At 40.5% G+C, this 144179-nt stretch overlaps 3 protein-coding genes and 1 long non-coding RNA gene across 15 annotated transcripts in view; 2 read left to right on the top strand and 2 right to left on the bottom strand.

The window, feature by feature from the left end:
• The window catches only part of LOC123282387 (transcription factor SPT20 homolog), a 40170-nt gene extending 1004 nt beyond the window's left edge, over positions 1 to 39166 (top strand). The window contains exons 1-2 of one of the 4 annotated variants that reach the window (XM_070501908.1): positions 1 to 4682; positions 37976 to 39166. The exon at positions 1 to 4682 is cut by the window's left edge and continues 1004 nt beyond it. In XM_070501908.1, the coding sequence (XP_070358009.1) occupies positions 1877 to 4682; positions 37976 to 38001 (2832 nt within the window). In that variant the 5' untranslated portion in view covers positions 1 to 1876 and the 3' untranslated portion in view covers positions 38002 to 39166. Of the gene's footprint in view, positions 4683 to 5243; positions 8051 to 8072; positions 8409 to 37975 lie in introns of those variants that run through there. The other 3 variants (XM_070501906.1, XM_070501907.1, XM_070501909.1) reach the window with 3 other exon arrangements.
• Positions 23132 to 45853, bottom strand: LOC139042641 (uncharacterized). Its single transcript, XR_011499599.1, has 3 exons — positions 42458 to 45853; positions 31753 to 31895; positions 23132 to 23827 (listed from the first exon to the last, which is right to left on the bottom strand). It is a non-coding gene; the product is annotated as an uncharacterized lncRNA (long non-coding RNA).
• Positions 45854 to 84309: 38456 nt separating this feature from the next.
• Positions 84310 to 143971, bottom strand: ZFX (zinc finger protein X-linked). 7 transcript variants are annotated; one of them, XM_044763358.2, is made up of 9 exons: positions 136620 to 136995; positions 115783 to 115871; positions 114465 to 114519; positions 112318 to 112887; positions 92168 to 92317; positions 91804 to 91947; positions 91291 to 91443; positions 90618 to 90758; positions 84310 to 89911 (listed from the first exon to the last, which is right to left on the bottom strand). In XM_044763358.2, exons 4-9 carry the CDS (start codon positions 112868 to 112870, stop codon positions 88728 to 88730), a joined length of 2325 nt encoding a protein of 774 aa, XP_044619293.1. In that variant the 5' UTR covers positions 112871 to 112887; positions 114465 to 114519; positions 115783 to 115871; positions 136620 to 136995; the 3' UTR covers positions 84310 to 88727. The 7 variants fall into 7 exon arrangements, with proteins under 7 accessions (XP_044619293.1, XP_044619291.1, XP_070358005.1 ...); XM_044763356.2 differs by lacking the exons at positions 114465 to 114519; positions 136620 to 136995 and adding an exon at positions 143912 to 143971; XM_070501904.1 differs by lacking the exons at positions 114465 to 114519; positions 136620 to 136995 and adding an exon at positions 143912 to 143961 and having other exon boundaries at positions 112318 to 112818.
• LOC123282432 (transcription initiation factor TFIID subunit 4-like) lies at positions 123221 to 139761 on the top strand. Of its 3 annotated transcripts, XR_011499597.1 has the most exons (4): positions 123270 to 123395; positions 135620 to 135691; positions 138289 to 138330; positions 139593 to 139760. XR_011499597.1 is itself a non-coding variant. In XM_070501905.1 (2 exons), exon 2 carries the CDS (start codon positions 135707 to 135709, stop codon positions 136523 to 136525), a length of 819 nt encoding a protein of 272 aa, XP_070358006.1. In that variant the 5' UTR covers positions 123270 to 123395; positions 135620 to 135706; the 3' UTR covers positions 136526 to 136613. The 3 variants fall into 3 exon arrangements, 1 of the variants encoding a protein (XP_070358006.1); XR_011499598.1 differs by lacking the exon at positions 138289 to 138330 and having other exon boundaries at positions 123221 to 123395; positions 139593 to 139761; XM_070501905.1 differs by lacking the exons at positions 138289 to 138330; positions 139593 to 139760 and having other exon boundaries at positions 135620 to 136613.
• Positions 143972 to 144179: the final 208 nt, after the last annotated feature.

The following is a 144179-nucleotide window of genomic DNA, read 5'->3' as shown; positions in this document are numbered from 1 at the left end:
TTGGAAGAATAAGGCGGTGCTTTGAATGAGGGTCAGAGCTCACGTTCATCTCACTACTTCCCGCTTCATTCAAGTTGGATGTTTGGGTTACTGGACAGCAAAGTAGGATTCGGCTCCCCAGGCTCATGCTTGGCCTAAATTTGGACAGGTGCGGGGAAGAGAGAGACAGGGAAGGCATGCTGACAAGGGTCAAGAAACTGATTTCAAGCCCCTGGAGGCACTCCACGAGTGTCCATCCGCCCAAACCACTGGTATGGCGGTCCGAAATGATTCTTGTCTGTTCCTGAACAAGAGGCATGTTTAAGGGACTCTCAGTCTAGGAGTTTTCAATCTTATCTCAATAGCCTGTATCTACTGTAACATGTAATTATCATAATTGCTATCGATTAAAAAATACACACTTTCTAGCAGTCTGTAATTCAAGAGTTTTGGCAATTTGTCTTGGATTCTTCTCATTTGTGCGACTTTACTAGGAATATTGTACTATCATCATGTCTGCATCTAAACACCAAGAGATTCTTTGAAAAACTTGTCCAAGAAGGCTGGCAGCTTTCAAGGCAACGGAACTAATGGAAGACAATGGCTCATAAATTATCTAAGACTCAATCACATCTCTCCAAATCCATCATTAGGACTGTAGCTGTGGTCTACAGCTACAGGAATCATTTAAAATGTACTGCCGTCGCCTGGAACAATAGTTCTCAACCCCATCAGATGCAAATCACCTTTTAAAACAAGTAGTTTAATCCTGAACTGTAATTCATAGACAAAGGAACTTCCTCCCACATACTTTTTAAATTTATTTTATTTTATTTTTTGCTGAGGAAGATTTGCCCTGAGCTAACATCAGTTCCGATCTCCCTCTACTTTGTATGTGAGCCTCTGCCACAGCATGGCCACTGACAGTGATGCAGGTCGACCTGGGAACCAAACCCTGGCTGCTGAAGTGGAGCTGAACTTCACCACTAGCCACAGGCGGGACCCCCCACCCTCCACTTTTTAAAAACCTGCAAAATGCCCTTATTGTAATACACAGGGAGATCAAGGGGCAGTACTTGCGTATACGAATGCCACGTTTTGTGCACATCTATATGAAACCCGTGGGCAGGAGATCACTGGAAGCGTCAGTGAAGGATCCTGCCACTTGCAGCGAGTACAGTGAGCGTCCGCGTAGGCAGGAGCTACAGATGTGGACTCTCTGGCGGCGTTAACCTGGTGATGGACACCGGGAGCAGCCCTGCCATGGAGGACGAGAGATTCTAAAAACAGTGAACAACTCCTGGTGAAGTTCCGGCCAAGAAAAGAAATGACCGCCTTCCACGGCTTTCCCGACGCTTGCATTCCTGCGAAAACCGTATGCACTAAAAGCGTAGCAGAAAAGCATGGATTTCTTTGTTGGTTGCTTGTGCTTTGACGTGCATGCTGTTGATGGCGAACGAAGAGAAAAAGCCCGGCGGGCCCAGGCCTCGGGTGGGAAAGCAGCCTTCGCAGCAGGGAGCGCGGCCCCGGCCCGCAGGCCGCCGCAGGGGGCAGCGGCCCGCCGGCGGGGAGGGCGCAGGCGCAGCAGCGGCGCCGCAGGGGGTAGGTGGGGGGGTGACGACCCTCCCATCCACTTCCGGCCCGGCCCCAGCGACACGAGGCTCAGCGCGGTGGCGGCTCCAGCGCGTGGCGGCTCCAGCGCGTGGCGGCTTTTCCGATCGCAAGTACTTCGTGCGGCGCTTCCCTGGGGCGGGTCTCCTGGGGTCCGTTTTGAAGCGAGGCCGGTGGCTCCGCCTCGGGTCGCGGCGTTTGCAGGCAGATAATCTATAGGAAGGACGGGATTTCCACCGGCTCGTCACTTGGGCTTTGCCTTCTTTTAGGGCCCCTGTCGTACGCGATGATGCAACACGCCTTAGAACGAGCTCTGGATCGCGCGGCGTGTGTCATCGAAAGTGCCCAACAGAGACCTCCTAAAAGGAAGTACGCGTCTAGAGGGGAAAAATCGGTCTATGAGAAACTGTATGACATATATGTTGAAGAATGCGACAGAGAGCCTGAGGTTGCGGAGGAATTACGAAGCAACGTGAACTTGCTAGAGAAGCTTGTTCAGAGAGAGTCGTTGTCGCGTTTAGTGGTCAATCTGCACCCAGGAGAGCAGGGATACTCGCTGATGCTCAGGGGAGAAAATGGCTCGTATTCGGAGACCATTCGACTGTCTTATGAAGAGGGGGAACTGCTCCAGTACTTGGATGCAGAAGAATTACCTCCTGTTTTGGTGGGTCTCCTGGAAAAATCTCAGGTGAACGTTTTTCACTGTGGATGCGTCATCGCAGAAATACGGGACTACAGGCAGTCCAGTGACGTGGAGGCCCCTGGTTACCAGAGCAGGTACATTCTCTTACGACCAACCATGCAGACGTTAGCCTGCGACGTAGAGTCCCTAACCAGCGACAGCCAGACATGGACCCAGGAGGACAAACTGTTGCTCGAGAGCCAGCTGATCTTAGCCACAGCTGAACCACTGTGTCTTGATCCTTCTGTGTCAGTAGCCTGCACTGCAAACAGTCTGCTTTATAACAAACAAAAGATGAACGCTGACCCAATGAAGCGCTGCTTCAAGAGGTGCTCGAGCCCGGCTCTGAGTCGGCAGCAGGAGCTGTCTCATGGCCCACCTCCGCCCGAGCTAACGGTACTGACTTCTTGCCAACCAAGCAAAGAGAGTAACGCAGGTGAGCAGTATGACCTCAAAATTTCTGGAGCAGGGAATTATGTGGATGTGTGGGAACAGAGACCCTGTGACTTGGCCGTACCTTCTGAAGTGGATGTGGAGAAATATGCTACAGGGAGGAAGTCTGTGAGCTCTTATGACTCCCAGCCAACAGGCTGGCCAGCCCATGAAGTCAGAGATGATTCTGTATTTGAATGGGAAGCAGGCGATCAGTACCGGGATACAAAGATGTTCTTCATGCGCTCGCTTAATGATCCACTTATCTCTGGGAAAGAAACGTCACCTAAAAAAGCCAGATATGAGAGACAGCTGTCTCCCCCCCACGCCTCCAGAGGTGACCATTCAAAGAGTTTCATGCCTGGGTCGAAGACTGATGCTGGGACGGTAGTCATTCGGCCCGAGGAATTGGTCCAGAAGAACAGCAGTTGTCCAGTCAAGGTGTCACACAGCTCCAGTGGCTCAGCCAGTCTCAGCCCACTTTCTCCAGGGAAGGAAACAGAACGGCCTAAGACCGTGCTGCTTCAGGCCTCAGTCCTGGGGGAGGAAGTCCAACCTCCACCGCCGCCCGTCACGCTGCCCTCGAGCTCAGGCACGAGTTCCTCAGCCAGCAGTTTTCCTCCACAGCAGGCAGGCGGCTTTCATAAGTCTGCATCTCCTGCTCCTGCTTCTAAGCCACCAAGTCTTCCCCAGAACTCCCCTGTGGAAGTGAGTCGAGTTAGCACGCTTCCTGCAGCCGCCCAGTCCACTGCTGGCTCATCACAAACACCGGTGACCACCCAGGTCAGGGTCAGCCCCGTTGGTGTCAGGGTCATCAAAGTGGAGAATTCTGTTCCCGGAACCCACACTTTGGAGAGAGCTCCCAGCCCCTCGCAGGGCTCTGCCACTCGGGCCACAGCTCCCGCGGGAATCTTGCCCAGCAACCTGCCCTTAAGAGGCCAGCCACCAAAAGCGCCACCCACTGCCCTGCAAGCGAATTCTCAAGTAGGTGTTCGAGTGATTTTAAAAGATGCTCCAGGTGCCAGGCCCTTAACTCTGCTCCAGTTTCCACCAGGTTCGCTCATTGTGAACACCCAGCAGCTGCCTGGGCAGCTGCAGCAGCAGCAGCTCTATCAGCTGATTCCAGAGCTACAGGGTCAGCAGCCCTCCACTTCGCATCCTCAGCAGCTAGTGTCACAGGCTGCAAGTGCACAAGGTTCAGCCAGTCAGAAAACGGCCTTCTGTGCCCAGCAAGCTGTTGTCGTTAACGTCAGTGGAAGTTTTCTGCAGCCCCAGGTGATTGTGTTGTCTCCGCCTGTCCCTGCCCTGCAAAGACCTGGGCAAAGCCTTCCTCTGCAGAGAGTCCAGCTCTCCTCCGCCTTGCAGCAGCTGCAGCAGCCGCAACGTCAGCAGCAACCACAGCATCAGCAGCAGCCACGGCAGCAACAACACCGTCAGCAGCAGCAGCAGCAGCCACAGCATCAGCAGCAGCCACGGCAGCAACAACACCTGCAGCAGCAGCAGCAGCAGCAGAAGCAGCAGCAGCAGCAGCAGCAGCCACGACACCTGCTGCAGCCACAGCATCAGCAGCAGCCACGGCAGCAACAACACCTGCAGCAGCAGCAGCAGCAGCAGCAGCCACGACACCTGCTGCAGCCACAGCATCAGCAGCAGCCACGGCAGCAACAACACCTGCAGCAGCATCAGCAGCAGCCACGGCAGCAACAACACCTGCAGCAGCAGCAGCAGCAGCCACAGCAGCCACGACACCTGCAGCAGCCACAGCATCAGCAGCAGCCATGGCAGCCACAACACCTGCAGCAGCAGCAGCAGCAGCAGCAGCAGCCGCCACAGCAGCCACGACACCTGCAGCAGCCACAGCATCAGCTGCTGCAGATACAACACTTGAGAATCTTGCAGCCCCCAGTGGCTGTGGCACCAGCAGCAGCCCAGACAGGTCAGCCCCGTCGGCGCCCGCAGACAGCAAGCCAGTCACAAGGTAAAGTGAGTAGAGGCCCTCCAACCCCTCCCAAACCCTGAGGTGCGTTATTTTCTCTTTCTCCAAATCCCAGGGCATCGAGCCTAATGAGTCCCGAGTTTTTGGTTCATTTGTGGTTTTTCTAATGTGTCAGTCGTTCCCATTATTAGATGTGCAAGCTTGATACCGAAGCGCTGCCCCAGGCTTTTCACCTAGAAACAAGGAAGAGGTTTAATAAGCTGGGGTGTTTTGCTGAAGCCATTGCTTTGGGGGCGGTTGTTGACATAGTTGTTTTTATCATCATGATCTAACGTGTACCCAACTCCAAACTAGGCTCAAACTCCTGAGGCCTATAAGTTCTCTAAACAAGAAAACCACCACACCAATCAGGTTACAATTAGTATTATTTTAACAGGATGGCTAGTTTTTAAATTTTTTAAGTGAGTTAAAAAACATTTAACATAAAATGTACCATCTTAACCATTCTTTTGAGAGTTTTTAGAAAAATGTTTTAAGGTTGGTACCTGAGCTAACAACTGTTGCCAATCTTCTTTTTTCTTTTTCTTTTTCTTTTTCCCAAAGCCCACGGTGCATAGCTGTATATCTTAGCTTTTGGTCCTTCTAGTTGTAGCATGTGGGACGCCGCCTCAGCGTGACCTGCTGAGCGGTGGCATGTCCGCGCCCAGGATCTGAACTGGTGAACCCCAGGCTGCTGAAGTGGAGCGCACGAACTTAACCACTCGGCCACGGGGCCGGCCCCTTAACCATTTTTAAGTGAGCAGTTCCATGATGTTCAGTATATTCTCATTGTTGTCCAGCAGATTTCTAGGCCTGTTTTCCTCTTGCCGAAGTGAAGCTCTATGTCCCCTGAGCACCAGCTCCCCGTGTGCCCTCCCCCAGCCCCTGGCCACCGCCATTCTCTTTCCTGTCTCTGAGTGTGGCTGCTTCAGATCCTTCATGGAAGTGGGGTCACACAGGATCTGTGTTTTTGTCACTGGATTACCTCACTTAGCATCATGTCCTCAAGGTTCCTCCACGTTGTAGATGTGACCGGAAGGTCCATAGTTTTTGAAAAATGGTTTCACTGTACAAAATATGTGCTGAAGCGACCTGTGAAATATTGAAACATGTTCAGAAGAATGTACTTTGGTATTTGTTTATTTAGTTTAAAAGGTTTGTACACAGTGTAGGAAATGTAATTTTTACAAATGTGTTTTGAAAAAAAGTTAAAACTACCAAAAAATAATGCTTGTCCCACTTGTATTGCGGACCTGGAGACTCCCAGGGTGTGGAATGGATTGGGCGCACATGCTCGCTGGGTGTCCCCAGCCCTTTAAGAGGCTCCACCTGCGCTCGGTGCCCCCACTCCCCCCAGTTCGGCTGCCCCTCCAGGCCTCAACCACAGGCCTTGAAAAGGCACTTCTGAGACATCTCATTTTCTCTCCTGATACAATCATTTACCCTTTTTAGGACTCTGGGTTATTCGCAGAAAAGCAAAGAGCTAAACATTGGAACTGAGTTTTGTTTGTTTGCTTTTCAAGTGCTGGTGACCTTGTGAGACTCTAAAGTGGAACCCACCCCGTTCTCGTCCTTTCTCTCCCCTTCCTCACTTCGGGAGCATCAGTTCAGCAGCCCCTGCTCCCTCACCTCTTCGTCCTTCTTCCTGGTTTCAGTGGGACTCAAGAGATCCCTGGGCTTTTGTGTTTTCTTTTTTCCCTTCTTCCTTTCTTTTCTTATTGAGGTGTAATTTACATAAGGAACAACCATTTTAAAGTGTAAGGTTCCGAGGCATTTGCTACATATACGCTGTCGGTGCAACCACCACCTCTGTCTATTTCAGGACATGTTCATCACCCCAGAAGAAATCTCTGTAGCCGTTAAGCACTCGGTTGCCATCCTCCCCTCCCCCAGCCCCAGAAACCACCAATTTGCTTTCTGTCTCTATGGCCTTCCCTATTCTAGATAGTTCCTGTAAATGGAATCACACGGTCTGTGACCTTTGATGTCTGGCTTCTTTCACTTGGTGTAACGTTTTTGAGGTTCGTCCACAGTGTAACATGCGTCAGTACTTCATTCCTTTTCATGGCTTAATCCTGTTGGTTGTATATGCCACATTTTGTTTATCCGGTCATGTGCTGATGAACATTTGGGTTGTGCCCACCTCTTGTCTGTTGTGAATAATGTTGCGATGAAGTATTGTGTGCAAGTATTTGTCTCAGTGCCTCTTGTATTTTGCTTCTTACAACTTTGAAAGGCAACCTGTCGATATAAAATTTATTTTTCTGAGTACGCATGTATGTTTCTCTGCCTTTTGCCCTAAGAAAAAAAGGAAATTTGGTCTGGCAGTTCCAAAAGAGACGAATGAAGAGACAGGGAACTCAGGCAACCCGGCTGTACTAAAGGGCTGCCGATCCTCTTAAGGGAAGATGTCGGTTGACTTCAAGCAAACGCGTCAGGTATGCCACCCGAGTGACACTGAGCCCATTTAAGCTTTATGTGACCCATCCTGGACGTCTCTGGGAACGGTGCCTGGGCTGTTAAGAAGTGCAGCAGTGCAACGACCAGCTGCAGAAGAGAGTTTAGGCTCCTCGGCCTCGGGAGCCAACCAGAGACCTGAACTCGGAACCTCACCACATTTGATGTACTTCCGCCCTTTTGCCCTCTTTCTGGTCCTTTCAAGTCCTACCTGGAGACACTAGCTGTACTTGTACTCAAGCAATGTGGTGCTCTTTTCACAGTCAAGCAATTAAATTCAGCTTTGTTTCAGATTACGGTTTGCTGGTCTTTGTTCATTTCCTTCTAATGATCTGCACTGAGGCTGGAAATTTGATGCGACTGCTATTATGAGGCAGAAGAAAGAGCATCACCCTTGAAATAAAATCCCAGAGTGTGTATTTATTCAACATTTATCTAGGGGGGACTTCCCAGGTGCTTCATCCTGTGTCAGGCCCTCGGTGGAATGGGGAGTGTACAGCTCCCACAGAGAAGTAAAATCGCTCTTCAGAATCTAGATCTTACTCAGAACTCATGTAATTTTATCCCTCAGCAAGTTAAGCTAGATTCTCAGTATGATAAAGCCTCAATAGAATAATGAATGTTACATATATAAAGATGAGTACACAGTAGAGAATGTGAAATAGCAGAGGGCTCAAGATTTTAGTGGCTTATTACCCTACCACAAGACACAGGTCAGGACACAGACCAAGGAGATGGTAGAAATAAGATTCCAGAGAGAAGAGTATTTATTGCTCAGCCCATGACGTCCAGGTATGTGTGTCTGCACAGAGAATTTGTACTTATGTCTGAATGATAAGTTACAAAATCTGTCATTCCATTCTAGATTTCTGTTTTGAGAAGACCTTGGCGAGAATGCCCCATTCACCTAAGAAACTTTTGTTTGTTTCTTAAAAGGAACAGAGACGGGTTCGTTGATGGACAGGCTGTCTGTGAGGTCCTGTTCCCGCTTCTCCCACCTCCCGGCAGATACTGATATTGTCGTCGGGTTTTGCTGTGCGCTGCCTCCTGAAATAGCACCACGATCACCTGTTCTTTAGAGCAAACTGAGTTTCTTCTTACCGATAGAGTCTTACTAATGTTCCAGATAGTTAAATACCTTCTCCCATAAAATCTAATAAAATCATTCTTCATCTCCAGGACTTCAGCATTTCATCTGCAGGGAAAATGTACTTAGCTATTTTAATTGCATGTTGAAAAACACCTAGGCTATGAAATACAAGATTTTTTTCCTTCTGTTCTCCCCACGTGCGAGGCACTGTTCTATTTTACGTTTTAACTCGCTCAGTCCTTGAAAGGACCCCATAAGGAAATTACAATTATGGATGAGGAAACAAGGCATTGGGAGCTTGAGTAATTTGCTTCAGGCCACTCAGTTGAGAAGTATCAGAGCCCAGATTTGGAGCCAAGCCTCCTGGGGTCAGAGACCATGTCCTTTACTACACTGCCCTCTCCACTGTCTCACTGAGAGCAAGACAGAGACCCCTCCCCAGTGGGCTCACCACATGGTTGGAGAGACCGCAAGACCTATGGGTGAAACGACAAATTGCAGTCTGTCACTAGCTGTATGTCGGTGTTTGACGGGAGCTGAGAACTGACATCTCTGCCATAGTTTGGAACCATTTGAAAGAGATTCAGGAGTCAGACAGCTGGACGTCAATATATTCCCTTCATACGTGACGCTCCTATATTCAAGGACATAATTTAGATCTGGATGAAGCAGGTTTCCTAATACTGCACCCCGGGATTGGGGAGAGTCTTCCATTCACTCACAGGCGAGCCCGGGGATCTGCAGAGCCCTCCTCGTGGGTCCGGCCCTCTCACTGGGGAGAACTGAGGGGGCAGGGCAAGGGCAATTTTCCTCTAGTGAAGAGCTTCTTAACCCCTGGGCAGGCCTCTTTGTCACTTGGTGAAGCGTATGGATCTTTTCTCAGAATAATGTTTTTATGTGCATAAAATCAAACATATGGCACTTCAAGGGGAACCGATTACACTAAAGTACAACCCTGAAAGTATACATAAGTAAGTTTATGATAATATGTGTGTTTCTTTGTTCATGCATTAAATAATAAGATTTAGTGGTGGGACTAATAATACCATAATTTCGAAGTGGTGCTGGAGCATAAATAATACTTTGAGAGATTTACAACGAGTGAACTGTCATAGGAAAATGTCTGTGATTTCTATTCAATACAAATTCACAGACACTGTTAATACTACTGTGGTTTATCTGTATTTGTATTTGTAGGAAATATTACATTTTAGTTAGAGGTCAGAGATAATAAAGATATAAGAGGTTTTCTTTTCCCAGTAAGTTCACAGATCCTCTAAAAGTGTCCATGGACCCCAGGTGAAGAATACTTGCTCTCTGGGGCCGGCCCCATGGCCAAGTGGTTAGTTTGCGTGCTCTGCTTCGGTGGCCCAGGGTTTCACTGGTTAGAATCCTGGGCATGGACATGGCACCGCTCGTAAGGCCACACTGAGGCAGCGTCCCACATGCCACAACTAGAAGGACCCACAACTAAAAATATGCAACTATGTACCGGGGGCTTTGGGAGAAAAAGGAAAAAAAATCTTTATTAAAAAAGAAAAAAGTATACTTTCTCTGATGGAAGCTCCTCCCCTGGGAAACGAAGTAGATAATAAGCATCATCTCCAACAGTACCTGTTATGTGAGCACGACTATAGGTAATGATCAGGTTTGCTTAAATTGTACCTAGTGGCCAGATTATGGAATGGTTATCACAGCAGCTTGGAAAGGAGTTGCTTACAAGGCATGCATTATTCATTTAATCTTCAAAATGACCCTGTTGGTGGTTAGTGTTAATTCCATTTTCAAGTGAGGAAACAGAGGTTAGTGTAACTTGTCAAAGGTCAGACATCTAGCTGTTAGGGGCCAGGATTGGAATCTAGGCGATTTGGCTCCAGAACCCATAGTCTTAACCACTAAGCTGAACCTGCTTAATAAGCTTAGAGAGCTAGTCTGGGAATACCTCAGGCTAGGTATAACTGCCATTTATCAAGTTATTTCCATGGGAAAATACTTATAAATAATTTTTTTTAAAGATTGGCACCTGAGCTAACATCTGTTGCCAGTCTTTTCCTTTTTTTTTCTCTTCTTCTTCTCCCTAGAGCCCCCCAGTACGTAGTTGTGTATTTTAGTTGTGGGTCCTTCTAGTTGTGGCATGTGGGATGCCGCCTCAGCATGGCCTGATGAGCGGTGCCATGTCCGCTCCCAGGATCCGAACCGGTGAAACCTTGGGCCGCTGAAGTGGAGTGCAGGAACTTAGCCACTCAGCCACGGGGCTGGGCCCATAAATAAATCTTTGAAAGACAACCCTTCCATAGACTGGGGCTTCCTCCATCTAAAGATCAGTGATTATCAAACACCTTGTAGTTGCCAGTTATCCATTGTATTGAATAAGCATTATCCCAAAGTGACCTCATTCTGGGTTGCCTGGACCACAATCAGCTGGGGCTGGAGCAGAGAGGGGATTGGGGCTTCCACCGAACTCAGCTTCCTGAAAGAAGGGCATGTCACTTGTAATGGGCTCCGTCGTGAACTGTGAAGAGTCTGAGACTTTACCCTGCTTGCAAGCTAACAAGTTAGTGTGTTTTAGTTTCATGGTGGCTGGCAGAAGACACAAGAACAGTGGGTCAGAGACGAAGGACTTGATTATTCATAGCACAACAGGCAGCATGAGTTTCATGTTTGTATTAGTTCCCTTACCCCCCTCTCCCCCAAGACCCATGGGGGCAACACAGAGGTGGGCCCAAGTAGATGCTACACGTGCCGTGGATGTGTGTCACAGGGGAGGAAGCTAAGCTTAGGAAATACCAATATTTTAAAGGGGGCTGCAGGCAAACCTACCCAATTTTTGCTCTAGAGGGAGACATTATCTTTATTATACTGGTCAACAAACAAATTTGTCTTTGGCTCCGTAGGGAGACACTATCTCTATTTCCTAAGATAGTCCCCTGTACAAACTTCCTTGGAAATTTAGTCCAGAATAAAGACTGTCAGTGCCTCAGCTCATAGGACAGAAGAAACAAGAGAAGCCCATGGAGAAGTGTCTCCCAACAGACTTCAGGTGGTGGCAACTGGAATTCCCAGACAATTCCTTTAAATAGCTAGCATCCAACTCCAGACTGCCTCAAGCAGTTTGTGTGTCCCTTCATTGATAAGGTTGAGTTCTCATGCTCATTCTGTACAAGGAGAGCAGTAAGAGTGCAGGTCCCTCTACTGGAACGTGGACCCATCCTATGTATCCAGGACCGTGAGGTGGCACTGGCATTCTTCTCTAATGGGTGATGAAAGGAAGAGGACCTGTGCCTTCTCTTCTCTTGCTACTCTCGCCTTGTAAGTTTTCCTTTCCCCCAATAAAACTGATGACTCAATTCATTCCAAGCCCTGGTGTGTGACAGATGCTACCCAAATGGTCTCGGTATGGTAGATAAAGAAAAATAACAAGACATCTAAGCGTTCTCAGCAGCTGGGAGGAGGAAGATCAAACAGGACGGGCGCTCTGCAAAACAGAATTGCTAGAGGAGGACAGATAACAACTTTTAAAAACTAAAACTGTAATTTAAAGAGATTCAAGTACAGTACTGGGGTCACTGGCTGTCCCAGTTTGCCTGGCACTGAGGGAGTTTCAGGGATGAGGGGCTTTCAATGCTAAAACCAGGACAGTCCTGGGGAAACCAGGATAAGTTGATCACCCTATATATACACCCCTTCCCCCCCACACAAACTTTCTGTAACTAGATGCTATGATTTCAAACTTAAAAATGCATTAGATAAATTAAAGGAGAGGTGGGCTACTGCTGAGGCCAGAGTTTGTAATCTGGGTGAAGGGAAAGAAATATCTCCAAAAATAATGTCTCAAAAATACAAAAAGACGGAATTTATAGAGAAGAAAAGATAAGAGACTTAGAGGATAGATCCAGGAGGTAACAAGCAAAACTAGGAGATCAAGAAGGAGACATAGGAACTGATGGAGGAGAAGCGGGGTAAGCAAGTAATAAGTGAAAATTTCCTCGAACAAAACAAAAACCCAAGTTTACAGATTATAAAAGTGCACCGAGTTCCCGGTAGGTTCCGTGAGAATTATGGTAGATAATCTACACATTATAGTAGGTTAGATTACCGTTTAACAAGTATTGATTCCCTTGCCTTTTTCGAATGTGTGTAAGCAGATTGTACTTCTCTAACTCTTTCGCCATGTGACTCACCTTGGCCAATGGACTGTTAGTAGATATGATACAAGCAGAAGTTTGAATTACAGCTGTGTAGTGAGCTCATCTTCCTTTGCTTCTGCTTTCTGCCATGGCTCTCTGCCATGCTTTGGGAGGCTCCTGATCCAAGGAGGATGAGAAGGACATCAGGCAGACCTGGACCCAACCTGAATCTTAGTGTCAAGCCCAGCCCAGATTTGTAGATGTGCAAATTACCAATAAATGCCTACTATTTAATGCCACTGAGATTTTTGTGGTAGTTCATTATGTAGCATTATCATGACAATAAATAATATACACACAGGTTTATCTTGGTAAAGTTATAAATCTCAAGAATAAAAAGTAAATCTTAAGCTTTCACTCAGAAAGAATAAGTTATCTACAAATAAAAAGAAGTGAGATGAGTATTGGACTGCTCATATGCAACACTGGAAGTCCTAGAAGCTAGGAGTTGTTGAAATAACATCTAGAGACTACAGAGAACAAAGGACTGAAGCCCAAGAACCCCATACCAAGCCAGTGTTTCATTCATCCGTCATGGTAAAAAAAATTTTTTTGAACTATTTAAGAATTAAAAAATTTTAACAGCCACATGAGCTATTTGGAAAAATACTCAGGAAATCATTCTAACCAAACAACAAATAAACAAAGAGGCTTCAAGTACTAAAGTTTAAATTAAATGGATGAAGATCGGATTTCTGAAAATAATATGTAGCTCAATCTAAATCAATTATAATGTCTTGGAATATATAATATGAGTACTAGATAAGGGTTTTTTTTTTTCTTGGTGAGGAAGAGTGGGCCTGAGCTAACATCTGTTACCAATCTTCCTCTTTTTGCTTGAGAAAGATTGTCCCTGAGCTAACGTCTGTGGCAGTCTTCCCCTATTTTGTATGTGGGATGCCACCACAGCATGGCTTGATGGGCAGTGCCAGGTCTGTGCCTGGGATCTGAACCTGCAAACCCCAGGCTGCCGAAGCAGAGCGCATAAACTTAACCACTACACCACCAGGCTGGCCCATAGATAAGATTCTTAAAACAAAAGAGGTTGCTGTGAAGACCATTTTAATAATAATCTAGAACTAAATTATTTCAGAAAAACCTAGGCATTGGATGTGGTAAGCATGGAAGTAGAGTGGAGAAAGAGCATTTGAAATTTCTCAACTAGGGCAATAAGGGGGAAGGGAATTAAAATAGTCTCACAGTCTTATCTTCTTGGGGTAGGGGGTGCAAGGAAAAATAGACTGACCAGGTGAGAAAACAGTTGGGAGGTCTTCTTTTCAAATAATGGTAACAAAACATGCAATCAATTAAGAATACCGGAGAATAATAAGTTGCCGTTAAGAGAATGGAAAAATGCGATGGAACTTCCAAATTAGCAAGGACAAAAAATGGAATGGATAGCAACTTAATAAAATCAGCAAAAATAAGGAAAACAAAAAAAAGAACCATTAAAGCAAAATGATATATTTACAACGTGGAAGGAATAAAACCAAGTCTATTAGTTATTTCAGTAAATGCAAATAGACTTAATTCTATCAAAAGATTGAAAATGGCAAAATGAGTTTAAAAAACAAAACCAAACCCAGCTATATTATAATTTATAAGAAATAAAGATTTTGATGTAGTCCCATTTGTTCATTTTTTCTTTTGTTTCCCTTACCCGGTCAGACATGGTACTTGAAAATATGCTGCTAAGACCGATGTCAAAGAGTGTACTGCCTATGTTTTCTTCTAGAGTTTCATGGTTTTGGGTCTTACATTTAAGTCTTTAATCCATTTTGAGTTGATTTCTGTGCACAGTGTAAGGTAACCGTCTACTTTCATTCTTTTGCACGTGGCTGTCCAGTTTTCCCAACACCATTTATTGAAGAGACTCTCCTTTCTCCACCGTATGCTCTTGGCTCCCTTGATGAATATTAGCTGTCCATAAATGTGTGGGTTTATTTCTGGGCTCTCGATCCTGTTCCATTGATCTGCGTGTCTGTTTCTGTGCCAGTACCATGCTGTTTTGGCTACTAGACCTTTGTAGTATATTTTGAAATCAGGGAGTGTGATACCTCCAGCTTTGTTCTTTTTTCTCAGGATACCTTTGGCTGTTCTGGGTCTTTTGCTGTTCCATATAAATTTTAGGATTCTTTGTTCTATTTCTGTGAAAATGTTGTTGTAACTTTGATGGGGATTGCATTGAATCTATAGATTGCTTTAGGAAGTATGGACATTTTAACGATGTTAATTCTTCCAATCCAAGAGCAAGGAATATCTTTCCATTTCTTTGTGTCTTCTTCGATTTCTTTCAACAGTGTTTTATAGTTTTCGGTGTACAGATCTTTCACCTCTTTGGTTAAGTTTATTCCTAGGCATTTTATTCTTTTTGTTGCAATTGTAAGTGGGATTGTATTCTTAATTTCTCTTTCTGCTACTTCGTTGTTAGTTTATAGAAATGCAACCGATTTTTGTATGTTGATTTTTTATCCCGCAACTTGACTGTATTCATTCGTTGCTTCTAAAAGTTTTTTAGTGGACTCTTTAGGGTTTTCTAGACATAAAATCATGTCATCTGCAAAGAGTGACAGTTTAACTTCTTCTTTTCCAATATGGATCCCTTTTGTTTCTTTTTCTTGCCTGATTGCTCTGACTAGGACTTCCAATACTATGTTAAATAAGAGTGGTGACAGTGGGCATCCTTGTCTGGTTCCTGTTCTTAGAGGGATAGCTTTCAGTTTTTCTCCATTGAGAATGATATTTGCTGTGGGTTTGTCATATATGGCCTTTATTATGTTAAGGTATTTTCCTTCTATACCCATTTTATTTAGAGTTTTTATCATAAATGGATGCTGTGTCTTGTCAAATGCTACACCAAGCTAAAAAGCTTCTGCACAGCAAAGGAAACCATCAACAAAACAAAAAGACAACCTAACAATTGAGAGAACACATTTGTAAACCATATATCAGATAAGGGGTTAATATCCAAAATATACAAAGAACTCATACAGCTCAACAGCAAAAAAACCAACAGCCCAATTGAAAAATGGGCAAAAGATCTGAACAGAGATTTCTCCAAAGAAGATATACGGATGACAAACAGGCATATGAAAAGATGCTCGACATCATTAGCTATCAGGGAAATGCAAATCAAAACTACAATGAGGTATCACCTCACTCTGGTCAGAATGGCTGTAATTAACAAGACAGGAAACAACAAATGTTGGAGAGGGTGTGGAGACAAGGGAACCCTTGTTCACTGCTGGTGGGAGTGCAAACTGGGGCAGCAACTATGGAAAGCAGCATGGAGTATCCTCAGAAAATTAAGAATAGATCTACCATATGATCCAGCTATTCCACTGCTGGGTATTTATTCCAAAGAACCTGAAAACACAAATGTATAAAGATACATGCACCCCTATGTTCATTGCGGCATTATTCACAATAGCCAAGACTTGGAAACAACCTGGGTGCCCATCAAGGGAGGAATGGATAAAGAAGATGTGGTATATATACACAATGGAATACTACTCAGCCATAAGAAATGATGAAATCCGGCCATTTGTGACAACATGGATGGTCCTTGATTAAGCTGAGTGAAATAAGTCAAAGGGAGAAAGTCAAATACCGTATGATCTCACTCATAAGTAGAAGATAAAAACAACGACAAACAAACACATAGCAACAGAGATTGGATTGGTGGTTACCATAGGGGAAGGGGGGAGGGCAAAAGGGGTGATTACGCACACGTGTGAGGGGATGGACTATAATTAGTTTTTGGGTGGTGAACATGATGTAATCTACACAGAATTCGAAATATATTACAATGTACATCTGAAAGATATATAGTGTTATAATCCAATGTTACTGCAATTTAAAAAAATCATGCTAAATTAAAAATAAATAAAGAGTTAGCAGGCCAATGCCATAAAAAACAGAAGTGGCAATATTATTATCAGGAAAGGAGGAATTGAAGATGAAAGAACCTACGAGACTGAAGGGGGACGTTGTGGGACAACAGAAGGCATAGTTTAAGGAGCAAGTGTCAAAAACTTATATGTCCCGAGCAACATAGCAGCTAAATATATAAAGAAAAAGCCTAGGATTGAGTCTTGAAGGATGGCAACATTTACAGGCTGGGAAGAGAATAAGCTGGAATGGGAGGCTGCGGAGTGGCCAAAGAAGTAGGGGGAGAGCAGGAAGCCGGGCGAAGGTAATTTCTGGAGGTCTCAATCAATATAGAGGTCAAAGTGACCCCAGCAACAGTGGTCAGACAGACTCCCCACCCAGGGCCAGCTCCAGGGGCAGAGAACACAGGACCTGGAAGACAACACCCCCTTCCCCACAGGCTGAGGGAGATGCAGGCCTTTCCACACAGCTCTCCATTCTCCTGCATCTGCAAATTGTAACAGATTGTAATTGAGATGCACAGTGCAGAATTAGGTTCTTTTTATCTAAATGGGAGTTTTGTAGGCTTGGAGTATTGTTAAGAAAGGAGCAGCTGCCCGATGTATGGGTGACATTGTGGAACACACCAGTATGTGGAAATGAAAAGAGGGTGCCCATTATTTCCCATTAAAAGATCCATTTAACTTCCTGAGACTTAAAAAGTCAGCCCATGTTAAGACAATGTAATGTTTCTGACCCACTAAAAATACCCTTTTCTCTTCTATTGACTAATCAGGAATCTATACTTACTGTCAAGTTTTAGCAATAATTTTAGGGAATTTTTTCTAGTATCTATAGGAAATGCAACTATTTAATACTGGCAAATACAGGACAAATCTCATTTCTGTGCCATAAGCTGTGCAGAGCTTTTGTTTTTCAGTCACGATGATCTGTGGCAATCAGTAAATTCTCGAAACAGCACTCTCACTCTGCATATTGACTGCTCCCCTCAACACACACACATAGGCTCTCTTTCTTCTGGAACAGGCAGTAAATTATGAAAGAAAAATAATGTACTGGATAAAATTCAGATATGATCAGGATGCCACTTACCTTGGATTTCTACCTCTTCCTGTTCTTCAAGGTGTTGCTGGCATTTTCGATGTGTAGGGAATTGGGGCGGGAGGGTAAAATGTAGCTGGCCTGATTTGAACGGGATGAGGGAAGCCAAAGGGCAGCTGACATCCCGACCCCCTCTTCCCCTGGTGGGGGAATTGGGGAGATGTTATTCAAGAGTTCAAAATTGTAACTAGAAGATGAATGAGTTCCGGGGACCTCATGCACAGTATAGTGACTATGGTCAACTATACGTATTATATTATAAACTTCAAAATTGCTAAGAGAATAGATCTTAAATGTTCTCACCACAAAAAAGAAATGATAATTATGTGACATGATGGAGGTGTTAGCTAAAGCTATGGTGGCGGTCATATTGCAATGTATAAATGTGTCATATCAACATGTCCGCCTTAGACTTACACAATGTTATATGTCAACTATAGTTCAATTAAAAAAACTTTAAATGAAAAGAACATTTGGAAATGGCTAACACCATCCACTCAGGAATTTACCTTAAAAAGAAACAAATACAACCAAAATCTAGAGCTGTGGTCCCTTGACCGGCATTGGCATGTTGGAAATGCAGACTCTCAGGCCCCATGCCTGACCTACTGAATCAGAATCTGCGTTTTGCCAAGGTCCCCAGTAAGTTTGCCCAGTGCTGCTATGGGAAATCCCCTGGCACGCTAATAAAGAACACAGAGTTGCTTGTTGCAGTGGGATGCAGACTGGACCTTTGTGTTTTTACCAAGTTCCTCCCTCTGGTGACTCTGAGGGCAGCCAAAATTTGAACACCACTGCACAAGAGCTGTGCTGTTCAGTCCAGCAGCCATTAGCCACGTGTGGCTATTTACATTTAAATTTAAACTACTTAAGATCGAACAAAACTAAAAATTCAGTCACACTAGCCCCATGTGCCACGTGTGGCTGGTGGCTACCCTATTGGACAGTGCAGTTATAACATTTCCATCACTGTAGAATGTTCTGTGGAACAGCGCTGGTCTCATTGGTTCTCAGCCTTGGCTACATATTAGAATCACTGGCCATAGGTTTTTTTGTTAGTTTATTTTACATTTTAGTACAGAATGCTTATTTTAGGCCTCATCCTGCTGGCATTTTTATCTTCACAGAAACCTGACCTAGTGTTTTCTAGTAAGAACCCCATTAGGAAAACCAAGTTCTTGATTCCAGTAAAACCACAGATATTTCATGCTCAGATACTTACGTGAGATATTGTCATTTAAGTTTGCTGGACTCTAGGCTATGGTGCCAGGTTCTACATAGGTAACCTCGTGGATGTGATACTTTCTTCATTTTTCCCTTTTATTAGTTGAAAAGATCACATAAAAACACTAAGAAAAGCTTTAAAAGATTTCTCACAAGCATTATACTATTTCTCTGACACAGTCATTTTTGTTCAAGGCCATGACCATCTAGTTCTTGCATATTTGCATATAGAATCTGAGCTTCTACAGGCCACCCCAGCCTGCTGTTCAATAGGCTTACAACAATTACAAAACTGGATCTTTCTAGATCAGCCCTGCCCCCAACCTACAGAATATACAGAAACATAATATCCAAATGCCTGCCTTCCGGCTCTGTGGGGGCGGTTCTGGTTTGTCCCACATGTATTTTTTGCACAAACATCACGTGCCTTCTTCAGCCTTTGCTCCTACAAGGACAGTGGGGCCCCAGGGATCCAGGTTGCTATAGTGATGTCCTTTGCTGCTTCAGACATGCCTCCATTTCGCACTCTAAGAATCTCCAAGAGTCACCCAACTAGACTGCATTCATAGAGTAGTTCTTTATGGAGCTTTGCATGGTGGGCACTTTATTTGCTATATCTCCTTGTCCCAGCCCCTAAAAGATCGTTGGACTACATGGAAATATCTTCCCTCTGATCAACCATTCCCTAACCAAGTGTGTGCATGTGGACCCTCCGTCCTTTTGGGGTTAGTAAGGAGTAGCCCTTATTCTCCACGGGGCTCAGTCCGAGAGGGAGGAGAGAGCTGGTGGCGCTACATGGCTAGTCATTGTCCTTACCAGGGCTAGGACGCGGGGGAGGCAAGTGAGGGACTCACACTCAGAGTTGTGCAAGTGCGGGGTCGAATCTTCACTTAAAATTTTGATACTGTGTTCATCATGGATTTCTTTTTTTTGCCTTAATTCTGATTTTTAAAAATATTGCATTAAAATATTTCTATTTTGATGGCTGAAATTTTGTTGTTTGTTTGGCACTCCTTTCAATTTTGTGCAAGTGCCTCGCTCACCTCACCCTGTTCCCGAGCCCTGATCCTATCCGTCAGGCTCCTGTAGCCCTCATGCAGATAGAGCCTTGATGGGCCCACCGCTCACGCCATCAAGTCATAGCAAGTACAAATCCCTTCCGTTACCCGGTTGAGGCCCTGAGCTAGCCATGGATGGTTGCTGCCCAGTTGTAATCATGCTGTTCGCCATTTTTTGTATTATGTTTCATTTTCATAAACAATTGTTTCATAAATAATTTTCCTTGTTTCTGGGTTGCCTTAATTGCCTCTATTAACCGTTGCAAGATAGTCCACTCGGCTGATGCACTATACTTAACTATTTCCCTATACTGGATATTCTGGTTAGTTTCCATTTCTCCTTCATTAATGAGTCTTTAAATCTGCAAAGGAGCTGAGTATTGGGGTAAAGGCTTGAATGCGATAAATTTCTCTGCTTAGTAAGGTGGGAGGCTTTTTTGATGTCATTTTGGAGTTTGGGGGTTTTGTTTGTTCATTTGTTTTCTGGTGGGCTGCAAGGAAGAGAAGAAGAAAGAGAGTTAAGCAATTCATTGGAAAGCTGGGGCCCAAGTTGGAAGAAATAACGAAGGGACATTTTAAAAAGAGAGATGTAGGATATTGAATTTAAAGCGTCAACTATATGAGCCACAGTGGAGACGCCTGCTGTTACTGCCACATCTTCAGTAAATGTCCACCAGGTGTGAACTGACTCAGAGACACATACAGGGAGCTCTTAGCACGCTATTTTGCACGTATACAAAAGAAGTCACTTACAGATCAATGCCATGTAACAAAGGCAAAGACAAAATTTATGTCAGAGAAAGAGGAGAGAGAAGAGGAAATGACAGCTATTTGAAAATGGTGACATTTGTTTTCTTTTCCCCAGCATCTCTTCCGACGTTAATCAGCTGGCAGTAAGCAAAGAGGCCTGTGCAGATGCCTGCCAACTTAAGACCACCAGGAGCACACCTGGAGTCAAAGCCAAGTCCGCTCAGTTAGCTTGCTGCAGCTCAAAAGAACTCGCTGCAGGGGAACCGTGGGGCGTTTCAGTAAGAAAGAATGGGGAGCGGTTAGTGCAGGATTCAGGCAGGTGTTGAGAGATTCCAAGGAGAGTTTAAGGAAGTGGGGATATGTTCTGAATTCCATGTTGTCAAGAGGCAGAAGCAATACAATAATTGAGCATCTTAATTTTTATTCGAGAACTGGGGAGATTAAGAAGGGGCTAGAATTGTCATTGATAAAGGAGCAGCAATGAGTCTTATTAGTCAACGGTGGGGGACGGTCAATCATTTTCCTTGTTGAGGAGTGGCCTTGTCTATAGTTCCAAAGACGGTCAAGCAGCGGCCTGCTCTGGACATTATTTACTTTCCACGAGTGCTATTTATCTTCAGTTGGGAACATCATGACCTAGCTGCCAGCAGGGCTGTTTTTCACTTTCCCAGTCCCTCCTTCTGGCCAAGGGCAGACAAAGTCAGCGCGCACGACGTTAATCTGTGGGGTCCAGGTCCACACAAGTCAGGGCATCCTGCCCTTGACCAGCTGGATCGGTCGAGAGAATAACTTTGGTTGTTCACAGATGCACAAGGAGACACTGGGAGTCCGCTCCCAGGTGTTGGGGAGAAGCTGTTTCGGCTCTGTGTCTGCCAGTGTCCTTTGATAGCACCTGCATTTCAAGTATGCCCTTGCCCTGATCCAGTCTTTCTAAAGAGATCCCAATGCTGAGTCTTAGCTTCAGTTCCCCCTAAATGCAGATTCCGAGGGAACAACCCGTGTACAGGTAGTTCACTGTGGAAACCTCTCTCTTTTAGCAAGAGTGGCTCATCCACACGGGGGCCCACCTTCGGGGCTGTAGAACACCCACCTCAGAATGACCCACCTGAAACCTGGAAGAGGGGAGTCTTTACCCACGGGCCCATCCTCATGGCTGAGGGTCACCCGTGAGCCCCTCGCCCTTCCAGGTATGTGGATTTGCCAGGGTGACTGAGTGGCCCCCGTAGGTGTCCCTGGCAGATGTTAAACATTTCTTCAATATGCAGAGAGATGAATGGATAAATGAAAAAAATATTCCAGTGTTTTACCCCTGAGCGTTTTCAATGATTTCTATGACCGCCATGTTAGCAGGATCAAGTCCCAAAGAGATTGTCTCATACTGATGTGTCGCAAAACCTCACGCCCGACCTGGCTTGCCTGGCTTTACCTAGACGATGCCCTTGGCCTCTTAGAGCTTCTGTGTGTAGCCAGAGTTCTGCCCGGCTCTCCTGGGCTGCAGAACCTGAATGTTTTTTCTGTCCTTGTGGGTGAAGGCCATCAGCAAGTGCATCTCCCCACAGACCAGACCCACTCTGGACCCAGTAACAAGAAGAGGAATAAAAGAGAGAAGGAAGACACACTAGTTTTATCGTGCTCCTGTGCCATCTAATTGGGGCACACCTTCTCGGGGAGCTCCATCTGAACAATGTGCCTCTATTTTTAGCAGTATAACTCCAACAAAACTCTGGACAGTAAAATTTAAGCATTCTGCAGGTTAAGAAAGACCAGCCAGAGCTGAAAAGGAGCCCAAAATATAATGATTGAAACTGGTAATATACATAAATAGTTTATCTCTTGTTCAAAATGCTATTCTAGTTGTGAGCAATTTTCTTCTACTTCAAACTCTCTCATTATGTACCCTTCTATTTGAAATGTTAATTCTCCCTCCTCTCGTAATTTAACCATCCACTAATCATTTCTGGGATGGAAACACATATTCCTAAGTGAAACTCTTTTGAAGAGCTGAATTAAGCAGACAGTGGGCTTCTCTAAGTTCTTGTCTAATGCTTAATAAAACTGCCAATGAAGAACTTTTTCAAAGTCTTAAATAAAATCCATGATAATGTTTTTGTGTAAACTAAACTTTTTGGGCCAGACAGGGGTTTATATCTCAGTAGTTAAAGTGAAAAAAGACCCAGTGTAATAAAAATATGTTGCCCCAAAGTGATATTTACAAAAATGACTTAATAGTCTATAAAAATACAGGGCAATTCTCTTTCCAAATAAAAAGAGAACTACGGAGATATAGATTCTAGCCTTGGGTCTTCTGCTTACCAGCTAAGTGACCTTGGGCATGTGTCCGCATCTTCCACCAAATTTTTAAGTCCATTTATAACAAAAATGATAGAAATCGAATCACGAAACAAAAAGGGGGGCTGGCCCCATGGCCGAGTGGTTAAGTTTGCACGCTCCGCTATGGCGGCCCAGGGTTTGGATCCTGGGCATGGACCAACACACGACTTACCAATCCATGCTGTGGCGGCATCCCACACAGAAGAACTAGAAGGATTTACAACTAGGATATACAACTATGTACTGGGGCTTTGGGGGAGGAAAAAAAAAAGGAGAGGAAGATTGGCAACAGATGTTCACTCAGGGCCAATCTTCCTCACCAAAAAGCATACTTAAAAAAAAAAGAAGTGGTTAGATCCTGAATATATACATATGAAAAAAAAAACACAAAGTTTTGTGTAAAGAAGGTACTATCAATGCGATGGGACAGGGAAGAAGTCAGACATCCCCTCTTGCTGGTTTTCTCTACCATCACTTCTATCTAGCTTTCCCTACAGCTCAAGGGACTATCTAATCAGAGTAATTTATGGTCTCCTTTAAACAACCCTCTAAAGGATGTCAGCAGTGAGCAAGACCAGCTAAGACTTTCTTGTGTTTGAAGTTGAGAGATAAACTAGCAATTGGCTCCAAATTATATCTCATTTATAAATTTAAAATAGAATCTACATATGGTCAACGGTTCCTACTGAATCCTGTGTCATCCTTTATCACTCTGGAGAAGAAACTTTAAAGACCCAAGCATTTTGAGGGCCTTTGCTCCCTCCTGTCCTCCCAAACTAAATAATTTCCCAGACTATCAAGTGCAGGGTGTGGTGCATTCCATCGGGGGCCCAGCTCCTCGCCCCTCCCTTTGCTGTGTAATTTTGCGGTGCCCTCCTGCTGTAGCGCTCGGCTCGGCGGGGCCCAGCTCAAAATGAAAGTGCGAGACCTCTTGTTCAAAAAGCAGCAAATAAGTGCCATTACGACGACTTCAACATTGAGCTTTTTCCTTTCTTCCACAGTCTCTCCCTCTCTCTCTCCACTTGTCATGGCGTTTTTTATTTGCTGTTTAATGTCATTCTAAATAGAGAAAAATGTAAAATTATTAGCTTGAATTTTACACTTCATCTTTCTATTTTGCAAGAAGTGACACCTGAGGCCGGGACATCTGTGCAAGTTTGTGAGGCAGGGACCCCTGTGCAAAGATAAATATGCCGTGTCTCCCCTGGGCTCAGGATTTCTCGAGTATGGACGCAGTGGCATCTTTATCTTTGAATCCTCGTGCTGGCACGGGACCTGGCACACAGTAAGCAATAAATATATATTTAAGGGAGAAAGGGAGGGAGGGAGGAAGCAAATGAGTTTGAAAATCAGTTTTGCTTGTAAGAATGTGGAAAAATTGGCACACTCATGCATCACTGGAGAGAATGTAAAATGGTGCATCCACTTTGGAAAACAGTCTGGCCGGTCCTCAAAAAGTCAAACATAGAGTTCCCGTATGAGCCAGCAACCCCACACCTAGGTGTATTCCCAAGAGAATTGAAAGACTATGTTCAAACAAAAATTTGTGCATGAATGTTCATAGCAGCGTTAGTCATAATAGCTAAAAAGTGAAAACAACTCAAATGTGCATCAAGTGATGAATGGCTAAACAGAATGTAGTCTGGCTATATAATGGAATATTATTCACCAATAAAAAGAATGAGGTACTGATTCATGCTACACCATGGATGACCCTTGAAGACATGATGCTAAGTGAAAGAAGCCAGACACAAAGGACCACATACTGTAGGATTCCATCCGTGTGAAATGTCCAGAGTAGGCAACTCCATAGAGACAGAAAGCAGACTCGTGGTTGCCAGGGGCTGGGCAGAGGGGAGAATGAAGAATGACTGCTAACGGGTACAGAGTTCCTTTTAGAGTGATGAAAATGTTTTGGAATTAGATAGTGACGATGGTTGTACAACTTCATGAATATACTAAAAACCACTGAATTTTATGGTATGTGAAGTATATCAAAAAAATGGTAAGTTCTGCTTCGGTCCATTTCTTACTACTGGATGACCTTTGAAAAGTTATGTAACCTCTCTGAACTTCAGTTTCCTCAACCGTAAAGTGGGAGAAATAATATTTAACATGTAGAATTGTTTGTGAGGGTCAAGTTAGATATTAAATGTAAAGCAGGTTGCGGTCTTCAAGCTCTCTGCTGTTACCCGCTGCCCTCACCGTCGCGGAGGGTCTCTGGCAGGATTCAGGGCAAACTGACGCAAAGAGGTCCCTCACTCACCTTCTACCCCAGGGGAGTAGAATGTGGAGGAATATTCAGCGAGGGAGTGGGGGGATCAAAGTTCTGTTCCTCCTCCTGTAAGCGGATGCTCTCCTGCTCTGCCCTGGGGATGGTCAGATGAAGCTGGATGAAGCTTCTTCTTGGGAGGGGCTGTCTGCCTTGGAGGGACCAGGTGAGACCTAAGAGAAAAGGGGCTAGGACACTGGCTCCCCATGCTTGGCTGGCCTCTAGGCTATAAGGGGCAGAGTAACAGGACTTCTCAGGATTTCTGCTGGCCTAGCCTCCCTCAGCACCTTAGTGTGGAAGAAAGTGTAAACAGTGTGCATGACTTCTTGCTGGACCCAGACAGTCAGCAGGAAGACGGTTTCAGGGAGGAGAGAGGAGCCCCAGTGTCTGGCACAGCCACGGCCGAACAGACCCATGCAGCACTCCTGGCAGCAAGGATCAGATGCCTGTTCAAACGGAATGCTCTTGAATTGTAGTTGCTCAAAATTATTTAGTCAGGGTGAGGGGTGTTGCTAAGGAATGCTTTCGTATGTCCACCAGAGGGCGCGGTCTGCCTCTTTGGTGGCCACAGGAGTGTTCTGGAAGAAGTATGTGCGGAGGTAACTGGTACCATGTGACCAATTTATTATAGGAGTTTTAACAGCATGAAAGTGATTCCCAAACTATACTTCTAATCTTAAACTTCCCTCCAAACTCTGGTACTACATTTTCAGTCTTCTGTTTCCTATTTCTGCCTGGATGTTCTGCTGACACACAGAGCTCACTAGGCCCCAAACTGAGCTCATCTTCCCTCCCAAACAGAGTTTCTTATCTCAGCGTATGGACCTAGGACAGCCAGTTGTGTTCTGCAGAATGTGAACTGCAAAAGCGTCCCCGGCTGAAACGCAGTCACACTCTGCTGGCCGAGTCACGCCCTCGGGAGAAAGCAGCATCTTTTTCTACTCCGCACAAGGGCACCATAATGGCGAGTAGCAGTCCCAGGCACCGCTCTCAACTCAAGGACTCAACTCGGTCATTTGCATATAGGTGCTTTGCCCTATTCCATGTCTGCCACCATCCCTGAATGTCAAAATCATATTTTTTTCCTGAAGATCCATCACAAATGTTGCCGCTACCATGAAACCTTCTCTGAACTGCTTCCTCTCCTGCACTCCCACCAACCAAGTCAGCTCTTCCCCATCTGAATTTTCAAAGCACCTTACCATATTTTTACTGCAGCATTTACCCCTTTCTGCCTCGCACTCAGCTTTTGTGTGTGTGTGGTAAAAAACACATAACATGAAATTTACTGTCGTAACTATGTTAAGTGTACAGTTCACTAGTGTTAAGTATGTTCACACGGTTGTGCAACAGAGCTCTCGAAGTTTTTCATCTTGCAAAACTGAAACTCTGGACCCAATAACACTAATTCCCCCAGCCCTGGGTAACCACCTTTCTACTTTCTGTTTCTATGACTTTGACTGCTTTAGATACTGCTTATAAGTGGAATCATACTGTATTTGTTCTCTTAGGACTGGCTTCTTTTGCTTAGTATAATGTCCTTGATGTTCATCCATCTTGTAGCATGTGACAGGATTTGCTTCTTTTTTAAGGCTGCATAATATTCCGTTATGTGATGGACCACATTTTCTTTATCCATTCAGCTGTCAATGGACGTTTGGGTGGATTGCTTCCACCTCTCAGCTATTGTGAATCATTCTGTGATGAACATGGGTGTGCAAATATCTCTTCGAGATCCTGCTTTGAATTCTTTTGGACATATACCCAGATATGATAGCATATGATATGGTAGTTTTATTTTTAATTTTTTGAGAAACGTCCATACTGTTTTCCATAATGATCACACCATTTTACATTCTCACCAATGGCACACAAAGGTTCCAAATTCTTCACATCCTCATCAACACTTGCTATTTTCTGTTCTTTTCCTAATGACACCTAGCTATTTCAGTACAAGTTGCTGTATTAGCTTCCTAGGGCTGCTGTAACAAATAACCACAAACTGAGTGGCTTTTCACAACAGAAATTTATTCTCTCATAGTTCTGTAGGCCAGAAGTCCAAAATGAAAGTGTTGGCAGGGCTGGTTCGCCCTAAAGGCTCTGAGGGAAACTCCGCTCCATGCCTCTCTCCTGGTCTCTGTGGCTCCTGACAACCCTTGGCATTCCGTGGCTCATAACAGCATGACTCTAATCGCTCTCTGCCTCCATCTTCATGTGGCCACCTTTCCTGTGTCTTCTTTTCTGTCTCTTATAAGCACACTTATTGGATTTAGGCCCACCCTAATGAGGTGGGGGACACAATTCAACTCACTACAGTTGTCATTGCTAGACTAAGCTCCTTGAGATCAGGATCTGTTTTGTTCATATTTGTCTACCCCCAGGTGCCTAGTACAGTGCCTTAAACATAGAAAGTATTCAAAAGGCTTATTGAGTTAATAGGTTGATGGATTAACGTTTGGGCCGATGATAGATATTGTCTAACCTGTTGGATTGACACGTGATGTGGTCAGAATTGGGAAGTGTGCATTGGGAATCCCCATACCCCATAGAAACTTGATAATCATTCCCGGGATGACTTAAAAAATACAGTGCACAGAACTCGATGAAGAACCACTCGTGGCTTCATAGCCATGTAGCCTAAATGAAAAACTTATCCCAATCCTTGCAAATATATCCCAGATGAAGCCTGTCTGGCCTTGGGAGATTAAGGTAAACCTGGCTGAAACCCCGAGTTTCACAATGAGAGTCCACAGCCCTCCCCATAATCTCTGCAAATTCTCAACTCTCTATTTCATGGTCCTGATTTGTTGTCCCTCTGTGTGTTCTTGATTCCTCGACTTGCCAGAGGTCACACCCTTTACCAGATGCTACACAAGATCCCCAACTCGCCTCGCACCACGTGCGTTTTGTAAGTTTAGAACTTTACTAAAGGTTTGGGGGTTACACAGCACTCCCCCAGTCTTCAGCCATCTTGAGCACTCCACTCTCTCCTTGCCCTACTTTTCTCTTTCCCCTCCCTCTCTGGTTCCAAACACAGATTCCTTTCCTTGTCTCCTGCCAGGCAGTTCTGCTCATACTTCCACCTCTTGCCATCTCCGCTTCTACTCTCAACAGGCTTATTTTAAAAGTTTAAGGAAGGAAGGCAAGCAGAAAAGAGAGAAAGGGAGACAGCAAGGGAGGGAGGAAAGAGAGAGGGAGGGGGGAAAAGTGAGAAAGGGGTGGGGAGGGAGGGAGGTGGGGAGAGAGAGAGAAAGAGAGAGAGAGAGAAAGAAAATAAAGAAAAAAGAAAGGGGCCTTCTAAGAAAAATTTGCATACCAGCTATTAAAATAATATTATTTTCTTTTCTTGTATTTTATAAATATTAATAATATGTTAAAGTTGGAAGCCCTTTGAGTGGGGAAGGAAATTTAACAACAGCTTTTGGTCCATTTGCCCAAACCTTGGCCTTCTCAAGTTTACATTTAATTATAATTGCAACCGTCACGATGATTAAGCCTCTCCCTTTGTCATTGTCTTTTCTTGGCATCGGTTCTTTGGCTCGGTTTGCACGCTATAGACCTCAGATGAATCACAGAGAAGCTGTGCTTTTTAACTGTGGCGAAACCATAGGCAGCTTTTTGTTTCTTCCCAGAATCAGTTCCAAAGCAGCTGTTAAATGTTCATCCTCGGTTTTGCCATCTTATTTCAGGGAATTGTAACAGCAGCATCTTCTGTTTTTAATTCTCCTGAAGAAAGAGAAAAAGAGCTCCCCAAGTTGGTGTGCTGCGCGTAGGTGCTGGTTAATGACTTATTTCCTCTCATTTCCTTAATCAGGAAATTTCAGAGTTCAGCAGCCGCAGGGTTCCCATGAACGTGGCTCTGACCTAAGCCAAGCTGTGTGAAACACTCGACCATGAAAACAGCTTGCTCTGCAAACCTCTGACTGTTCCAAACTGAGGCCGACCAGAAGCTTCCATTTGACACTGCAGTGAGGAAAGCTTGTAAATTTTTCATGGTTAGTGATGGTTCCTTCTCTAGTAGAATCAATCAGCTGAAAAGTAAGACATTATGTCGTCGATCAACTGGTAGTTTGGAAATTGGCTGGTGGGTTTTACTTTAGGGAGATTTCCTTCTGAAAAACTGCCGTTGAATGATGGACACACTTAATACCTTCTGGTATGAAAAAGCACTCAGGAACATCAAGACAAATTTTGCCTTATGTAGGTGCAAGATATTGCTTAGTTTAGACTCATTGCTTGAAGGCTGCTTACCAAAATGGTCATTTTTAAATCTCATGAGCCGTGTTTAAATTGCTTTTTACCAGTGGTTTTCGCGCCCTAGCTGCACATTGGAATAACCTGAGGAGAGCTTTGAAGGAAAAACACTGGTAACCGGACCCTCTCCCAAAGATTTTGACTCATTGGTCTCGAGGGCAGCCTGGACATTGGTCTTTTAAAAGCACTCTCCAGGAGATTCTAAGCCGCGGCTTTCTGAAAATCACAACTGCAAACAATCTTTGAAACCTGTTCGTTCTGTGTGGGCACATACATTGCGATGGTGCACATGGCAGTACGTCAACTCCTTTTATAATTGCCTGTCTTTTAAGTAATATTTGTTCCCCTTCTATCAGAGATAAATTAGCCCACGACAAATAATCTTTGGTAAGCCTCGCGCTCACTTCTGCATTTCTCTCTCTTCTGTTTGCCCTGCACAGCTATTTCGTTCTTCTTTCTCTGCAGATCAGCTTTCTGCACACCTGCCACTCACGGTTTCTGAGCTTTTACATCTGTGCTGTCCTAGAACCCAAATGGAGCTTGAGTCTCGCAGAACTGAACTTCCTGATTTCCTGAGAAAGAGATTCTGATGGTCCTAGCTTGGGTTAGGTGCTCAACTGTAGCCAATGAGATGGGAATACATATACAAACACTCCCTCCAACGGGGATCACGTTGAAAAATGGGGGCGAGGGTGAGGGAGTCTGGAGGGAAAGTTCCAGATAACGGGAAATCACTGGCTTTTTGGCTGGTTAGACACCTCGAAATATATCCACTAGAGAATTCAAGCTGTCTACTGGGGCATGCTCATCCTCACCCCCTCCTGGCTGTCTTTTCTACTTGTTCCTTACGACTAGTTTATCTCCAGAGGATCCAGGCTTTCGGCTGATTCTTTAATTCCTGGACGCTGCCAGGCGTTGAACTGGCCCCGTATGGGGGCAAAAGAAGGAAGAAGAGAAGTACTTTTATGCCGCAGAAAGATGAATTTTGGATCAAGGAAAGAATAAGTATATTTTAAGCATCAAAGCATGACAAATTATTTCTAAGAGGAGAATTGGATTAAGAAAAGAATAAGTACGTTCTAAGCCTGAAAGCTCGATGGGTTATTGAAAGTTGCTGCCTTTGAGTCATTTTTTCAGACTAAATGACTCAGCCACCAAGAGATTCTTTTGTTATGTGATCAATCTTACTTTATTGCTAATATGGCAAGTTCAGATGATGATGTATTTCTGATTGAATGTCGCATTGATGAAGCAGCCTGTTTCTCTGTCCTATGCCCACTTTTATGAAGCATTGTCTTCCAAAATTGATGATTTTAAGTTTTTGTGGAACAATGTCATGCAAGATAGAAGAATAGACATGTAAAAAGTTTTCCTTAAAGGCCATATGGTATACTGGTTAATATTCTGGGCTTTACCCTGGTTTCTGCCTCTTTACTAGCTGTGTGATCTTCAACAAAATAGTTAATTTAGTTTTTTAAAATTTTTTATTTTTTTAATTGCAGTAAAATTGGATTATAACATTATATAGCTTTCAGATGTACATTATAATATATTTTGAATTCTGTGTAGATTACATCATGTTCCCCACCCAAAAACTAATTATAGTGCATCCCCTCACATGTGAGCCTAATCACCCCTTCTGCCCTCCCCACCCTTCCCCTCTGGTAACCACCAATCCAATCTCCATTGCTATGTGTTTGTTTGTCGTTGTTTTTATCTTCTACTTATGAGTGAGATCATATGGTATCTGACTTTCTCCCTCTGACTTATTTCACTCAGCATAATACCCTCAAGGTCCATCCATGTTGTCACAAATGGCTGGATTTCGTCATTTCTTATGCCTGAGTAGTAGTCCATCGTGTGTATATACCACATCTTCTTTATCCATTCATCCCTTGATGGACACCTAGGTTGCTTCCAAGTCTTGGCTATTGTGTATAATGCTGCAATGAACATAGGGGTTCATGTATCTTTTTTTTTTATAGCTGAGTAGTATTCCGTTGTGTATAAATACCATATCTTCTTTATCTATTCATCCCTTTATGGGCACTTAGGTTGTTTCCAAGTCTTGGCTATTGTGAATAATGCTGCAATGAACATAGGGGTGCATGTATCTTTATGCCTGTGTGTTTCCAAGTTCTTTGGATAAATACCCAGCAGTGGAATAGCTGGATCATGTGGTAGATCTATTCTTAATTTTCTGAGGATACTCCATACTGCTTTCCATAGTGGCTGCACCAGTTTGCACTGCCACCAGCAGTGTACAAGGGTTCCCTTCTCTCCAATATTTAATTTCTTATAAAATAGGAATAATAATAGTACTTGCCAATGAAGAGTTGGGTGAGGTTTACTTGAAATAATGGATTGTGTCAGTTAAGGATTGTGCTGGACTGCAAACAACAGAACCCCTGACTAATAGTAGCTTCAGCAGACTGAGGGATTAGTTTTACTCACTCACCAAGAAGCCCAGAGGTAAGTAGTGCTGGCCTTGGTTAAGGGGCTCAAAGATTTCAGAGCTGAGGTCTTTGCAGTTCCCATATCCTTTCTCTCCTGATCCCAAGGTAGCTGCTGCAGCCACAGCCATCACATCCATATTCCTAACTGCAAAGAAAAAAAAAAAAGGAAAGGGTGATGATTGAATCAAGAGAGCAAAACTTTTCCCAGATGTTTAAGTCAGGGCAGGCTAAGTGCTGTAACAAACAAGCCGCTCATCACTGGGTTAACACAATAGAAGTTTATTTCTCACTCTTGCCAAGGTCAATTGATAGCAGAGGGTGGGGGTTTGGGGAGAAGATAGGATGCAGCTCTGCTCAGTGCATCATGCAAGGACCAACTTGGAATATGGGGCTTCCAGGATCATACTAGGCATGAACATCCTGCCAGCATACAAAGGAAGACAGAGCGTGGAGAATTGTGTAGGAAGACTTATGGAGCAGGTCTAGAATCGGGGTACTATATTTTTGTTCACGTTTTATTGGCCAGACTTCAGTCACATGCGTTCGTATAGATGTAAGGGGAGCCAGAAAATATAGTCCCTGAATGCACAGTTCCGCCCAGCAGAGTCTCTATGCCATGGAAGGGGAATATGAATCTTTGGGAGTACAGCTGTCTCTGTCACATTGGAGATCCATAGTGACTTCTACATAAATTTTATTGCCCAGAACCATGGCATTTGATCACCCCTGCCTGCGATAAAGGATGGGAAGTGTAATTTTCAGCCAGTACCATTGCAACCCTGAATGGCTTAGGTTTCTCTTAGTGAGGAAGAAAATATTGTATAGGCAACTAGCAGTGTCTGCCACATGTCAGAAAAGTGCTTAGCACAGTGCCTGGCGCTTAGTAAATGTTCAGTAAATGCTAGCTGTTGTCGTTGCTGTGATAGCTTTCTTAAGGAAACGTGCTATCTGACACAGCTGTCTCTCCTGCTGTGAGTTGCTCACTCGGCACTCTGGTTTATCGAGTGCTGAACCTGGAATTGGACGACCTGGGTTTAGATCCCGGCTAGGCCCCTTACTATCTTCTCTGAGCCTCAGTTTCTTTATCGAAAATATGGGAAGGGTTGATCCTGACTTGCAAGTTTGTTGTGTGGATTAACTGAGACAATGGGCAAGAATGGGCTAAAAGCATTATTTCAAAATACATTCTACATACACAATATTAAAACGGAATCTCAAGTGGAGTCAACCCAAATGCCCATTACATTCGTTTGCTAGGGCTGCAGTAACAAAGTACCGCAAACTGTGTGGCTTGAAACGTAGTGGTTTATTCTCTGTCAGTTCTGGAGGATAGAAGTCTGAAATCAGGCTCCCTCTGTAGGCTCTAGGGAAGAAGGGTTCCTTTCCTCTTCTAACTTCCGGTGGCGCTGGCTCTCCTTGGTGTCCCTTGGCTTGCAGCTGCATCTCTCCAGTCTGCCTCTGTTCTTCCATGGTGCCCTCCCCATGTGTCTCTTTTCCTCTAAGGACACCAGGCATATCAGATTAAAGACCCACCCTACTCCAGTATGACCTCGTCTTAACTAATTACGTCTCCTATGACCCTATTTCCAAATAAGGTCACATTTTTGAGGTACTCGGGGGTTAGGACTTGAACATTTCATTTAGAGGGGGACACAATTCAATCCAATCAATCCAATCAAATGGTGAGCGGATAAATAAAATATGGTGTATCTGTATAATAGAATATTACTTGCCAATAAAAAGAAAGTACTGACCTTGAAAACATCATGCTAAGTGAAAGAAGCTAGACATAAAAGGTCACATATGGTATCGTTCTATTTATATGAAATGTCCAGGATAGGCAAATCCATAGAGACAGAAAGTAGCATAGTGATTGCTTAGGGCTGGGGGATGGGGGATTCGAGAGTGACTGCCAAAGGGTACAGGCTTCCTTTTAGGGGGGACAAAAATGTTCTAAAATTGACTGTGATGATAGTTGTGCAGAGAAAATAAGCCTCCGCCATTTTAAATAAGTTTAGGCCTCTAACCTTCTATAAATTACATTTCCAGCGTCCTAAAAGAACCTATACATGTCATCCTCCAAATGCCGCTGGAAAGCTGGAAAGAATCATGTGTTTGGGAGGAAGTAAATACAACTTTTCAGGAGGAGGCGACTTAGCTGGCCAAGGGGATTGGTGAGAACGGACACCAATTAGTCAGTTCTCTAATCAATCAGTGTCGTCTAATTCCATGCACCTGGAAGTCTCCTTAATTAGGAACGGAGTGAGTTCCTAGATTTACTGTGGGGATAGCATCCTGTAGCTTGACTTATCTTGACTTAGCTCAATCTTTAGCCCTCCGACACCATTGGCAGGAGTAACCCCACTGTTTTCTTTTCCTTTCTTTTCTTGAACCTAAATTTGCACATAAGTGTTCACTTCACAGGTCAACTTTGGCAAGCCATTCAAGGCCCTGTGTGAAAGTTTCCATGAAATTAGCCCTGCAATGTCACGAAATGATACTAAAATTGGAGACATCTCTTCTATTATTACCAGACTGTTACTTAAACTTGTATTTTCATTTATATTTCCCATAGCATCTAAGTATTTCCATTTCATCCTCCAGATAGGAGGAGGCAGAATCTCATTTTTACATGAAGAGAAGGCAGCTGAGAGCTGATGTTTTGGTCTTGCATACTGCCACATTCCTGGCCCGGGGCTGGGGGCTGTCTGAGATACAAAGAGGAGTAAGACGCAGCCCTGCTCTCAAGGATCTCTGAATCTGGTTGAGGACAGTGTGAATGGTGAGTGAAGTAGAAAGAACTGGTGCCACTGAGATTTGTGACTCCAGCTGCCTCCCAAACTGGCCTGTGTTCCTTGTGTGTACATCTTTATGTCCCTTTCTGGGTTTTTAATGATTTCACCACTTTCTCTGTGTGCGTCATTCCAAAGAAAGTTTCTCTGGGTCTCTCTTCTTCTTCCCTCCACCTTCCCCTTTCAATTAGTAATACTTCTTTTTGGGGTGACTCTCTCCTGCTCCCTCTAAGCCTCCAAATCAGTAGGCCATTTCTCGTTTCCAGCTGCCCAGGGTTGAATACAAATGCCTGCTACATTAACAGGAAGAAAATGGAACTGAAAGAAAGTTTGCCTAATTTGTAAAATAAAAATGAGTTTCGATCCCAGGAGCTTATGTGTTTTTCTCATAAGGACTGGGTTTACATCGATCATCTTTTCCATGGCAGTCAAGTGTGGAATGTGGTGGAGTTAGAAACGTAATGGTGTCGACATAAAAAATTGCATCTCTATAACCATCATCGGGACACTTTTCTCAAGATGCTATCTCGATGTCCTTCAGACAAATAACTATATCAATTGAGAATGTAACAGAAGCAACTTAAATGTTATGTCTCGTTTACTCCTGGTAAGGCTAATGTGCTTCAGAGCAAGACTATTACTCGTGACATAAGGTAGTCTCAGAGAGGCTGGAAATGCTTCAAGACCATTAAAATAAAATGCCAGCCATTCCTGCTGTTCAAATATTCTTCAACTTCTAATTTAAGGCACTAACACCTAAGAATGTAATTGTGTTATTCTCTCTGATAGCTGGAATCTATGTAAGCCAAATGCCTGGGAATTATGGACTATTGGGGCTACGGGAGTCCAGAAGACAAATGAGGTGGATAAAATGTGTTATTTTATACTGGCACGTTCAACATTTGTGCTCCGTTGTCATTTATGTGTTAAAATGTCTTCAAGGATGAAAGCGCCTGACGTGGTTTTCCTCAGCTGAATTGCAGAAGAGGTTGGGGAAATGCATAACGCACCTTGAGATCGAAACTCAGAAATCTGAGAGAGAGAGAAAGCTCACACACCTGTGCTCAGAATTATTTTCCACACTACATTTTCCCTGGAGTTGACTGTCCATTTTTGAATCAGGAAGTTGTCCTCTTGATGAAGCAGCCCCCAGCCTGCTAACTCACAATTCTCTCCCTGATGAGCAAGTGGGCCACAGTTTGAAAAAGGCATGTCGGAGCAGAAAAGGGCAATTTTAAAAGCCAATGCTGTGAGAGGTGACGCTTCCCCATCACACGGGGAAATGATTTCTGTTTAATGCCTGCCTTGGGAGGGGTACACTTCAGGTTCAGGGACCCCATTGGCACATCAGGACTTTGACTGGGACACGGTGCCAATTCAAACTGTCACACAGTACGAGGAGGGAAAAAAAAAAGCCTAAATCAGCTTCTATTCTTTAATAGAAAGCAATACTGTAGTTTAAATTAGCAAGGCGCTGCTGAACCACTATTTAAAATACGTTTGCACTGACATCCCAAGAAAAGGGTTTTTTTCTTGTTTAATTGCACTGTCAGTGTGGAACACTTTCACTTAAAACCATTCTGAGGTAGACCTTTTAATAGAAAGTGACAATTTAAATTGCCATGATAGCAGCGTAAATGGTGCTTAAAGTCATTACTAAACTGATGTCGCAGTTGGCTCCAGACCAGTTTGTTAAAGCCAAAGAAAAGGTGTTGGGGGAAGGGAGGAAAGTAACTAAATGGTGAATCATTAATTCCTTTTATATTCATTGTAATAACATTAGCTGTGATGAAGTCATCTGGCTCCCAATGGCTGTAATGTACATTTCTATTGAAGTCCATATTATTCCATTCTAACGTTGCCCTGATTAATGCCTATTACTGAGGAATTGCTCCAGTCACAGGCACTTACTTCTCTGCAGTTACTTTGTTTTCTTGTCTTCAACCCCATGGCCCAAAGAGAGGAGCTGTGGCTTCCATTTGCTGGTTGGAGTTCAGAAGCAAAAGTGCTAGATTTATCTATCGCCTTTCTGTACTCTCCCTTAAATAAGTCAGATTTTCCTGGTGGCCATTGAAAATGACTCTTGCTAGTCTTCAAGGAGTGCTGTCCCCAGAGCTGAAGGTGTTATGTGAGTTGAGGTCAAGGCCACCTGAGTGGTGTCGTTGGTCAAACTTGATTGGTTCAACCAAACCAACTGCTTTGCCAAACCAGTAAGGCCACATCTAGGGACCCAGTGGGTGGGGGCACCATGAAGTCTCGGGCAGTATTGGATCTGTGAGCCTGGAAAGGAGCTTCATAGGTGGGTTAAGGTTGAATTTGGAGCACTGGGGACAATGGGAGGAATGGATGAGGAACAGAGAAGCCTGTGGGATCGAGGGCCACTCAGTCACCTTCACAGTCTATCACCCAGTTGTCTCAGTTCTGAAACATACTCCCTTAAAAGTAAATTAATCATTTGGTTGTTTGGGTACAATAGGCAAACTAGTTTATTATAGAATTACCATTTAAAAATATACTGCAACCTACAACTAGTATATACAACTATGGACTGGGGGCTTTGGGGGAAAAATATATAATATACTGCACATTCCTTTTTATTATGTAAAAATTACTGCTAAGAATCAAACATTGTAATTGGGCTCACAGTAGGGAAACATACTTCACATTTTAAACTTAAAACATTATATTTAGGGCAGGGTTTCTGAATAGTTTCCTCAGGCCATACTATTTAAGGGCTCTGGGAGTGACTCTATACCCTTCAAATTTTCCCTAAATCAGACATTACAATTTCTGAAATTTCCATCACTAAGAATTGGAAATGACCATGGTGATCATCTTGGGGCATGATATTAGGGTCTTAATTTGGGCCTGTGGGTGAGTTGCAGAGAGACCTTGAAAACAATACACAGATTTTTGTGTAGCTCTGCATTACAAGGAGAGAGAGTTCATTTCTTTCATCAGAATTTCAAAGGAGTTTGCTAACCAAAAAATAGTTAAAAACCATTAATCCAATCTTACTTTACTACAAACCAGAAAACAGAGGCCCAGAGAGGTGGTTGACTTCTCAAGGTCACACTGATAGCTCTTGGCTGGTCTACAGAATCCTGGTTTCTGATTCCCAGTCCAAAATTGCCTTTTTAATTTTTCACAATTCTTCTTCCTTTTGCAAAACCATGGATACTGCAATGCTGTACTTTCTGAAAGCTGCTCTCCTGGCAACCTCAGCTCCCTGGACCACAACTGTCCCTGGCAGGGGCAGAAGAGGCCTCAGAGCCACTGAAATGACTGCCGTGATGCTCATGCACTTTGGTCCGTGAAAGAAGGACCCAAGAGATCATCGAACACACCATTCATTTATTTAACAAAGATTTATTGAGCTAAATACTTATCGATGCTTTATTTGCATGTAATTTTGACAAATTTTGTTATTCAGTTTCACAGAAAATACCAGGAAGTTAGCTGGAAGAGGACTGCAAAAGGCAGAGCCATGGATCCAGGATTGTGAGATCCTCGCCTGCAGCCTGACAGCCAAGGGAAAGCAGGAGCATCCACTGTCATACAGTGAAGATGCCAAGCCATGAAACAGACAGCAAATGACCTCTCTCCATCTGTTTGTGAACACGGGGTTGGGCAGAGGGTGCTTAAAAAATGTATGCCATGTGATGAAAATATATGTCTACACGAAAACTTATACATGAATGCTCATAGCAATGCTATTAGAATAGCCAGAAGGTGGAAACAATCCAAATGTCCATCAACAGATGAATGGACATATATTCATAAACAGATGAGTGTGGTATATCTATACAATGGAATATTATTCGGCCATAGAAAGGGATGGAGTACTGACACATGCTACAACGTGGATGACCCTCGACAACATTATGCTAAGTGAAAGAAACCAGTCACAAAGGACTCCATATGGTAGGACTCCATTTTTTGAAATATCCAGAATAGGCACATCTATCAAGACAGAAAGTAGACTAGTTGTTGCCCAGAGTTGGGAAGGATCGGGGGGAGGGGGAGATAGCTAAAGGATGCAGGGTTCCTTTTTGAAGTGATGCAAATGTTCTAAAATTGACTGGGTGATGGTTGCACACACACATATATATATACTAAACACCATTGAATTGTACATTTGGAGTGGGTGAATTGTACGTTGTGTGAATTATATCTCAATGAAGCTGTCATTTTTTTTAAATGTACGCCATATGAATGCTTAAAGCCTAAGCTTTCAGCCCTGTGGAAAATTGATTTTCCCTTTGGAGCCAAATTCTGAAACATCACTGGTCTTGGAGAAGGGGTAACAAATGAGGTTAATTCACACCAGGTTCTTAGTGATGTCTGCTTTTGTTAGAGTAAGAAAAGCTGCAGAAAAATCCGTGGGAGAGCACAGAATGTCCGAGGATATCGAGGGAGGGAGGAGAGAGAAGAGTTAGAAAAAAAAGAAAAAAATATATATATATAGCACCATGTCCTGTCAGAGGATAAACTTGGGTTATGGACTCAGTCATCTAGTCACCTTAACCACCTTAGGGAAGATAATTCTCGAAATAGGGAGGGGGAGGATGTGTGATATAAATAAGCCTACTGTGTTTTGAAAGGCTGAGTCTTCTTGGAGAAAACTAAGTGCTGGTGTCCACAAAATGGGGCAGTTAGTCTCTTGCATTTAAGGGTCAAAGGAGAGAAACTGCCTGGTGGGGTGGGGGTGGGGGTAGTGCAGAAGACAATCTAGAATCTTGAGAGAGGGTGGGGGAGGGTACGGCCCCTCCGTTGTCTTTGGGGATGTAGGAGGAGGCCGCTAGCGCCCTTGAGACCCCCACGACTAGAAAAGGGGCAGTAGTTTTGTGAATTTTACAAAGCATAGATACCTGGGCCAGCCTGAGCCCAGCACTTCCAGGGCATCAGGGCACTCATGGGGACCAACTTGTGTGGCTGATGGGACCAGACACTAAAAATTGTGACCTATGGAAGCCTGTGTACCATGAGCCGAGCACCCAGGGTTGAGCAAATCACTGAGGGAATGCAACACACTGTCCCGGGGAACATCACAGCAGCGAGGCCGACAGCATTGGTCAGCAGCTATGGAAGACTGGTGTTCTTTGTGACACTGGGAGGCAGCAGGTACCATCACAGCAATGCCAGCACCAAGTGACAGTCAGCTGGGATCTTCCCTTTGGACTATATGAGGCCCACAATGTTCGCAGACTGCCTGGAGGGGCATGGAGGGGCCCAAGAGCTTGATGATGGATATCCTGTCCCCCTGGCACATGTGGCCCTGAATCCATCCTAATTGAACTTGGAAAAATAAGAGATGCGATGCGCGTATACACTGAAGTTTGTGGAGAAGTTCATGCTGGTTACGATGAGAATAATGAGCCCGAAAAACTGTACAGGACTTTGAATTTATGATGTAGTTTCACAAGCATCATCTCGTATGGTCCTCACAGAAGTCCTGTGAGAAGGTAGGTGGTTGACATTATTCTCTCCATTTATCAGATGAAGAAATTGAGGCTTAGTGAAGCTAAATGAATTGCCCAACATCACATAATTAATAAGTGCTGAAGCTCTGGCTACAGTCAGATATTTTGACCCTTAGTCCCATGGGCCTCCTATTATGACATGATGCCTCTCAAAGAAAGGGGGTACATAAGCCCCCTCAGACTTCAGGATTTTCCCTGGCTCTGGCCTGGAAAGAACGCTCATAGTCCAGGGCCATAGTCCTAAATAACTTCAGTTTGGCCCCAGCTGCTTTTCTTGCTTTAGTCCAGGGCACTCACTGAAAGAGAACCTCTCTCAATGCAGCTGGGCCCTCCAGCTGCGCCAGGCCCAGGCCCAGGCCCATGACTGCGCCCGCCTGCAGTGGCTCCTGCCCAAATCGCGTACGCGCTGACCGAATCCTGCTGCGCCAATCGTTTCTGAACTCACCGTGTAACGGAGAAGTGAGACTGTGCTTTGTTTGCCGGGATGTCTCCAATATTACTGCTGTCTTGCACTGTTAATTATCTGGGTCGTTGGTGTAAATTCTGTCTTCCTAACTGGAGTGGAAGTTCCTTGAGATCAGGGGCCTTGTTTTACTCACTTTTGACTGTCAGCTGTGTCTAGTGCATGGAGGGGGCCTGTAAACCTCTTTGAATGAGTATTTATTCCTTTCTCTCAGACACATAGTGGGTGCTCAGCAAATTTGTCAATTGCCTGGTTGGCAAATTTACTATTCTCTAGTCAACTCCTACGCCAAAAAACAAAAAACAGAAAAAAAATCAAGATTCTCAGCACCTCTGCCCAACCTGACCCTTACAGACCTATTTTCTCAGTCAGTGACACACTGATGACAGCTTCTCCCTACAGAGTCATGGTTAAAAGCAGGGGCCCTGGGGCTGCCTTGATTCAGGCCTCTCCATCAGTATTGGCTGGGTGAGCTCAGGCAAGCTGTTAGCGTCTGGCTTCCTGCCTGTGAATTGGAGATGATGAGGATGATAACAGTTCTTATCACTTTAGGGTTGTTATGGGGATTAAGTGAGTTAATATGTGCTTAGAGCTGTGCCTGGAGCACAGAGATGTGCTGGATAAGTGCGGCCTGTTAAGATGACAAGGTCAAGATTACACCTGCCCTGTCCGAATGGGGTATCCAGTCCACTAACACCGTGGGTTTTTGTCACCCCCCTCAGCTGAGCTTGAGGTAGATGAAAAGCAGATTCCAAAAACTGCCCCTCAAGAAGAGGAAATGACAGTTTAACAATAGTTTTCCTGGGAACCTTCCCCTCCCTCTTCAAGATGGGCTTTTAAAAAGGGACTATTCTGTGACTCAGTTGAGCTATTAGAGTCACAACAGGTCTTGTCATGCCTCATCCAATGGCAGCAAATCATCGCAGCCCAGCAATGATATTGGGAATTTTCTCATGCCCCCAAACTGTCAAAAGCTTTATAGGTTTGAGTGGGTGTCATTTCAGGGAGCCACTCTACTATCAGCCATCTCCTCAATCAATCACTCATTCATTCATTGAGTCACATATTCTTTCATTTGTTTAACAAATACTACTTAGCACTGACTATGTGGTAGATACATGATAAATGTGACTGCTATTTTCATTATATACTCTTGATCCTCCAGAATCCCCAAACAGATCCATTTCCTAATAGTTTACATCCTAGTCATTTACGGACAATAGACAAGATAAAGGAGGAAAATATGTAGTATTTTTAGAAAGTGAAGTATACGTAGTATTTTAGAAATGTGCTAAGAAGAAAAAATAAAGCAGAGAAGGGGATATGAAATCTCGGGGGATGGATACTGAAATTCTAGATAAATTGGCCAGGGAACCAAAGTCTGTATCAGTCAGGGTTCTGCAGAGAAACAGAAACACCAAGACGGAGAGAGAAAGAATGAGAAAGATTTTTTTTTTTTAAAGATTGGCACCTGGGCTAACAACTGTTGCCAATCTTTTTTTTTTCCTGCTTTATCTCCCCAAACCCCCCCTGTACACAGTTGTATATCTTAGTTGCAGGTCCTTCTAGTTGTGGCATGTGGGACGCCGCCTCAACGTGGCCTCATGAGCGGTGCCATGTCCGCGCCCCGGATCCGAACCCTGGGCCGCCGCAGCTGAGCGCGTGAACTTAACCACTCAGCCACGGAGCCAGCCCAGATTTTTTTTTTTTTGAGGAAGATTAGCCCTGAGTTAACTACTGCCAGTCCTCCTCTTTTTGCTGAGGAAGCCTGGCCCTGAGCTAACGTTTGTGCCCATCTTCCTCTACTTTATATGTGGGATGTCTACCACAGCATGGTGTGCCAAGCAGTGCCATGTCCACACCCGGGATCCGAACCTGCGAACCCCGGGCTGCCTGGAAGCGGAACGTGCGAACTTAACCGCTGCGCCACCGGGCCGGCCCGAGAAAGATTTTTAAGGAATTGGCTCACGTGATTGTGGGGGCTGGCAAGTCTGAAATTTGCAGGGCAGGCCAGCAGGCTGGAGACCCAGGGAAGAGTTGATGCTGCTGTCTTGAGTCTGAAGACAGTCTGGAGGCAGAATTCCTTCTTCCTGGGGGGACCTCAGTCTTTTTCACTTAGGGCCTTCAGTTGATTGAATGAGGCCCACCCTGTTAGAGGAAGTCATCAAAAGGACATGACCGCTGGTTGACCCTCGAGCTGGACCCGGGCAATCAGATCCTCCTCACCCCCACGCCCATCCTTGGAATGTTTGTTCTGCCCGCTGTTCCCACACTAGGAGCTGGTTTCAAGGATGTAGTCTGGAGAGAGCAATGTGTTGTTGAGACCAGCTGGACGGTATACGTGACTGAACCCAGTTAAGGCCTCTACATAATCTTTTAAGATTCTGGCGGGCAGACGCAGAGATCAACTTGCCTTGTGGCCGCCCAAGACAAGCCTCGTATGTGAGCTCCCTTGCTTGTTTAACCTGCCACCTACTAATCTGGAGTGGCCTGCCTCTCGCTTCCGTCTCTCCTCGCCCTCCATGTACAGAGGCTAGTTTGTGAACCAGCACACCCACATTATGGAGGGTAATCTGCTCTGCTCAAAGTCTGCTGAGAAGGGGGCTTTTGAGAAAAAACTTTCAGAAAGTGAGAGAGTGAGACATGCAAGTAAATACCTGGGAAAGAGAGATCCAGGTAGGGTGAGAAGCAAGGACAAAGGCCTTGAAGTGGGAGTATGCCAGGCACGCTGCTGGAGCTGTGTGAACAAGGGGGAGAGTAATGGAGAAGAGATCAGAATACAGGGGGTGGAGTATATGGAGCCTTGTAGGTCTTCATAAGGACCTGGGTGTTATTCTGAAGAAAATGGAGGACACGGTTTCAACAAAGGAGTGACAGGATCTGACTTAGATTTTCACAAGATTCCTGGCTGCTGTGCTGCGAATGGACTTCAGGTGGACAAGAACAGAAACAGACAGACCAACTGGGAGCCTATTTCTGTAATCCAGGTGAGAGACAATGGTGCCGCCTTGGACCAGCATGGCAGTATTCGGGGCAGGGAGAAAGGTCAAGGAGAAGTAGTTAAATTCTGCATCTAGTTTGAAGATGGAGCTAGGATTTGCTGACAGACTGGATATGGGTTGTGAGGGAAAGAAAAAAATCAAGGATGACATCGAGGTTTTTGGCTTGAATCAGTGGAGCTGCCATTAACCGAGGTGGTAAAGTTTGCAGGAGTAGCTTGGAGTGGGCTTGGTATAGCAAAGACTCTATTTGAGACAGATAAAGGGAGGTGCCTAGGACATATTCTAAGTGGAGATGTCAAGCAGGCAGTTGGATGTACAGATCTGGAGTTTGGGAGCAAGGTCCAGTCTGCAGATATACATTGGAAAGTGATCAGCGTGTAGACAGTATTTAAAGCCCTGAGACATTAAATGAGATCACCCAGAGAGTAAGGTAGAAGCAGAAGACGTCTACAGATTGAACTGCGGGCACTTCAACACTTGGAAATTGTAAAGATGAGGAGAAACCAGCAAACAGGATGAGAAAGTGTGATCAAAAAGAGAAGACAAAACAGCTGAGTGGGGTATTGTGGGAGCCAAGGAAGAAAGTGTTTCAAGGAGAAAGTTACCAACGTGTCAAATGCTGCTGCTGAGGACTGAGAAGTGACCATTGGGCTTAGCAATGCGAGGGTCATTTGTGACTAGGACAGTTTTGGTAGAGAGATGGGGACAAAACCTGATTGGGTGGGCTCAGGGGGAAATAGAAGCAGAGAAATCGGAGATAGTGAACAGAAGCAACTCTATTATTTAATATAGAAGAAATAACAGCACATGTGTATGCTGATGGAAATGGTCCAGGAATAGGAGAAAATTGGTGATGCAGTAGAGAGAGGAGGATTGCTGTAGCCATGGCCTTGAGAGGGGATGGAATCTAGTCACAGGTGGAGGACTGTTCTTGGCCAGGAGCATAAATATGTCCTCCATCTGTTTGGAGAGGAAGTAGAGTATATGGGTCCAGATGCAGCGGGGAGGGTAGCTGTGGAGCTGGGAGCTTGTGGAAGTTCTCTTCTAACTCTTTCCATGTTCTTAGTGAAGTAGAAAGGAAGGTCAAGCTCAACTGAGAGAGTGAAGATAGGGGGAGAAGAGGTTGAAAGTTTGAGGAGAGAGTTTAAAAAAAAAAATCCAGTGCTGAAGTTTGCTTGAATTTCTATGAGTTAGGGGCAAGTTCTTTATTCGGTAGTTAGAGCACAAGACACACAAAGCATGGAGTGAGCTAATCCAAAGGCTTAGGTTCATAGTAAGATGAGTGTCCACAGAAGGGAGGGAAGAGGAGAGCACAAAGGGCCCCAAGATGCCTGCTGCAGGACAGGAGGTACCCCATCCTGTCCATTGGGTAGGAACTGGGGATACCACTAATTCACCAAGTTGGCTTGTGTTGGACCCCACTGTGAGGTTTCTCAGTGCCTCCAGAAAGCAACAGATGAAGAGCATTTCCTCCATCTTGCCCATTTGCTCCCTTCGAATGGAAGATGGGGTGTAGAGGGTCAAGCAGCGCCCCCCACCCGGCCTCTGCGTGGCTGGCCCTGCTTCTCTATGCCACGAGGTGAACATGGCAGTGGGATGGGCTGGGGGACCGCTATGAGGAAGGGGAGAGGAAGGCCCATTCTAACTCTTCTACACTCCAAGGAGCTCCTCATGTGCGAAGACAGCGGTTCTCAAGTGCAGTCCCCAGACCAGCAGCATCAGTTTCATCTGGAAAATTATTAGAAATGCAAATTCTGGGGTCCCATCAGAGACCTACTACATCAGAGCCTCTGACAGAAGGGGCCAGCATCTGGGTTTTAACCAGGTCATTCGGATGTGCATGGAAGTTTGAGAACACTGCTTGAAGGCGGCCTGGAAAAGTTTCCATCTGCTCTTATCCAGTAGTGCCACCTATTGGGCAAGCTCTTCCGATGCTGGGAGTTAATATAAACACTGGGGAATTTCCTCTTATTTTTCTGTATTGAGACAACTTTAACAAACCCAAACCAAAAAGCAACCTTCTTGTGACCCTTCACATTATGCAAACACTAATTTTACTTGGCTGTAAGGAACATATTGAGACTCTATATTTTGTTTTTTCATAAAACATTTTGTACCCACTTTCCATGCATTAGCCCAGTAGAACATATAGTCATCATTTTTATTGTAAAATTCCATTATAATAAAATTACGTAGTCACAGGGACCACATTTTTCAAGGTAAATTGGACACATGGCCTGACTGAGCATAAACAAACAGATGGAGACAACATGAGCTAATATCTGGAATTAATACCATCCCAGGAAATCTTAGAGGTTTGTTATTATATCACAAATTGGTCTGTCATTCCATGGCTTTAGATGCTTGAGCTATTTCCAGTTTTCAGTAGTTATAAATATTAAAGCAATAAGTACCTTTGTACAATAAGCTAGGGTGTTTTGTTGTTGTTGTTTCTTTGGGATTAAAAGAAATCTCTAAAGTAAAATTTCTAACCCAAAAGGTCTGATAACATCACAGCATTATTTAAAGTAAGGTAAAAGAAAAACTAGAAATAATCCAAAAGTGTTAACAAAAGAATTGGTGAGTTGTGGTACAGTCATCATGTGTGCTATTCTGCAACCATCATCAATCATGTTTACAACATGCTTAAAACAACATATTGTCAGGGAATTTTGTCAAGGTTGTGGCTTCCCAGCATCTTTGGAACACCCTTCCTATGTTGGTCCTGCCTCCCTGGTGGAAGCCAGAAAACTTGCCTTGTCAGCTTCCCTTGCAGATAGGTTCACACATGACCTAGGGTCTATCCATCAGACATACTGAAGTAAGACTGATGCAAAAGTGAGCAATGTGAAGAAGCAGGAAGCACGTGGAATCCGCTTTCTGGTGAGGGTGGCATTGGCTTCCAGCATTCAGAGGTTCTGGTATCCAGTCCTCAGCATTGCAGGTGCGAGCTGTGGGTCCATGTCTGGTGGTCTTCACCTGATGGTGTGGTTTGACCATTACTCCTGGCTGAGTAGTCTTAAGCCCAACACTCTGGCCCTCTCAGAGATCTGTAAACTATCTAATTTTTTTAAATAAATTCCCTTTCTGCTTGCGTGCTTATTCTAGTACATTTGCTGTGAAACAAGTCACCCTAAAACTTAGTAGATTACATGGCTTAAAGTAGGGTTTCTCAGCCTTGGCACAACTGGCATTTGGGGCCTGATAATTCTTTGTTGTGGGGTGCTGTCCTGTATCCTGTAGGATGTTAGCAGCATCCCTGGTCTCTACCCACTAAATGCTAGGAAGAGCCCCCACTCAAGTTGTGACAACCAAAAATAATGTCTCCAGACATTTCCAAATGTCCCCTAGGGGCACAATCTCCCCTGGTTGAGAGCCACTGACTTAAAACGACAATCAAGTATTGGAGGAAGTCTTAGCTGGGAGGTTCTGGCTTGGGGCGTCTCATGCAGTCTCAGTCAAATGGTGGTTAGAGCTGGGGGCTGACTGGGAATCTTTCTCTTCTCGTGGAGTCTCAGGGCCTCTCCACATGGTCTCTTTGTATGGGCTAGTTTGGGCTTCTTCACAACGTGGTGACCTTGGATTAGCCGAACTGCTTATGTGGAAGCTCAAGGCTCCAAAAGAGTGTCCCAAAAGAACTGGGTAATGCCTTTTATGACCTAGCCTCAGAAGTCACATGTTACCACTTCAACCACAGTCACAAAATTCAAGGGGAGGGGACATAGTCTCTACCTCTCAATGGGAAGAGTGTCAAGGTTACATTGTAAGATCATGTGGGATGGGAGATATTGTTGAAACTTTCTTTGGAAAACTTAATCTGTCACAGTGCTCAACATCATTACTCATCAGAGAAATGCAAATTAAAACCGCAATGAGACACCACTGCACACCTACTAGAATGGCTACAAATAAAAAGATCCACAATACCAGGTATCGGCAAGGATGCAGAGCAACTGGAACTCGCATACATTGCTGATGGGAATGTAAATTGGCACAGCCAACTTTGGAAAAATTGTCTGGATTGACTAAAGCTAAACATATGCCCAGTCCATGACCTAATAATTTCTTTCCTGGGTTTGTAATCCAAAGGAAATGAATGCATGTGTTCACCAAAAAACGCAAATGAGGATGTTTACAGAAGCTTTATTCAGCATAATTAAAAACTGGAAAAAAACCCCAATGTCTATCAATAGGAGAGTGGATACATAAATTGTGATCTATTCATCCAGTAGAATGTTACACTGCAATATAAAAGGACAAACAAGTTATATACACAACAACAAGGATAAATTTCATAGACTTTATGCTCAGCAAAGGAAGTCAGACACGTACACATGGTGTAAGTCCATTTATATAATGTTCAAAAACAGGAAAAACTGATCAGTGGTGATAGAAATCAGAGGAAATGGTTACCTCTAGGGGAGGGAGGGAAGGAATACTGACTGGGAAGAGACACAAAGAACTTCTGGAAGGCTGGAGATAATTTATATTTCGATCTGGGTGGTGATGACACAAGTGTATACCTATGTAAAAGTTAATTGAGGTATATAGTGGATTAGTACCCCTGAAGTACTTTATTTCATCTCTCAATAAAAAGTAGAAATAAAATACCTTTTCTGTTTAAAGTACCCATTGGATTCTGTCAGTTACAACTAAGACCCTCACCTAAGATATATGGTGGCCCTCGCCGCTGGAAGGCCAGGGCTCACACTGCAGCCACCATGCTCCTGTGTGGCTGGCCCCTCTGCAAATTAAACCCACCGGAAAACCATCTCCACTCAGCATGTACCCCAGAGAATTTTTCTACAAGAGAGAAGTCCACAACCAAACATTGTAACCCTAAAATATTAAAAGCTGAGGAACAAAACATGTAGCTATTGAAGGGGCTGGCCTCGTGGCGGAGTGGTTAAGTTCGCGCGCTCCGCTGCAGGCAGCCCAGTGTTTCGTTGGTTCGAATCCTGGGCGTGGACATGGCACTGCTCATCAGACCACGCTGAGGCAGCATCCCACATGCCACAACTAGAAGGACCCACAATGAAGAATATACAACTATGTACCGGGGGGCTTTGGGGAGAAAAAGGAAAAATAAAATCTTTAAAAAAAAAAAAAAAAAAAAACCATGTAGCTATTGAAGATATCAGCGACTAGCAGACTGTGCCCAGCGGGAGGACAAATTAGTCAGCTGAAAGGTTACACTAAGGAACTTTCCCAGAACACAGCCCAAAGAGATAGAGATGAAAAGAATGAAGAGGATTGTAAAGACACATGGAGAAATGTTCAGCAGTTACGAGATTTCTCTTAAAGTTATTTCCAAAAGGAGATAATTGAAGCAACATTCAAAAAGTAATGATAGTCAAGAAATTCCCAGAATTGAACTCAAACAAGTCCTTAGATTGAGAGAGAGACTGCTGAGTGTTAATCAGTATTTTTTTAAAAAACAAAACAACCCACATCTAGACACTGTGGCAAATTTTTGGAACAAGAAAGATGAAGAGCTGCCTAAAAGCTACTAAAACAAAAAGACCTGAAAGAAATGAGAGTGAGATTGACATGAAATTTCCCATCAGCAAAATGGATGCAAAAATACTGATCATTTCTGAAGTCCAGTGACAGATACATGGGAGTTCATTCTATGATTCCCTCTACTTTTCTATAAGATTAATTTTTTCCAAATAAAAAGGTTTCTTTTTTGTTTTTCTTTTTTTATGGATGCAAGAAGATAATAGAGTAAAAGAGGGAAAATATCTTTGAACTTTGAATTCTATATCCATTCATATTATCAAGGACTGAGGGCAAAATAAAGACATTTTCAGGTTGCAAGGACTCAAAGATGCTATCATGCCAGATGTTCCAAGAGAAGTTTAACAAGGAGAAAAATGAAACTAAAAGAAGCAATGGGATGCAAGGAGCAATGAAAAACAAAGAAATCCGTAAAATATGTGGTAAATCTAAATTATTATTGCTTATAAAGGTTATGGTCTTTAACACCAAACTGTAACTAAAATTCAAGATATATCAACATGGAAGTCATGGGAGAGGGAAGAAGAGGTGGGGTTTAGGGGAGTAACAGCTTCTAAGGGCCTCATTTTGTCCCGGTTGATTATACAGAAACGGACTGACCACCAGACCAGTGCTCCTCAAACTTTAATGTGTATACGAGTCAGCTGGGGGTTTTCTTACAGGCCGGTTTCTGATTCAGCAGGTCTCAGATGGGCCTGAGAGTCTGCATTTAAAACACACTCCACAGACCACACTTTTTAAACAGATGTGTTTTTCAAACAGATTTTTTTTTCTGCTTTATCTCCCCAAATCCCCCCGGCACATAGTTGTATATCTTAGTTGCAGGTCCTTCTGGTTGTGGTATGTGGGACGCCGCCTCAACATGGCCTGATGAGTGGTGCCATGTCCACGCCCAGGATTCCAACCGGCGAAGCCCTGGGCTACCGCAGCGGAGCGCGCGAACTTAACCTCTCGGCCACGGGGCCGCCCCCACAGACCACACTTTGAGCGGCAAGGCTTTAGACTATATTGTGGTTAAGAGTTGTGTTGACTCAGGGTGACTATATGCTAAACTTCCCTCACTCAGTCTCAAAAATGTAAAAATGATAGATATAGTGTTTCAGGAAATATTTAGGGGCATGATTTTTAAAATTATGGACCAGAAATGAAGTGGAAACCCACAGCAGTAAGCGTGAGCTTAACGTGTGGGCCCATAGTGACCAGGTAGGAACTGACCCAAACAGTAAAGTCTGGAGTTTCAATTCCAGCCAAGGAATGAGGAACCACCCCGCCCACCCCGTTCACAGTGGGGAAAACTGACGCTCTGTGCTCATGTTCCCCCAGCTATATCTGCCAACTGAACAAGTCTTTCCTCTCTGGGTGGAAGTGGAGCTAGAAACCAACTGCTCGCTTGCGGTAGAGCAAGAAAGCAGAGAGATTTGCACAACCAGCCACCATTTTGTGTGAGCTCCTGCTTTGGAGCTGTGATGTGCCCACAGGGCAAAAGCTCTGAGCCACTGACTTTTGTCCTCAAGACACTGGGCTAAAGCGATCATAAAACCACTTTCCAGGGACAGTGAATGGAAGAGAAAAAAAAGCCTCCATGAAGATGAGCATTCAAAACGAAAATTACACAGGCTGCCCTGGAAACCCAACACCGCTAAGGGAAGCCAATGAAGCCAACGTATGAGAAGAGTCACATAAAAGAAAGCAGAAATAATAGAACAATCTGGAAAGGGTTTTTAAATAAGTGTATTTAAAATCAACAAACAAAAGCAGGTGGCTATGACTCAAGAACAGATGAAAAATTTGGAAATTAAAAAACAAAAGAAAAATAATTTTTAGATGTATTACTCAAGGTCCAGTCAGGAAAAGAACAATTCTCTAGATATTTTCAACAGAGGGAACTTAATACAAGGAATTTATTACACAGGCAATGGAGGAACTGAAGCTAAGAGGGGATGATAAGGCATCCTAGAGATAAAAACAGCAGGAAGCTGCTACGGCCCCTGTGGTTGAAGGGACAAGAGAAGGAGGTTGTGTTAGCCGAACCCAGCATTTCGAGCCATTGGATGGGAACTAGAACCACAGCAGGAGCTATGACAGCGGAAAGTGCAGCTACCTGGCAGGAGATGGAAGCACAGAGGAGACATTGCCCAAAGCCAAGACAGAAGGAGAGAAATATCCTAGTTTCTCCCCACCTCTCCCTCAAGCATCTACCAATACCTCCCGTTGGCCAAACCCAGAAGGGGTCATGGGACACGTAGTCCTTTGAAATATAGAACAGGGCAGAGTAGGGTGGGGAATGAATCTGAGAACAAACTGACAAATGGTCGACATAATGAGATAAGCAATGGGTGCAAAAAGTGAATTCACAATTTAGAAGACAGAGCTGAAGAATTCACTCAGAGGCAGCACAGTAATAAAAAGATTAAAAATAGGAAAAAGTAATTAAGAGCTAGGAGGATAGATTGAGAGGCACCGAAACACATTTAATGAAATTTCCAGAGAGTGAAACTAGAAAGAATCAGGAAGTAGCAATATTTAAGGAGATAATATCAGAGAATTTTCCAGAACTGAAGACAAATGGAGTCCCTAGATTGAAAAAGCTATTTCCAGGAAAGATGGGCTATATTACTTCTACCAATCATCCCACTGAAAACAACTAAAATTATGGATACGATTTTTTAAATCATAAGAGTACTAAAAAGCTAATGAAAAAGTAAGGAAATACCAGATCAAAATTCAAGAGAAAGCAGGAGCCTGTAGAAAAGAATAGTTTCAAAGCACAGAATCACTTTTACCCCAAGGGACTTGCTAATAAGGAACACTTGTGCTTTGATTTTAGCAGCTTAATGTGGAAATTTGGACATCAAACAATGTCAGGGCCTGCCCAAGGTAGAGAAAGTAAGGGGACGCCTTCCCCGTGTTAAGCTGGGACCCCACTGGCTTGGTGATAGTTAGAAAAGGGAAAAAAGGAAAGGAAAAAAATGCTTTCCTGCGAAGTTGTGACCGTGAACTTGCATCTCCAGTTCACACTGCCTGAGTAGTTCTGGGAAATTAGAGCTGTGTACCTGACTTAAAGTGGTTCCAGATTGGGAGGGCCCCAAGAAGCAAAAGCAAAAGCAGAACTTTCGTGGAGAAAAGCAGCTTCATTCTAGGCTTCAGTGAATCTCCAAAAGAATTTTTTAAGTACAGTAACCAGCAGAAAGTAAAAAGTAACCAAACTTATAGGAGAAGAAGTCGCCATGAGTGGGAACCAGTCGAAACAATAGACTGCAGAATCAGACTTACCAAAACTTCAGAGATTAACTGGGGGAAAAATGCTTACTTTACTTAAAGAAATAAAATACATGATTGAAAATATCTGCAAAAAGAAAAAACTACAAAAAGTGACTCTTCTTGGTTTCCAATACCATTCTCCAATAAAAGGAATCAAGGCTCCTTGGAGAAATGGTTGTTTCTAGACTGGGGCAGAAAAAATACTAGATGAGCCTGGAGCACCTTGAAGTTCCAGAAAGTAAGGAAGTGCTCAAAAAACACAATGATGGGGGTATGTCAAAGGAACACAGGAGACAACCTGAAGGAGCTCCCAATGGCCAAAGCTGGAACGATTTGGGCAAGAGAAACAAAACAAATAATGTAGCAGTGAATTATAACTTAAAGTTCTATTTATAAAATAAATATCCATGAGTCCATACTGATAGATACAATTGAAAAAAAATTAACGGGGGAAGGGGACAAATCTCCTGTACAGAAGAATTCCAAATAATTTATGTAGCTGCTCCCCCTCAAGGAGGTAAAGCTTAACTCCTTACCCCTTAAATGTGGGCTGTGCTTAAAGCCTTGCTTCCAAAGGGTACGGTATCGAAAGAGAGCAAAGTAACTGTACAGGGGAGAGACCTGACAAGCACTTCCTCAGCCAGGTGATCAAGGTCAACATCACCAGTGAAACTGCAGAAAGATATATTACAAAGAAAAAACAGACTAACAGTGGACTTTTCAACAAAAATAACAGGCCAGAAGAAAATGGAAAGATAATTTTAGTGAGCTGAAAGAAAATAACAGCCAACTTAACAATGTATACTCAGTGAAAGTATCCTTCAAGAATAAATGTGACGGGCCAGCCCTGTGGCCAAGTGATTAAGTCCATGCACTCCGCTTCAGCGGCCCAGGGTTTCGCCGGTTCGGATCCTGGGCACGGACCTAGTACTGCTCATCAAGCGATGCTGAGGCGGCATCCCACATAGTCCAACTAGAAGGACCTACAGCTAAAATATACAACTGTGTACTGGGGGGCTTTGGGGAGAAGAAGAAAAAAACAGATTGGCAACAGATGCTAGCTCAGGGCTAATCTTTAGAAGAAAAAGATAAAAAAGAATAAATGTGAAATAAAACAGAAGAGAAGCAGAACCACAAGAGCTCCAGAGAATGAGGTTATTAGATTGCAATTTAAAAATAACTATGATTAACATGCTCAAAAAATTAAAAGATTTGAAAATTTTGGCAAAAAATTAGAAACTATGAAATGAATCAAATGAGAATCTAGAACAAAAAATACAGTATTGAAATGAATAACTTGGTTGATGGGCTTAACAGCATATTTTACACAGCTGAAGAGATAATTAATGAACTGGGAGATAAGCCATGAGAACAAAATCTATGACAAAAGACGGGGGAAAAAACAGGAAAATACAGGAATAGTGTAAGAGACATATAGGTTATAATGAAAAGATCTAACAAACGGGTAATTGGAGTCCCAGAAGGAAAGAAGAGGCAAAATGGGACAGAAGCAATATTTGAAGAGAGAGTGGCTGGCAATTTCCAAAACTAATGAAATACACAAGCCATATAGTCAAGAATTACTATTAATCTGAAGTTGGATAAATACAAAGAAAACCACACCTAGACACGTCATAGTCAGATGGCTGAAAACAAAAGCCAAAGAAATAAATCTTAAGAGAAGACACACACACAAAAAACAATTACCTTCAAAGGGCAATAACGAGACTGACAATTTCTCAACAGAACAAGTTAGAAGAAAATGAAATGATGCCTTCAAAGTGTTAAGAGTAAATAGCTTCTCAAATTATTTATTCAACAAAAATATCCTTCAAAAACGAAGGTCGGGGCTGGCCCCGTGGCCGAGAGGTTAAGTTTGTGCACTCCGCTTCGGCAGCCCAGGATTTCGCTGGTTCGGATTCTGGGTGTGGACACGGCACCACTCATCAGGCCATGTTGAGGCAGCGTCCCACATGCCACAACTAGAAGGATCCACAACTAAAAAAATATATATACAACTATGAACTGGGGGGATTGGGAGAGAAAAAGCAGAAAAAAAAAAAAGAAGATTGGCAACAGTTGTTAGCTCAGGTGCCATAAATCTTCTTTAAGAAAGGGGGCCGGCCCGGTGGCACAGCGGTTAAGTGTGCATGTTCTGCTTCTCAGCGGCCCGGGGTTCGCCAGTTTGGATCCCGGGTGCGGACATGGCACTGCTTGGCAAGCCATGCTGTGGTAGGCGACCCACATAGAAAGTAGAGGAAGATGGGCATGGATCTTAGCTCAGGGCCAGTCTGCCTCAGCAAAAAGAGGAGGATTGCCAGTAGTTAGCTCAGGGCTAATCTTCCTCAAAAAAAAATAAATAAATAAGAAGGTGAAATAAAAATATTTTCAGACAAAAGTCTGATGGAATTCATCACCAGCAGAATTTTCTTAAAGGAAATTCTAAAGGGTGTCATTCAGACAGAAGGAAAATGATCCCAGATGAAGTTTGGATTCACAGGAAGGAATGAAGGGCAATGAAAGGGTAAATATGTGGGGAGTTCTAAATTAATATTGACTACACAATACAATACAATAATAATGTTTTGAGAAGCTTATATACACAACTACAATGGCATATAGGTCAGGAGGGGGTATAAATGGAACGTTTCAAGGCCCCTACATGGTCCTGGAAGTAAGCAAAAACACCGTTTAACATCAGACTTAAATAAGTCAAAGATGGGTGTTTAATCTCTATTACAACCACGACCCAGCAATTTTACTCCTGGGTATGTGCTCAAGAGAAATGTGTGAACAAAACACCAAAAGAAGTGCAAGAATGTTCTTAGCAGCAGTGTTTGAGGCAGCCCCAGATGTTGATAGAGAATGGATAAGTAAATTGAAGTACATTGTCCAATGGAACAAAACCGAACCAGGGAGATCCAGAGAGTCTCTGTAACTGGACTGGCTTGACAATCTTTCCCAGCACAGCCACTGGAATGAATGAATTGATTTGCTTCACTCCGTTTAGGATTAAAGGATTAAAAGTTCCAGAAGACTGAGTCACCCTCACATACTTTAGGCAACATGCTGACACTTTGTCTCTATTGCAGAGATTAGAGGAAGAATCTGGCAGATGGAGCCTTCAGGGGCCTCTTTAGTTTCTGTAGCAGGAGTTCTGCCAGATCCTCAATTTGTCATTCCACCAAGATTGTACACACCTAGGGAATTGCCCAGAAGTAATCATGCTTGCTGTGGGAAGGACGAATGAGTGTTGGGTGGTACCCCCTCCCCTCACAAAAGTCCATCCCTTTGGTCACTCATTATTCACATAACCCGTCTTCCCATATATACACTTCCAAAATCCTACTGTCTAAAATAATGTGATTTTTTCCCATCCAACATAAAATGTGCTCACACTTCCCAAAGAGAGACACACCAAAGTCTCCTCAGTTTCTGCATCCAGCTGCAAGATAAAGATCTTTGGATCAGATCTATCCCTCTTCTAATTCCATCACAATTCTGTAACACGTGGTCTAAATAGCAAGTTTATCCAACTTCATCTATATTGAGAAAGGAGTCAAAGATATAAGAAATTCTTTAAAATATATAAACATACATATTTGGCAAGGAAGAAAACTTGAGGATCAGCAATCAGTCTTTGTTTTTGCAACTAGTTGTGAGGTTTCCCTCCCCCATCACATAATTCTAATTCCTCTCGCCTTGCTGGTGTGAGGTGTCTCAAACTTTAATTCCTGAGAGTCTATGCCCTTGTCAGCCCTGCCTGTTTAGGCATCTGGTGGTCTTCCATCAACTTTTGCCCAGGGGAGCCCCCTGAGTTCCATCCATCCTCTGCCCTGCCCCCGTAGAGTGGCAGCAACATATTTTGCATCAATCAGAGGCGATTAATCAAGCCAATATCCTAACTCCCTCGGTTTTGCTTTCACACAATAGTATCAGGAAGAGGCAAGCAGTTTGTGTACTGGCTGACCCCAGTAGCTCTCCAGACTAATGTCCTAGGTGAAACCAGTGGCTCTTCCTCATCCCAAAGGGAGAGACTGCATGTGATCTCAGTTTCTCACAGGCTCTCCTAGTGCTATCAGCAATGGGCAGCTGATGTTCTCAGAACTGGTATGCAACTCCCCCGCGTAGCTGGCGTTCAAGTTCAAACCCACAATCTCCCACCCCCACTAGACACATACACAACTGCTCTCACAGGAGCCCTATAAAAAGGGGAAAAATCTCCAATAAATACTATATGAAAAGATTTTCAGCCTCACTAATCACCAGGGGAATGCAAACTAAAACACTGAGAAATCATTTTTCACCCACCAGACTGGAAAATATGACATTTTGGCAAGGTTTAGGGCAAACAAGCAATTTCATTACTGCAGGAAGTATAAACTGAACAGCCATTTTGTCAAGCAATTTGGCAGTGTTACTAAGACTAAAAATGCACATATTATATGACCCAGCGTCTCCCATCTTAGGTGGCTGGCCCAGAAAAACACACTCTGGCATAAACAGGTAGATGTTCACCGCAGCATTGTGGATGATAGTGAAGATCTGGAAGCAACCTTAAGGTCATCAGTACAAGATAGAGAAGGAAAATGCGGTGTTTTCATTTCATTGCTAAGAATGAACTAGATCCACATGTATCAACAGGGATTTCAAAACTGGATGAGATGGTTGAGTGAAAAAAAAGCAAGGAGTGAAAAAAGTGAATGATATTGCAAGACAGTATTCTTTTTGTAAAAACAAGCACATGCATGTTTATATAAATTTCTTAAGTTCTAGAAAGATTTACTCCAAACTCATAATAAAGGGTGGAGACACAGGGAGAAGAGGGATCTAGATCAGGTTACTGTCAAAGAGGACTTTATCTTTATCTGTAATGTACTTATTTTCACCAGAAGAATGTGTTCTTGTTTTATTTTTACAACTGAAAATTAATAATTACTCTGGAGAGTCTACTTACCTTAAAATGCTCACTCACCTGGTGTATGATAAAGATTTGCCTTTTGTGATATCCTCTTTGCAGGCCTATAGACTGAATGGCTCCAGAAGCTTCCAGGAGTATTCCCCTGGAGACGCAAAGTCTAACAGGTTAACAAGGCAAGCACAGTAGAAAGTCTTTATGAAGCTTACTAAGCCAAATTCAAACAGGAAATTTCTGAAGCTTTTGAAAATCCATCAAGATTAGTGAGCCAGCATTGGCCCTTGAATTAGTTATCTACTGCTGCATAACAAATTATCTTGAAATTTAATGGCTCAAAACAACATTTATTTCTTCAGTTTCTGCAGGTCAGGAACCAGAGTCTTCACCGTGCTGCTGTAAGCAAGAGACTGCAGGGCTGCAGTCTTATCTGAAGGCTCTAAGAGGGAGGGATCTGTTTTCAAGCTCACTGACGAGGTTGTTGGCAGACTTGTGTTTCTCACAAGCTTTGGCCTGAGGATCTCAGTTCCAATGAGGGCCTCAGTTTCTCACTGGTTGTTGGCCAGAGGCTGCCCTCAGTTCCTTGCCAAATAGACCCCTCCATGGTGTAGCTCACAACATGGCAGCTGGCTTCATCAGAACAAGCAAGCAAGAGGCACCAGAGAGAAACATTTTGTGACCAAGACAGAGATCACAGTCTTTTGTAACCTAATCTCAGAAGGGACACCCCTTGCTTCTATTCATTAGAAGCCAGTGACTAGTGCAGCGCATACTCAAGGAAAGACAAGCATCATTGGGATCCAGTTCAAAAGCTGCTACCACAGCCCCATGGGAATTTTGTGCTCTGTTTATGTTGTGTTAAAATGGGGCCAGTGTGGGGGCGGGGAGGGAGTGCCCCAAGAATGGAGGAAATATTAGTATCCAAAAGAGTCCTGAATGAGAATTCCTGGTGTTGTTAGAATAATAGTAAATCCAGTAGATGGTACCCTTCAATATAAGCTGGTACCCATTCCCTTGAGAACAGCACCTTCTGACACGCTTACCCTGGGAATAAAGAGATTTAAGCAGCCAATCAAATATTCTTGTTAGTAGGAAATTATCACATATACCATATTGATGATTAATTTCCAAAGAAAAATAATATAATTCAGCTACAATTCTAAGTGATGTCTGTGATTTCCTTTTTCAAATTTTGTTGCAGATTTTGACATGTATGGTGGCAAATTATATCATAACAACATATGAAGTTTTTGCGTGTAAGCCAGGATCTGAGTATTACTAAGAGAGAAGTCATTTTAAACTAAGAACATCTCAAGTCAGCATCACAACTGATAAATTCAACAACATGTGGCCATTTGTGCCTGACAAAATATTGCAATTCCAGAAAAATAGCTGTACCATCAACTAACTTTTAAACTTTTCTTCATATGGTTAAAATCTCTGGGTTATTATAAATATTAAGGGTCACCTAGCAGTGTTTTTCAACGTATAGTATGTGACTTATTAGTGGATCAAAAGCGACATTCCCATGGGGCTGAGCAATCTTCTGGGTGGTTAATTTGAAGACTACATATGGAGTGCTCGCTCGCTCTCATCGCACGTTCTCCAGGGGCTTGTGCTAAGCAATGGACAGCAGCAACATGTACTCTCTGTCTAAAACTGCCCTAGGAAGCCAGCAATCCCCAACAGAGAGAGATGCAGCCAAACATCCCCCACTCTACCCCAGCCCCATAATCCTAAGAACAAAGCTCCGTAATCAGAGCCGGCGTCACAGCCATACAAGCAGGAATTCTCCAACACAAACATGAGCATGCAAAAATCACAGAACATCTGAGGAAATCCATTGCCATGAAAGACAGCCACCAAGCTCAGCCAAGATAAGAAATACCAGAGTTGCCTCTGGTATTTATGGAGGGATAGTTGTGTGTGTGTGTGTGTGTGTTTCCTTTCCACTCCACCTTGAGGAGTCTGAAACATCTCAAGGCTGAGGTAATAGGAGGAGGCTTTTAAAAAAATGTAGTTAAAAGCTGAGAAGGAAACATGAACTCTTTCAGCATAATTAGATTCAAAATATACACCAACAGGAAGTTATTTCCCACAGAAACTTCTCATTGCTTTGTAACTATTTCTCTCACAGGTCATGGCACTATGATGAACTCTTCCACTGTCCACTTCCACCATCAGGACCTAAAGCTTTCTCTTCCCTCATCCAAGAGGATAATTGGATGGAATACAGTATAACTGATTGTCCATGACAGAGATGATAAAAAGGTTAAGGAACATGGGGAGAGGGCGAAGATATTGGAAATGGTTCAAGGAGGTTGCTCTCTACTAGCAGAAGGACTGGACACAGGTGGACAAGATGAGTTGAATGGATGAGGACAACCTGCCAAGTTCTTCTTTAGACTACATATGGCTTGGATTATGAAGTAAAGAACCAATTTTGTGTGTTTGCTTGGCTGATGGTGTGGATATGATGTATCTTTTACCTCTCCAATCACTCACAAAACTTTGCTTTCTCCCAAGTGAAGACAAAGAGAGGAAAAGGTCATGCATGGGGTAGTTCCTGACGGTCTCATCCCTTCCCGACAAAATGAGGGCGTAGGGCCTGGACTACATTGTGGGGCACTATAAGTCATCTTTGGGTTTTAAGATGTGATTGCACCTTGACTTCAGGTTAAAACTTTCATGTTAAACATGAACAGGACAACATTTTCATCATGAATGTCAAACTATCGGGACAATGATGTTAAAGAACAGGAGTTGCCCAGACCCAAGCCAAGATAGATCTGACATTCACCCTAGATAGCCCAAAAGAGGGACATTGTGAGGTCTGAAGTCAGAGTGGCAAATTTGGGGGAGAATGTGCCGTTAGAACTGTATATATTGGAGAGAAAATCAAATATATGTGGCATTATGTAAGTCTATCAAATTGAGAAAGTCTGAAGTTGTAAATCAGATGTCATTTAACACATAACCTCCACAGGTGTCCAGTTTCTTGAGAAATTGAAGTTGTTCCTGGATAGAGACAGAGGTCTTGTGACCAACATGCCTGCATTCATTCAGGGCCCTCCTAGGCTCCACCAGTGCCATCAGCCCCCTGGGATTTAGCAGCCTCTGTGAGGCTGGTGAAGATGTAGGCTTCGAAATCACTGATGTGGAATCCTTGCTACCAGAAGCATGGTCAATTAGTGAGAAGTACTTCTTAAGGTACCAGCTCAAAAGACTTAGATCTGTGCTTAGAGATGCCAATGAAATGGGACAAGAGTAGAAGCTGTAAGAACAGAGCATCAAATAAGTGATTCCCATGTTAGGGTTGTTCGTAGACCCTAGCTCACCAAATTGATCGAATATTTGTTTTGTTTTTTGTTTCTTTTTGTTTTTGCTGAGGAAAATTCACCCTGATCTAAAATCTGTTGCCAATCTTCCTCTTTTTGCTTGAGGAAGATTTGCCTGGAGCTAACACCCATGCCAAGTTTCTATTTTGTATGTGGGCCACCACCACAGCATGGCCACCAAGAAGTGGTGTAGGTCCACACCTGGGAAATGAACCCGGGCCACCAAAGCAGAGTGCACCGAATTTAACCACTAGGCCATGGGGCCGGCCTCTTGAGTGTTTTTTGAGAGCTGCTTCACAGCCCTAGAGAGAATAACAGAATGGACAATGGCTGCAATTCATAGGCCAAATTTATTAGCACATGTTAGCACGAAGGGGAAAGGACGCTACCTACTTCTTCAGACTGGAACAACTCCTCCAGCAGGCATCTCCTGGGAAAAAAGACAGCAAGGCTAGAAGGGCCAGAAGCACCTGGAGCAGAGACCCTCAACTTTGGCTGCACAATGAGTCACCGAAGGAGCTTTTTAAAATGACTGATGGCTTGGCCCCTCTCTGAGAGATTCACGTTCAATTGGCCTGAGCTGAGTCCTGTGTACAGGAACTTGTTAAAAGATCCCAGGTGAGTCTAATGTGCAACTAGAGTTGAGAGCCTCTGATTCAGATTAAATACCTGTAATCTTAATTTATAGTCAAGATTTATTAAGCCATCTTAGACATCACAATCTTCAGAATTCTCACTGTTAGTGAAACTAATCTGAGGACAAGAAAAAGGTTACCATATCTGTTCTCCAAAACCAAGATTAAATCATAAAGCTCAGACTGAAGATTCTGGTGTACGTCTAGGGGAGAGAAGCGATACAAAAATACGAAATCAGACCCAAGATAAGCAAGATCCCAGGGGTTTGGATAAAGCAGGGTCTGAAACCTGAGTAGGGCCCCCCTCCCCAGAGTTTGGTTGGGAGACTACACCCACTAATTTGCTTTCAGTTGAACAGGATGAGTCACAAGTGGGGTGTCAGTGAGTTTTTGGTCACTCATACCCTGGCATTTTGGAAACTCAGACAGATGGAAATGAAACCTAAAATGCTACCTTCAAACACTGGGAGGTTCTATATGGCCTGGGTTTGTTTCAGGTTGTTAAGCAAGACAACCATCCAGCAGCAGCTTACAGACATGAAGCTATCTACTTGGTTAGCATCTCCTCATCTTCTGGTTACACAGGGCAGAAACTGTGGAGTGTGCCACTCCCAGGCTCTAAGGTTTGTGAGAAGGAATTGTGATGAATTCAGTCAGGCTCAGCCTGGCATGGCCTCCAGGATGCCAAAAAAGTAATTAAACTTATGCCAGCAGGAGAAGGATGGAGATGGAACTGGAGAAGGAATAGTCTCTAGGTGCCACTATTAAATACCAGGATTCTCTTTACAGAGACCTTCAAATACTTGCTCAGGAAAAGTCTAACAGGGATGACAATTTTATAATCTGTGTATTCACAATCTTACCTCACTAGGTTCAGTTTCTAAGGGAGAAAGACTCTTCTTCATGTTGCAGCTCTTGGGTTTTCCTTTGTTGTGGAGAATTCCCAGGTAAAGCACAAGGAGATTAAAAAAAAAAAAAGTAAAGAACATAGAGATTCCAAGTTGGAAGGAGAGCAAAGGTGGGGGGCGGTGGGGGGAGAAGCTGTATGGACTAGATATTAGGGGGGATTTGAGAGGGTTGGAAAACGATAATGGGAGAGATTTTTAGAGATCTGTTACCAGCAGTGAAAAATGTACTGGGGAAGCAGCAGTGGGGAGAAGGAATATTTAAGATATTAGGTAGGTATTAAAAATGCACTTCCTCTTTGGTTTTTCTCAAGAGACCAAGTAAAGCTGTAAATTACTCATCATGAATGTTGGCTGCTGACCTAGATTTCTTGGGATGGATGCCTTGCAATAAATGGATCACATAAGGCCCTGACTTAAATTAAAATTATTAAGAATAGATGTAGCACATAGAAAATGACTTAAAATTAATTATTAATATCTAGAGAAAGATTAGAGAGGTTATCACATTCATAAAACAAGAATTGGCTGTTAAGAAACAAATCAAAGATTGGAAAATAAAAATTTGAATATCAAAAAACTCTCTAACTGAAGAACAATTTTTTTCTGAGTGATTTTCTTAGAACACAATGCAAAAGGGGAACAAAAGAGATAAAAATGTAAAAGAAAAGTTGAGAGAACAAGAACAGATCCAGTGTATCAGCACTGATCTAATAAAAGTTCCAGAGTAGCTGAAGAGAATAGAGGGGAGAATACGATAAAAGAAATGAGACGCAAATTCCCCAGAGGTGAAAAAAAGAGACAGTTTTCATATTTAAAGAGCCAATCAAATGCCAAGTAGGATAAGTTTTAAAATATTTATCTGAGCCTATTACGACGAAATATCAGAACACCAAGAATAAAGAAAAAATCCTTAAAATTCCCAAAGAGGAAAAACATATTGCCTTCAAAAGAACTAGAATAATATTCTCAAAATTCTCATCACTGCTTCTAAATGCTATAAGAAAGGAAAGAATATGGCTTCAACTATCAACAGTGAGAACGGAATAAAGACATATTCAGACATGCAAGGACTTAAAGTTTATCTTCCAAACCCTTTTCAGGAATTTAGAGGATGTGTTCCAGCATGTGACTGTGTAAGCCTAGAAAGAGAAAGACATAATATTAAAGAAACAGTAAGTATAACCAGGAAAATAATAAGTAGAAATAATTCAAGGATAGCAGCTGCACAAATAGACCTGGAGAGAAAGCAAGCCAATTGAAACAGGAGAATGAGGCTCCTAGAGAAAAAAATCCAATGATTCAAATAAAGAGCTCAAAAATGGTAAAATGACTGGTGATGAACATATCTATATAAATTTAGAACTAACACTAAACAACTGGAAATTGTGATTATAGAACAGAATGCAAATTGCAAACACCTTGATGAAGTAAAATATTAAGTAACCAACAACAAAATGAAAGGTAAATTTTCTATTTCTGGCAATAGTGAACTTGTTGCATACCAACCCTCTCACCAAGTACAACCAGAAAAACTAGGTAAGATATTTTTATAAATCTTTCAAGGTATCAAAGCCAATGCAATGAGGACTTGAAAGCCAAGATAAAAAAAGAGATGAGAAACACACAAAGATGAGACCAATATTCATTGCTGGCTGCTTTTCCCTTCAAGGCATTCACTGATTCTAAAAAAGCAGCTGAAAGGCTGAGAAGCTTAGCAGAAGCGATGACTCATAGACTGAGGAGCCGAGCAGCGCTTCCAATAGTCTCAAAGGGATAAGGGGGAAATTAAGAGTTTAGGATCCACCAAGGAAAAGAGACCCTGATAAATACTCCATGTTTTCCGCTGGAATCCCTGAAGGGCCATATATTAGGAATAAGGATGAATCAGAAATGAATAAGCTCTCAAAAAAACTTACTCCCAACTTCAAATCAGTTTAATCCCTGACTATATTAAGGAGAACTGCCTCTCAGCTGCCAGCCTGAAGCTAAAGTAAAACTATTCTACCAGAAAATAACACTTTACAGAGAATCAAGTTATCTCTATAATTTTTCAAACACAATGTCAAACATTCCATCAAAAATTATTAGGAGGATTCTGGCCAAGATGGAATAAGAGGATCAAATTTTCCCTCCTATCTGAGACAACTAAAAGATGGAAAAAATATGTAAAACACTGGGTTACAGGACACTGGGCATTAGGCAACAAATGATAGCAATAGGGAGATCTGGGAAACAAACAAGGTGAGCACTAGGATCGCTGCCAGGGGTTTTGAGGTCATAGTACAGGAGACCTAGGCATAGCCTGGCGACCTCCCCAAATTGAGGAGACAAAGCCGAAAATCTGGGGAGATCAAAATGGCTAGAATCTGTGGGAATGAGTTCCAGAGACAGAGAACTGCAAAGAAAGAGAGAAGTCCAGCTATCTGCAGAGGGTCCCTCTTGAGTATCCAGCAGTGTGCTAATCAACACAAGCTTGTTAGGAAACTGCCCAAGGTCAGGGAAAGAACCAAAAGAAGAGATTAGAAGGAGTAGTACTCAGAGCTTACACAGGGCCAAGAATATTGCCTGTTCCCACTAACCAGACTGGACAACCTCAAAATTCACAGGGAATTTGGCAGAGTATTCAGAAGAATCTTGGGTCAGTTGTGGGGATAATTAACCCTAGACTAAACATTATTCTGGTCCTGTTTAACAAATCTTAAAAGCAAGACCTGAAGGACTGAATTATTTCCAATTAACTTAACTGCGTCACAGAATAAAGCTCAAGAATGTTTATAGGAATACAAAATTATCTAGTTCTCAATATGGTAAAATTCACAATATCTGGTGTCCAATTAAAAAATTACTAGTTGGGGCCGGCCCGGTGGCGCAGTGGTTAAGTGTGCACATTCCACTTTGGCAGCCCAGGGTTGGCCGGTTCGGATCCTGGGTGCAGACATGGCACCACTTGGTAAGCCATGCTGTGGTAGGCGTCCCACATATAAAGTAGAGGAAGATGGGCACGGATGTTAGCTCAGGGCCAGTCTGCCTCAGCAAAAAGAGGAGGATTGGCAGCAGATGTTAGCTCAGGGCTAATCTTCTTCTTCTTCAAAAAATTACTAGTCATGCAAAGAAGTAGGAAAATACAACCTGAATGAGGAGGAAAAATCAATCAATCAAACCAACCTAGAAATGACACAGATGTTAGAATTAGTAGACAAGAACATTAAAAGAGTTATAAAAGTGTTTCATATACTCAAAAACTTAAGACATGGAAGATATATTTTTTAAAAGACTGAAATTGAGCCTCAGGAGAAGAAAATTACAATGTCTGAGATAAAATTACACTGGATAGGATTAATAGCAGATTAGTTAATAGCCAAAAACTTTTCCAAATATGATGAAAACCATAAACTCACAGATCCAAGAAGCTCAATGAATCCCAAGCACAAGAAACATGAAGAAAACTAAACCAAGACACATCATAATCATATTGCTCAAAACCAGTGATAAAGAGAAAATCTTAAAAGCAGCCAGGCAATTAGAAAACTGTTATGTAACAGAAGAACAGCATATTTTTCTTTGGAACAATGCAAGCAAGAAGACAGTGGAGAAACATCTTTAGAATATTAAAAGGAAAAACAGTCGACCTACCATTCTATACCAAGTGAAAATGTCTTTCAAAAATGAAGGGAAATAAAGACTTTTTCAGATTTACAAAAGCTGAAAGAAGTCATCACACAATGGGAAAAAGATAGTCTCTTCAATAAATCGTGTTGGGAAAACTGAATATCTATGTGCAAAAGAATGAAAGTGGACACTTATCTTACACAAAAATTAAGCTGAAATAGATTAAAGAGTTAAATGTAAGACCTCAAACCATAAAACTTCTAGAAGAAAGCATAGGGGAAAAGTTCTTTGACATTGGTCTTAGCAATGATTTTTTGGCTATGACAACAAAAGTACAGGCAAAAAGAGCAAAAATAAACTAGTGGGACTACATCAAACTAAAAAGCTTCTGTACAGAAAACGACACAATCAACAAAATGCTGCTACCTACGGAATAGGAGAAATATTGCAAACCATCTATCTGATAAGGGGTTAATATCCAATATATATAAGGAACTCATACAACTTAATAGGAAAACAACCAATAATACAACTTAAGAATGGGCAAAAACCTGAATAGATACTTTTCCAAAGAAAAGATACAAATGGCCAACAGGTTCACAAAAAGATGCTCAACATCACAAGTCATCAGGGAAATGCAAATCAAAGCCACAATGAAAGGTCACCTCACACCTATTGGAGTGGCTATCACCAAAAAGACAAAAGATGAATGTTGGCAAGGATGTAGAGAAAAGGGAATCCTTGCACATTCTGGATAGGAATGTAAACTGGTGCAGGCATTATGGAAAACAGTGTGGATGTTTCTCGAAAAATTAAAAATAGAACTACCATATGATCCAGGAATCCCACTTCTGGGTATCTATCTAAAGGACATAAAATCAGTATCTTGAAGAGTTATCTGCACTCCCATGTTCATTGCAGCATTATTCACAACAGCCAAGATATGGAAACAATCTAAGTGTCCGTAATGGATGAATGGATAATGGATGAATGAAGAAATTGTATTATTTATATAATAAAAATATATTCCATTATTTAATATAACATTATATATATATAATGGAATATTATTCAGCCTTTAAAAAAGAAAGGATGTGTTAAGCAAAATAAGCCAGATAGAGAAGACAAACTCTGTATGATTCCACTCATATGTGGAAGATAAACAAACACATGGACAAAGAGAACAGATTAGTGGTTACTACCAGGGGGAAGGGGGTGGGGATGGGCACAAAGAGTGAAGGGGCGCACCTATAAGATGACTGACAAATAATAATGTACAACTGAAATTTCACAATGTTGTAAACTATCATAACCTCAATAAAAAAAATTTTTTTGAAAGGAAATCCTGCCATTTACAACAACATGGATGAACCTGGAAGACATTATCCTATGTGAAATAAGCCAGGCACAGAAAAATAAATACTACATGATCTCACTTATATGTGGAATCTAAAAAAGTCAACTCATAAAAGCAGAAAGTAGAATGGTGGTTGCCAGGGGCTAAGGGGTGGGGGAAATAGGGAGATGCTGGTCAAAAGGTACAAAGTTTCAGTTATGCAGGATGAATAAGTTCTGGAGATCTAGTGTACAGCATAGTGACTATAGTTAATATTGTATTGGATACTTGAAACTTGCTAAGAGAGTAGATCTTAAATGCTCTCACCACAAAAATAAAGGTAAATATGTGAGGTGATGAATATGTTAATTGGCTTGATTGTGGTAATCATTTCACAGTGTATATGTGTATCAAAACATTACATTGTATACCTTAAATATATAGAATTTTTACTTGTCAATTATACCCCAATAAAGCTGGGGAAAAAACCAAAGGGAACAAAGAACAGATGGGACAAATAGAAAACTAGCAAAAGATGATAGCTGTAAACCTAACCATATCAATAATCAAATTAAATGTGAATGGTCTAAACACCCCAATATAAAGGAAAAGATCGTCAACAAGCACTTACCACAGTGTCTTATACATAATCAGCAGTCAAACATTATTTACTAAATGAAATTAACAGTGAGTTCCTCAGGACAGGGATCACGTTGTTGTGTTTACCAGTGGATACCCATGATCCAGCACAGGGTACGTGGTAGCATTCAATAAATGTTTCTTGACTGATTGAATAAATAAAAGGATGCCACTTGTCTACTCAAAATTTTTCAAGGGGGACCGGCCCAGTGGCGCAGTGGTTGGGTTCGCATGTTCCACTTCGGTGGCGGCCTGGGGTTCGCCAGTTCAGATCCCGGTTGCGGACATGGCACTGCTTGGCAAGCCATGCTGTGGTGGGTGTCCTGCATGTAAAGTGGAGGAAGATGGGCACGGAGGTTGTCTCAGGGCCAGTCTTCCTCAGCAAAAAAGAGGAGGATTGGCAGCAGATGTTAGCTCAGGGCTAATCTTCCTCAAAAAAAAATTTTTTTTTCAAGGGCTTCCTCTCCCTATCAAATCAACATTCAAACTGCTTAGTCTGGTATTCAATACACTTTATATAATATTTCTGTATTAGTCTGGGCTCTTTACATTTTGAGAGATTAAAAACCCAATTCTAGGGGCCGGCCCAGTAGTGCAGGGGTTAAGTTCGCACGTCCTGCTTCTCTGTGTCCTGGGGTTCACCGGTTCAGATCCCAGGTGCGGACGTGGCACCACTTGGCAAAAAGCCATGCTGTGGTAGGCGTCCCACGTATAAAGTAGAGGAAGATGGGCATGGATGTTAGCTCAGGGACAGTCTTCCTCAGCAAAAAGAGGAGGATTGGCAGTAGTTAGCTCAGGGCTAATCTTCCTCAAAAAAAAAAAAACCCAATTCTAAAGAACTTAAGCATGAAAAGAGGAATTTATTGGCTTGTATAACTAGAAAGTCTAAAGATCAAGAACAGGATTAAGTGAGCCAGTGGGTTGGCAGTGTGCTGTTGCATCCCAGGGTGCCTGAGGCAAGGGAGATGGACACAAAGTTAAGTGGAGGCTAAAGAAGGACAGATGATGGGGAAGGGTGTGTGTGGGGGGGTGGTACCTGATAGGTGCTTGAAGCAAATCCTGGAGTCTGGATTTTTATGCAATCCCAGGACATTTGCCTGAACAGGGAAGGTCCATTTAAAGCAGCTTCAATGGGTAAACCCTTAGTGGATGTCAAGGACTAAAAACAGGACTGCTCAACCTGGGGGTGTGAGTGGAGGGAGGTGCTTGATAATGCCATACACGAAGTAGAATTAGTCAGGAGCTTCTACCCAGTGAGAGAGCTATTTTTAGGTAATAACCCCCTCCCTTACCCAAGTGAAAAGTATTTCCTTCCTGTCAAAGAACATCAAGGCTGCTGATAGCCCAGGATAACTTACACACTCATATGCCTGAAATCAAGGACCTGTACCAGAGAGCTGTTTCCTGGGCCTTTCACTACTATAATTTCATGGTTGTTTCCCTTTATCAACAACATGGGACTTCACCAATTTAAAGAAAGCAAAGAGTAGTGATCCAGGGTTGATGCAAAACAGCCATATTTCCTGGAAAGGTGTGTGTCCCCAGGACTCAAAGCTAGGCCTTGGAGTCACAAACCCAAGGCAATAAAAGCGCCACAAGATTGATGTTAACTGTAAATGCTCCAGGAGTTTCTTTATGCATATGAAGGGGTACTGAAGTTCAAAAAAAATTCTAAACAAAAATTTGGCAAATTGAACCCAACAATATATAAAAAGGAAAGGGCATCTACAAAAAAACCCACAATGGGGCTGGCCCCGTGGTCGAGTGGTTAAGTTCACGCGCTCGGCTGCAGGCGGCCCAGTGTTTCGTTGGTTCGAATCCTGGGCGGGGACATGGCACTGCTCATCAAACCACGCTGAGGCAGCGTCCCACATGCCACAACTAGAAGGACCCACAATGAAGAATATACAACTATGTACCGGGGGGCTTTGGGGAGTAAAAGGAAAAAATAAAGTCTCAAAAAAAAAAAAAACCCACAGCTAACATACTACTTATTACTGAAAGAGTGAATGCTTTTCCCCTAAGATCAGAAAAAGGCAAAGATTTCCATTCTCACTACTTCTATTTAACATTGTACCGGAAGTCCCAGCCAGTGCAATATGACAAGAAAAAGAAATAAGTTGCATGATATTAGAATGTAAAAAGTAAAACATGTGACAGATGACATGATTGTCCATGTAGAAAATCCTAATGATTTGACAATATAAAGCTCCTAGAATTAATAAGTGAATTTAGAAGGGTTGCAGGATTCAAGGCCAAGATACAAAAGTCAATTATATTTCTATATGATAATAATGAACAATTACTTGGAACAGAAATTTTAAAAAACAATATCACATACAATAACTCCCAAATTAAATACTTAGGTAGAAATCTAACAAAAATGTAGAGGATCTGCATGCTAAAAATTAAAAAATGTAAATGAAAACCATGTTCCTGGATTGGAAGAGTCAATAAAATTAAGATTGCTATCATCAGTTGATTAACAGATTTAATGCAATTCCAATCAAAATCTCAGCAGAAATCTTTGAAGATATAAACAAGCTTATTCTAAAATTTATATGGAGATGCAAAGGAACTGGAATAGCCAAAACAATTTTGAAATAAAGTTGGAGGACTCATATTACCCAATTTTAAGACTTACTATAAAGCTACAGCAATCAAGACAATGTGGTATTGGTGAGGGATAGACATGTAGATCAATGGAACAGAATTAGGAGTCTAGAAAGAGAACTACACAAATACGGCAAATTGATTTTTGACAAAGGTACAAAGTCAATTCAATGAAGCAAAGATAGTCTTTTCAACCAATGGTATTGGAACAATTGGATGCAAAAAAAAGTATCTCAACTTCAACCTCACACCTTATACAAAAATTAACTCAAAATGGATCATAAGTGTAAATCTAAATTGTATAGCTATAAATAAAATAGGATAAAAATCTCCTCAATCTAGGGTTAGACAAAGAGTTCTTAGGTATAATATCAAAAGCATAATCAACAAAAGAAAAAATTGAAATATTGAACAAAATATTGAACAGAAAATATTGAAAAAATTTAAAACTTCTGATCTGCAAAAGACTCTGCTAATACAATGAAAAGATAAGCTACAAAATAGAAGAAAATATTGGAATATTACATACCCAACAAAGGCTTTGTATCCAGAATATATAAAGAAACTCAGAACTCAACAGTAAGAAAACAACTCCATTAAAAATGGGCAAAATGCATTAACAGACACTAAAGGAGGATATATGGATGGCAAATGAGCGTTTGAAAAGATGCCCAATATTACCAGTCATTAGGGAAATGCACATCAAAACCTCAATGAGATAGCATTACAAACCTATTAGAATGGCTAAAAAAAATAAAACTAACAATTCCAAGTTCTGACAAGGATGCAAAGCAACTAGAACTCTCATACGTTGCTGATGGTAGTACTAAATGGTACAGCCACTCTGGGAAATGTTTTGACAGTTCCTTATACACATACACTCACCACATTACCCAGAAATCCCTCTCCTAGGTAACTACCCTACATAAATTAAAACTTACGTCCACAAAAACCTGTACATGAATGTTTATAGCAACTCAAATCATAATTGCAACCCAAATTGCCTTCAATGGGTGAATGAATGAACAATTGTGATATAGCCTTATAATGGAATACTACTGAGCAATAAGAAGGAACAAACTATTGATACATCCAACAACATGGATGAGTCTCAAAGGCGATATGCTGAGTGAAAGAAGCCACTCTCCAAGGTTATATACTGCGTGGTTCCATTTATATGACATTCTGGAAAAGGGAAAACTATAGTGATAGAGAACAGATTACTGGCTGCCAGGAATTAGGGGTGGGATGGGGATGTGATTATAAAGAGAAGTCTGAGGGAGATTTTTAGGATGATGGAATTTTTCTGCATCCAGTTTCTGGTGAAGGTTGCACAGATATATATACATTTGTTAAAACTCAAGGAACTGTACACCAACAACAAAAAAAGAGTTAATTTTACTATATGTTAGTTTCTAAAAAACTCTTAGAACTTTATACCAAAAAGGTCAATTGTACTGTATGTTATTTAAAAATGAAATAAAAAGAGAAAAAATTCAATACCACTACATATATACTAGAATGGCTAAAATTTTTAAAAGATTGACCATAACAAGTGTTAGTGAGGATGTGGAGCAACCAGGACTCTTGACACTGCTAGTGGAATTGTAAAATGGTACAACCACACCGGAAAAAAAGCTTGGCCGTGTCTAAAATGTTAAACATAGACCATACAAACCAGTCATTCCACTTACCCAAAAGAAATGAATACATATGTCCACACAAATACGTAAATGTTCATGACGGCTTTATCTGTAATAGCCTAAAACTGAAAGTGATCCAAATGTCCCTCAACAAGTGAATATCCATACAATGGAATAATACTCAGCAATTAAAAGGAATAAACTATTGAGATATGCAGTGATATGGATGAGTCTTGAAATAATCATGCTGAGCAAAAGAAACAAGACCAAAAAAATAGTAGTAGGGTTAAGAGCAGATAATATGCAGCCAGTGACAGAATTACTGAACTGGAAGGTACATCAAAAGAAACTATCCATGATGAAGTGTGGAGAGATATAAAGGATGGAAAACATATTTTAAAAAGTATAAGAGACACAGGAGATACAATATGGAGACATAACATATATGTCATTGGACTCCCAGAAGGAGAGGAGAGAGAGAATGGAGAAAAAGCAACATTTTTTTTTTTCTAAAGATTGGCACCTGGGCTAACAACCGTTGCCAATCTTTTTTTTTTTTTTTCTGCTTTATCTCCCCAAACCCCCCCTGTACATAGTTGTATATCCTAGTTGCAGGTCCTTCTAGTTGTGGGATGTGGGACGCTGCCTCAACGTGGCCTGACGAGCGGTGCCATGTCTGTGCCCAGGATCCAAACCCTGGGCCGCCACAGCGGAGCGCGCGAACTTAACCACTCGGCCACGGAGCCGGCCCTGAGAAAAAGCAACATTTGAAGAGATAACAAAAGGCATTAATCTCTGAATTCAAGAAGTCCAACAAATCCTAAGCAGGATAAATAAAAAATAAATCCACACCCAGACATACCATAGTGAAACTACAGGGGGGAAGAAAGCACATAGAAGGGAAAAAACTGACTATCTTCCAAGAAGCAATAGTTAGATTGATAGGTGATGTCTCAATAGGAACAATGGAATCCAGAAAACAATATAATGAAAGTAACTTCCAACCTACAATTTTATATCTAGCAAAAACATCATTCAAGAATAAGATGACACAAAGACATTTTCAGACAGCAACTGAGCAAATTTGCCAGCAGTAGACCTATAGTAAAGAAAACTCTAGGGCCGGCCTGGTGGTGCAGTGGTTAAGTTCGCATGTTCTGTTTCAGTGGCCCAGGGTTCGCTGGTTTGGATCCTGGGTGCAGACCTGCCCACTGCTTGTCAAGCCATGTTGTGGCAGGCGGCCCACATATAAAGAAGAGGAAGATGGGCATGGATGTTAGCTCAGGGCCAGTCTTCCTCAGCAAAAAGAAGAGGATTGGTGGCAGATGTTAGCTCAGGGATAATATTCCTCAAAAATATATATATATATTTTTTTAAGAAAGAAAACTCTAAAGAGTATTCTTCTGACAGAACAAAAATGATAGCACAGAAAAGATCAGAGATGCAGAAAAGAGCAACAAAAATAGTACGTATGTGGGTCAAAATGAACATTGACTTATATACGAAAAACAATAATGTTATAGAGGGTTTAACACACACAGAGAATTAAAATATATGACAACAGTAGCATTTAAGTTGGGGAAACTAATGTGGTCAACGTGTTCTATAGTCCTTACATTTTCTCAGAGAAGTGTAAAAGTACCCATTAATATTTCACTTTGATAAGTTAAGGAACCATGTTGTAATGTCCAGGGTAACTATTATTAAAATAGTAAAAGAAACTTCTTTTATTTGCAGACTAACAGAAGGGGAAAAATGGAGTAGTAAAAAACAATAAAACCAAAACAAAGCAAGTAAGTAGATGAAAGGTAAATATACATCTAAATTTACTCAGTAATCTTAGCATCATTAAAAGTGGGAAAGCCAGATCTTATGTGCCTTATGACGTGATGCAATATTATGCACACAACACCACCAATGAAGGCTTCTTGCCAAAAGAATTGAATATGAATCTGATCAAGGCTTCAGATCTAACTACCCATTTACGAGAAATATGAGCAACAGAAGAACGAGTTAAATGACATCACGAGAGAGCAATCAGGCAAAGACAGTCTGTGAGACATTCCACATAACAAATGACCTGGTTTCTCTGAAAAATCAATTCCATAAAAAAAGGTTGGGTGAGTGGGTTAAGAACTCTTATAGAATAAAAGAGTCAATTAGAGAAATTTGGATATGGATTGAATGTGTGATAAGTAATTATTATAAACGTTCCTACATCTGATGATGGCATGGTAGTTATATATGTTTTTACTGCCATCTGAGAAGCATACTTGGATATTTATCAGAGAAACTACATGATATCTAGGATTTGCTTTAAAACATTCCAGCATAAAATGGGAGGAGAGAGACAGATGAAAGGAGATTGCAAAATGTTGATAATTATTGAATCTGGATAATGGATAAACAGGGGCCTGTTATCCTATTCTGACTGCTTTTGTTTACGCTTGAAATTTTTTTTTAAAGATTGACTCATGAGCTAACATCTGTTGCCAATCTTCTCTTTTTTCTTCTTCTTCCCCCCAAAGTCCCCCAGTACATAGTTGTATACTCTAGTTATAGGTCCTTCTGGTTGTGCTATGTGGGATGCCACCTCAGCATGGCTTGTGAGGTCCTTCTGGTTGTGCTATGTGGGACACCGCCTCAGCAAGAGCAGTGCTATGTCTGTGCCCAGGACCCAAACTGGCAAAACCCTGGGCCACTGAACTTCACCACTTGGCCAATGGGCCGGCTGCCAAATGAAATTTTAAAAATTTGCTTATATACTGCTTATAAGAGATTAATCTAAACCATGATGGTTAAAAGTAAAAAGATTTTTTAAAGGAAAATATTAAGAATGATATATTTGTAAGCATGCAATAAGTTCCCAAAATATATAGTATATGGACTTTGCAAAGGACCAAGAAATCAAGACACCATGAAGAAAAAGAACAAAATGGGTAGACTTACCATAAGAAATGTAAGAACTATTTTTAAACTATAGTAAGTCATGAGACTGGTATCCAGAATACATAAAGAACTCTTTCAACTCAATAATAAAAAGACAGATTACCCAATTAAAAATGGGCAAAGGGGGCTGGCCCCATGGCCGAATGGTTAAGTTTGCACACTCCACTTCGGCAGCCCAGGGTTTCACTGGTTCGAATCTTGGGCATGGATGTGGCATCACTCATCAAGCCATGCTGAGGCAGCATCCCACATGCCACAACTAGAAGGACCCACAATTAAAAATATACAACTATGTACCGGGGGGCTTTGGGGAGAAAAAGGAAAAATAAAATCTTTAAAAAAAGTGGGCAAAGAATTCAATAGATGTTTCTCTGCAGAAGGTATACAAATGGCCAACAAGCACATGAAAAAATGCTCAGCATCCTTTGACATTAGGGAAACGCAAATCAAAATCACAATGAGATAAAACTTCACACCCACTAGGATGGCTATAATCAAAAAGACAATAACAAGTGTTGGCGAGAAGGTAGAGAAATTGGCCCCCTCATACACTACTGATAGGAATGCAAAATCATGCAGCTGCTTTGGAAAATAGCAGGTGATCAAAAGGTTAAACATAGAATTACCAAATGACCCAGCAATTTCACTCCTAGGTATACACTCCAAAGAAATGAAAACATATAAACATGTAAAAACTTGTATATAAATGCTTATAGCAGCATCATTCATAATAGCCACAATGTGGAAACAACCCAAATGTCCATCAACTGGTGAATGGATAAAGAAAATGTGGTCTACCCCTACAATGGAATATTATTCTATCATGAAAAGTAATGAAGTACTGATACAGCTACAACATGGATGACCCTTGAAAACATTATGCTAAGTGAAAGAAGGCAGCCAAAAAGAGCACATATTGTATGATTCCATTGATTTGAAATGACCAGATTGGCAAATCTATAGAGACTGAAAGCAGACTAATGGTTGCCAGAGGCTGGGAGGAGGGGGGATTAGGGGTGACCGCTAATGGGTACGAGATTTCTTTTGGGATGATGAAATATTCTAAACTTAGATCATGGTGCTGGTTGCACAACTCTTTGATTATACTAAAAGCATTGAATTGTATACTTTAAATGGGTAGATTTTATGGTATGTGAATTATATCTCAATAAAGATTTTTTTAAACTATAGTAATTCAAACAGTGTGGTATAGTTGCTGAAAAAGACAAATGACAAATGGAACAAAACCAAGAGCCTAGAAACAGACCCACATATGTAGGAATATTTTATATATTACAGAGCTGGCTCTGCAAATCAGTGGGGACAGTATTGGTTATTTGATAAAGAGTTGAACTTGTATCAATTTGAAATTTAAAAAACTTAAATTGGATGCCTAATTCATACATATCCTAAAACTGACTCTGTCAATTAAAGACTTAAGTGTGAAAAGTCAAACTATAGAGCTTTTAGGAGATAACATCAGAGAATATCTTCATTACTGTGGGGAAGGGAAGGCTTTCTTAAGACATAAAGCACTAATCATAATGAAAGTATTTCAATTTTACTACTTTAAAATGAAGACTACTGTTCATCAAAAGAAACAATAGAAAGAGTAAATGGCAAGCCACAGAGCAAGAGAAGATATTTGCAGGGATTGTTAAATTACATAAAACTGACAAAGGACTAATACCAAGAATATATAAAGGATGTGTGTGGATCAACAAGGAAAAGGCAAACAACCCAACAGAAAATGGCCATAAAAAAAGATCTATACAGGCATATCACAAAAGAGGAAACACGAATAATCAATAAACATGTGAAAAGATGCTCAATGTTATTCATAAGTAGGGATATGTTCGTTAAGGCTTAGATGTAATTTTTTTCTTTTTTTTTTTAAGTGAGCTTTTTTTTTTTTGTGCAGGGAAAGATTCGCCCTGAGCTAACATCTGTTGCCAACCTTCCTGTTTTTTTTTGTTTTTTTTTTTCACTCCCCAAAGCCCCAGTACATGGTTGTATATTCTAGTTGTAAGTCATTCTGGTTCTTCTGTGTGAGCCACCACCACAGCATGGCTACTGACAGATGAGTGGTGTGGTTCTGTGACCGGGAAGCAAACCTGGGTCACATGAGCACCAAACTTTAACCACTAGGCCATCAGGGCTGGCTCCAATGTAATTCTGTTTTTTAACATGCAAAGTTGGCAAAACTTGAAAGTCTGAAAATATGCTTTGGTGAGACTGCGTAACAATGGGAATTCTCATACATTGCTGCACATTCTTCCCAAAACCTAGTATTTTCAGATTTTACCAGTGGAAGTATAATCTAGTCCATTTTGGAACAAAGCTTGGCATTGCATGTTAAATTCGATTAAGGTGAGAAAGATTTTCCGGGACAATGGCAGTGTCTGCTACAAGAATGCTCTCATTCTTGCTTGCTTAACGAGATTTATAACATACCAGGAAAGGAAGATGTGGGGAACACTTACCCAGCACTAACTATGTGCTAAGCATTAAGTTAAGACTTTTTCACAGGCTTCTTTATTTAAAGCAAGGCAAAAGGGATACCCCAAACGCTGTTATTCTATGATGGGAAACTTCTAGCTGAAGTTCCTTCTACTAGAGACTCAGGACCACTGTTACCCCATCAGGACAAGCAACACGTTTACAAACATTACCACTCTTACTTCTTGCTTCAAGAGGCATCGGTTTCAAACATTTAAAGTCTTCAGTACAATAATAACCACATGCTAGGGTGTGGGATTAAAGAAATTCTTTCTTCTCGATACTATTTGATGGTGACAAGACAAATCCAGGGGATCTTCTATGTGAATGCTAGGAATGCCCAAAGAAGCAAAATGCCAGTCGAAGAAGTAATCATTATACACATAATATATGAAAATTTCCTTCAGCTGAAGAGAGACTTGAGTCATCAGGAAGAAAGGGCTCAACAAATAACAAATCCCAGATATGGTTAAAAGGAAACACACCCCTAGATGGATCTTAATGAACTTTTTGAGTTCAAAGATAAAGTCATATAAACTTCACAAAACAAAGGAAGAGGCAATACACAAAAGAGAACCAGACTAGCATCAGACTGCTCATAAAACTGAAGTTGGAAAACAGGGAAACAACATCTATAAACTGTGAAAGAAAAGGAATTGTGACTAAAAGTTTACACCTCCCAACTAAGGTACCATTTCTCAAGGCAAAAGTGGATATTTTGGGGTAGTCAAGGCCTCAGAAAGAATATACACCCACATATCAAAAATGAGGGAATATACATGAGGTATATACATCAATCAAACGGCAATTTATTCAGCACAGAGATGTCAAATGGGGACAGATGAAATGAATATGAAACAGCAGTAGCAATAAATCGTGCAATGGACACTTATGTCCAAATAGATTACGATAACATGACTGAGGATTTGTAATATAAGAGATAAGAAAGGACTGTTGAAATAGAAAAGACATATCAGACAAAGCCGGATTCAAGATCAAATGTTAAAGAGGACAGAAACAGATGTTCTGTAAAAGGTACAATCATGAAGAAGATATGTCACACATCTATGTGACAAAAATCTATAGATGTCAAATACATAAAGCAAAATTTGAAATACAAGGAAACTGAATAAAATGCCATTACGATGGGAGATTTTAATAGTTTTTTCAAAAGTTAAAAAATCAAGTAGTCAAAAGATAGCCAGGATATAGAGAATTTGAAAATATAATCAACAAGCTCAATTTCATCCATAAATTTATACCAGAAATGGAAAAATACACATTATACTAACATGCTTGTGCTGTATTTCCCCAAAAAAATATTATGCTTTGGCCCCCCCAAAAAAACTTTAAAAATTCCAAAAACTGTAGAAGTGATACAGGCTATACTTTGAACCCAAACCAATAAAGCTAGAGATCAATACTAAAGAGATTAATAAAAACATTAACTACTTGGGGGCCGGCCCAGTGGCCTGGTGGTTAAGTTTGCATGCTCCGCTTTGGTGGCCTGGGATTCGCGGGTTCAGATCCCAGGCGCAGACCTACACACTGCTCATCAAGCCAAGCTGTGACAGCATCTCACATACAAAATACAGAACGATTGGCAACAGATGTTAGCTCAGAGCCAATCTTCCTCACCAAAAAAATAAAATAAAACTTTAACTACTTGGAAGTTAAACAGCACTGTAAAGTGGAAATCAAAACTGATGTGTAGAACTATCAAGAAAGTTATGAAAAAGAACAATTCATATACAGTGGGACATAGTTAAGTTGTATACTAAAGGAAATGCACAGCTTTCAAGGAGTTCATTTAAAAAGAAATAAAAATAAGTGAAGTATGAAACATAAGACATTTTAACTAGATAACAAAATGAACCAAAAAATAGGAAAAGAAAATTAACAACAACACAAGAGGAAATTAATTAAATAGAAAAAATATATAAAGAATAAACAAAATTAAGAGCTGTCTCTTTGATAATATTTATGAAATAACTAAACTTCTGAAAGCCTGTTTAAAGAAAAATGAGAGAAAACAAAATATACAAAATGCAGAATGAGACAGGAGATATAGCCAGAAACAAAAGAGAATAAAATAATCATAAGAGAATACTGTGTGTGTCTTTATGGCAATAAATTGAAAATCTCGAAAAGTGGTTCTCAACCCTGGCTGCACACTGTTATCACCTGAGGGGTTTGGAATATTACTGATGCCTGAGCGCCACTCCCAGAAATTCTCATTCAATTGGTCTGGGGTGTGGCCCGGGCACTGGGAAGTTCAAAGACTGCCTCACATGATTCTGATGTTCGACCAAAATTGAGAAGCACTGAATTCTTAGAGGGCTTGGGCCATGTGGTCCGTGGACCAGCAGCATCAGCATCTCCAGGGAGCTTGCAAGAAACGCAGAATCACAGGCCCCACCCTTGGCCCATGGCATCAAAATGAGCATTTTCACAACATCCCCCAGGTGATGTGTATGCACATTAATATATGAGAAGTACTGATCGAGAGAAAATGGGCAATTCCAAGGGAAATATAGATACCAAAATTTACTTAAGAAGAAAAGCTGATGGACCAATTAATGTAGAAGAGATCAGAAAAGTAAAGACTTACCATTTATAGAGAGGCATCAGACCCAAATACTTTCACAACTGAGTTTTATCAAATCCTTAAAAATCAGATAGTGCCTCTGGTTTTTAAACCATTCCAGATTATAGAAAAGTTTCCAGGTTTATCATATGGAGCTAACGTTACACCAATATCTAAACCTGATGACAACAGTACAAAACAAGAAAACACCAGAATTACGAACATATGTACAAAAATTCTAAATAAAATACTAGCCAATTTAGGCAACAGTGTATTTAAAGAACAATAAAAATTGCCTAAGTAGGGTATTTTTATCCTAGAAAGGTGAGTATGGCTTAACTTTAGAAAATCTATCAGTGTAATTCAATATACTTCATTACATCAACAAATAAAAAGAGGAAATCAAGTAATTATATCAATAGGTGGCTAAAAGACATTTGATAATATTTTCATTCCTAATAAAATCTCTAAGTAAAATAATGGAAGGATACTAACCTTGGTAAACACTATTTTCCAAAATCAACGTTATGCTAAGTGGTTAAATACTGAAGTCCTGCCATTAAAGGCAGGAGTACACAGAAATGCCTGCCAGAATATATATTATTCAGCATTGTTTTAGAAGTTCTAGCTAACATATGATGCAAAAAGGAAATAATTGGCATCTTTTTGCAATATGACTGCACACAGAAATTCAAAAGATTACTAAAGCACAATTAGAATTGGGAAGTTAATGTGGTAAAGTAGCTGGGTCCATGAAAAACATACAAAAATCAATAGCTTTTCTCTAAATACTAGCAGTATCTAGGTAGCTAAAAAATTATAATGTACTTATGAAAAGTATAGGACCTATATGAAGAAAGCAATAAAATTTTATTAAAGAATGTAAAACAAGACTAAAATAAATAGAGGAACATGGATGTGAAGACAATATGATAAAAATACCAGGCTCAATTTAATATTAAAAATTCATGCAATTTGAATAAAAAGTCCCAATAAATCTAAGGGAAACTGGGTAAAATGATCTTAATGTTTCTATGGAAGAATAAATGTCAAGAAAACTATGAAGAAGGAAAGGACTTGCCTTCTAGGTATTAGAGTTGACCACAGGGACTGTGAGTAAAACAATATGGCATCAGCAAAAGAACAGCAAATAGATTAGTAACACAGAATAGACTTCAGAAATAAACCCAAGGATCTATGAACTTAACAGGTAACAAGGCGTCATTTCAGTTCACGGGGTACAGGACGACCAGCTTAATAAACAGCACTGTAATAACTGGCTCTCTAACCAAGAGCAAGGAGAAATAAGACCCCTACCAAACAACATATACCAAAATAATTTTAATTGTATAAAAATCCAAATAAAATTAGAACAGTAAAAATATCAGAAGAAAAGCTAGGCATATATTTGTAGAACCTTGGGGTAGAAAAGACCTTTTTATAAGTAGGACAAGAAACTCCAGGAATCATAAAGAGAAAAAAATAAACATATTTGATTACACAAACATTAAAGATTTTTGTATATATAAACAATAACAAGATAAACCATAGACTAGAAAAATGTGCAGCAAATGTAGTAGAAAGCTAATAGGCCAAATATACAAAAGACTAAATAGAAAATGGGGCACGGGATTTGAACAGATGATTCATCAAAGAGAAAACTCAAAGGGCTGCTAGGCATACGAAGGTATTACTTAACTCCACTAGGAGTCAGGTCAAGGCAGATTAAAACAATGATAGCGGGTCGGCCTGGTGGCACAGTGGTTAAGTTGGCACATTCCGCTTCTTGGCGGCCCAGGGTTCACTGGGTTCCCGGGTGCAGACATGGCACCGCATGACAAGCCATGCTGTGGTAGGCGTCCCATGCATAAAGTAGAGGAAGATGGACACGGATGTTAGCTCAGGGCCAGGCTTCCTCAGCAAAAAGAGGAGGATTGGCAGCAGTTAGCTCAGGGCTAATCTTCCTCAAAAAAAACCAAACAAACAATGAGGGCATGTATAGATTCTTTTACCTGTGATATTGACTCTAGCACCCACTGTTTGTAAGAATGAGGGGAATGGGCCCTCCCCTATGTTGCTGTGACAGTGTGAATTGCTACAACCCTGAAAACCTCACCATCCAACAAATATTTCTTTAGCACCTGCTGTGCACCATGTTGTTGTAGGTGAACAGCAATGAACACACCATAAACATCCCTGCACTCCTAGAATTTACATCCTAACAAAAACTAATTTGCAATTATCTAGTCACATTTTTTTAAATAGCATATATCCTTTCACTTGGCAATCACATTTTGGGGGAGTCCAACTTATAGAAATCGAAGCACAAGTATGTAAGGATGATATGCACAAGGATAGTTATTCCAGCATTCTCGTAGTGGCAGAAATCTGGAAACAACACAAATGTCTATCAAAGGGGAATGGTTGACTAAATTATGGGGAGTCCAATCTCTGGAAAGATATTTAGCTATCACAGAGAATGAGATAGATCTCAGTCCACTGTCCCAGAGGGATGGATGTGATATATTAAGTGACTCGCACCGATATCTAACCTCATTTTGGTCAAACAATTTGAAATCTCGCCACATCTCCTCTTGCTCTCTGCACGACCCTACCTCTGTATAGGTTTGTATGAGCACGGAGGGAAGGCGCACAGTCTGTTAACTAGGATTACCTCAAGGAAACTGGCTTGGAGGAAGTGTGGGGGTGAGATCATTGTCTTTATACTTATTTTGTGTTGTACAACATTTGTTACAATAACGCGTATTTTTGCAATTGAAAAATCTAATAAAACTCAGTAAAGATATTTTTAAAGGGTAATAAAATTCTGGGTAATGGGATTGAGGGGGGAAAGCATTTTACTTTCTTCTCTGTACCATTCTGAATTTTCCATATTCTAAAAAGAATGTGCATTAAAAACTTTGTAAAGGCAACCAATAGATACGGAAATACTTGATGTTCGAAAAGAAAATCACTGAACATAGAATAGAATCGAGCTGTAGTCACAAGACAGATAAAAGATTTACGTGTATGGACTAAGACCGGAAAAGCACAAAAATGAACACCACTAATAAACCAAGTGGCATTGTGGGTGATCATTTTTCCAAATTTTGTCATGAAAACAGGGAATAAACGTAACTTGCAAGGTTTCCATCTTTGTATAGTAAGTATATTTGCTCTTTAAAAGTTCTTTTTCTGAAGAAAAATTAAAGCATACTGCCCTGGGAGAAACGGGGACTAAACCATTGGAAGTCTGTCACAACCACCACTTAAAAGGGGCAGTAAAAGTCAATACAGGAAAACGGACACGAATATGCAAGGCTAAAGGCAAAAGCCTCACACTTTGCTAGTGGGATATGCCAGAGGGCAACCCAGAATTGGACTAACCCTTACGATGTTATGAGAACGGCCTAAGGGGACTCTTCTCTGCCCTCCGGGAGTCCCAGCCCGGGAGGGCTAGGGCGGACGCCGCAGCGGTTCTCTCCCACTTGCTTCTCCCACTTGCTCCGCATCTGTGGTAGGAGCCCGGGCGGTCTTTCTATAGCTCACGGAGGGTAAGGCGGGTGCCACAGCTTCGAGTGGCCGGCTGCATCGGTCAAGGCCTAGATTGGGAGAAAGAGATTCAGCCTCTGGGTCTCCCAGTCCAGACTCACTAGATGAAGTCACACACACCACTGGTGGTTTCCTGTGTCTATTCTCAATGTGGTTAGAACCCAGAGAGGAGGATGGGTGTCATCAGAACCTCCCAAACCCCAACAGACAGCTCTGCAATACCTCCCCTTATTTCAAAGCAGCTCAGGCCAAAGGAAATGGGTTCCGCATTTAAAGCCAAACCTAAGCATGAAGGAAAAGCAGAAACTGGCCTCTCGGAGAGCAAAAGAACATGGGTCTAGTTATTCTATTTTTGTCAATGTGTTTAGATATTTCTGTGGTAATTCACATCATGAATGCATAAATGCCTTATCTCAAATTCCTAAGCAGGTTTTCCGTAGCAAAGTATTCTAGAGGCTTTAAAATATCAGCAGGTCACAATGCCAAATCCTTTGTGTTCACCAATACCAGCAATACAAGTAACATGAGAGACCAAGCGAATAGGAAAAACCAAGTAAAGGAAAATAATTCTTGAATTTTACCTCGAACTTGGTAGACTAAGAATATCCATCTCAGAGGTCATGAAAATGATTTTAAAGTCCGAGCAGGTGCAGACGTCATACCTATACGCAACAGCAATACGTCACCAGTGTTAGCAGGGGTCGCATCACTTCCAGCTCATACCGTGTCAGGGATGTATTATCTGTGTGATTTAAGCGCCCTCATTTGTGTGTGTGTGTGTGCCTTGTCTATAGCCAACACTCCACTAGGGTAACTTAAAACAAAATAGGAATTTATTTACAATAGCAAAGATGTCAAAAATAACAGGAGTAATATATAACAAATCCAAGAAGTATTTTATGAAAAAGGCAAACAATATATACACAAAAGATAAAACAAAATCCAAAAGGGCAAACTTAATTTTGACCTTATCTAAACAGCTGAAGAATGTGGCAAAATGGTTTCTCAGATACGAATTACTTAAGTAACGCTGGACCAATTAATTACACATACACACGCACGCATACATACTTTTCAGCCCTTCTCTTTCACTTGCTCAATCTTCCTCTGAATTCTATTTACCTTTGAGGAATGTAACTTAGGGGAGGCCATGCAAGATTTCGGAAGTACACACTACTTACATGTGCACCAAAGGATATACTTACTGACTGGCAGGCTCCCATTTTCAAAGGGGTCAACTGAGGGTAGAGCCCCATTTCATCTTCACTGCTTATTTCTGGGGTTTTGTGTGTGTGTGTGATTTTCTTGTCTACCACACAAAATGTTGCACGAGCAATCTTTTAAGTTCCTCGAGTGCTCTAAAACAGTGTTTCCCAAATGTGAGCATGCACCAGAATCATTGGAGGACATGCTAAGGCACAGATCACTGGGTCCCACCCCCAGTTTCCGGATTCAGTGAGTCTGGGGCAGGGCTGAGAATCTGCATCTTCAACCAAGTCCCAGGTGATTGTGATGCTGCCGCTGCTGCCTAGCCACTTTGAAAGAAAACCACTGCTCTCAAGCATCACCCCCCTACGATTTAGACTGGTTAAGCTTTTCCTTACGTGAATCATAGAATTTGTGAGAAATAAAGGAAGTTATTAATACTGAGATTCCCAGAGAACAGAGCAGTACATTATCTGACTGGTTAGGATCACAAACTGGTAAGATGTTATGTCAGGCATTATATTACAACTAAGTTTTTCATGCTATGGTTTTGTCTGATTTATGGCTCTGGACAGTGATGTTCACCATGTTCTCTTGACGGTTTACCTCAAGTTTTGATTATTTACTATTCCAACTATTAGGCAAACACTTGTTCTGACATAGTTGAATTTAACTGCAGGATCTCATCTTTAAAAACCAAAGGTGGCTCAAACCCATCCTGTTATTCTCTTTTGACCCCTGATAACTTTACCTAACTTCTGATGTTTATCATGACACTGACTATTCTCTGGTATGTTAGTGCCCACTAAAGCCCTTCAAACTGGGCACAAAGGCATAACTCCAGGGCAGGGCTTCTGCTGTGGAAGTGGGGACATCTCGCACTGATTAAACGTGCTGTAGATTGATACTGAAATGAACTTAAGTGCTCTCAAAAACCACTTTAGGCGTGGGAATTTTATCTCAGGGAAACTGGAGATGCTAATAAAACAAATCCTTTATGAAGATAAAAGAAAAAAATAAATTTCAAGGACATGCTCATCAAAGGACTCACCAATCACCTCAATTTCTCTGAAATATTACTTGCAAATTCACAGGGCTGAAATATTATCAGTATTTGCATCCAAGTCACAAAATTCAAAGCAATCAAGCATTTTGCATTCCACTGCTGCATAAAAGGAATTAAGAAATGGGGAAATAAAAATACACTGCTTTTGATGTTTATTAGGTTTACAAAAACTGTACATTTTTTTCTTAAGAAAAAGCATTAACTTAGTACTGGTATCAAATAGACTAAACATTCATTAACAGGAAAATATTCTGATTTTTATTTTTGCACGTTATTCTCAAGTACACAATTACAATAATGTCACACATCCCTATATGATTTTCTTTTTATGTATTTTACTTTTTTTACAAAGTGTACAGAGGGAGGGACATACAATATTTAATAGGATATTTCTACAGAACAATAACTTATATTATGTCCTTGTAAAAATCTGTACCTCTTTAAAACATTTAACTGAAACATCCATTTTTTTAGCTTTGCTAATCAAAATTGTTTTAAGAATTAAAACTAGGTTGTAACTAATGTCAGTACATAACAGTGACTACAATTTCATTTTCTCTTTATACAGACAAATACATTTTATCATATTCACTTGACCAAACCCTTAAATACCTTTTAAAGGTTTCAATATTGTGCTTTAAAAAGAAAAGAACTGTGTATGATTCCAGACTATGTAAGAGAAATATAAAGTGTGTAAAGTGTTGTGTTCTTTATCTTTCAGTTTATTTAAAAAAATATAGTTAAATGACCAATTATTTATATTTTCTGTATTAATTTTACAAGACGTTTTAAAATTAATAAATTTCCACTTTCATTTAAGTGTATTACCTCATTTCTGGGAAAAATAAAAAGGAAGGGAGATTTTAAAGGTTCTCACAAAAAAACAGACAGAGCTTTCAAAGAACAGTACTGCAGGGCAATGAATCACGTAACTGTAAGTTACTTAAAAAAAAAAAGCCATGTTATGGGGGCCAAGAGGGCACAGGAGTTCCCACTGGGATAAATTGATGCCTTGGCTTTGACTGGCATTCAGGTTGGAGCCCATACCAGCCTAAAGCACTTGATTTAGAACTGGACTAAATCACCTAGCACTTCACAGGCTTGCCAAACACCAAATATTTAGATCTCTAACTCTATAAATATCAGTCTTCAATATAAGTATCAATGGCAAAAAGAAGGATGAAAGGTAAAAACCTAACAGCATGAAGAGGCTAGAGTACCATAATGAAGTGGCAAGGCAGCTAACAAGTAGAAAGGAAAGTCCTAAATCGCCCACAGTGTGCCAGATACTCATGTGCCGATAGCCAATTTAAGGGACCCCCAAAACTGTTTTCTGTTCTCCAAGATTCATCTTAACATAAATAAATTCTAAATAACAAGAGCTCGTTTTATGAATTTATGAGCCTGATTCAGAACTGTTTGTTAAAAAATGTCAACTCTCAAAGAAAAAACTGTGAAAAGACTTGGTGACATTCCAAATAAGGCCTCAGATTTTCCTCATGCACTTAAAACACACCTTTATCTTCTAATCAAAGCCAACTTGAGTGTTTTTTAAAGTTTGCTAACTGTAACTAAGAAATAATAGAGCAGGCTGAACTTGCCAAGTGTGTCATAATTAGCACCCATTCTCTGGTACATGAAGCCATCGCTTCCTTAGTCCCCCTCACTTGGTGACACAGAGTTCCCTCATGGGCTTCTGAGAGAGAAGTGAGGGAGTTACGTCTGGATACTCACTAGCTTTTCAGAAAAATATAAAGGCATGGAGCTGAAGTTGTATGAAAACATCCTATCTAGAAACATCTTAACTTCTATTTTTCCATTACCAAAGATATTTAAAAGAAAATACCTTTATTCTTTAAAAATACTAGTGTCCTTATTTTCCTTCTAATTCTTCACCTGAGTAGTCTCTCTGAAGAGCATGACTTAGAAAATGCTCTCTCATGCATCCCTGCATCTTTCATGTTATTGTAAATTTAATACTTTTCATTATAGATTTTAAACAACTACTACTTGGGGTTGTGTGTATAAATATGTAAATAAGCAATACACACAGATACATGTTATATATATGTGCATATATATAATTCAGGGTACATTTACATATATAAAGTTGCAAAAGATCCTATGAGCCACGAATTACCTCTAGGTGATTCCAAAATGCAGTCCTCAATAAGTCTCATTTGTAGTACACAACCATTCCAAGACAAGGCAGCACAGACAGAATAATCAAAATACAACAGGATCAAGCAAAATTTTTCAATAAAGTTTTCTAAAAGTTTGCTATGCTGACAAAAGATGTAAATACTCCAAAGAAAGCCCCCCAAAAAGTGTATTTTGTCTGCTCAACAAAATGAAAAGTAAACACGAACCCAGCCACTGCTCTTTACTCAGTGATGCCAGGGACGCAAAAGCTCAAATGGAAACTGTCATTGTCATGTGGTCTGAAAATGTAAGCAAGACGAGTAAATGATTTCCATGTTAGGATAATTAGACCTGACCGTAAAATCTCCCATTTATGTTAGTAGACGTCTCTGACAATTTTATTGTGAGAAATTTATGGGGGGGAAAATGAGTCAACACGAATACTTTTGGAGTTACCAATCTAAAGTTACCTTATGTTAAATGGTCTTAGAAGAGTACCATCAAGGTAAGCAAGGTAAATATTTAAATAAATATAAAACTTCTAAGATAGAAAAATTCCATATAGAATCAGGGATTACTTTATTAAAAGCAACTTGCTTGTTGCTGCTCTTCCCCATTTATTAAACAAACTGAATAGAATTCAGAACACACTATTGAACAAAATGTAAAAAAAAAAAAAAAGGTCAACTAGAAGCAATAATTCTATTTGTACACAGCATAAATCAATATACAGTATTGTATGTGAACGAGACTGGTTGGCTTTAAAATGAATTTTCTGTTTTAAGGCCAACATCTCTACAAATGTCTGCAGAAGTATTGTTAGGGCAGGCCAACTTCTTTATGATGTCGCATTATGTGCTGGTTCTTTTCTGAAGGCCTTCGGAACCCTTTCTTGCAGTACTCACAACGGTGAGGATAGTCTTTCGTATGAATGGAAATGACGTGCCGTTTAAAGCCTGAGGCGTCTGTAGTGCTATACTCACAGTACTCACACTGATACACTTTCCGGCCACTGTGTGTCTTCATATGCTTTTTAAGCTCATTCTGTTGCCTAAATCCCTTTCGACATCTCTTACACCTAAACGGAAGATCTTTTGTGTGAACTGAGAGAATATGGCGACTTAGAACAAATGGATCTGCAATCTTAAAGTCACAATGTCTACACTGGTGCATTTTTTTACCCTTGTGGGCAGCCACATGTTTCTTGAGTTCCGAAGGCCTGTGAAAGCCTTTATCACACATGTCACACTTATGGGGGTAGTCCTTTGTGTGAACTGAAATTATGTGTCGTTTCAAATCACTTGAGTTCGAACTCTTGTGGTCGCAATGCAAACACTGGTGTGTTTTGCTTTCTTGGTGGATAAGAGCATGTTGCTGCACCTCTTTGGTATCTGAGAAAGTCAGAAGACAGATGTCACACTTGAATGGCATCTCTTTACTATGCTTAGTTTTTACATGCGTTTTCAAGTTAGAAGAGTCTGCAGACCTATATTCGCAGTACTGGCATTGGTACGGCTTCTCCCCAGTGTGGATTCGCATGTGCTTTTTGAGCTCTGACGGGTGCCGAAAACCTTTACCGCATTCCACGCAAATATGAGGGAAGTTCTTGCTGTGGACTGCCAAAAGGTGGCGATTCAATAACCCTTGTTCAGCTGTCTCATATTCACAGAATTTACACTTGTGCATTTTGTTGGCTCCTTTTTCCTTATGCACCATTTTGTGAGTAAACAAAGCCCCAGCATGAGAGAAATGCTTCCCACACTCATCACACTCGATGGCCTTCTCTGCCTTGCTGGTCAGCTTGTGGCTCTCCAGGTGGTTGTGTAAACTTATCTTCTTGTTGGTGGTGTAGTCACAGTCAGTACAGCGGTACTTCTTCTTGGTAAGGTGTTCAGGATGGTTTTTCATGTGCCTTTTCAAAAAACCTCTCGATTTAAACTTTTTCCCACAAATCATACAAGGATAGACAGTTAAGGGATGTCCATCAGGGCCAATAATTATTGCTAAGAAAGGAAAAGAAAGGAGCATGAGTGATCAAATCAAGTTCTGTTTTGGTTTCTTCAAGAATTTAAAGTGTGTGTTCTGGACATTACTGAGCAAGTACTCCTAAGTTAGGCTATTTGCTACTTAACATTCCTTTTACCATTTTTCAACATAAGAGAAATAGCAACCTCATCATAAAGAGAACTTCGTCTGGAAACTTTATTCATAGTTTTGTGATCACAATTTCTGCTTTGGTTATTCCAAAAACCATAATTTATGTCAATTTATAGTAAAGCTTAAATTTTAATATGCAAATCAGTATACAAGAATAGACAGGAATATGTCACATGAACTGAAATACTTGTCCTGCTGCTCTGTAAATTATGCCTGCTTTATGCTGACATAATCAGATTCTTAAATATATGATTTAGTTTAAAAAAGTTAATATTGCAACATATTTGAGGGATTTCTTTTCATTTCCACATAAAAATCACCTGAATTTTGAATTTTTTTATCCATGTTTGATCCATTTCCTGTTTCTTTTTATCCAAGGAAATCATTCATGAATATCACTGAATTCTTAAAATTATATTTTCAAATTCAATACACAAAAGCTACACGTGGTCTAGCAGCTAAAATGCCATCCCAACACCTCTGTGGATACATACTAGAGTTTCATCTGAGAGCTCGAAAAGCACGCTGCGCTGTGGACTCGTGCGCCCTCACCTGTTTGGTACTGCCTGGAATCAGGTCTTCTCCTTTTCTTTGGTTTTTGTTTAGCCAGTCTGCCGAGCCCAGCAGACTCATCTATGTGCAAGAGGGCACTTGCAGTGCCATTCCGGTTTTCAATTCCATCAGAATTATTACCTAACAATGCGCATTAAAAAACAAAATTATACAGTATTATAAATTATAATGAATTAGGGATTGTTTACTAACTATAACAACGAAAAGTAAGCCATGATACTCATGAATGACAGAAATTCCCCATTCTAGGTAATGGGTTTATGACATTTATTATAGCATGACTGTAGGAAATGCCTAGCTTCCAAATCTAAAAAACACATGTCAGCGTTTTGCCCCATGGACTCCCTTGTTGTTTCCCAAAATTGTAAAGTCCTGGGCCAGATATAATCAAGATGAAAAGTTTCAGCTTGAAAGCCTGTGTACTTCTTGCAGTACTTCCTTCTACGTAATAAACACATGAAGGAAATTCCTGTTAAAAATAAAGACAAAAAGTAGACTTTATAATCTTCCTCTACTCTTGTTCAAATCAAATAACCCTTCCAGGGTTACTGGTATTTCAGATTTCTTAAACCTAAGACCACAGAAACTGTTTTCCCATCATGAATTCATGATCAAGAACCAACTCAATCCTAAGAGCTGCTCTGTGACTCACCGTAAGCGGCTGCCCATGCTATTGGCATGAAGGTCTTGATTTCATTGTCATCGATTTGCTGTTCATGCACGGCAGCAGCTGCTGCTGCTGCAGCAGCATCCTCCTCTCCTACAATCACTTCCATATAAACTTCATCAGCAATCTCAGCAACGTCTAGGTAGAAAATTACATAAATTTTTGTGACTAGGTTTACAGAGATCACAGGAAAGATATTTTCATTTGAATTCAGTTAATAAACAAGTAGAAAGAAGGTTCAAATATTATATACCTAGAACACAGCTTTCACGCAGTAAGCGTTCAATAAATATTTGTTGAATGAATCATTTCTTGGCTTTCACCATAATTTGTTTCTAAAACAACATTCTAAGCATACATAACGGGTCACTGGGAATATCCCAGCATAATCATCTCTACAATAACGCTACTTGTTTCCCTCAAATACTGGCCATATTAAAAAAAAAAAAAAGCTAAAGGAACATAAAATTTTCTCCCACAAAAAGGCCACCTACTTACTTAAATCTTCATCTTCTTGCTGAGAGTCGTTGACAGTCATATAAACCATCTTTTCCCTTGGCACACGAATACTGCTATTCTGATCAAGTAGTTCAACTCCATGATCATTCTCAGGCTCACTCTCCACAATGTCTACGGTGCCGCCTATCAGAGAAGATGACATATCCAAGGATTTATGTAAAAATTTCATTTCCAACTGTTTCACTTATTACATCTCACATACTTTTCTATTGCTACATTGGAATCCTTGTTTAAAAGTTATCTTCAGAAAAGATTTCAAATGTTCTCAATTTAAACCACCCAAAAGTAATCGGGTTGAAGTGCTTGGATCAGGATGTATAACATACCGAAGGTTTCCTCTTACCTAAGTCATCTTCTCCAGGGTCAGCTTTAAAAATGTACACCTTGATGACTTCAGGGCAAGTGCCATCTACTTTACAAGGATCGATTTCCGACTCTGCATCCATGGTCATTCCAGAGGAACCGTCGTGTTCTATTTTACCAGCATCATCCACTAAAAAGGCAGGAAACACATTACAAATAATAATAGCAGATACTTAAATAAATGTTACCATTTTCAAAAGTCCTTTTCACAAATATCATCTCTAACTTGATTCACATAAAATTGGATGATTTTGCCTAGACAAGCAGACATGCAGGGTATGGTGTGAAATATGGCTGACTGCTAAGCCAAAGCCAGGTCACAGAAGGCCTTGTGCAACCAGGCAGAGGGGCTCAGAGACTTGATCCTGGTAGGCTGGAGGTTTCTCAATCTGGTCAGGTATCAAAAATCTCTTAGGGAATCTAAAAACACAGGCCCCAACCCACCAGTACTAGAGAATCAGAATCTGCAGGGCTGGGATCTGATAATACAGACAGATTTAGAGGTACCTTGCCCAGGGATCCTGATCAGAGTTTTGAGAACCTCTGTTGGAGGTGCAGGAAGACTTTTAAGCAGAGCAGTGACAAGCTCAGATGGTCATTTTTGCTACACCATGCTGGCAATAATGCAGCATGAACACAAGTCAAGGAGGAATGTCTGTACTGACCGTAGTAACCTGGAAGTCACTGATGTTCCCAGTGAAAAGCAGTGTAGTGAAGGCTGTATGGGGTCAGATTAAGGTGGGTTGAGGATTTAATGGAAGCTGTGAATTTCTTCAATCTAATTTTAAGATGGAGAACAAAGGGGCAGTAACTAGAATAGGTTGTAGGGTCAAGGAGTTTTCTGTTTAATTGATAAAAATACTCACGCAAGCTCAGTCTGTGAGAGAAAATAGAAAGTGCAAGGCTGAAGCCAAAGAACATGGTGAAATTTCTGGATCAAGATGTCAGAAGAAAAGGGGGAAGACAAAAGTAGGCACAACGATGAAGGAATTTTCCTTCAGTAGGAGAAATACACTATTCTTCTGAGACTTGAGGGGGTAAACATGGATGAGAATGAAGCTACACTGTGTTTAGGGAAGGGGAGAAGGCTGTAATGCAGAACATCGGAGGAGTTCATGGCTGGTGGCTCCAGCCGGGGCTATGAAATAGGAGGCAAGGGCTTTGGTTACCAGTGAGAGAATGGCAGACTGGGCTAAGAGCTTGAGATGCTAGAAAAAATGAGCTGATGTAAGACAAGCTTAACAAAATGAAGGTTCCAAGAGATCAGCTGGTTAAACTCTTCGTAGTTTACAAAAAGAGAGGTTCCCTGAACCCTGAACATAACTACCCAAATTCAAGTATCTTGACTATGCTTTATAAAAATGGTTTGTAGGGGGAAAGAATTGGCACTATATCCTTATTTCTGGCCTGATTTGTACTTATGCTTTTCAAAGCTAAATATTTCTATGACATACTCAGCTGACTACGCCAATGTTATTTTCTTAAAGGTGGGTTTTGAATTTCAAACTGAGGTCGTATGAGAAGGACGAAGATCTCACCAAACTAGCAAGAGAGTGCTGAATAAATCTGCTACATTAACTCATCTCTGAACAGTTTGATATTGTTGATGAAACATGGCCTCTTTTGGCAAGCTTTGTCAAAACTGATTCTAACAGGTACTGGAAAATCAAATGTCCTTGTGTTTACAGAGAAAAAGGTCAGGGTAACTGTTTTTGCGTACGTTAGTATGTCAGTACTCATTAAGATAAAACCTTTGATGACTAGAAAATCTAATCATTTTAGAGCTTGCAAAATGTCACGTATTTACCTGTAACTTGGAGTACAAGATCTTTCTGTTTGCTTTCATAAATGTGAGGGGAAACACGTTTCAAATATACAGGCTTACCAGAGGCGAGCAAAGCTATTCCACTGTTAAACAAAAGTAGAATTCACCTTCAGATTTTCACCTTGAGAATTTGCCTCACTAACTCAACCTATGAAATTAGTCCGAATATGAAATAGTACAGAAGAGATTTAAGAAAAAAAAGCCACTGTGATGTTCCTGTTAAGGACTCAAAATTTCACTGATTTTAAAGCTACCATTAAAAATGAATTTCTAAAAACAAAGAAGGCTTCAATAAAACTGAGTCATCATATGTATGATGTCTGCATAAATGCCTTTTTCTGATGTAATGAAGGACTAGAGCTTTCGAATAAGGCCTTTCCAAAATAGAAGAGCATAATTTCTGGAAATTAAGACTACTTCTAATAATAACTACCATTTGCATGGCATTTTGCAATTTCCTTAGCATTTCTATGTACTTTTATTTCATTTGAGTCTCACCTTTTCCAGATAAAGAAATAAAGGCTCTGAGATGGTATGTGACTTGCCCAAAGTCAGTGAACTACTAAATGAGGGGTGGGAGAGTGAGGAGATGCCTGTATTTAGAACCCAGACCTTTATTTTCATCTTCTGATTTTTTTTAAGAAATGTATACTCACTGTATAAAATTTAGTATTTTTTTTAAATCACTAATAGTTCCACCAACCAGAGATTCCATCATTATGTTAGTAAATTTCCTTCCCAGTTTATGTGGTTTTTCTAAATAAAATTGGCATCAGTTTCCTCAAGCCATATATAATAATAATCTGTACATCTCATTCAGCATTTTAAATTTCAAAACTGAAGAAAAATTTGACTTATCAACGATCTCATTAGTAATAGCAAAATATAGGTGTACTTTATCCTGCTTCAAGGGAGCTTCAGTAAAACCCCATGAAGACTGAAAACCAGGGGATGGTTATCTGCAATGCTAATAAATACTATCGTGTCAAAAAACATAGTTCATTAAGATTTCAGAAAGCCCAGTAGTTCCTGAAAAAGAAAAATTACTGGGGGCAGGGGTGCCACCACTACAAGGGTCTGTTAAAAGAATGCTGATCTAACATTTCACGGAGAACCCATATAATAAGGAATGATGGTGGTTGTGATAGATAATGATAACAACAAACATTTACTGACCACATACCATACGCCAAGCATGATGCTAAGCCCTTAAAATGTACCGTTTACTCCTCACAACAACCTTATGAAATAAGTAATATTGTTTTGTTATTCTCACCTCTCTAAGCTTCTAGACAAAGTTCATTATAATTTTTGCCAAAATAGAAAAATATATGGTATTGGATTGCAGTGGAAATGAATTTGTCTAAATTAACATCATAAAGAGAGACATCTTTACCATTTGATCTCTCTCCCCAGGTTTCCCACCAAACACCCCTCCACGATGCCCTCAGTCAGCTTTCCTAAAACAAAGATCCAGTCACCTTAATCTCTAGCACAGAATGGTGCCCCATTTCCTACCCAGTAAAATACACATTGCACAGTATAGCAACCAACCTCTGACCAAACTGCCTTCTCCCTTCAGTCTTGTCTCCCCCAGCAGCCCCCAGACTACGCCATGTGCCCTGAACTTAAACATGTTTTTATTTCCATTCTTTTATGCTTTTTCAACTTTGCTTTAAATACATATATATTGCTTGTTGCAGAAATTATACAGATTTGTTAAGTATTTTTAAAGTATAAAAAAGAAATTAAAATATGCTCAAAATCCTACCACCTGGAAGCATCAGTAGAATTTACAGATAATTATTCAGACATTTCTCTAGGCATATTTATAAATAAAAGGATGGAAGAAAGAATGAACAGAGTTTTTTTTAATGAAAATTAGATATTATAGCATGCTTTTAAACAAAAATGGTTACATTAGAATTTACTTGAACTCAACAAAAAAACAACTTTCATCCCAGAGTCACTCTCATTCCCTGGCCCTAGCCCTCTTTTCATTTCATCATACTGGCCTGGCAGAACCACAAACTTGGCTTAAATGCAATTTTCCGCTTCGCCTCTGCACCAGCACCTATACAGCTAAATCCGGTTGGAAACACACATACCCACCCCCGCTGACTGTTTCACTTTAAATTCATGACCCCGAACCTGAAGTGGGCCTTTTCTGCTACTTTCCCGCTCTCCTATTTTCCACATTCTCCTCTCTCCTCAAATCTCTAATATCACCTTCCCATCCTCGTTCTCAGGTGATCTCACTTCTTACTTCACTGAGAACAACTGAAACAATCAGATAAGAGATGATCCACTGACTACCACACCTACTCACTTACCAGCAACTAAACCTGGCCTGTTACCATAGACAAAACATCTGTGTTCCTAGCTAAAGCCTGCCCCTTCTTTAGTGTTCCAGCACCTCGCCTCTCTCTCCCCCCACACCTCTACTGGATCATTTTCATAAGCATACAAACAAGCTATTCTCTGCCCCCTTTAAAACAAAAACTCTTGATCCCATTTCTCCACCACCTCCAATTCTTGTCATTCCATATCCCCTAAACTCACTTCAAGAAGGCCCGTGACTTCACCAAACTGTTCAACAAGGTCACCCATTCTCAGCACTCATTTGACTTACCCCGCAGCAGCACTCTCTGTGATTCACTTTCCTCACTTGGCTTCCCGGCCCCAAGCTCTCAGGTTCCTCCTCCCTCACTGGCCACACCTCCCAGTCCTTGGAGGAGTCTCCTCCTCTCTCTCAATGTTGCAAACCGCAGGGCTTAGTCCTTGGGCTGGGTTTATCTACAATCACTCCTTCGGTGATCTCACTCTGTCCTACAGCTTAAATTTCATTTATATGCTAACAACTCTCAATTTCGCACTGCCATTCTAGTCCTGTTTCCTGAACTCAGATTTGTACTTGTCTTTGATGTCTATCAGACATCGCAAAATTAAGTGTCTGCTCAAATGTCATCTTCTCAGCAAACTCTGACTACGTTTGCAACTCAAAATTTTCTTTATATTCCCTCTTTTTTCCTCCCCAAGCACATATCACTTACACTACATCACTTATTTATGTCTGGGTACCTCTGCTAGAATATAATCTCCACGAGGGAAAGGCACTGTCATCCATTTTGTTCACTGATGTATCCCAAGTGCCTATGATACTGCCTGACACAAGGTCAGCACGCAACATTCATTTGTTAAATATACGAATGCTGATCTTAAAGTAAACGTTTAGTCATTAGTTCTTAACCCTCTAAAGATAGAAAAAATTAATATTATAAAAACAATGTCATCTTTTGCTTATAATATGAATCAATTTTAAAGCTAGTATCTACTGTCACCCTACTAGGAAAGATGTACAAATTAACATATTTATACACCTCTCCTTCCCAAACATTTTATAGTTAGTTTTATATTAAGTGAATTCAATACTCACTACCAATCCTTTTACCACAGTTTCTCCATTCTAGAGTTCTTTCTATTGATTGATCCTTTGGTTTGACAGATTCATTACCAAACAGGGCTGTCAAGAAGGGTTAAAAAGGGTGCTACAGTCTCTGAGTTCCTGAATACCTGAAAATATTAGTCCATGACCCTTACTTGAAGAACAAATTGTCTAGGTATAAAATTCTTGGGTTATATTTTCTCAAAACTTCATAGACACTGTTCCACTGTCTTCTAGCACTGAGTATTTCTGTGTGGATGTCCCTATAATTCTTTATCCTTAAAGTTCATTAAACATCACTATGATTTTAATAGTGATGGTGGAATAATGGTGGTTTTATCATTCTGTCAATCTCTTGAAACAAGAAAGATTCAATCGCTATTTCAGGAAAATTTCTTGCATTATAAATGTTTCTCTAGGGGGCTGGCCCAATGGCATAGTGGTCAAGCTCACGCACTCTGCTTTGGCGGCCTGGGGTTCATGGGTTTGGATCCCGAGTGTAGGCCTACATACCGCTCATCAAGCCATGCTGTGGCAGCACCCCACATACAAAGAAGAAAAAAATAGAGGAAGATTGGCACAGATGTTTAGCTCAGTGACAATCTTCCTCACCAAAAAAATTAATAAGTAAATATTTTTATAGTTCATTGGTTATTCCTTTCTTCAGGAATTATACTTATGTGTTTGTCTCCTTTACCTGTCTCCCATGTCTATCCATCTCCATTATCACTTTTGTATCTTTACTTTTTTTTATCATTTCATTTTTGTGATTTCCTAAAGCCCGGTCCTTCTGCCCCCAGTTATATACTGAGGCATATTTATTCTTACAGTTGCTTCTATAGTAGCTTTTATCTTGATCATATTTTTATTTTTCTCTTCAGCTTCTTTCTGAATTCTGTCAGTTTACTTTCTATTTGCCTCTAATGTCTTATAACATATCCTTTGAACCTCTGTATCTCTTCTTTGATTTTTAAAAAAGAGAACATTGGGGCCGGCCCTGTGGCTGAGTGGTTAAGTTTGTGCGCTCTGCTTTGGTGGCCCAGGGTTTCGCCGGTTTGGGTCCTGGGCGCGGATATGGCACCACTCATCAAGCCATGCTGAGGTGGCATCCCACATGCCACTACTAGAAGGACCCACAACTAAAAAAATATACAACTATGTACTGGGGGCTTCGGGAAGAAAAAGGAAAAATAAAAAATCTTTAAAAAAGAGAACATGATGTTTGCAATTTTGCTGAGCCTATAGGCCAGTGCTAACCAATAAAACTTTCTGTGATGATGGAAATGGTCTATATCTGCACTAGCCACATGTGACTACTGAGCACTTGAAATGTAGCTGGTGCATCTTAGGAACTAGACAAATCTTATTTACTTTTAATTCATTTAAACTCTAATTAGCCACATGCGGCTAATGACTACTCTATTGGAACACACAAGTTTAGACAATTGTTGGAATAAACTCTTGCTCTGTTTAAGAAATTCTTCTTGCAATATATTAAATAAAATTCAGAGAGCTGAAGAAAATGAATCTTCAGATTCAAAGCGCTCACCATGCATGAAAACACAACACATGAAAAAAGACCCACACTTAACTAAGCACAACCTTATGATATTTCAGACCACTAGGGATAAAGAGAAGATCTTTAAAGCTTTTGAAAGAAAAAGAAACACCCACAAAGTAATTAAAATCAAAATGGCATCAGGCTCCTAAACTGTAACACTGAATGCTGGATGATGATAAAACATGCCAACACAAATTCTCAGGGAAAATTCATTTCAACCTACAATTCTGTTGTTAAACCAAATTATCAATCAAGTTTAAGGGCAGAATAAAAATATTTTTAGTATACAAATCTATACTCCTTAGGAAGTTATTTCAATATGTAGGCCCATAAAATAAGGGAGTAAATTAAGAAAGTCACGCAAGGATCCAGAAAACAGTGAATTAATCTCATGAAATGAGAGAAGGAAAATTTCAGAAAGATGTCTGTATTACAGTAAGCCTAGAAAGCAACTACTCCAGAACGGATCAGGATAGGAAGCTTCAAGAGGCGAGTCACCAGGAAAAGGAGCGCTCACAGAAAAACCTAATTGGCCAGAGAAGTCAGTCAAACTTGAGGATATGTTTTTTAGACGGCATAAACAATTAAGGAAAACCTGCACTATGAGGATAGAATCAGTCTCAAAGACAAAGTTTAAAGATTTTTTTTTTCCTTTTTCTCCCCAAAGCCCCCCGGTACATAGTTGTGTATTCTTAGTTGTGGGTCCTTCTAGTTGTGGCATGTGGGATGCCGCCTCAGCAGGGACTGATGAGCGGTGCCATGTCTGCGCCCAGGATCCGAACAGGTGAAACCCTGGGCTGCCGAAGTGGAGCGCGTGAACTTAACCACTCGGCCACGGGGCTGGCTCCTCAAAGTTTAATTAAACTTGAAATCTATAAACCTATGACCAGTACCCACAAGGATTGAGTCCCTAAATCCCAGCCTTCCCAGACCCGGAAGCTACCTGATAGATCTTGAAACAGATTAATTGGAAAGAAAAATAAAGACGATTTTACTTCCTAAATAAGTTACTTCAAGGGACAGTCTAAATATGCAAATCTTTTCTAAAGTGAGTGTTAGGATTGAGGGCAGGGAGAGAAACCAGTCCTTTTCCTAAGACCATACCTCAGTATTGCTGTCAGAGAGAATTCAGTTCTCTGAACCAAGAGCCTGTTCTAACTTACTCCGGCAAGTTCAAAAGTCTAACTACCTAATCACTTCAATCTTTTTTAACCTCTAAACCCAAAATCCAACCAAAAGAAAAACTGCAGGATAAAAACTTGATAGTATTCAACATCCTAAGGGTTCCTGTGTAGGCGGGTGGCTATTTAATAGTGATGATACACCATGGACGGATAGTTCCTCCTAAAAGGACACCTGGGCTCATGAGAAATTGTTACGTTGCAGACACTGTAAGCGGTTTCCCTATATTTTACCATGAAATCAACGACAACAATCCCACGACTTAGGTGTTTTATTTCCTCTTTGTAGATGTGAAACCAGAGCACCTAAAAGACTCAGTAAGCTGCAGGAAGCATTCTGCTCATGCAGCAAATGTTCCAGCAGATAAAGAGACTTAAAATTTCACATTTAGACCTCCCTCTCTTACCTTCCTCTTCAGGAACCCTCTTTTCTGGGGTTAAAATTCCATCTTATTTTTATCATATAGCCTATAAAAGATTTCAAAGAACTGGTTATAATCTGATTTCCTTTAATCCCTGAAACTTTCTTGAAGAAGTTAAAAAAATTGTTGAAATTAGCTTCATTCTGTAGACGGGGAATTAAAGGATCAGAGCCATTCAAGTGCCTATCCTAAGTTACAGTGATCTCTGGCATGTCAGAGATATAATTAACAAAAAGCATTTGCCGAATTGCACTGAATTGGTCTAAAACATAGTTAACTAAACCTAGTTAACCAAGAACTGATTTCTTAATACTATAAATGCAGGGGAAAAGGAAAGGAGTGACTATCTTTACTCAAGAATTCCCTGATGGGACAGATAATAGGAAGGTCTTAAGTGAAGCTAGTCCAGAGTTAGTCTTGCTAGCCCAGTGGATGCCACCAACAGAAAGACTGTGTGGACAATAACAATGGCTAGCAGTTACTGACGGGCATGTTCTGTGATGGATACCTGGTGCACATGATCTCTACTTCTCACAACCATGCTGCAGGTAGTATTACTGCCATTTCACAAATAAGGGAACCAAGGCCAAAGAGAAGTCAATAACTTGCTCAAATTCATACAGCTAGTGAGCAGGCGGGCTGGTATCCAAATGGAAGGCTGGCTGACTCTAAGCTGCAGGTGCTGTTTCCACAAACCGTGTTGCTTCTCTAAGACCCCGAAAGGAGAGGCATGTACTCTTTCTCCCTCTTTCCTCCTCTCTCTTTCCCCTCCCCCACTCCCATTATCCCACAAAGTAATCACAGATCTGTGCAAAGGACAAGCTGTCCGACGATTCTGTCTAGGTCTCAAGCAGATAAACAGTAACTATGAGTCATAAGGCCAATCTGAAGCTCCAGTTACTTCTAAGGCTTTCAAGATTTAAGACCTTTTAGCCAGTCTTTGTTGTGGTGGGGGCAGGGGAGGACTACAACATCTTTGCCTTATTTGAGCACTTTATTCTTGGCATAAATCTGATATCCAGATTGAACATTAAATGAAAAGTCTTAATTCTTTTAGTGTTGATTTCTAAATAAATCTCAGAGTACCTACAATAAAGACACAAGAATTTTAGATGGATTAACAGAAACCTTTTTGAATTTTATCAGTACAAGCTTAAAGTTTGATCAACATATCTCTAAAATATTCTTAGTTCAGTAAATAAGACTTTTCTCATTTCAGAAATAGTCCCATGTAGACACGCATTTTTAAAATTCTAAAATGTTATTCTTTGGTTTACCAAATGGTTTAAGAAACAAAACTGATAAAGCACATATATAAAAATAATGGTAAGATACATACACATCCAACAATCAGCCCACAGAACAAAGAAATAAACAAATATTTTACCATGTCTCCTGTGCTAATAGCCCCTAGAATCAATAGATAAATCATCAGATTGTATGGATCCTCAGAGTTTTTGCATTAAACACAGGGGTTTGGATTTATATATTCATTCATTCCCTGAACCACTTTTTATTGGATGTCTACTATGACCAAAGTTGTGCTTAATTAGGAACTAATATCAGACCAACCGGCCAAAACGTGTAAACTAGAAGGCAAGGGCCACCAGGCTCCATGTCCGCAGGGGTGCCATTTACACGGTAGCTGTACAGTGGACAGCTATGTGCAGCAACCCTGTAGACAGATCTTCAGCACATCTAAATGTGCTCTTCCTCTAATAATGGTTTTGCCATCTGCCAGGCTGCACAAGCCAGAAACCAGGCAGGGAGCTTCAAACTCTCCCTCTTCCTCAAACCTAAATTTAATCCAAGTTCTACTTCTTAAACATGTCATGAAGCAGTATCGGCCAAACTCTACTGATAGAACCTTATTTCAAACCATCATCATCTGTTTCTTACCTGGACTACTACAACAACCTCCCATAGTGGACTTTTTTGTTTCTGATTTTCTTCTTACCTTATGCGCTCTCAACACTGCCATTAAGATTACCTTTCTAAACTATAAATCTAAGTATGTTGTTATTAATCTGCATACAACCTTTAACAGCTCTCCACATCAAAAAGACAAAGAGGCTTCTTAGTGTATTCAAGGGCCTTTATGATTTGGGCCCTGCCTATTTCGCCACTCTTATTTCTCACCATTTCTTCCGTTCTCCTGACCAAAGACATTACTTGCACACCAAAGAAAAAGTCTCTGAACACTCAAAGATCTTTCACATCTCCCTGCCTTTAAACATACTCTCCTCTCTGCCATTCCTCCCTCTTCAGCCACACAGTGAAACTTTTATTCATCCTTCAAATTGAGTTCACCCCAAATTATTTTTTTTAAAGATGTGATAATGGCATTATTGTTTCATTTTTCTAAAAATCCCTGTCTGGGGGCTGGTCCCGTGGCCGAGTGGTTAAGTTCACACACTCTGCTTTGGCGGCCCAGGGTTTCGCTGGTTCAGATCCTGGGTGCGGACATAGCACTGCTCATCAGGGCATGCTGAGGTGGCGTCCCACACAGCACAACCAGAGGCACTCACAACTAGAATATACAACTATGTACTGGGGGGCTTTGGGGAGAAGAGGGAAAAAAAAGATTGGCAATGGATGTTATCTCAGGTGCCAATCTTAAAAAAAAAAAAATCCTTGTCTTTGAGAACTATATACTGAAATACTTACGAACAAAATGATACGTGGAATTTGCTTCCAAACCATACAGGAGGGAGGGAAATGGATAGGAGTAGAGATGAAATAAATTTAGTCATATCTTCAACGAAGCTTCCACAGAACTTTGGTTTATAACGCTTTCATAGCATTTAGCTCACTTAAGTGTACCCAAAATTTCCCACCATTTCCTCCCTTAGTGCTTCCAAAATACTTTGTGTAGCCAGTTATATATCTTTTCACACTCAACTGTAATTACCTGTTTCTGTTTGTCTTCTCTCCAGGACTGTGAACTCTAAAAAGTCAGATACTTTCACTGATTAACAGCTAGTAAGGTTCCTAGCTTATCGCGGCTGATCAATAAATGTTTTTGAATGAAGACAGAAGAAAAGGAAACATGGGCAAGAGTAGAAATAATAGTTTATATATGACTCCTTTTCCTCATGTAAACAAATTTGAAAGAAAATAACATTTTTTAGGTAGAAAAACAATGGAATAGGGCTTGGAAACTGTCTGGGGGCCTTCTGCTATAACAAGTTAACTAAGAAAATATTTAAGCGCCCCCCCCCCATTATTTCCTAACATTGTTGAAATTGGGCATTCAATAATATTGTAAATTTTAGTAATCACTGGAATTCTTTACCTCCTCCATCCACCAATAAGCACTACTTATCCCAAACTTTATTGCTTTGTAGTATTAACTTTATACACACATACACAGACACACACACACACAAAGAAAGGCAATATGAGAGCGGACACTTTGGAATAAAATACACTTGATTTCAAATCTTCGCCCTAATGCTAGGTGGCTATGTTACCTTGGACAAGTTAAACTGAGCCCCAGTTACTCAATCTGTAAAATGATGATAACACCAACTTTATAAGGTTGTTATAAAAACAATAATGTATATTAAGTTCTGGCACACAGATACTATTTATTGAAGGTTTACTGTTACCTATTTTTACTGTTACCAACCTGTTACAAATCTCCAACTAAATAATCTTTCTTGGTATAAAAAAGCTTAAGTTTTAAAAAAATTTTTAACTTGTCTACATTGACTTGATAGCAATCAAACCACAAATACAATCCAAAACGTTTTTTCCCCTCACCAAACAAACTTCATTACGTCTTCGGATGGAAATGCCAATTGACACAAAGCTCATTAGAAGACGGGTTTGATGAGTCTGAAGGCATTTTGCACACGTTAGCACCTGAGCTCTTCCTTGAAATATTAATTCAAATGGACTTAAATTATATATATATGCCAGCAGACCAAAAGAGTTCAATAAGCATTAGTTAAGAATTAATCAATCTAACGACTTATTAACATTCAGCTTTTATAAAAGCATTTGCATACTGTAGAAAAATAGGGCTTCAGATACAACTTTATCTTCATGAAAAACTCTTTGGCCTTAAAATATAAAAATAACTAAATGGAGAGAAGACAGCTATATTACTACTCCACACTTGCTGTCATCAAAGTTTTAATAAAGTTATGGTCTGGACAAAATAAAATTTCCAATTTTATAATCAACATGTTGAAAATGGTGATATTTTCACTTATCCAAACTAGTTTAAAGGGTTCTAAAATTATTTGCTATAATTTTTATTAATCTCTTTTAAAACTCCTTAAAATAACTGAAAGCACATATTTTACTAAAATGTGGATTAGAAATGAAGCATCATATATGTTTACATTAGAATAGAGACTCTTGGGGGCCAGCCCGATGGTGCAGCGGTTAAGTTGGCACATTCCACTTCAGCGTCCCGGGGTTCACCAGTTCGGATCCCGTGTGCAGACATGGCACCACCTGGCAAGCCATGCTGTGGCAGGCATCTCACATATAAAGTAGAGGAAGATGGGCACGGATGTTAGCTCAGGGCCAGTCTTCCTCAGCAAAAAGAGGAGGATTGGCAGCGGATGTTAGCTCAGGGCTAATCTTCCTCAAAAAAACAAAATAGAGACTCTCTAGCCAAGTGTTCAGTTTTTGGCAGGAATGACCCCATGCTCAAGAGGCATATTAGTTGTTTCCTTTGATGTTACTAAAAAAGGTAGTACGCACACATATCCAGGGACCCTTGCTTTCCATAAGAATGTATTATGTCACCATCACTTATTAATTTTGCTAAACCTTTAAAACTGAATTATGCATTTTTGCCTGGACTTTAAAATTTAGTCTTTAATATTTAGGGTAGTAAATTTTGCAAATTCACTACCCACTCCTGACAGCATGAAACTAGTACAAGGACAAACATATAGATGAATGGAAGAGAATTAAAGAGTCCAGAAATAAACCCCTCACATTTACAGTCAATTATTTTCAACAAGGATGCCAAGAACATCCAATGGGGAAAGAATAGTCTTCTCAACAAATGGTGCTAGGACAACCAAATATACACATGTCAAAGAATGAAGTTAGCTCCCTATCTCACACCATGTACAAAAATAAACTCAAAATGGATCAAGGGCCTAAATGTAAGAGCTAAAACCATAAAACTCTCAGAAGGAAACACAGGTGTAACTCCTCATGACCTTGGCTTAGGCAATAATTTCTTAAATATGACACCAAAAGCACAAGCAAGAAAAAAAATAGAGATAAATTGGACTTCATCAAAATTTAAAACTTTTTTGTATCAAAGGACACTATCAAGAAACTGGAGGGGCCAGCCCCATGGCCAAGCCGTTAAGTCCATGTGTTCTGCTGCGGCAGCCCAGAGTTTCACTGGTTCGGATCCTGGTCATGTACATGGCACTGCTCATCAGGACATATTGAGGCGGTGTCCCACATGAAACAACTAGAAGGATGTACAACTAAGATATACAACTGTGTACTGGGGGGATTTGGGGAGATAAAGCAGAAAAAAAAAGAGAGAGAGACTGGAGACAACCAACAGAATGGGAGAAAATATCTGCAAATTATATATCTCATAAAGGACTTGTATCTAGAATATATAAAGAATACTTTCAACTAAATAAAAAGAAAATTCAATTTAAGAATGGGCGAAGGATGTGAACAGACATTTCTCCAAATATATACAAATGGTCAATAAGCAAATGAAAAGATGCTCAACATCATTAGCCATTAGGGAAATGTAAATCAAAACCACAACAGGATACCATTTCACATCCACTAGGATGACTACGATCAAAAGGACAGTATTAACAAGTGCTGGAGAGAATGTGGAGAAATTAGAACCCTCACATACTGCTGGTAGAAATGTAAAATGGTGCAGCTGCTTTGGAAAACAGTCTGGCAGTTCCTCAAAAGGCTAAACATAGGATTACCATATGACCCAGCAATTCCACTCTCATATATATACCCAAGAGAAATGAAAACATATGTCCACAAAAACTTGTACACAAATGTTGATATTATAGTCATAACAGCCAAAAAGCGGAAACAACCCAAATGTCCATCAACTGATGAATGGACTAAAATGTATACCCATACAACGGAACGTTATTCATTAATAAAAAAGGATGAAGTACTGATAGATGCTACAACATGGATGAACGTTGAAAACATTATTCTAAATGAAAGAAGCCAGTCACAAAAGACCGCATATTACAGGATTCCATTTATATGAAATGTCCAAAATCAACAAATTTATCAAGACAGAAAGTACAGTAGGGGTTGCTTCGTTGGAGGGGATGGAGAGGGTGGATGGCAGTGATAACTAAAGGGTATGGAGTTTCTCCTTGGGGTAACAAAAATTTTCTAAGATTGTGATGATTCACAAGTTTGTGAATACACTACAAACCATCGAATTGCACACTTTAAATGGATGAATTGTACGGTACATGTATAAAGCTGTTACCCAAAAAACCTTTATGTCAACACTTAAGTTGAATATAGGATTAGAAAGGAACACCTAACTCTCACTCATCTTCTACCTAACTGTTTTAATTAAAAGACAGGCAATGTCAACAAGATCTAGAGGGACATCTCATTAATCATGTTAATATCAGAGGCACCCAAAGAATATTTTGTTTCCTGCAGCTGTTCTAAGGCAGTGCCTGACTCATCATCACCAGATCTCCTCCAACTTTCCCCATTGTACAAACTGATGTTTCACAAAATAGCATCTTGATTATACAGCTGCAAAGTGAAACTCCAGGAGGCTGAAGACCACTGCAAAGAAATTAGGGATGTCTGGCAGCTGTCTCAGATTAAAGGAGAACTAAGAAATAACTTGAGTAACAAGTGGATGACTCAAACACTCCACCTCTCAGAGCGCCAGAAAATTCCTAAGTGCCACAAAGCAGTAACACGATATCTAGCCTGACCAGAATAAGTAAGAACCAGTAGCAGGGAAGAAATATATCATTAATACCTTGGATGAGGCATGATATCTAGACTTTCAGCTACAGTATTCGTATATTCGTTTATTCAACGAATATTTCACACCTAATATGTATAGAGTTTCATGGGGAAGACACATAAGTGACTAAGATGCATTAGACAGTTCCTGTCTTCAAGAAACATACAATCAATTTAGAAAGAATCATAATCTAGACTGCAAAGACTAGATGAATTGACCTCAAAGGCAGCCATACTGTGACAACGAGCATTTGTGTCAATATACACTACCATGACACTATAAAGAATGAGGACTGATACTTTATCATTTTAAATGAGACCTTCAGAGGGAAGAAATCTGCCAAGATAGACACTAAAAACTTTATAAAAGCTGCTCTCAGATTCAATGACTTACTGAAATTTTTAAAGAGTATTTGGACTTCTGTTCATTTTCTTCTTTGACTTATGAAGTGATGAATAAATATCATAGGAATTCAGAGACACCATCATCTCTCATATTATGAAAAGCATTCAAGTTGACCGCTAATAATGGCATCTCAGCACTCTCTATCTCAGATAAAATCGGGCCACAGTTCCTCTATACACTTACCACAAAGCCTCTGTCAATCCCAAACTTGTGAAATCAATATATTGTGTAAGCTAAAATGCAGGATAAAAGAAGTATCTTTACTGGGAGGTTGAAACAAGAAAAATGCTAATTAATTCCAAGGCTTTCAATTGGTTTCATTCCAAAGCCAACAGTAAATTAAATGTTATACCATGATCATTACTTTGAAGGGAAAAGGAACGATGGTGTGGAGGGGAGGAAAAAACAGTGACAAAGTGCCTGTATAATAGAGAAAACAAAAGATATTACCAAAAGTCGCCATCTCTAAACCCAATTTAAAACCAACCGAACTATTTCATTATAGTAAAATAGAGTAAGATAACTCGTGTGTGTGTTTCTTGTATTCTTCGAGCTTGGATGTGACATTCTATCTTAAAAGGAAAGGAATAAATTATCATTGTATTATTAAACTATATATTATATATACATATATAAAATATACTAAAATATACTACAATAGCAGTTTGTGTTCATCCATATTTACTTTTTTCAGGAACGTTAAAATCTATGTAAATTAGCAGAAACCCAGGGCCTAAAAGAAAGATGATTATAAGATTTTCAGTGAAAATTTTACAAGTCTGGACTCTGTAATACAGGAATCTAGTATACTACGTCAACTGTTACTAAAGCAACTTTCGGGTTTTTTAATGACTTTCTGGGAGGGGTGAACTTCCTAAAACAGTAATAAAGGCAAAAGATAGTGTGCAGCTAAAAGTCAAACCAATGCCATGCATTTTACTCCTTAGCAAACAAGTTTAAGACAGAAGAAGGCAGAAAACAAAAAGAGAAATCAAAGAGAACAGAGACTGCTTTCTCTTAAGTGTTTCACCAACTCCTCTTCCCCTCACAAAGCATGACGAAGCCAACTCCCTATTTTCTCCAGCCTTGTCCTGGGTTGCCTGGTCTTGTGATTGAAAATCTGGCAGTGGTGTTTAAAAATAACATTTTCATACTAAACAGTGTGTCTTACAGACAAACTTAAGACTCCCAATCTCAGCTGGCCCCTCAATAAAGTTCAGCCATCTATCTTATAAGTTCTTAGCTTCCTGCCCCAGCTCATCCCCATAAGGCAAAGGCTTTTCAACCCTTCGCCACTATCCTTCAGTTTTCACCCAACCTCTGCAGGTCCTTCTACATTAGCAGGTGAATTTGCTGCACAGAGAAAATAGCTCCCAACACTCAACCACTCCTTTTACTTTCCATCCCTGGCTCTCCAATTTTATGGATAGGGGCCCCATCCTTAACTGCCTTCCTGTCTCGAGAGGAGGATTCACTCGTCCTCCCTAGGACTCACATGTCAGTCCTCCTTCCTCTTCTCTGGAACCTGCTGCATCTCTTAGCCCCTCCTTTATCTTCAGTCCGTCTCTATCCAATGGTTTGTGTTCTGCACCCATAAGCCTATAAATGTGCTCAACACATGTTCACCATCCAGCCAACCACCAAAAGTTGTACTCTTGCCTCTTCTATCCCTTCACTGATCAAAATGGCAATCTATACAAACCACTTCACGTACTCCACCTCTGCCAACTTCTCAATCCATTACGGCTCATCTCTTCTATCTCCCCTTCATCAGCCCATGCTTTATGGAAACTATTCTAATTAAGATACCAATGACCTCCTAATTGCCCAACGAAAAAGCCCACTCTCCTGAATGACCGACACTTCTAGAAATTGTTTCTCTCTTACAGTGTTAAAAACACTCTTTAAAGGTTTTTCGCCTCCTCCTATTCCCAAAACCTCCTGATTTTCACAGGTTTTTCTCCTCTCCCTACTCCTTAAATACCCAAAGGATCCACACTTGACTCTTACTCTACAAGCACTCTCTGGGGACCACCATCCATTTCCACATAGGATAATACCTATATTCTGTTGTCCCAAATTTCTTCCTTTAGCCACAAACTCTCTCAAAAGCACCAAATTCATGTTTTCAATTGCCTAGAGAAAACATCCACCAGATTGTCCCCAGCAAGCAACTCAAACTTTTAACAGGGCCTAAATCATTGTCTTTCCACTAAATCTATTCCTCCTCTCAGGTAATGGCATGACCAGGTACCCAATTTCCCAAGGTAGAAGTCTTAGGATCTTCCTTGAAGTCTTTCTCCCTCAAATCCCCACCCCTATTCTATCTGTTACCAAACCTCATCCACTTTACTTCCTAATCTCTCTTGAATCCAGCTCCCTCTCTCTGTCCCCATTACTATGAAGGTACTTAGGATCTTCTTTATCTCATACACAAACCATTTCAACTACTCTCTGCCACTAATCTCTCCTTCATCTATGCTTATTCTTATTCCATATTACTACCAGGATTATCTTCCTAAAATAAATTCAAACTTGAAACAGGATACCATATTTTCCCCTGTCAGATTGGCAAAAACTAAAAATGAAAATAATACTCCGTGTTGGTCAGAGTGTAGGGAAACAGACAATCTCACAAAGTTGGTGAAAGGAGTTATACTAGGAAAAATATTGAGGCAAGGCCCAGTGGTGTAGTGGTTAAGTTCACGTGCCCCACTTTGGCAGCCCAGGGTTCATGGATTAGGATCCTGGGCACGGACCTACACACCACTCACCAAGCCATGCTGTAGTGGCATCCCACATACAAAATACAGGAAGACTGGCACAGATGTTAGCTCAAGAACAATGTTCCTCAAGCAAAAAGAGGAGGAGTTACAACAGATGTTAGCTCAGGGCCAATCTTCCTCACCAAAAAAAATAAAATAAAATAAAATAAATATTGAGACAATATAACCAGACTTGTAAACGTGTACACCCTTTGATCCAGCAATTCTATTTCTAGAAATTTATTCTAAGGAATTAAACAAAGTGCACAAAGATATACAAGTACATCCTAAAGTTCCCACCATTCCCAGCAGAGGCCAGGACCGTTTTTACATACTATACCATTTGTCAGGAATGTCTCCCTCCCACCCATGCTCTTTTTTAACTTGTAAAACCAGAACTCATCCTTGAGTTCAAAGGTCAGCAACTCCCTCCTGTCTCCTCAGCAATTTAGTCACACCTCTGCATCACAGTGTAACCTATCTTTTTCTCCAGCGGTAGACTGTAAGCTCTCCAAGGATAATGGTTTCAGGTACTTTTTTTATTTAGCACAAATCCATTTCTGCACTACCTACAACAATGTCTGACACATAGTAAGGGCCCAATAAACATGCATTGAATGAAGGTGTTTTCTTCCTCTTTACACAAAGAATTCATTGATTTCTAAAACCTCAAGAACTTTTAAAAGGTATTTCCTAAAGTGCTGGTGGACTCTACTATATGTTATATTAAATTCCTGTATTATAATGGGTATTCAAGCAAAGCAAATAGTCTTGTGAATTTATCTAAGCAAATGGTCTGTAAGTCTTTATTTGTCTAAAGTTTAGTTCCTAAAGGCATAAGAATCTCCATACTGGGTCAAAACTGTGGTCTATCCAACTGACGATTTTATCTCTGAAAGTGATACCAAGAAAATATGTCACAAGAAGACACAGCTGCCCTCTCAGACTAACGTATGTTCCAAAACACCTTACTTTTCTTCAATAACTTAATATGAGTCCATCATACTTGAAATCATGCTTTGGAATCATTTATGTTTCAATCCTGTTCCAGAGCTCTTTTCCATGCTATCTGTTATATAAATAGCATTTTATATATTATATAAGTAGAGTGAGTATATAAGTATTACATAAATAGTAGCGTACATCCATATACAAGAATATAAGTAGTTCGGTTATACACTTTTTTCCAAGTTAAACTCCTTTTAAGTTTCAAGAGGGTTCCTAATTCTAATAAAGGCTGGTAACAGCCTAATGACATCCTTCACGATTTCACAAAGTTCAGTTCTATTCCTTTCTGTCTTTGTCTTTCTAGACTGAAGACATCTCATCTTTCTATTGCATCCTTATAGAGAAGCAGCTCTTTACTCTGCACCATTTCACTTTTCTTAACTTTGAGTTATCTTACAGGCTCCAAACTGAAACAACAATGCAGGTCTATGAGATTTACTTTAATTTTATGAAAGTCAAGAAAATTTCACCCCTGAAATTAAGTTAGGAAAGACAGCCTTCAAAAATTTCTTTGACAATCACCGTACCCCAAGACTTACAGGAAATCATAAGGTAGTCCTCACAGTTGCTTTTGTCATCATCTTGCTGGTCCACAGGGATCCCATTGGCATCTATGACTGCTTCAGAGGCACAATCTGCTACCAGTACTTCTTCGGAAACTACGTCGGTTGTCAGAGGATCAGTGACGATTTCTGCCTCTACTACACTATCATGAACCACATGTTCAACATGTCCAACATCAGACACATGTATAGATTCACTCGTCAAGACATGTTCTGGCATGGACATTGAGGCTGAAGTAATATCAGAAGCTAAAACATCATCTGGGACTGTGCAATGTGCTAAAGAAACTTCTTCAGTTACATCTGAGTCCAGCACTTGCTCAGGAATGATGACCGTTTCCGATACATCTGCTTCTTCCATGATATCTGGGCACTGAACATCTTCTATAACAACGTCCTCGATAACATCTTGGATTACAACTGAGTCTGGGTCATCAGGAACAAAGTTATGCACAGTTATGTCTGAATCCACGACATCTGAAACAAAAACAGTTTCTTGTACTTCCACAACAATTTGATCACCATCCATGTGTGTAGCATCAGCTCCTTAAAAAAAAAAAAATTAAAATCACAAATTTCAAGTAGGTATGCATGACGACCTCAATTAATGTAAATGTGATTTAATTTCTGCCAAGAAAACAGACTAGCTCCTCAGTTTTCTCAAACATTAAGATAGATAAAGAAATAAAGAGGGAATCTATTTTTGAATCATATCAGAAACGGAAGTTTTGTATTCATCCCACATCAATTAATAGATGAGGAAATAACAGAAAAACAAAGCAATTGAGGCAGTCATAAAAGAAAAATATTCATGAAATTAGAATTCTCCGCTCACTAAAATTAAACCCATATACATAAGAAGGGATGATTATAAAAATGAATAAGTAAAGCAACTTCAGGTGGCAAATATACCATTTTCCATTATATGTGTTTCTCATTTCTTTTCCTTCTTGCTCCATCTTTCCTCAACTCATTTTTCTCCCTTCCATCTCTCCCATGTATTTATTTTACTTCCCTTCCATTCTTGTTGTTTTCTGCCCCTTTGTTCTGATACAATATTCTCCATTTATGACTATGGAAATTTAGAAATTAATCCTCTGAATCTAGGATATAAAAGGATCAGGGCATAAATGAAAAAAGGGCTAGAAGGCCACAGTTAAGGAGGAAAGACAACTGGTTAAGGAGTCTCTGTGGATAGATAAAATGAATAAAAGAGCAGCTGCTCTGGAGCAGTGGAGGGAGAGGTTAGCTGGAGCAGGGTCCGCCCCAACTTCACAGGGTACTCTACCTCCATCTGGCCTCCTCCCAGCCCCCAGACCCCAATCCCCCAGGAGGTTCCTCAGAACATAAGAAACCCTACTCTAGTCCACTCTGCAGTTAAGGAATGAAGGTAGAGGGTTGGAATCAATTGAAGCCCAGTGAGATTAAATGACTTCACCAAGATCACACAGTTTGCACAGATTATGGTGCTCGCTAATTATTACTCTGAACGAATGCCACAAATCAAAATCGAAATCAGATATGCTTGCTAAAAACATAATGTAACACAAAATAAAAGAAAACAAATCCAGTATCTTGGCTCCTGGTCCAGAGAAAAGCAAACGAAGTTTTATAAAAGTCTTACCTAAAAATAAGCTATTCAGTCACTTAGTGCTTCTGGATGTGACTCAGACCAGGCTGAGATCAAGCAGTTCCCTAACTCATCAACGGTGTGTCACTAGCCAGGCCCTCAGAAAGACACATGGCTTTGTTCAACAAACACAAATGATCAATAAAGGCCAAAGAACCTTAAAAAATGTAGGAAATCTTAAAGCCATTTTAACTACATCTAGAAATAATAAAAAGAGTGTGTTTGCTTTAATTTCCATAGAACTTCTACAAAATGCTTTATATTTATTTCTTTTCAATATTCTCAATATTAACAACAAGCAATAAATCACTAATCTCCATTTTGCAGACGTGAAGATGAAAGCATTTAGTGGCAAGAGCACTGGTTACAAAATTTAAATCAGAGAGCAGAGTTGGGACACTTATTAGTTTTGTGACCTTGGGCAAGTCATTTAACCTCTGAGTTTCGGTTTCCTCATCAGTAAAATGAGGATAGTAGTATCTGCCATGCATACCTCACAGGACTGTTGTGATGATCAAATGGGAATGTATGGGAAGTGTTCTGAAAAACTGTAATGAGAGGTATCATTATTATTAGGACATATGAAAAAGGAGGCCCTGGCAGATTAAGTGACTTGCTCAAAGATAAACAAACACCATAAGTGTTAACAATCAGGGCTAAAATGCAATAGCCCTTCAATCTACCACTTAGCCCATGACCAAGGCTTGCTTGTGGCAAGATTAAGCTAGCAAATACTGTGCGCTTTTCTCCAAAGAGCTTAGTCTCTCTTTCAAGCACATTAATTATACTTAATGTTCTAATGAAGAAAGAATTATAACTTTGCATTTATCATTATCAAACTGAAATTACCTAGTATGAGTCAAGATTATCCCAAATTGTTAAGAAAAATAAACATATCCCCACTGGATTTAGAGACTGAAGAAAAGTTAAAATTAAAAATCACTAATATTTAATTTCCTGATACAGTTAATGCTGTTTCCTTAATATACTGCAATATAATCATTTCAAGTCCACTGGAAAACTCGTTAACATTTTATTTATAAGGGTAGCTAGTTACTGTGATATAAAACCATTTTACATTATAAAACCTAGCATAATCACTTTATGATGTTATATAATTGGAACCATCAATAATCCAAAATTGTGAATAATTTTTTTTTTCTATTTTCAGAACTACATGAATTTAATTTTCCTTGTATGGTTTGGGGAGTAAAGTAAGGCTCCATCTTCCTGAAGCAAAAGGCTCCTTTTGTCAATTTGTGAAAGACAGAGTTGTAAAAGTAGGATGGGGTCAGAACGTGGAGGGCCTTAGGTTTATATTTTACTTGCTGGGTAATGGAAAACAGAGAAATGACACGATCCATGTGTTATTTCACAATGAGTACTCTGATTGGGGGCTAGATAAAAGAGACTAAGGGCAAGGAAAATAATTTAAAAGTTATTGCAGACTAAGAATGAGATGACGGAGCCTGTCAATGTGGTAGGAAGTAGAATGAAGAGATGTAAGCAAGGAACATTTTCAAAGGGAGGACTAACAGGACTTAATGCTATAACTAGGCAAGATGAGATAACTGAAGATAACACTAAGGTTTCGATACTGCTGCTGTTACTGACAAGAATATGAGAGTTGGTTGTGAGAGAGTCAAATTTCTAAGGAGGGGAATAATAATGTGCTCACTTTAACATTTGTACACTCGACAGGATAACAAGATACTAAATGTGTATATCAATGCAAGAGTCTACAATTTGTCCACTTGATAAACAACTCCAAATGTGGTAGGTGGGAAGTGGAACAACCCAAGTAGTTATACCTGTTGCATCAAAAAATGAGTTTGGCTCTTGTGGTTGTAATTCAAGTCCATCTTCATCCATGGCCTTTAATTCTCATCAGTCACAGCTCCTAAATTAGGGAAAAAAGTAAAGCAAGTATTACTTTTTTTATATCATATATTAAAAACGTCATGTGCAAAAAGTCTCAACAAAATTTTGGCAACTCGAATTCGGCAATACATCAAAAGGATCATACATCACGATCAAGTGGGATTCACACCAGGGACACAGGGATGGTTCAACATCCACAAATCAATCAACATGATACACCACATCAACAAATTGTGGAATAAAAACCACATGATCATCTCAAGAGATACAGAGAAAGGGTTTGACAAGATCCAACAGCCATTTATGATAAAAACTCTTAACAAAATGGGGATAGAAGGAAATTACCTCAACATAATAAAGGCCATATATGACAAACCCACAGCCAACATCATACTCAATGGGCAAAAACTGAGCGCCATCCCCCTGAAAACAGGAACAAGACAAGGATGCCCACTATCACCACTCCTATTCAACATAGTACTGGAGGTTTTGGCCAGAGCAATTAGGCAAGAGGAAGGAATAAAAGGAATCCAAATAGGGAGTGAAGAAGTGAAACTCTCACTGCTTGCAGACATGATCTTATATAAGAAAACCCCAAAAAATCCATTGGAAAACTAATAGAAATAATTAACAACTACAGTAAAGTTGCAGGGTACAGAGTCAACTTACAAAAATTCAGTTGCTTTTCTATACTCCAATAACGAACTCACAGAAAGAGAACTCAAAAATATCATTCCATTTGCAATCGCAACTAAAAAAATTAAGTACCTAGGAATAAATTTAACCGAGGAGGTGAAGGACTTATACAATGAAAACTATAAGACATTACTGAGAGAAATTGATAATGACTTAAAGAGATGGAAAGAGATTCCTTGCTCATGGATTGGAAGAATAAACATAGTTAAAATGTCCATACTACCCAAAGCAATCTATAGATTCAATGCAATCCCTATCAGAATCCCAATGACATTTTTCACGGAAATAGAGCAAAGAATACTAAAATTCACATGGGGCAATCAAAGACCCCGAATTGCTAAGGCAATCCTCAGAAAAAAAGAACAAAGCAAGAGGGATCACAATCCCTCACTTCAAAATGTACTATAAAGCCATAGTGACCAAAACGGCATGGTACTGGTACAAAAACAGGCACACAGATCAATGGAACAGAACTGAAACCCCAGAAATAAAACCACACATCTACGGACAGCTAATCTTCGACAAAGGTGCCAAGAACATACAGCGGAGAAAAGATAGTCTCTTCAATAAATGGTGTTGGGAAAACTGGACAGCCACATGCAAAGAATGAAAGTAGACCATTATCTCACAACATACACAAAAATAAACTCAAAATGGATCAAAGACTTGAAGATACGTCCTGAAACTATATAACTCTTGGAAGATAATATTGGTAGTACATCTTTGACGTCGAACTAAAAAGGATCTTTTCAAATACCATGTCCTCTCAGACAAGGGAAACAAAAGAAAAAATAAACAAGTGGGAATTCATCAGACTAAAGAGCTTCTGCAACACAAAAGAAACTAGGATCAAAACAAAGAGACAACCCACCAACTGGGAGAAAATATTTGCAAGTCATATATCTGACAAGGGATTAATCTCCATAATATATAAGGAACTCACAAAAATGAACAATAAAAAAGCAAACAACTCGATCAAAAAGTGGGCAGAGAAGATGAACAGACATTTTTCCAAAGAAGATATACAGATGGCCAATAAACACATGAAAAGATGTTCAACATCACTAATCATCAGGGAAATGCAAATCAAAACTACACTAAGATGCCACCTTACGCCTGTTAAAATGGCTATAATCACTAAGACCAAAAATAACAAATGTTGGAGAGGGTGTGGAGAGAAGGGAACCCTCACACACTGCTGGTGGGAATGCAAACTGGTGCAATCACTATGGAAAACAGTATGGAAATTCCCCAAAAAACTAAAAATAGAAATACCATATGACCCAGCTATCCCACTACTGGGTATCTAAGCAAATAACTTGAAATCAACAATCCAAAGTAACATATGCACCCCTATGTTCAGGGCAGCACTATTCACAATGGCCAAGACATGGAAACAATCCAAGTGCCCACTGACCGATGATTAAAGATGTGTGTGTGTACACACACACACACACACACACACACACACACACACAATGGAATACTACTCAGCCAGAAAAAAAGACAAATTCATCCCATTTGCAATAACATGGAAGGACCTAGAGGGAATTATGAAAAGCAAAATAAGCCAGTCTGAGAAGGACAAACACCATATGATTTCACTCATATGTGGAATATAAATAAGTACTGGGAAAAAGAAAACAGTTCAGTGGTTACTAGGGGAAGGGGGGTTGGGGGGGCACTGGGGGTGAAGGGGAGCACTTACGTGGTGACAGTCAAGAAATAACGTACAACTGAAATCTCACATTGATGTAAACTATTATGAACTCAACAAAAAAAATGAAACAAACAAAATGTCATCATGATATTTAGATTTCTGAAACACTCAAAATTATATGACAGAAGAACATCTATCAAAATGATATATGGGCATCTATCTATATGACAAAGGAAGGCAGATAAATCAAACAAGTCACCTTTGCCTAGACTTTGTTTAATTGAGATACTGCTTACAAACATCAAGGGCACACATCTTGATGAATTTTGACACACACATAAACCTGCGTAACCACTATACTACCCAGATCAAGATACAGAACATTTCCAGCACCCCAGTACTCTCGTCTCCTCTCAGTCTGTACACCCGACACTCCCACAAGGATAACTGGTTTTATAAGCGTTCAACTTAAACACACTCTGTAGCTTACTGGGTGGAAATTTCTGTATGATTTTCATATTACTTCTCTAAATTTAATGTAGTCTGCTATCTTTTAACCAATACATTAAGCAACAGTAAAAATATGAAGTTCATAATTGTAGTAAACATCCTTTGGGATTTCTGCCTAACTCACAATGACCTCTCTTAACTAACCCTCCAATCTAGAGAAGCAAATTCCCACAGTGTATTTATACTCTCCTGGACATAGCTGATTGGCACTAGCTATAAAATGGTAAAACTAAGTTCATCTTTGAGCACAATAAAATCAAAGTCCTATCCTTGAGAATCTGAAACCATGAGCAAGGGTCAGTCAATCTCAGTCTCTCTCTCTTCTGGTGGCTGGAAGATAGGAGCTGAGGAAGGCCTTTTTCCAACTTCGGCTTAGACTAGTGAGATAAAGTTTACAAATAAAAAATAAAAAGAATCCCATGAATGTGCTGAGAAACAGAGTAGAGGGAGCAGGGAGGGGAGGCTTACCAATAGCTTTTTAGCTCCTGGTTCTAGACCTTTCTGAGGTCCAGCTACAGAACTTTATCTACCTTGGGTTTTTGCAAGACATCCCAATAACCTTAACACTCCCTTTTCTATGTAAGCCAAAAATTTACAACAAAAAGAACTTCAGCAATTAAATAATAGACTACTTAATAGTAATCACAGTTTCAAAAGAGCAGACATCAGGGACCGTGGTTTTCTCATGTTGTAAGTATTGCATAAACCTCCTTCCTCATAGGTTCCTTATCTCTACTTTCTCACTTTCTAATCCAACTTAAATGGATTAAATTATATACATCTTTCTTTTACCTTTATCATTTTTTGCTCATGATATAAGTGCTGCATGCTTCTTATTAAAATTTCAAACAACAGAAACAGTCATTTTTCTAAAGCATAAACTAGGTGATGTCATTCCACTGTTCAAAATGTTTAAGGGCTCCCTGCTACCTCCAGATGAAGCTCAAATTCCTATCATCTTCTAAGTTCCGGCACCAAACTATCTTTCCATCAGTTATCTCCCCTAACTTTCCTTCAAGTGCCTCCTCCCACCACCGCACGCAGCCAAACAAAAATGCCCAATGACCCCTAAGACCCCAACTCTATATTTGGCTCAGGGTTTCTTCTACTTGGAACACGTTTCCCCTCTCATCTCTGCTTGGACCTTTCCCCCAAATCCCCTTGCCTACAAACAAAGAGCTGAAAATGATCTCTCCCTTCTCTGAATTTGCACAGCACTTTTTCTTTTTTCTCTAATTGTGCTTTTTTGCTATAAATTATGGTTATTTATATGTCCTACTTTCAGATGCTAAACTTATATATATATTCCTTAAAGAAATATCCATGAGAATTAACCTTAATAAATGGATTTTCAACATGTCAACTCTGAGATATATCCTATTCATTTTCAAGAAAGAACATGTTTCATGTTATTTATTCAAACTGCTTCAAATTAAAAGGCTCAACAAACAAAAAAATTTTCAACTTCAAAAAATGGAAAGTGTACCTACTCTGCATAAGTTCTCACCGCTCTCTCCCCACAAAAATCACCTCTGGCCGTTATTCTTTTTCCCTCTTTAAAAATGTAATTACAAAATGATAAACGTAAATTAATCTTCTAAGCATAATGACATACTACTCTATGAAATTAAGCCAATTAGAAGGCAATAAATGGGTTTAATTAAGGTGTTTAAGGCCCCTCTCCTCAATTTCCCTACATAAACCCGATCCCATCAGCTCTAAAAATTTTCACCCTACACAATAACTCCTCTTTTCAGCATTCATCCTCCTCAGCTTTTCTATTAGAGTTTGACAGATAATCAATCCCCTCGATTCTGAAATTCTCTCCTTCCTCAGTTTCTTTAAGTGACACCCGAGATCTCCTCTCGCCTTCCCAACTGTTGTTTACTCTGCCTCCCCTCAACCATTACTGCAGCTTTGCCCAGGGGCGGACTCGGTCCTCTTCTGCTTTCTCTTTATTCCATGGTTTCAACTACCATTTACACAAAGATGATTCCCCAAATCCACATACTCAGGGTAGCACCTAACACTTCCACCAGACTGAATATCCTCATCGGGATAAAAAACTTTCTCCTGACATGACTGCTATGGCCTTTTCCTTCTTCCCTGCTTATATTCAGTCAGGTTGTCAGACCTTGTCTATTCCTTCTCCACAACTTCTCAGGAATCTATCCCTTTCTTTTTATTCCCACTGTCACCATTCACTCTTAGCTTCATATTTCCTGATCCCTGGGGAAACGAAAATAGCCTCTCAACTGGCCTTTTGTCCCTTTCTGCTACTCCCACAACAAGACCAGGAACCCTATTACAAGTAAGGGCTGCTGCCAAATATTGAGGCACTCCCTCCCTCAGCCTGTGGCCGGCAGACTAAGCCTCTGCTGATCACGGTGCTCCCCTGCTCAGAAAGTTTCAGCAGCTCCCAAGTCAGGGTGCTCAAAAATATTAAACCAAACTACCATATCAGACTTATGTGCTATTATTCCCATCATTTTACATCATATCCATTTCCTAACAGATATTCTGGCCCAAATGAAGGGTGTTCACTCACCTTATTTTGACTTAAGTGAGAAGTAACTGTTCAACAGTTTTGACTGGTTATTTTTCCTTCTATTTCATCACTATAAAAACTCAAATCGGGGAAAACTATGTTTTGTACTTCCAGGCAGAGATGCCTACACTTAACTTTGTAACCTTTGTGGAGTTAGAAGTAAATCTCTCTGGCAATCAAAATGATGCCGATGTTCTTGGAATTGAACCTATTAAGAAGAGTTCTCAGGATTGCGATAAAAAGTAAGGACAGGGAACAGGCACTGACATGGTGACTGAAAGTCACCTTTGCTGCAGGAACCAAGCCTAGAGACCAGTTGAATCTGAAGACAAATAAGCAGAATGGTACAGAGAACCAAGAATCTAACAATTTGGGTTAACACACAGTAACGTTTAGTCTGATTATCAAATGCCCTCACAACACTTCTGGGACCCCACTCCCACCTCAAGCTCAGTAAAATATTCTCTTCTTGGTTGCAGGAATCATGATCCTGAAAATACTGTGGAAGAATTCACAATAGAAAAACATACAGTTTTAAGAGAAATAATGGATTGAGAGAAACTCGGGAAACTCATAAAAATTTTCTTCCATTTCTTAAAATAAAGCAATAAAAATACCAGAGCAAATAAATAGGCATAGCAATGACATTTTATCTATCTTAGAGATAATGAATATAATTTATTTCTGTTTTCTATCTCCTGATGCCTAGACATTTTCATCATCTCCCTCTTGGGAAGTTAACAGGGTGCCTATATATTCACTTTGCTTTTTGCAGCTATTATACCTAAAAGAATCACTTTTCTGCTTTTGGTCTCTCAAAAACTCAACGCTTTTTAATTTTATGACTCAACTCTAGGTCCTCTCCCTAAGTCACACTCAGAAAACCAAATTGTATTATACATGGTAGACGGAATTGCTCAAGCTGCAGGAAAGGCAAACAAAAGCAGATCTGTCTACAACAGAATTTTTCTTAGAGGGTAATTGTAACTGGTGAAAATGTACATTTCAAGGCTAATTAATATCTTCCCCCTTAAGCTACATTTCTTTCCCAATTTTTTTTTTCTATGTTGTTCAATGTTAGCCATCATTTCTTCAGAGATCTAATTTTCAAATCTGGAATTATATTTCACTTGTCTTACCAATGCAGCCCTTAAATTAAATTTGTCTCAAAGCCAGTAACTCTTAAATTCATCATGTCCTCTTTATTTTCACTGCTACCGCTCTAATAAGCTCTGGTTGTCTTATATCCAGAGCGCTGCGGGCCCTTCCAATCAAGACTTGAGCTCTAAGACATTTTCTTCTGTTGTTTCTATAATTTCTTCCATTTTCTCTGTTCAGTCTTACTAGAATTTCTATTATAGGACGTAAGGATTCCTAAATCTAGCCTCCATATAGCTTTAACTTTCCTCCCATATTTTCTATCTTTGTCTTTCTACTACATTCTCAGAACCCCTAAACTCTATTCTAAGCTAGCTAATTTGATCTTCACTCCATCTACCCAATTTTTATTTAAAAGATATTTTAATACTACATAAACTTAACTTTCTTTTTCACAGCAATCTTTTCTGGGTTTTTTTTTTTTTTTTGGTGGATATAATATATCCCCAAATATCTCTGAGGATTTAAAGTTTATTCTGTACCCTATATTAAACTGTCTCCTCTGCCATTTCATTATTCAGTTGGTTGAATTTGGTGCCTCTCGTTCAGAGTGCTCGTTTTCCTCAAAAGCATGATTCCTCTAGGTTGTCCATTCATACTTGTAGATGAGGGTCTAGGCTAGAGTTACATTCTGATAGCTGGGGTGTATTTCCTCAGCCCAAGTGAGAATCCCTGTTTGCCTAGCAATGAACCTAAGTTCTGACCAGGGGTCTTGTCTAGAATGAGTCCATGGGAAGGAAAGAAACCACGTAACCAGCCACGCTTCCTTTAACGGTGGATGAGCATCACATCTTCCAGGTACTGGAGGTTCAATATTCTTCAGGATAGCTACAAGCTACCTAAGCACTGCCTCTACCTTTCTCCCCATGGTATCCACTTTGGAATTTCCTATGGACAAATTTGCAATTCAGAGAGCCGAATTTCTGGCATTACCTCAGAAGGAAAACCACTAGAAACATCTATACTGATAGGTAAGTAGCTTAGCTTTCCATAACTTTAATTATCTGGCTGTGCCCATGGTTTGCTCTAGGATGTTCTCTGAGAATATCCTTACTTTTGACATTGGGGATAACGCAGAATGACAATTTTTGGATGGTCCTCCCAACTTTCTGAATAGGGCCACAGGGTTACTAAGCTTTCCAGGGTTTTGCCATTAAGTGATTCCCAATTGCTTTATTCAACCAGAAATTCATCCTATTCTGGTCTGCAGGTGGCATATCTCTTGGGTTTTCTTGTTTCTCTGGATTTACTTTTATCATTTTTATATTTCTTCCTCAAAGTGATTTCAAAAGGAAGGAAAAGTAAATGTGTGTGTTTTCTAGTCTATCTTGAATTTGAAGTCATTATGAATTTGTATGTATCAAATAAAACAGCATGGAAATATGTAAAAACAAAAAAACTATGAGACAGAAATTTAAAAAATCAATAGTGTAGTGAAAGGTTACAACTCGTCAATACTTGACAGATCAAATACTCAAAAAATAAGGAAAGAGATATATATACATAATTAATATTAATCTAATAGTTTTAATTCAAATTCCATTCCCTAAGAAAATAATATTTTATTTTCAAACAACCTTGCCCCCCCCGCATCAAGAAGAGGAGAAAAATGCTTGCTGTGGTAAATGTCAGAGCCCCATCCCTTCTTGCCCTGTCCTACTTAAAACTTTTGTACACGTTGCTTAAAAATTCAATGCCAAGTTTTTGTTACAGATTAGTTTTTTCCATAAAACCATTTTTAGCCAATCAATGATTTCGAGGTTCTGTTTAAAGTCTAAGAGTTCAAACTTTCAAAATCTATTTAATTTGGTCCTAAAATGACAAGCCTGCTTAAAGCCTTATTTTTCTAAAGCCCCTATTCAAGCTCAGATTAAGAGTTGCCAAAATACCCTCTGAGTTCAGCTGTACTGATGTGCTGCAAACACTAAGCACTACACTTTTGAAGTGCCTTTGTCTTTAAGACTGTAGCTCAATGTTAGGAAATGCATACACTTTCTAACTAGATTTCGATATGTAACGCAGTACAGCCTCCTTAATGAAATATTGCTACTTAATGCACTCAATCATTTATCAACCCATGTTTATTACACAACACTCTACTGTATATCATAATGTACAACTCATCTCTTTGGATCACTCTTTTTGATTTTGTAGTGAAATTTTTAAAAAATAGTTTATTAGCTTCTGCTGAGATTTTGAACAGAAATCTATTCTCATGAAGTCTTCTACCTTTAGTTGCACGTGTACTGGTGTGGAGCGTGTGAAACACTTAACGTGATCAAAGGATGAAGGCAGTGTTTTGACATAACATCAAGTGGAGATTAATTTAAACTACATTATACACAGAATAGTTAAAGTAAGTAAAACTGTCTGGGAAAACTTTTTAAAAGGTTAATTTCTGTCAAATGCAATACATGATGAAGAAGGGTCGGTATTATCCGAAACTGTTTTCTTATCCTTTTCCTTTTTCTTGCACCTGCCATCTTTCCCAAAATTGGGCATTTACTTCATCCCTGAACTGGTCATCTCATAGTTGTTAATTTAGTAAGTGCTTTTCTCATCAAACTCCTTCTCAATGAGCAATATGCCTCCTTGTATTAGAAAAACTTTCCAATAATGCATTAGAATTTGGGGTGGTTTTTTTTTTAATTAAAGCATTCTTGCTTTCATGTTACTTTTATTCAAGCTAATAAGTACTTTCCTTAGTTTCCTAGTAACTAGTTGTAAAAACCATGTGTTACAGCTTTACAGTTTTTAAACTATTTTAAATATTCTTAAACTACAAAACTTCTTAAAATTACTGTCTTGCCAGATCACCAACGTGACTAATACTGACCCTACTCTTTCCCTCACCTACAGGAACACATGCTTCCTGTTATTGCTTTTCCTAAATACATTACATTGGGTCTGTGAGGTTCTGTAAACTCAGTGCTGACACTAACAATGTTCTCTGCACATCTTAAACACCAGCAAGAATATATCATCAGGCTTTTCAACAACTATAACAAATTTTTTAATTTTTAAGTTGACAGTTGCAGAATTATGGAGTGTTTTCACAGTGATCTTTTGCTAATGCAATTAGCAGTATGTTTTGTACTGTAACTTAATAAATCCTTTAATCACTAAAAAAAAAAAGAACAGGCTGGACAATGCAGGGGCTGGTTTGCAATATACCTGCTCCTAACATGACCAACAATGGGCACGCTCATTGAATATGAGCTCCAGGCTGAGTAGCAGCAGCAGTAATTCCATGATCATTCCCTGGAGCATAGCTAAGGAAGCAGCTAATTCATATCTCCCCCCCCCCCCCGAACCCCAAACCTGGCCTTTTTCAGGGGTTTGGAGAGATAGTAAAATACCACTAGATAATAAGCTAGAAGAGGAAGGGAAACTGGGGAAAAGCACAAACATACATAACTTGAAATGAGAAAGAAAAAAAATACAGAAAAAAATGAAAAAACTTGGAAGAAAATAGTCCATAATTCTATGCTAGTACATTGAGGGGAAATGCAAGTTATCAGTATTAACTCAGTAAGAGATAGAAAACCCAATCACGATGAAATTGGGGGGAAAAAAAGAAAGTTGTCTATTACCCTTTCAAAAAGCTCCAGGCTTTCCCCAAAGCAATCCGAACTATGCCAGAGCACAGAGAAGGAAAGCTTTCTCAATTCCTCTTACAAAACTAATTTACCATTTTTAAAAAACCTAACAAAAATAACAGAACTAAACTACAAACTTGGTTAATTATGAATCCCCAAGTCAAGTCTTCGCAAATGTGATCCATCATGTAAAAACATATATACACATGTATATACATAGACCTTGACAAAGTATGATTATTTTAGAATTCAAGGATGGAGCCAAGTAATGGCCCAAATTAACAGATCAAAAAAGGAAAATCCTGATTTTAATAGATGTTGAAAAGTTGAAATTCAACATTTATTTTTTATCTACAACAAACTACTCAAATTGGAATAGAAGGATATTTTCTTAACTGTTAAAAAAAAGACAATAAATAGGAATGAAATACTAATACTGCTACAACATGGATGACCCTTCAAAACATTATGCTAAGTGCAAGAAGCCAGAAACAAAAGACCGCATATTATAGGATTCCATTTATATGAAATGTCAAGAATAGGCAAATCTATACAGACGAAAGCAGATTAGTGGTTGCCAGGGGCGGGGCTGGGGGAAGAACGATTGCTAATGGGCACAAGGTTTCTCTTGGGGGCGATAAAATGTTCTAAAATTAGTGGTGATGGCTGCACAACTCTGAATCTACTAAAAACCACTGAACTGTACATTTTAAAGGGTTCATTTTATATCTGAATAAAGCTGTTATAAAATACCCAAGTATATGCAAATCTTAAACTAGTTCATGTTACAACATGTGTTTTTGGATGGGAGAATGATGTCAGTATCACAAAAAGTATTACAAAAAGACGTAATAAAACTAAGGTAAAACACTAAAAGTATTCCTTCCAAAGTCAAAATCAAGACAAGGATGCCCATTAACACTATTATTATTTAAGATTGTATGGGAATTGATAGCCAATGCAGTTAGGTAAGATAATGAAACGTAAGATATAATTATTATTACTTGAAAGAAATTGTACTTATTTATATATGATCTATTTAGGAAATCCAAGAGAATAAACTGAAAAATTAATCAGTATGTACCAGTGTGCTGGTACAAAATTAATATACTTGAAGACAAAAACTTTCTTACATAACACTTAAGAATGGGAAATCCTATTGATAAGAATAATTGAAAACTCTACTAAATGGAATTACAAAAAAAGACAAATATGTAGAGAAATCAATTTTGCTGTTGGATCAGTAGTATCAATTCTCCCTTAATTACCCTCTACATTCAGCCCAAATCCCAGTACACTTTTGTTGTAAATCAACTGACCTTATACATCTAGGTCTGCTTTTGGACTCTATTCTGTTCCATTGATCTGGCTTTGTGCCCACTGTTTTAATCACTATAACTTTATAATAAGCTTTGATATAATGGTAGTGTAAGTCTTCCCATTTTTCTTTCAAGACTGCCTTTGCTATTCCTGGCCCTTCACGTTTCCATATAAATTTGAGAACTGATCTATCAAAAAAAAAATTCCTGTTGGGGTTTTGATTGAAATTGCATTGAATCTCTTTATATCAGAACTGACATCTTTATAATATTGACACTTCCAATCCATGAACAACGTATCTCTCCCCATTAATTTAGTTCTTCTTTCATTTCTCTTAGTAAGGCTTTTTCTAAAGGTCTTAGAATGCTTTGTTGAATCCATTTCAAGGTATTAGACGTTCTCTGACCTTATTATAAATTGTACTGGCTTTTTTAAATTTATTTTTTTAATTCTAGTAGCTTTATTTATTCTTATTTTTTTATTTCATTTTGTTTCTTTGTGAGGAAGATTGGCCCTGAGCTAACATCTGTTGCCAATCATCCTCTTTTCGCTTGGGGAAGATTGTCACTGAGCTAACATCTGTGCCAATCTTCCTCCATTTTATGTGGGATGCCACCACAGTGTGGCTTGTCAAGCAGTGCTAGGCCCGGACCTGGGATCCAAACCTGTGAACCACGGGCTGCCGAAGCAGAGCACACAAACTTAACCACTATGCTATGGGGCCGGCTCCTGTACCAACTTTTAAATTTGATTTTCAAATTGTCTGTTGTTAGTGTAGAGAAATACATTTGATTTTTACATATCAATCAATGTTCCCCAACTATAATGCAATAAAATTAGAAATAAATGTCACAGATAGTAACAGCAAAAAAATATATATATATCATAAATGTGAAAACAAAGTTCTAAATAATTTAATGGGCAATAGGAAAACTATGAAAATCACAATATATTTAGAACTAAACAATAAAAATCAATTCATGTCAAAATCACGGCATCTAGTTATAGCTCTGAGGAAAATTTATAGTTTTAAAAGCATATATTATAAGAGTAAAGATTAAATACGCATGAGCTAAATCTCCAACTTAAATTTTTTAAATGTCAGAATAAATGCAAATAAAGTAGAAGGAAAGAATATTAACCATATGAGCAGAAACAGAAAGGTCAATAAAAAGAACAATTTGAAAAGTCTTAATACAAGCAAGCTACTGGCAGTACTCATCAGAAAAAAGGGAACAAATTAATGAAATTAGACAATTTAGTCATTAGAGAAACTTCTATTTTATACCAATGTTTGAAAATTTGTATTTTTCTAGAATATCGTTCATTTTGTATAAATTTTAAAAACTCACGGAAAGCCAAAAAGACTTATAACCATGAAAGAAACTATTAATAAATCAAAAACCAACTCACAGACAAGACACCAGGCAGTTTCACAGATGAATTCTATCTAACTTTCAAGAAACGGATTATCTCTATTAAATACAACGTGTTTCAAAAAAGAAATATTCCCAGCCCATCTCACGAAGTCAGCATAACCTTGTTATCAAAACAAGACAAAGACTACATGAGAAAGGCAAAGTACATGGCAATAACAAAGGGATGCAAACATCCAGGGAATCCAAAGACAGTTTAAAACAGAAAATCTATGAATGCATCACACCAATAGATGTGGCAAAAGCATTACAAAATCAACTTTTGTTCATGATGAAAACTCTAAAATGATAAGTAGAAGAGAACATAAACTGATAAATAATATGTATGCCCTCTAAAAAAAACCCACTACAATACCATACTTAATGATAAAATATTAGAAGCATTCCACTGAAGTACCTAGGCAAGGATGCCCATTATCAATGCTTCTATTCAACACTGTGCTAGAGGCATTAGTCAATGTAGGGGGAAAGAAAGAAAGAAACAAACATGAGGCAAAAAGGAATCGAAAAGAAGAAATAAAACTTCATTATTGACACACAACTACTTAGAAAATACAAAAAAAAATTATAAACTGTTACTACTCCCACATTTCATTGAATCTAAAGATACCAATTGTAAGATGTATCCTTATTTCACATACAACTAAAAAAAAAATTGCCAATTACACTGATGCCATATTTTATTATCTAGAATTTTCATTTTAGATTTAGAGACAATTCTTTCAGACTTAGACATATTTTTATCATATCTTGTACATATACAAAAAGAAAAAATAAAAGCAAAAGAAACTGGTAGGGTACCCCTAAAACTAGATATTCAGGGTCCTACTATGGATTGCTTTTCTACCCAATGCTATCCAATCTTTGCCCAACAATATTGTCCTCTGCCGACAAGAGTGTCCGTGATACAGCATTTCTTAAAATGCTCCATTATTATCTATGGGATTTGCTTTCCAGTCAGACACACACTCTGCAATTTCTTTTGCCTTCAGTTGTATTGTTTGGCATGAAATAACAACACAACGATACACATACTCATTTAAGTGATGACAAAATGAAAAGTCTTGACCAAGTTTGTGCCTGTGCAGGCAATGATAACTATATCATGACTGCTGCCAAGACAACGGTGATTATAGGACACCATCAATTGAAGATCTGTTTTGATTTCAGAGATGTTAAAATGTAGGGGGGAAAAGTGCATCTCAGAATCTATGAAATATGGTCATATGAGAGTTCAGCAAGGTTACATGATCAATACATGTAAGTCCACAGTGTTCCCTATACATCAGCAATAACTAAATAGAAATAACTACTAAAAGAAAATTCTATTAACAAAACTTACACAATATCTAGCAAAAAATCTAACAAAAGTTTGTGCAAGAATGTTATGAAAAGCAATAGAGCATGGCCAGATTCAAATCGCAGCTCCACTACTTAGCATACGTCTATGATATGTATCTATATATTTATTCTATAAATTTGATGCAAATATAATAAAAATCCAACAGTTTTTCATAGAAATTGACAAACTGACCCAAAAATAAACAAAGGGAGGAAAATAGCTTTAAGAATCCTGAAGAAAAAGAACATACATTAAGACTGAATTATAAAGGCATCATTATTAAATCAGAGTAGTATAGAGATAGACCAATGAAACAAAAAGCAAGAAACTAGAAACAGATGTGTATATGTGAGAAAATGATAAACCTCAAGAGTTGCATTATTAATCAGTGGGGAGAAAGGCTGAACTACTTGGCAAAGCCACATTAAAAAGATAAAATTAGATCCCTACATCACACAATAGAGAAAAAAAATTCCAGATGAATTCATGACCTAAATATGAAAAGGCACAGTATCATTATGATCTTGGGGTAAGGGAAGAATTTCTTGCAGACACAAGAAAACCTAAGCCAGAAGTGAAAAAAAAAAACCCTGACAAAACTGATTCCTTTCATATTAAGAAGTTCTACACAAAAAATATTCCATAAACAAAGCTAAAAGATAAGCCACAGACCAGGGAATGGTATTTTCAGTGTGTATAATTACAAATCAATTAGTGTTCAGAATATAAAAATATCCATAAACCAATGAGAAAAAGGCAACAATCCAATAGAAAAATGGACCAATGATAGGCACAAGCAAGTTACAAAAAATTCAAACGGCCAACGAATACGTGGGAAAAAAAGCTCAACCTCACTAGTAATCTAAGAAATGCAAAAGCAAAACAGTAATGAGATATCGTTTATATCCAACAGACTCGAAAATTGCAAAGTCTAATCTTTTGGCAGTGGTCTGGAGAAAGAGAGGCTCATACACAGCTGGTGGGAGTGTCAAATGGAATACAATTTGACAATGTGGCAAGTCCCAGTAAAGCTGACAAAGGTACAGACTCCTGAATGTAGCAATTCTATTTCTATAATCCCAAGAGAGAAGAACCCTGTATAAGGATGTCCACAGTAGCATTATTTGAAATTGCAGAAAACTGCAAACAACCTAATGGCCCCTCCGTAAGAAGAGATAAATAAACCACAGTATATTTATACTTTGAAATACAAGTAAAATGAATGAACTCCATCAACAGTTTTCAAACTTCTCGGTCTCAGGACCCCTTTGCATTTTTAAAAGTTGAGGACGCCAAAGAGTTTTTGTTTACGTGGGTTCTAGCTATAGATATTTATATTAAAAATTAAATCTGAAACATTTACAAAATATTTATTAATTCATAAAAAATTATAAACCCACTGTATATAAACACAAATAACATTTATTTTAAAATAACTTTCTCAAAACAAAAAAAAAACTAGTGAAAGGGTAGCATTGTTTTACATTTTTGCAACTCTCTTTAAAGACAGGCTTAATAGAGGACAGCTGGATTCCCAGAACTGCTTCAATCTCTTATGACATCATGTGCCGTGTGACCTCTGTACAGTACTCAAGCAGCGTACAGAAGAACACAGCCGGAAGAATCTCAGGGATCTCTGGGAAATCCTGGAGCATACTCGGAGAAACCACTGAACTAGATCCACATACAACACGAATAAATCTCAAAAAAACACTGCTAAGTGAAAAAATACATACAAAATGACACACACGGTAGGATACCATTTCCGTAAAGTTAAAACACAGAGAGCTATACTTGATATTGTGTTTGGTACATACATATTAGGACAGTGGTTACTTGTGGCAAAGACGAGACAGGAAAGGGATAGGTGAGCACACTTTAACAGGATTTGTGAGGTTTTCTTTCTTTAAACAAACAAGTTATGAAGCAAATACGTAATAAAATATTGAGACTTGTTAAATCTGGGTAATACTCGCTTTTCAGTAATTCTGAAATAGTTCACAAATTAAAAATTTTAAATATATATTTTTTAAAATCCTAATGGCTGTATACTTCAAGCCACTTAGTTTCCTCAAAGTGTACCTCCCTTTGAGTAAAATATAGTTACAAGATACCTGGATTTTATAAAAAGTTGCTTGGAAAAATAATTTGACTGGAGTAAGAATAGACTGGCAACATTAACTTCAGTGAGTTAAGCAGTGGAGGTGGGGTGGGGGTCACTCAGCTCAGGTGGTGTGCCTTAATACGTACACCCCTTGGTCAAAGGACACAGGCTCGAACAGTTGAAAACTATCTAACTACATAAAATTGTCTCCACCCAATAATTGAGATAATTGTTTTTAGAGATAATGACCATGTGCCAGGTACTGCTCAGAGATAAGAACAAATGAGAACCTGTCTCTACAGCGTTTTGAAAAGATGACAAAAATATAAACACACAGTTAAAACATAATAGGTTAAATGCTAAATTAAAGATGTCCACATTGTTACACGAGACAGAGAAGAAACAATGAGCCCGGAAAAATGATGGTGCTATTAACAGAAAGAAAGCTAGCTGGTTTAGAGGCTGTGGGTTACCAAAAAAAAAAGATTTTCAATAAATATACTAGGCATCTACTATGTGCCAGATAAATTTGGTTTCAGCCATGTTCAGACAGAGGACACCTGGGTGGAGATGGTCAGTAGGCCACTGGAAATGCTAGACGAGAAACTAGAAGAGAGGGTGGGCACGTTAAAGGACACCAACATCAGCGGAGAAGATTCGAGAAAAAACAACAGAGGATTGACCTTGAGTGAAATCCCATGGTAGAAGACACAGAAGGCACAGAGAGTTTCTGAAACAGAACACTTTTATATGACACACTGCTGACATGCTGTGGAACAGTTTCCCAGTTTGGGAAATACTGGATTTAGGAATAAGTAGGATGAGAAGAAAGAAAAGTACTGGTGAAAGGAGAGAGAAGAGGTGAGGTTTTTGTAAGATGAGCAAATCTAGAGATGTTTACAAGGAGAGCGAAAGACACCAGCAGATTAGAGGGAATGATGCAAGCGGCAGAATCACTGACAGAGCGCTGTCCTTTGGGACGGGAGCAGCACACAGGCAGAGCAGCTGGGCCTCAAGGAGGCCAATTCTTCCTGCAGTGAGAGAACAGGAGGAAAGCCTAGGCAGAGGGAGGAAGAACATGAAGTAGAAGGAGGGAAACTCAACGGCTTAGATCAGATGGTGGTCTTTCTGGTTTTCGTAAAAGATTAGGCCATCTCTGCTGAGGCTGAGGAGTTTCAAGGACAGGTTGAGGAGTTTAAGAGTGAAAAAGAAAGTCTGGAATCACCAGTGTGCGTAAACACAAATAATACAAACAAGGTCATCACTGACAAGTCCAGATGTGCTTGGAGAGGAAGCATTTACAAAAAGCAATGTGGAAAAAAAAATTTTTTTTAATGCACTGTGAGCTGGTTTTTAAAAAAAGAAACTTACATCTATCTGAAACATATGCATAAATTAAAAACTAACGCTTCATTAATCCAGGATGGTTGGGTAATAAGGTGCTCCACCAGTCAGTTTTCCAGAGCGTCAAGGTCTACCCTTCAGGCAAAAAGCATTGTATATTTAACTGTTTTGGATAGAAATCCTTCTAAACTATACACTTATCTCTCTTCTTAATTATACAACTTGAGTCTAACAATCTATCTTGCACATTCACTCTTGCCGTTCTAGAACATCTACCGCTGCTGTACTGCACGTGCAGCAATACAATTCTCTTTTTTCTTTTTAACTCTTCCATGTCTTTCCCAGCTATCAAGATATATAAAGCGACTGGTTCTTCTGAGTTTATGTTTACCTTTACCACCTCAACAACCACAGCCCGCCTTAGCAACTTGGGCCTCCTACAATGAACTGTTTCTCAAACTTTTTGTAACCATGGCCCTTTATGATAAACATGAGAATCTCCAGTTCCCTCCCACCGTCACCTGGAGCATGACTGCTCTGACCTGTGGCAGTCTAAGAAAATGGAAAAACAAGTTTCTAAAGAATACTTAACGCTACCTACAGATTTCTATCTTAAAATTCTAGGAAACACATTCCCCAAATGTGCATCTAGGATAGTCAAATATTAATCAAAACATGAGAAGGCCTGGCTTAGCAAACAGCTTTAGTTACCTTCTCAAACAAAGAGATGGTTACTCTCACCAGGAAGAACAGGGATTGCAAAAGGCCATCTGAAGGCCACTGCCTTTTTAGTAATTACTCTTCTAATCCACTTTTCAAAACTGACTTCTTAAATTACCGTGGGAATACCTACAGCTTCATTCCTCATTTTCGTAAAGAAACCCACAGCACTAGTCCTGTAATTTTCAACCATGGTAAAAATTAGAAACCCCTCCCTATTTGTTTACTACATCTGAGCAAAAGGTGATTTGGAGTGAGAAGTTCGGCTAGAAAAAAGGAGCAGCTGTCTAGTGGAGATGGACCAAGCAAAAAGTAGCCAAATTGGCTTAACTTCTCAACATTCTTGATCATCACTCCGGTAGTGGGAACACTGATCAACTTGCTACTCTCATTATTTCTCAACTTTGAAACTTTTCTTAATCCAATGTAACTGCTAAGTGAATATAAAGCCCGGCTCAGGTGTGTCATCACCGTGCCATCTCAGGGCTCCCTTGCCCTCCCCCATAAGCATAAGCCTCCCCACCTGGCCAGCAAGCTCTTCCACCATCTACCTTTTCTAGCCAGAATTCCCACCACTCCCCTACCCACCCCATCATCTCCAGTCAAAGTGTAACCACTGGCTGTTTTCTGAAGGAGCCTCACCCTTGAAATGCCCTTTCCCCACCCCCACCTCTGCCTAACAAAGTCCTACCCATCCTTCAGTAACCTTCTCAAAATGTCACCTATTTCAGGAACCCTCTCCTGACGCTCCAAATGGAAACCTTGCGGTCCTCCGAAGCCCCAGTAATTGCCTGTGCCTTTCCCGCAGCACTTTAAGTGCATTTCACCTTGTCTCATCTGCCTCTGACCAACAACTTCTCGCAGCCACCGTCTGCATTACAAGAACCTTTCGAATCTTTCTTAGCACCCAGCGCAGTGCCTCGCCAACAAGGGGCTGCGAGATTACAGGCGAGTTGTACGGCAGGCAATCACAACTACCTTAAGGGATGCAATTCTACCTTAGAATTTTTCAAATCAAACAGGGGCTTCTAAATAACCATGAGAAGTACAGGAACAAAAAATACTGCACCACATGACGTTGTCCTTCAGTAAGGAGATAAAAAACTTTCTGCGCTTTCTTTACTCTTCGAAAAAAAGGAAACACTACCAAAACATCACTAATAGCTTCAAAACAGCTTTTCAAAAAACGTGTTTCCAAATAAACGAGCCGAGAAGCCTTCCAAATTTTATCCCTCGGTTTTTGTGTTGTGCAACTTGCGCTTTTTCCCCTATTGGATAACAGAGTGGTGAGAAACTTCGCATCAAATTTCATTTTTCTTTCTTTATTCAGATGCTTGGGAACGCAGTGATTGTTGGAAAACCACCGCATCGAAAGCACCCTAATAGCCACGTATGACTTGGCGTGAGTAAAAATAACATGTCTCAGGGTCCCATCTGCCGTGAGGAGCCCAGCAGCCCGGGCTGCCACCCGCCCCGCCGGCCCCCATCGGCTGCAAGCGCAGAGGGAAGGCGCGGGCCAGAGGCGCTGAGGGGCCAGACGTCCCCGGCGCCGGGCGGCAGCAATGGCCGCCTGCGGCAGCTGAGTTCCACTCCAGCGGAAGCAGCTGCAGCCAGTCACGGGGCTGCGGAAGGCAGGGCAGGAAGGTGGCGCTGCCGCCGAGCGCCTGCAGCCCGAGCGCCCATCATGGCGGCGAGGGCAATGGCCGCCGTGGGGAGCGAGCACGCCCCTCCGCGCGCACACGCTGCCGCGCCGGGCCTCCGGGGCCCGTCACCGGAGCCGCCGCCGCCGCCGCCCGCTCTCCGACCCCCCCTCACGGGCTGTAGCGGAATTTTCTCTTCAGACGCCGCCTTCAAGATGGCGGCTCCCCCTCCCGGCAACCCCTCAGTCGTCCCCTGCAGCAGGCGCCGAGCCGCCGCCATCTTGTCCCCCGTCCCTCCCCCCCTCGCTGATATTTACATAGCGAAAATCGGCCCGGCCGGCCTGCGGCCTTCACCTCACGCCTGCAGCCTTCGCCTCCCTGCCAGGCCTCGCCCCCGCGCGGTGCCCCGGGCCGGCCACGGCGCCGACCTGGGGCCCCTCAGCCGCCTCCCGGGCCACCGGGCGACCCTCCCCCAACCCCCGCCCGTTTACGGAGCGCGCCTCCGCCGCCGCTCGGGGCAGCCGGGCTCCTCCCCGGGCCTAACTGCGGCCTCCTCGGGGCCTGCTCGGCGCCGCGCGCCACACCGCCCGGCCTAGCGCGGAAGGGCGCCTTGCGGGCCGCCGACCAGGCCGGGACCAGGCCGCTGCGCGCGCGCTAGGCCCCGCGGCCGCGGCGGCGCCCGAAACTCACCGGACGGGCGTGCGGGCGGTCGGCGACGGTGGCGGGTGCTGCAGGCCGGCCTTTCTCTGGAGCACTGGGCCGGGCTCCGGCTGGTGGGGCGGGAGGAGGGAGGGAGGAGGGGCCGAGCTCGGAGCTGACAAAAAGCGGCCCAGCTCCCCGGCACGGGCCCGCCGTCAGCACGTCACGTCACCGCCCGGGAGAGAGACCCAGGAAAATGCGGAAGGGTAGATAGGCCCCCTCCTCCGCCCGGTGTGTACCCCTGGAGCCCCGGCTCGGCACCGCTCCCGCCCGCGACCGGGGAGCCCAGTGGCCTCGCTGCGGCGGGGTCTCCGGCGGCCGGAGTCTCCGTGACAGCGCCCCCCTTCTTTCCACCTCCTCCGCGCTCCCGCCCGCCGCCGCCGCCGCTACACACGCGCCGCTGCCGCCGCTTCGGCCGTAAAGGCTGCGCGGGGCCGCGGTCCGGCGACCCCGCGGAGAGGCAGGCGGCCCTTCCCAGCCCCGGCCCGGCCGCCCCCCACCATCTCCCGTGGGCCGCGGCCGCCCCCCGGGCCCTCCCCGGCGATCTACCGCCTCTCCGCGCCGGTCCTGGCCGAGGCGCCTGCTCGAGTTGTTTGCAGGCCCTCAGACCCCCGCCCGCAGTAAATGTGTTTTCTTCATCCCGGTGGCTGGAGAAGAAGATAAATTTAGCAACCCCCGCCGTCCCCTGCCTTTGCTTAAAAAAAAAAAAAAAAAAAACTTTGAAATAAAATGAAAATAGGCTTGCCAGTCTAAATGGGTGTATGGGCGAGAGAAGGGGGAGAAGGGTTATCCTGCAGCAACTACCAAACAGGTTTTTGGATTTTTTTTTTTAATAAGCGTTCAGTCAGAGAACCTAACTGATTTTATTAGTTTGCGGGAAAAAATGAGGAAGAGGGTTACATTTTGAAACTCGTTTCGCACGTTGCAATAAGCAGGAATTTTTGATATATTTTCTATATATCTGTGTTTCAGAGTTTAGGAGCCTATGAAATGTAGGTCTTGTGTAATTGTTTCATAATGATTTTTTTCACATTAATAAATATAGAGAGAGGTAGCAGAATGGGGTATGGATTCTTTTTTACAAACTGCTTAATCCTTTTAAAGTTTAAAAAGACTTAGGAGAGAAGGAAAAATAGCTATTTGATTAAACAAAGCGTTTATCAACTCCAAAAATGTGTATTTTGCGTTTTCATTAGTTTAAATTTTTAAGCTCTTTCCATACTGAACTTGGGACCCAAACTATGTTTAAAAGTTCCTAGTTAAACGTTAAATAGTGTAGTCTTTACATTAATCTGGACTCTGACATGCTTTATTTCTTCAGTTCACTAAATGTTAAAGACATTTTTAGACAGTAAAAAACACGAAAGTTATAAAACAAATAGCATATTGGTGTGAAATGCCTTTAAATACAGAGGACGTGTATTTTAGTTTCCTGTCATAACTTTTAAAACTCCCAGAATGCAAGCTGTCCTTTTCCTCAGACATCTTACAATTATAAAATGCTTTCAAAAAGGAAAAACAAAGGTATAGCAAGAAGAAATCCCTGAGAATGTACTGGATGGTAATTTTTCTCTCAAGGTTTTAGCTTTGATTGTTTTTTTCAAGCGATTAAATTTCCTTTCAAAAATGACAAATGACAACATGTCTTCCTTGTTTATAGAAAGTTCCATTGGGCTGTGATGTAGACTGTATTCACAGAAAGGTAAATAAAACTAATATTTTTTCAAGTAAAAAAAATGAAAAATAGTTTGCATACCCACACTAATATAATTTTTAAAATTTGATGACCAGCGTTTTAAGTACTTTCCAAGGGCCTCGGTTTAATGCTATGGTATGTCAGGAATGGGGTCTCATCATCCATGCAACTGTAAACAGCATGAACACAAAAACCTAATGTCAGCGTTCTTGTTAGTTCTTCCATAAGTACCAACAAATACTTCTAAGTCCACCAGTATAAAGCACTTAAGAAAAGTGTGTCAAGAAGCATAAGCAAAAAAGATGTTTCTTCAATTTAAAAGACCAGGAGTCGTTTAGGGATTGATATTTTTAAAGAGCCCTTTGCCATTGCTTTTCATACATAAAGAGACTGTTAACTTTGATGGGAAACAAGGAAAGGATGGCCTAGTTCTATTAATTATTTTGGATAAAACTTTACTGAAGTCCAAAAAAGATTATTCTATAGATGATTGTACAGATGAGGTCAACTATACTTTTCTTTGAGTTTTCACAAAAGGGAAAGTTAAGTTGTACTTCAAATCCATTTATGGAAGGCCGTAAAAAACAGTATGATAAAAATCATTTTACTAGAAGCACACAATATAAAATACTCATGATAAAGTGAAGGTGCAAAGGAAGTGTGAAGAGCAGAGATCAGAAATCATTAAATGTTATAATAAAATACAAAATACAGTTTATGAAAAGCTTCATGATAGGACCTTGAGAACACCTAAGATCACTGAAAGCGTTTGGTAATCAAGCACTGGGTGATTAAGCACCCGACACCTGGCCCTTAAATGACCTACTACAGCCTATCTTGCATTGATACTTTCGTTCATAGTTTTAGTGTCAGGGACCTACAGAATTCTGGGCACAGGGAGTAAAAAGATGTGCTTGGCCTTGGGGAACTGAATAAGTAGGCTGTCTGTCTATGGCAGAATAACAACATTCTTAAGTGCTTTCATTTCTCACTTAAATAAACACACAATAAACGGAAATTTTATTTAAGGAGATTGAGAGCAGAACATTTCAAAGGCATATGCTGTGAATACAAAATAGATGGTTTCAAAGCAGTCAAAGGGATTTTGGTTATGTGTTAAAATTTATTTGTTCCTTCAGAGCTATTACAGATAGTTAAAAGCATCTACTTAAGGTTTTGACAGTGTTGTAGTAACTTAACTAAAGATCTCTGACGTTTATAGGTCCTTGAGCCAGAAATAATGCAAGGCCTTTCGATCATTTTTCCAGAGAAAGATTAGTCCGAAAACAAGCTGTTAAAAACAAAAAGGAAGAAAAGAAAACAGAAGAAGAAGAAAAGAAAAGAAACTGTTGATTTTTCACTCCACATCACTGACTGATGGAAATCCAAATAGGAAACAATAAATTATTGGCTTATGAGAAAATATAGACCTTTTTGAATAAAGTTGTGGTAATTCATTATTTTATATCCCAAAGGTTACAAAATATTTACTTTCCCCTAGAAAGGCCCTAGTTTTATTGAACTACGTACACCGTATAAAAATTAACCATTTATCTGATATTTGATACTTAAGTTATCTCATACTTATTGTAACATGAGCAAATTGCATCATGTTGGACTTCAGCAGGCTGTAATTAAGGCCGAGTAAGAATCTTTAATCTGAGTCTTTAAGCCACACACCCTCCCCAAGGGAAATAATTTTAAAATTAACAATAACTGACAAATAGGTGATTTTCAAACAGTATTTTTCACATGGGTCATTAGTTAAATAAGACATTGTTTAATTCCTGAAAATCACCAATAGCCAAATTCTGCCTCGTGGATTATGAATCACAGGACACAGCAAACAAACTAGCTCCTAAAAGAGGTAAAAATCAATATGTGAGGACTGGAAACAGTGATTAACAATAAGGAGCACCCCGGCTGCCCAGACTGGGCCCTCTATATATACAATTTTCCACTAAAGGAACCAAGATTTCTGGGAGAAATGACTGATTCCTGGGCTGGAGCAGAAAAGTACAAGATGATCCAGGAATGTCTCCTTATAACAGAAAGCACGAAAAGAAAGTGTCAAAGCTTACTAGGGGTGTGTCAAAAGGTCTCAGGAGCCAGCTTAAAGAGGCTCCAGTTGGCTAAAGATGAAAAATTTGAATGTCAAAAAGAATAATTGCTATGCATTGAAACACATCAAGTATGTTCATGAGTTTATAATTAGACTTTTAAAATGATTGACTAGTGGTGATGGTTGCACAGCTTTATGAATATACTAGAAACTAGTGAATTGTATACTTTAAAAGGGTAAATTTTATAGCATCTGAATTATATCTTGATTTTTAAAAAGTAATCACCCTTGGAGAATATTAGAGAATCAACTCATTATTTTGAAAACTAGTAAAGGGAAAGATCAGGCACTTATCCTGTATGAACTGTTCCTTAGGCTAAACAAAGAGCTGATGAAGGGAATTTTCTTTTAATAGAAGTGTTCCTACTAATACATGAAGAAGGCTTGATAGAATTAGAATATCACCAGTTTGCAACCTCTAATGAGTGAATGGATCTAGGCAATTATCATCAATGACTGCTAACCAGAGTGACAACCAGACATGTCTCATGATGGAAATACACAGTGCCACTAGCCAAGAAAACCAAAACTGAACCTGATCAACCCTCTAACTCTAATTGCCAAATGACAGGAAATACAGGGGACAGAGAAACATATCAATGATACCACAGGGATGCAATCGACAAAATCCAGATGGTGGGAAACCCTATGGGACCTGCTTCTTTCAACAAATAAATTATAGGAAAAAAAATCAGAGGGGAAGCCAATAGATGAGAAAAGAGTTAAAAGACATATCAATCAATTGCAGTGTATGAACTTTGTTTCAATCTTGATTCAAACAAACAAGCATAAAAAAATGATGAGACAACTGGAGAAATGTGAACACTGACCAGATTGTTGTCAACACTAACTGGATATATGCTGACATAAACAAATTATTGTTAATTTGGTTTAGGTGCCATGATGACGTGGTTATACCTTAAAAAGAGTCCTTATCTTTTAGAGATATATTATCAAAATATTTACAGATAAAATAATACACTCTCAGAGATGGCCTTCAAAACAGAAGGGTGAGGGCGGAACAGGGGTTGAGGGTGAAGAGGGTGGGGGATATAAATAAAACAAGATTGGCCATGAGCAGACAGTTGTTGAAGCTGGATGATGGGTACATGAGGATTTGATTTATTATTCTCTTTGGGTATACGTTAGAAATTTTCCTTAACAAGTTCAAAAACCAAAAAAATAAAAAATAAATAAACATACAAAGAAAAAATTGCCTTCAAATTTCAAAGAATCTTTGGAGTGGGGCAAGCATTACAGATACTAGTGGTTTCCTTTCTCACTTTTCTGTGGACCATACACCACTTATTTTCAAAACAATTAGCATAGGAGCCGGCCCCAGGAGCGCTCCGCTTCAGCATCGCAGGGTTTTGCTGGATCAGATCCTGGGCGCGGACCTAGCACCACTCATCAAGCCATGCTGAGGCGGCGTCCCACATAGCACAACCAGAAGGACCCAACAACTAGACTATACAACTATATACTGGGGGGCTTTGGGGAGAAGAAAAAAAAAAGATTGGGAACAGATGTTAGCTCAGGTGCCAACCTTTAAAAAAAAAATAAAACAATTAGCATAATTAAGCAATGAAATAAATAAAACTAGACCACTTATGATTAAGAAGCAGCAATGGTTTTCAATTTGCAAGGGAACACCTTGCTAAAGATGTGGATTCCTGAGCCTCACCTCCTAGAAATTCTGATTTTTAGTAGGGATGGGATAGGGCTGAGGAATCTGCAGTTTAACTAGGAGCCCAGGCGATACGAGTGGGCCACACACCAATGATACTTTAAGAAATATTAGTACATCCTGGCCAATGCATCTTTGCCCACATTTACAAGAGTTTCTCTTGCAGTATAAAGAAGTAAAATTGCTGGATATGGCACATTTTCAATATTACTCTCCAAAATGACTATACTAATATACATTCCTCCAGCAGAAGAAGAGAATTCCCAATTCCCCATTCCTTGGCCAACTCCTGATGTGCTCATACTTTTTCATTTTTGCCAAGAACACAACTACCTTACAGAATGACCTTTCAGTTAGCAATATTTGCTAAAGGAGCTCTTGAAAAATCTACCACGTTGTGAACAAAGACTTCTTTTCAATGACGTAATGACTTTTTACCCCAAAATATGTTAAATAAATATGCTAAAAGAAGTGATAATTCAACACTACAGTTTAAAGCAAAAATATTCTCACCAAATACAGGACGTAAGAATTCCTCATCAGAGAATTTCATATGGAACAAATTTGAATTGTGCTCTGTGTTTACAAGAAGCACAAATATTTTTTGCTTGTTTTTGCATACAGACATCAAGCAAATAGAAACAAACACCCCAAATTGAGAACAAAACAGGAAGAAGCAGCTGGCAGAAATGTGGAAAGTTTCGTAATTCTCCCAAAGGTGAGGCAAGCCAAGGACACAGCAGGAATCTGAACAAGTAAAATTAAGTTTTAACTAAAGTGTGAATCATGGATGTAAGACTCCTGGGTGCCCTGGCAATGGAGCCCCCACCTTATGGTCATACCATTATACTAAGGGGAAAATGCACACGAAAGTGAAGTGGGTAGTAAAGAGAGTCAGAGCGTTACATGATCTGGTCTGGTGAGGATCTGGGGAATTTTTGCTGTAAAGAATGACTTCACGGGCAGATTTTTAAAATGGATTATGAATAAAAAGGTTAAACTGAGCCTGCGCTCTGGAACGGAGCTTCTCAAACGTTAACGAGCACACAAATCCCCCCAGGATGTTGTGAAAAAGTTCCTTCGGGTGCGGTGGGTCCAGGATGGAGCCTGAGACTCTGCATTTCCAACAGGCTCCCAGGCGAGGCCGACGCCCTGTTCTGAGCAGCAGGGGTTCCTGGGATCCTGCAGAGCTGTTGCTCTCCCCGCGGGCTTTGCGACAAGTCTGTGACCGAGAAGTCGCAGTAGAGCGCGTACCTGCCAGCGCTGCTGCCAGAAACACAATGGGACGGGGAAAGGGCAGAAACCCATTGCCTCAGAAACCTTCCCACATAAAGGGGCTGGGCTTGTGGCAGCCAGTGGCTTAGAGTCCTGCTCTGGGCCTTATGTGGCCCAGGAGTGTTGGGAGAAGAACGGGACTCAACCGCTCTTGGGATTAATGCCACCACCCACGTCCATGCCCCAAGGAACTCAACATTCAGAAGTGGAGGAGAGAGAAAATGACCAGAGAGATGACAGATAGGGAGAACGGAGAATGACTCCAGCACACAGGTACTTGCTGTTCCTAGCCAAGAGATGCAATAATGAAAGATATTTCAGAAAAAGATTTTCCTAAGCTTCAGAAGATCTCTATCTGCAGACGGAAAGAACTTACCCCATTTCAGGGAAAATTCACGACCTACACACAGACACATTTGGCAACCATTTTTAACGACAAGGGGAAAAAAACCCTGCAATCAGTAAGACAGGAGAAAAGAAAGCATCCCGTGTTGAGGGCTGACCTGGTGTTCGGCACGCTACTTGGTGTTTGACGTGAATTCTCTCCTTTAGACCTCACGGCATTCCAATCAAGTGGGGGTGCTGGCCTTTCCGTTGACCGGATTCGGGAACTCAAGCGATTCTGTCGGGATGCCTTTGCTCTCCAGCTGCCTCAGCTCTTTCATTCCCCGTGGTAGCAGACCGGCTTCCTCCAGACGCAGCACAGGCAGCTCAGGGCTCACGTTATCCTAGCTCAGTAACCCCGGAAGAAAGAGAGAGTCTCTCTTCTGG

This window comes from Equus asinus, chromosome X (genome assembly GCF_041296235.1).
Source record: "Equus asinus isolate D_3611 breed Donkey chromosome X, EquAss-T2T_v2, whole genome shotgun sequence".
Classification (NCBI taxonomy): Eukaryota; Metazoa; Chordata; class Mammalia; order Perissodactyla; family Equidae; genus Equus; species Equus asinus.
This window is presented reverse-complemented; position numbering and strand designations above follow the sequence as displayed.

Coding starts and splice junctions, on each gene's coding strand:
- ZFX (XM_044763356.2), bottom strand. CDS start 115,843: ATGGATGAAGATGGACTTGAATTACAACCACAAGAGCCAAACTCATTT. Junction 91,444..91,803: donor GCAAGAAGATGAAGATTTAA/GTAAGTAGGTGG, acceptor TTTTCTACCTAG/ACGTTGCTGAGATTGCTGAT. Junction 89,912..90,617: donor TTCCAGGCAGTACCAAACAG/GTGAGGGCGCAC, acceptor TTCCTTTCTTAG/CAATAATTATTGGCCCTGAT.
- LOC123282432 (XM_070501905.1), top strand. CDS start 135,707: ATGTCTCAGGGTCCCATCTGCCGTGAGGAGCCCAGCAGCCCGGGCTGC.